Here is a 142,481-nt window from a genome sequence, read left to right as displayed (position 1 = left end):
TTTGCTGGTGGATGGGAGTGGGACTACAGCTTTCTTCTGTGGTGTTAGAGCAGTTATTATCTAATTGTTGGCTTCTCCAGCCCTAAGTCTGGGATATATGAGACAAAAAACAAACTCAGGGAACTCACCAGTATGTCACTTCTCTGCTACCAAGTTCCCTACCCGGTTTGTCGCCTTTTATCCACCTTTCAGAATTTTATGTTTATATATAATGTCCAAGTTCAATTTTAGCTGTATTTGGTGGGAAGCGTAGGGAAAAGTACTTCTACTCCATCCATCCCTCCTCCTGTTTTTTGTTTTTGTTTTTTTTTGTTTGTTTGTTTGTTTTTTTGAGACGAAGTCTCGCTCTTGTTCCCCAGGCTGGAGTGCAATGGCACGATCTCGGCTCACTGCAACCTCCACCTCCTGGGTTCAAGCGATTCTCCTGCCTCAGCCTCCCAAGTAGCTGGGATTACAGGCGCCTGCCACCACACCCAGCTAATTTTTGTATTTTTAGTAGAGATGGGGTTTCACCATGCTGGCCAGGCTGGTCTCGAACTCCTGAACTGAGGTGATCTGCCCGCCTCAGCCCCCCAAAGTGCTGGGATTACAGGCTTGAGCCACCACGCCTGGCCTCCTGTTATTTTTTAAGAATTGTATTCTTGGTATTCTGAAACTTAATAATTATGTGTTTAGGTTTCAGATCTTTTGTCATTCATTGTGCTGGTCATTTGTTACATCCCTTCATTTTGAAGTCTTTTAACTCTGGGAAATTCTGACATATTATGTCTTTGATCTATTCCTTTTCTCCATTTCCTTTATTCTCTCTTTCTGGAAATCCTTAATGTTAGATGGTAGATCTCCTGAATTTATCTTTTGTAATTTTTTATCCACTCTCCTATTTTCCATCTCTCACTCCCTTCCTCTTTCCCTCCCTCCCTCCCTAGCTTTGTCCCTCTCTTCCTTTTGTTTTTGTTTACTTTCTGAGAGAAGACTTAACTTTATCTTTCAACCCTTCTATTGCATGTCTTTTCATGTGGCAATCACATTTTAAATTTCTTAGCATTCACTCTTGTTCTCTTTTCCTTTCTTATTGCATTCTGTTCTTGTTTTATGGATGTACTATCATCTTGAATCTGAAAATAATAGAGGTATTTTTATATTTCTTTCTGTTCTTTGAAATATCTATTTCATTTGGATTATTTTTTCCCTTGTTTATTTATTTTGGTCTCTTTCAAGTTGCAGTCTTTTCTCAAATGCCTAGTGATCCATAGTTGTTTGCTGATATTTAAGAATGTAGCAATAAAAATCTGATCAGAAGCTCTGTGTATGGGGGCAGGGCTAGGCAACTGGTGGCCTTCCTTTAGGATGACTAGAGAGCTAACTTGCTATACTGCAGAGTCCCTGAATGCCAGAATGCTAATGTCTTTTCTTTGAGGTTGTTCAATTGCCTTAGCGAAGAACCCGCTGGTTTTTGCCTAATGGGTAGATACCTGGCTGCTGTGAATTGTGCACAAGGGAGGGGGAGGGGGATTCATGGTTTGATATGCAGCCTTCCCATTAAACTCCCAATTTTCAGCCCCGCATTTGACTCCCATCCTTCATCATACCTGGCATTGTCAAGACCAAGACACTCCAGGCTTCTGCAGAGAAAGAGCAACTTCTTCCTCTGAAGCATCACCTCCATGCATACTCCAGGCTGTGGCTTCCTCCACCATGCTCCATCAGTCACCATTCCTCCATTTACTTCTATCTTCCAGAAATTTGTTGAAATCTCTCTTTTGCTGATGGACTTGTTCCCACTCTCTTCATCATTGTGTATTTATACCCTTTTTAATCCCTTTACAATGATTTTAGCAGGGTCTCAGGAGGAAGTGGAGAAAAACACATGGTAAGTTTATCATTTTGACCTGGAAATCTACTAGTCTACTTTTAACTGTTTGGGTTTTTTTTTTCCAGTAATTATCTTCATATCTCTAAATAATATACAGATTTTTCTTTTCTGTCTTTTTTTTTTTTTTTTTTTTTTTTGAAACGGAGTCTTGCTCTGTCGCCCAGGCTGGAGTGCAGCGGTGCGAGCTTGGCTCACTACAACCTCTGCCTCCTGGGTTCGAGCAATTCTCCTGCCTCAGCCTCCCGAGTAGCTGGGATTACAGGCATGCGCCACCACGCCCAGCTAATTTTTGTATTTTTAGTAGAGATGGGGTTTCGCCATGTTGGCCAGGCTGGTCTTGAACTCCTGACCTCTGGTGATCTGCCCACCTTGGCCTCCCAAAGTGCTGGGATTACAGGCGTGAGCTACCACGCTCAGCCAATATACAGATTTTTCTATTTATCAACTTTTATTGATCAATTTTAGTCATTCTCTATTAACTTCCTGCTATTTATACCACCCAAATGCCTTTCCCATGCCTCCAATATAGCCATGTCACTAATTATATATCCTCTATTCCTTATCTTTCTACCTTTAACTAATAGATTTACTCTCCCTTTTCTCTCTTTTAACTTGTCAACTGCACTTTTACTTTTATATTAACAAGGTTAATATTTACACTTTGTTCTATAACCATAATTAAGTCATCCATACTTTGCCACTAGGTCATTCTAAAAGTTTAAGGGCAATAAAGTGTTTACGTTATTATGATTATGTAAATATTGTTCCAGAAAGATCCAATTAGTATATTAGGATTACATTGCTTTTCTTATACAGCTTTTTTTCCTTAGAGTTTCTAATTGTCTTTCTTTTTTTCCTCGCATTGTCTGACTTTATCACCTTCTTAAGTTATTCCAAATTCTCAAGGAAAGTATAAAATCATTTGAATCCCCTTTTTCCCCAGATAACTTCTTCCTGGAGTCCTTCGTCTCCTGTTCCAATTTGGACTGATTGCTCTGTAGGCCTGCGGTGCAGCTGTCATCCTGGGACGTCCCTTCATTATTCTGGGTTGGACCCAATCTTTCTTGGACCCCATATCTTCCTCTTTCTTAGTTTACTCCCTTGTAGTGGACATTGTAGTTGTTCTGCAGCATCCATTCCACTCCTCTCCCGCTGTGTAACAACTATGGGATGTGAGAGGGATTGACCCCACCACCAGCTCTAGGTGTAGGCCTTTATTGGTATAAACTGATCTGAGTAATTTCACCCTCCTAGCCACAGTGATGACTGGTTCAGGGATGACCCAATCACAATGAGGCTCAGGACTTTTATTCAGCGTTTGAGGGAGGAGATGACCTATCTTCCCTTGGATAAGAACAAAGAAGCATGTAGCCTGGTTGCTGCTGTTAGCCATCTTGTGAACATGTGGAAGGCCTACCTGAGGATGGAGCTGAAAAATGGAGGAGGCAGTGCCAAGAGAATCACAGAAATGGAACCATATTCCAGATCATGCCATGCCTGAAGTCTCCCTGCCCGTGGACTCTTCAGTTAAGTGAGCCAATGAATTGCATTTACTATTCAAGACAGTTTGAGTTGGGTTTTCTATTGCTTGCCCCTGAAAGCATTCTAATTTATGTTTTTGGTTTTCTCACTCTGGAAAGGGGATGGGTGCATGTTTGGTTATATGAGGTATATTTGCACTGTATTAGGTGGAAGCTTTTTTTAAAAGCATAAGTATGGGAGGAAGGCTATATGTGGATGTTGGATGACCAAAAGAGTGAACTCTACTGTTCTCTAGCATCTAACTTCCTGTGCTGTTTTTTGGGGGAATCTCTGCCAAACTGGGAGGCATGGCCCTATTTCCCACTATGGAAACTGATGGTGGTCAGATATTTTCTTTCCCAGCCCGCCAGGCAACAAGGGCTGAATACTCTGTTCATGGCCTTGAATCTGGAGCCAGCAACAAAAAGAAGGCAGGAATATACAAAATTAACAAAAGGATGATAGATTAGGAGAATATATAAGGAAGATAGTAAACCCAATAGGAAAATGGGCATAGGATATGAAGAGTAATTTATAGAAGGGGAAACTTGAGTTTACACAAGGGGAAACTTGAATATATTAAGAGCTTTTTCAACTCTGCCAATAATTAGAGAAATGAAATTAAAATAATAATGAGAAGTCACTACAGGAATGGTAACATATAGAAAGTCAGATATTATCAAGTGCTGATGAGGATGTGAGGAAAAGGACAACCATGAGTTGGAATGTAAACTGGTACGGATATTCCAGAGAGAGTTTGGCAGCACCTATGAAATTAAGTATGTGAATACCCTACAACCCAGCAATCCCGCTTCTGGGCATATATTCCAGAGAAATTCTCATACAGGTCCTAAGAAAATATAGTTGAGGTTGTTCATTGCAGCACTGTTTGTGGTAGTGAGGAATCAGAAGCAATCAGGTGTTCATCACCATAGGACAGGATAAACAAACTGTATATTCATAGGATGGAAAACTACAAAACAAAAGTAATAAACTAGATTTACATATAGCCACATGGATAGGTCTCTAAAATCCCCAGCATTGAGAGAAAAAAGTAAGAAACAGAATAGTATTTATAGTACAATTCCATTTACAGAAATGTAAAACAACACTATGTATTTTCATGGATATGCATATAAATAAACATATGGAAGATGGATTGAAAGTATACATACGTTAATTACACTGGAGAGGCTCACTAAGTTAGGCAGGAGAATGGGAGTAAGGATAGGGACTGATGGGGAAGAAGAAGATAAATAAAGTAAAAGAAGAAATAAAGTAAAAGAGCAGCCTTCAGTGAACTGGTCATAATGTGCCATAAATTGCAGATTATGATTAACTAAACTCTGAAGTCCACAACAAATAAACCAAAACAACAGATGTGAGGATGGTTGGAGCTCCCTTGCGGTGGCATGTGCCAGTAGGATAAGGTCCACTGGTAGGAGCAGTGCAGGGAGCAGTGCCAACAGCAGCATTCTAACCAGGCTGTTTCTACGGTGGACCCTTAGCTGGGGTTCCTGATGCCTGCCTTCCTCGCTCCCACTCCATGTTCTCAGCCTGATTCTCTAGACTTCTGTGAGCTACCTGATAACTTCATAATAAATCTCTTTTCTAGGCTGGGTGCAGTGGCTCACACCTGTAATCCCAGCACTTTGGGAGGCCCAGGCAGGCAGATCGCCTGAAGTCGGGAGTTCGAGACCAGCCTGACCAACATAGAGAAACCCTGTCTGTACTAAAAATACAAAAAATTAGCCGGGCATGGTGGCACATGCCTATAATCCCAGCTACTCGGGAGGCTCAGGCAGGAGAATTACTTGAACCCAGGAGGCGGAGGTTGCAGTGAGCTGAGATCGCAACATTTTGAGACAGAGTCTTGCTCTTTCACTGAGGCTGGAGTACAGTGGTGCGATCTCGGCTCACTGCAACCTCCGCCTCCAGGGTTCAAGTGATTCTCCTGCTTCAGCCTCCTGAGTAGCTGGGACTACAGGTGCACGCCACCACGCCTGGCTAATTTTTGTATTTTTAGTAGAGTTGAGGTTTCACCATGTTGTCCAGGATGGTCTCCATCTCTGGACCTCCTGATCCACCTGCCTCAGCCTCCCAAAGTGCTGGGATTACAGGCGTGAGACACTGCACCTGGCCACATCGTACATTTTGTTGGAGAACATCCTCGAGTAACTTCTTAAGAAAGGTAAATTTTAGGATCTTTACATATCTGAATATGTAGTCATTATTTTACCTTCATATTTCAATGATAGTTTGGCTTTAGAATTCTATGTTAGAAACAATTTTTCCTCTGAATTTTGAAGATACTGCTTTAGCCTGTAGTGTCGCTGATTAAAAGTCACATGCTAATATTATTCTCATTCCTTTGCTGGCAACCTGTTTTCTCTACATCTGGAAGCTTAATTTTTTTTCTTCATACTTAGTGTTTTGAAATGCCACAATCATGTGCCCAGCAGTGGGGTTTTCCCTCGTCAACTTTGCTGGGCACCTGGTGGGTGGGCCCTTTCAATCTGAAGACTCATGTCCCCCTGCTCTGAGAAGTTGCTGTTTTATTTCTTTGCTTACTTTCTCCGTTCTTTCTAGAACTCCTGTTAGTTGGATATTGGATCTCCTGGATGATTATCTTCTCACATATGTATTTTCCATGTCTTTTGTTTTTTTAATTCTGTATTATGGGACCTTGTTTTGACTTTATCTTCTACTGGACACCTTTATTTTGGCAGTCATTTTTCATTTCTCAGCATTCTTATTCTCCAAAGATGCCTTTTCATTGCATCCTTTTCTTTTTTTTATGGATGAAGTATCGTCTGTGTATGTGTACTTAATAGAACTTTACTGGCGTCTTGCAGATAACAGAAGATAATTATCAGGCCAGACAGGAAACATTTCAAAGGATACCAGATAGAACCTCTCTGGGAGAAGGTCACTTATGCCTTTCTGAGGGAGGCTGCCTACTGGCTGTCCCTCTCTATAACCTCCCAGTTTCATACCATGTGTGGGCAAGATTGTCTTCCACCACCCTATGGTTCTCGCCATGTGCTCCCTGCCTGCAATCCAGATCTCCAGCTCTCACCATGGCATCAGAGAGAGGAGGCCATTTTCACATTCTCCACTCCCAGGCCAACTGCATTTCCTGCTCCCATGTAACACTCCCCATATCAATTTTCTTTCTGGGATTCTAACACACCTGCCTCACAGTGGTGATCTGGGCTCCGTAGCCCGTAAGAGACCATCACAGTACTCAGCAGCACATGTCACAGAGTAGGTTGTTTTAAAGTTAAATAACCATGTATTTAGTAGGGCCAACAATCCAGCCTCATTCCTTTTCACAGTGCTTCCTCCAACAGAAGTCCATAGCAATTCAAACCTGCATGTCTCCTGATGTGGTCCCAATGGGGTATCTTCTGTGAGCAAAGGCCTGAGAAAAAATATGCACACATACCTCTCAAAAACAAACAATTTTCAGTTGGGCATTTTAGTCCCAACATTAATTGGGACTAAACATGAATCTAGTCCCAATTCATGTTTAGGATAAAAAATTAACTCAGTGGAAGCATAGTACTGTAAAGGACACCCAGATTATATCAGTACACAGAACATTTAACATTTTAATCATAGTGGATATTTGCTGAGCGCTTACTCTGTGGCAGGCACTTGAGTTACTTTCATTTCATAAACAAGGAAAATGAAGCTCCCGGGTGTCATTTGCCCAGGGTCACAGAGCTAATAAATGGCAGACAGGAAATTGCACCAGGACTGTCTAACCACAGTCAACCCGTGTTAACTGCTGCACAGAGCTGTCCTGGTTTCCACCAGCCACATTCAGGTTAATAGTGATAGCACAATTTTCTCTAAGATCAGTAGGTGGATACCTGGGATACCTCAGTCTAAGTAAAGAGTGTATTCTGGTAAGTTTGCTTCCAAGGTGAATTGCTATCCTTTGCTCTGGAGATAGAAAACTATTACCAGCTTTTATTTTTAAGATTTCTTTTTTCATAGAAACCATAACACTTTATTTTTTAATTTAAATTTAATTTTATTTATTTATTTTTGAGACGGAGTCTTGCTCTGTCGCTCAGGCTAGAGTGCAGTGGCGCAATCTTGGCTCACTGCAACCTCGGCCTCCTGGGTTCAAGCGATTCTCCTGCCTCAGTCTTTGGAGTAGCTGGGATTACAGGCGTGTGTCACCATGCCTGGCTAAGTTTTGTATTTTTAATAGAGACGGTTTCACCGTGTTGGCCAGGCTGGTCTCGAACTCCTGACCTCAGGTGATCTGCTCGCCTTGGCCTCCCAAAGTGCTGGGATTACAGGTGTGAGCGACCACACATGGCCTAATTTTTATTTTTTATCAAAGGAATACATATACATACTTAAAAAAATAAAACAGTGCTGAGATGCCTAATAAAACCCAGCAATATCCTGTCCTACTCCTTCCCACTGCGAGTCCTGCTCCCTACTTTGGAAGGCAACTACTTCCAAATCCCTTGTTCCTTACCACCTCCCACTCAGAGGCTGAAGAACCAGATACTTTCTTAGCCTCCCTTGCAGCTAAGGATGACTACATGACCTGGCTTTGGCCAGTGAGATGTTTGCTGCGGGCCTTCTGAAAAAGTATTTGCTTTCCTGAGCAGAGGCACACATAGCTGATGTTGTCCGCTTCTTTCTTTCTGCTTTGAATATAGTCAAGCCGTCTGGAGCTGTGACAGCCATCTTGTGACCATGTGGAGATGAGCACGAGGAAGAAGACATGTGAAGGAAGAAAGTCAGAAACAGCCCAATTTCTTGATGGCATCCTTGAGCAGCTGAACCCATGCCACAGTTCCTGTTAACTTAAAAAATAAATAAAGCCATATGTGTTTAAGCCACTATCAGTTGAGTTTTTTGTTACTTGTAGCTGAAATGATTTTTAACTGATGGACTGCCATGGTTCCTTGTCATATGCTTATATCATTCTTTCTTTCTTTCTTTTGAGATAGAGTCTCACTGCAACGCCCAGGCTGGAGTACAGTGGCGTGATCTCGGCTCACTAAAACTTTACTCCACCTCCCAGGTTCAAGCATTTCTCCTGCCTCAGCCTCCCGAGCAGCTGGGATTACAGGCGCCTGCCACCACACCCAGCTAATTTTTGTATTTTTAGTAGACACAGGGTTTCACCATGTTGGCCAAGCTGGTCTCAAACTCCTGACCTCAAGTGATCCGCCCACCTCAGCCTCCCAAAGTGTTGGGATTACGGGCATGAGCCACCGTGCCTGGCCACCGTTATTTCTTAACTTAGCAATTTGAGACATTATCTCTTGAGATCTTATGGTAGAACAGGATTTACCTCTTTTCTATCTCTTCCACACACACACCCTACTTTCCCTCCCTTCATTCTTCCAGTATGTTTATATCCGAACTCCTAGTAAATCAGTAGTCACTACAGAGCCAAGAAGTATACTATAATTACCTTTTTATTTCATTTTTTTATATTCCTGATTTTAATAATTGCTTGGACTTTTTCCACACTGGAAATGTGCCTAATCTTAGTTTTTCCCATTTGTTTCATCCGTTCGTTCACAAATCTATTAGCATATTTCTTCACAAATGTTCAAACCTATCAGTCCATTGATTTTTTTTTTTTTTTTTTGAGACGGAGTCTTGCTCTGTCACCCAGTCTGGAGTGCAGTGGCGCGGATCTTGGCTCACTTTAAGCTCCACCTCCCGGGTTCAGGCCATTCTCCTGCCTCAGCCTCCGGAGTAGCTGGGACTACAGGCACCCGCCAGCACGCCCGGCTAATTTTCTGTATTTTTTAGTAGAGATGGGGTTTCACAGTGTTAGCCAGGATGGTCTCGATCTCCTGACCTCGTGATCCGCCCGCCTCGGCCTCCGAAAGTGCTGGGATTGCAGGCGTGAGCCACCGCGCCCGGCCGATTTTTTTTTTTTTTTTTAAGACAGAGTTTCGCTCTATCCCCCAGGCTGGAGTGCAGTGGTGCAATCTTGGCTCACTGCAACCTCCACCTCCTGGGTTCAAGCGATTCTCATGCCCTAGCCTCCCCCAAGTAGCTGGGATTATAGGTGCCTGCCACCATGCCCGGCTAATTTTTGTATTTTTAGTAGAGACGTGATTTCACAATGTTGGCCAGGCTGCTTTCAAACTCCTGACCTCAGGTGATTCGCCTGCCTCGGCCTCCCAAAGTGCTGGGATTACAGGCGTGAGCCACCGCGCCCAGTCTGGCCCATTGATTTAAGAAGAACACAATAAAAAGTTGAGCTGGACATGGTGGCTCACACCTGTAATCATTGCACTTTGGGAGGCCAAGGTGGGAGAATCATTTGAGTCCAGGAGTTTGAGACCAACCTGGGCAGCACGGAGAAACCTGGTCTCTATTTTAAAAATAAAAAGTTGATTGATTTGGAGCCCTGTGTAAGGGCAGGTGTTTGTCAAGTCCCTTTAAAGTGACTGAGTAAGGACCTGTATAATCTGCTGGAGGACCCCTAAGTACAGAAAATAGAGGCCTTTGCTTTGGGACCATTTGGTTTCTTTGGAGAACCCGCTGATATTTTGCTGGAGTGTAGAGACTTGTTGGCTGGTGTGATTTCTACCCATGAGCATGGGGGAGATAAGGGGGAAATTAACTGTTCCAACATGAGTTGGGGGAGATTAACTGTTCCAACACACACTTTCAATTATGTTTGAGGCTTTATGTCTTGCTCCCACCATCAGGATACCTTTACTGCACCTCTCCAGGATTTGGCAGGGTAGATGAGCTCTCTCCTGGTGGATCCCTTCCCACATGTGGACTCTGCTCATTCCTTCCCCTGCCCTGCTTTCTCAGTTACCACCCCTCCTGCCCCCTTTCTGCTTGCCAGAAAGTTGTTGAAATCTCTCTCCCATTGATGGGATCTCCTCCAGTTTTCTTTGGAGTCGTGAGTTTATACCCTTGATCCTTTTATGTTGTGGAGTCTTAGGAATTAGAGGAGACAAAAGCATTCCACCTTCTTGAACGGCAGTACTATCTGAATTTTAACTGCTCCAGATTTTCTGGATACACCAAGTCTGTAGACCAACATTCGTGAACCATTGGCAATAGAAAAAGCCTGGGTTTGGGAATTTGACAGGTTTGGGTTTGAATTCTGACTCCTTTTTTTTTTTTTTTTTTTTTTGAGACGGAGTTTCACTCTTGTTGCCCAGGCTAGAGTGCAATGGTGTGATCTCGGCTCACTGCAACCTCCGCCTCCCAGGTTCAAGCGATTCTCCTGCCTCAGCCTCCCAAGCAGCTGGGATTACAGGCAACCGCCACTGCACCTAACTAATTTTTTTTGTATTTTTAGTAGAGACGGGGTTTCACCATGTTGGCCAGGCTGGTCTCGAACTCCTGACCTCAGGTGATCCACCTGCCTCGGCCTCCCAAAGTGCTGGGATTACAGGCGTGAACCATCGCGCCCATCCGAATTCTGAGTCTTTGGACCTCCTTGCTCAATTCATACCCATGGGCCTCAATTTTCTTCTCTATAAAATAATGTTCCAGATAAAATATAGTCCCAGGTAGAATAGTCATGTCTACCTGATAGAGTTCTGGGAAGATTTCCTTAGAAACTGTATGTAAAGCATCCAACACAGGGCTTGGTATACAGTAGGTGTCAAATAATAGGCGTGATGACTTTTTTTTTTTTTTTTTTGAGACGGAGTCTCACTCTGTCACCCAGGCTGGAGTGCAGTGGCTCTATCTCAGTTCCCTGCAACCTCTGCCTCCCGGGTTCAAGTGATTCTCCTGCCTCAGCCTCCCGAGTAGCTGGGACTACAGTCGCGTGCCACCACGCCCGGCTATTTTTTTTGGAGTGATTGCTTTTTAATGGAAGCAAGTGGCAACTGTGATTGGAAAGATTTGAATCAGGATTTTGGAGGGCCTGGAATGCCAGGACTTCTTCTTGTGACACTGAGAAACCTTGACCATCTTGTGAGAATCTATCAGATTGTTCCCTCAGTCTGGTCGGAGGAAGGAGCAAGAAGCCCTTGGCCCAGCAGCTCTTGGGTTAAAATCTTCGTCTGCATCTGAGTTATTTGTAACCCGTTGTCATGGCAACAAGTTTGGCAAGCAAGCCAGTGCTGCAAGCTCCTGACAGTGCGGAGGGGAGGGCAGTGGGAGAAGACGGAAGATTTGGAAGGGGGGTGGTCTGTGACCAGCGCCTCACTTTCCTCTGATTTGTCTGAAGCTTTCAGCTGGAGATGAGGGTGAGCGTCCTCTAGGGAGAATCATTGGACGTTGGAGACTCTCCTCCCCAATCTCCTGATATTTCAGATATGAAAATGGGGCCAGAGAGGTCCAGCAGCTGGCTCAAGGCCACACAGCAAGTCAGAGACAGGTCTAGACTTTTCTAAAAAGGACTTAGGGCCATGGAACTGAAGCATAACAAACCAGGAGGGGAACTTTGGAAATGTTTCGTCCACCTCCCCACCAACACACACATGCCTTTTTGTGTTGTTCATATGAGGAACCTGGACCCAGAGTGGTTCAGAACAGACTCAGCTTCACACAGCAATTCTGGTGGTGACTTGGGAACAAAATTCAGAGGACTAGGGCCTCGCAGACCTGGGTATTTCCTGAGGAAGTGGCAGTCTAGGAGTCACAGTCCAGAGAAGCCCCTCTCTGCTGACTGCCAAGACAGGGCCTCCCAGAGTAGCATTGATTTGACTGCCTTGGCTTCTGACTGCCTTGGCCTTTGAGCTCATCAAATCCAACACGCATGTGCCCAGGTCATATTTCCCCTTCCCTGCGCCCTCTTTTTTCTGCATGTATGTGTGTCCTCCTGCCTGTGGCATCGCTGTTGCCCAAATGGCAGCCCAGCCCCACCCCACCCTGGACCAAACACACCTGCCACAGGCTTCCCATCCATATTGCCTACAGGGCTAGGCATTTCTTGAACATTCTCTTATGTAATTCATTCCTCCCAATTATCATTCTCCATCTCCCAGTTTAGCAGGTGGAAACCTAAAGGACCAGAGAAGGATAGTGACTGGCCCAAAGTCACACAGTGAGTCTTAGCCCGAATCCCTCCTCCTCATAATGATCCTCCTCATTTTACATGTTTCTGCCCATTCTATCCCACACTGATTTCTCAGCCCTCAGAGTTCCTCTGGCACTTATCTTTGTCTTAATCACCCCCTTAAACTTGTGCAATTTCCTCTGTGTTCTCTGCCTTATGTGCAGCCTAAAATTCTCCTGTCTCCTCATAGCTGATTCCTCACCAAGTCCAGTTGGGTCTCTCCTTTCTGTACGTCAAATCTACCTTCTTTCCTCATCTTCTGCCACTATCCTGTTCCAGCCTCAACATCCCTCACATGAATGACCCCAAATCTACTCCCTGGCTTCCAGACTGGCCATTTTCAACCTAATACTCGGCACATCAGCAGCAGTAAGAGGGCATTGATGCGAGTCAACACAACCTTTCCTTCTATGACACTCCATACCCCACAGGGTAAAGTCTAGCTGCCTGATATGTCATTAAGGTCACATAAGTTCTGGCCCCTGCCAGATCTCTTGAGTCTCATCACCTGCCACTCTTGGCCTCACACCCTGTGCTCTGACCACTGAGCACATAACTATAAGTGCAACTAACTACAAGTGCTTCCTAGACGGCACCAGGTTTTTTTTTTCCCCTAGGTGTCTTTGCAACGTCTTCTGCATTAAAGGCCTTTCACACTGACACCCAAACCCCATTAATTCAGCTGTTGAAGTGTGACTTTATTCATGCAGCCTATCTTTGTTCCCAAGTTGGATGAGATCCTGTCATCTGGGCTCCCACAGCACCCCTCTGCTCCTGTACCGTGCAGAACTGTTGTCTGGGGCTCTCTCTCCTTTCAGATAGGAAGCTCTCTGAGGGCAGGAATTCTGTCTTCAGCAAAGCCCAGCACCCGGATGGTCCCAAAAGGAAAGGTCGGCGAATATGCATTGAAGGAATCCAGGAGCATGAATGGTTGGATGACGAATGAAATTTGTTTTCAGCTCTGTGATTGTGCACTCTAGCCCGAGGGCCTGCGTGACGTCACTTGTTGCCTAGCAACAGTTTTCCCTCCGCCCCGGGGCGTGGTTTATGGGGGCGTGGCTTTTGTCAGTTGACGCAGGGTAAGGTGGCTGAGCATCCCAAACCAGATAGGTCTTGAGCAGGGAGGCGTGGTAGAAGAGAAGTGTAGATAGAAAGTGAGGGCCTTATGAAGTAGGTGATATTATTTCCCCTCCCTCTTATAGGTAAGAAAACTGAGGCACAGGGAGACTTACGTGACTTGCCAAAGCTACACAGCTAAGTACCGATGTGGTGGGCGCCCAACTCTGATCAACTCCGTCACTTTTCACATTGTGGCGTCCTCTCAGCATTCCCTTTGGACAACAGGGTAGTTAATGGCGAAGTCGTGCCTAGAACCTGGGTCTTAGAGAAATAACTGTCAAGGTAGAAGAGAGAGAAGAAATTATATTTTGAGCACCTACTGTGACATTGTGCAGTGGATGGCCCAGAGCTAGAATGCCAGGCCAGATCGGGCACTTTTTACATATTAAAAAAAAAAAAGACTGGGCACGGTGGCTCACACCTGTAATCCCAGCACTTTGGGAGGCCTAGGCGGGTGGATTACTTGAAGACAGGAGCTTGAGACCAGCCTGGACAATATATTGTGACCCCCGTCTGTAAAATAACAACAACAAAAATTATCCAGGTGTGGTGGCACACGCCTGTAGTCCCAACTACTTGGGAGGCCAAGGTGGGAGGACCACTTGAGCCTGGGAGGTGGAGGCTGCAGTGAGCCAAGATCACACTACTGCACTCCAGCCTGGGGGACAGAGCAAGACTCTGTCTCAAAAAATTCTTAGGAACTCCTTAAAATATATACACATGTGCAAATGTTTCTGATGTTAGAAGCAAAATTCATTAAATACATTGAAATGTTTGTCTTTGGGTGTAAAGGGAGTAGAAATACAGGCGAAAAAATAAAATTAACAAACGAAAGGAATCAAGAGAGGAGCCTTGAACAAACTAATGATGACTTCTGTCCCACCGGAAGTAATGTGTTCATTGACGAAAATTTAGGGAAAGAAAAACGTCCTACCATCTAAATACAACCAATGTTAGCATCTTGGTGTATTTAGGCTTTTATCTAGACCTAGAAAAACCATATTTGGGATCATGCTGTATGTTCAATTACATACTGCCATTTTCACATAAACATTTCCCATTAAAATTTTTATAAACATCATTTAAATGGCCACAAAATACTCCATTGAGTGGATATACTTACGGAATTCCTTTCTGCGTGGGTTTTGGCATTTATTTTATTTTTTTCTTGCTTTGTTTAGATTTGTTTGGCCAGGTTTTAGGTTTGATTTTCTCTGTGTCTTATTTTAGGAGATAGCATAAAGAGAGATTGTTGTTTGAGAGAAGTAAGGGAAAGCAGGGTAGGCTTTTGGGAAGCAATAGTATTTGAGGGGAATTTTGGAGTATGTAATGCACACATAGGATAAAACCTTCAAGTGACGCAAGAGGTTATACAGTGAAAACTGTCTCTTTCTCACTCCTTATCCTCAGTTCCTCAGATCTCCACTGGGGCTCTCCACTGTTACCAGTTTTTTTGTAGGACCTTTGTGTGAACATTCTAAGGCTACACAAGTGTGTGTGTGTGTGGCTATTTTTTTTCTGTCATTTTAAACAGCTTTATTGAGATATAATTCATTTACCATACAATTTACCCCTTTAAAGTATAGAATTCAATGGCTTTTAGTATATCCACAGAGCTGTTCAATCATCACCACAATCAATTTTAGAATATTTTTCATTGCTCCTGTCCGTTTTCACACTGCTATAAAGAACTGCCAGAATGGGTAATTTATAAAGAAAAGAAGTTTAATTGACTCACAGTTTTGCATGGCTGAGGAGGCCTCAGGAAACTTACAATTGTGGTGGAAGGGGAAGCAGGCACGTCTTACATGATGGCGGGAGAGAGAGTGCGTGTGAAGGAGGAACTGTCAAACACTTATAAAACCATCAGACCTTGTGAGGATTCTCTCACTGTCATGAAAACAGCATGGGGGAAACTGCCCCCATGATCCAATCACCTTCCACTAGGTCCCTCCCTCAACACCTGGGGATTACAATTCAAGATGAGATTTGGGTGGGGACATAGAGCCAAACCATATCAACTCCAAAAAGAAACCCTATACCCCTTAGCCATAATCCTCCAGTGTTCCCATTCCCCATCACTAGACAACCACTAATCTACTTTCTGTCTCTGTAGATTTTCCTGTTCTGAACATTTCATACAAAAGGAATCATACAAAATGTGGCCTTCTGTGATTGACTTCTCACTAACATGATGTTTTCAAGGTTCATACATGATGTAGCATATATCAGTATTTCCATTTTTTTAATAAAAATATAGAGACTTTATTTTTATTTTTTGTCTGTTTGTTTTATGAGACAGAATCTCTCCCTGTTGCCCACGTTGGAGTGCAGTGGTGTGATCATGGCTCACTACAGCCTTGACCTCCCACCTCAGCCCCCCGAGTAGCTGGGACCACAGCCATGCACCACCATGCCCGGCTAATTTTTAAATTTTCTGTAGAGACGGAATCTCCCTATGTTGCCTAGACTGGTCTCAAACTCTTAGGCTCAAGTGATCCTCCCTCCTTGGCCTCCCAAAGTGATGGGATTACAGGCATGAGCCACCATGCCCAACCCTAGACTTAATTGTTTTAGCTGTTTTAGGTTTACACAAAAATTGGGTGGAAAGTGCACAGAGTTCCCATAAACCCCTTCACCCTACTACAGTTTCCTCTATTATTAACATGTGATACATTTGCTAAAACTGATGAGCCAATATTGGTACATTATTATTATTATTATTATTATTTGAGGCGGAGTCTCACTCTGTCACCCAGGCTGGCGTGTAGTGGTGCAATCTTGGCTCACTGCAACCTCCACCTCCTGGGTTCAAATGATTCTCCTGCCTGAGCCGCCTGAATAGCTGGGATTACAGGTGTGCGCCACCACACCAGGCTAATTTTTGTATATTTAGTAAAGATGGGGTTTCACCATGTTGGCCAGGCTGGTCTTGAACTCCTGACCTCGTGATCCACCCACCTTGGCCTCCCAAAGTGCTGGGATTACAGGCGTGAGCTACTGCGCCCAGCCTGGTACATTATTATTAACAAAAGTTCATAGTTTGCTTTAGGGTTCACTCTTGGGGTTGTACATTCTGGGGGTTTTGACAAATGTCTGATGTCATGTATCCACCATTACAATATCATACAGAGTAGTTTCATTGCCCTAAAAAGTCCTCTGTGCTTGACTGGGCATGGTGGCTCATGCCTGTAATCCCAGCACTTTGGGAGGCCAAGGAGGGTGGATCACGAGGTCAAGAGATCGAGACCATCCTGGCCAACATGGTGAAACCCTGTCTCTACTAAAAATACAAAAATTAGCTGGGTGCGGGAGGCTGAGGCAGGAGAATTGCTTGAATCTGGGAGGTGGAGGTTGCAGTGAGCTGAGATCATGCCACTGCACTCCAGCTTGGCAACAGAGCAAGACTCTGTCTCAAAAAAAAAAAAAAAAATCCTCTGTGCTCTACCTATTCACCTTTCTCCTTCCCGCAAACCCCTGGCAACTATTGATCTTTTACTTTTCCATAGTTGGCTTTTCCCGAATGTCATATAGTTGGAATCATACAGTATGTAGCCTACAGTATGAAGGAAGGATTAGTGTCCTCCACTTAGCAATATGCATTTAAGATTCCTCCATGTCTTTTCATGGCTTGATAGCTCATTTTTTATTGCCAAATAATATTCCATTGAATGGATGTACCACAATGTGTTTTCTCAGTCACCTTGGTTGCTTCCAGGTTTTGGCAACTTTGAAAACAACTGCTATAAACATTCATGTGCAGATTTTTATGTGGACATAAATTTTCAACTCATTTGGGTAAATACCAAGAAGCATGATTGCTGGATCATATGGTAAGAGTATGTTTATCTTTGTGAGGAACTATTCCAACGTGGCTGTACTATTTTACATTCCCACTTTGCAATGAAGATTCCTGTTGCTCTACACTCCTTGTCAGCATTTGATGCTGTCAGTGTTTTGGATTTTAGCCATGCTAATAGGGGTGTGTGGTATCTTATTGTTATTTTAATTCTCAATTCCCTAATGATACATGATGTTGAGCATCTTTTCATATGCTTCTTTGCCATCTGTATATCTTCTTTGCTGAGATGTCTGTTCAGATCTTTTGCCCACTTTTAAATTGGATTGTTTACGTTCTTATCATTGAGGGTTTTTTCTTTTTAAAAAAGATTCACTGGCTGGGCGTGGTGGCTCACGCGTGTAATCCCAGCACTTTGGGAGTCCGAGGTGGGTGAATCACGAGGTCAGGAGTTCAAGACCAGCCTGGCCAACATGGTGAAACTTTGTCTCTACTAAAAATACACAAAATTAGCTGGGCGTAGTGGTGGGCGCCTGTAATCCCAGCTACTCAGGAGGCTGAGGCAGGAGAATTGCTTGAACCTAGGAGGCGGAGGTTGCAGTGAGCCGAGATCACACCACTGCACTCCAGCCCTGGCGAGAGTGCAAGACTTCATCTCAAAAAAAAATAAAATTATTATTGTTTTTTCTTATAGGGATGGCATTTTGCCATGTTGCCCAGGCTAGTCTTGAACTCCTGGACTCAAGCAATCTACTCACCTTGGCCTCCCAAAGTGCTGGGATTACAGGCATTAGCCACCTGGTCTGGCCTTATTGTTGAGTTTTAAGAGGTAGTTGTATCTTTTAGATACCAGTTCTTTATTAGATATGTGTTTTGCAGATATTTTCCCCATTCTGTGGCTTGTCTTTTCATTCTCTTAAACGTGTCTTCAGCAGAGCACAAGTTTTTAATTTTAATGAAACCAAATTTATCAGTTTTTTCTTTTACGCATTGTGCTTTTGGTGTTGTATCTAAAAAGTTATTGCCAGGCTGGGCAACATGGTGAGACCCCATCTCTACTAAAAATACAGAAAATTATTTGGGCATGGTAGCGTGCACCTGTGGTCCCAGCTACTTGGGAGGCTGAGGTGGGAGGATCACTTGAGCCTGGGGGGCAGAGGTTGCACTGAGCATAGATTATGTCATGCACTCCAGCCTGGGTGACGGAGTGAGACCCTGTGTCAAAAAAATAAAAAAAAATTAAAAAGTCATTACTAAAGCCAAAGTCACCTGGATTTTCTCTTATGTCACCTTCTAGGAATTTTATATTTTTGCGTATTATACTTAGGCCTATGATCCATTTCGAGTTAATATTTGCAAAAGGTGTAAGGTCTGGGTCTAGATGAATGTTTTTGTATGTGGATGTCCATTTGTTCCAGCACCATTTTATCAAAAAGAGTATCCTTCTTCCATTGAATTGCCTTTGCTCCTTTGTCAAAAATCGGTTATATTTTTATATGTCTATTTCTGGGCTCTCTATTCTGTTCCATTGATCTATTTGTCTATTCTTTTATCAATACCACACTGTCTTGATAACTGTAGCTTTATATAGTAAGTCTTGAAGTCAGGCAGTGTCAGTCTTCTGTCTTTGTTTTTCTCCTTCAATATTGTGTTGGTTATTCTGGGTCCTTTGCCTTTCCAGATAAAATTTAGAATTAGTGGCCAGGCGTGGTGGCTCACGCCTGTAATCCCAGCACTTTGGGAGGCTGAGGCAGGTGGATTGCTAGGTCAGGAGTTCGAGACCAGCCTGGCCAACATGGTGAAACCCCGTCTCTACTAAAAATACAAAAATTAGCTGGGCTCAGTGGCGGGAGCCTGTAATCCCAGCTACTGGGGAGGCTGAGGCAGGAAAATTGCTTGAACCCGGGAAATGGAGGTTGCAGTGAGCCGAGATCGCATTACTGCACTCCAGCCTGGGTGACAGAGCAAGACTCCATCTCGGAAAAAAAAAAAAAATAGAATTAGTTTGTTGATACCCAACAAATAACTTAGTGGGATTTTGTTTGGGATTGTGCTGAATCTATAGATCAAGTTGGCAAGAGCTGACGTCTTGATAATATTGAGTCTTCCTATCTATATACAATAAATAGCTCTCTATTTATTTATATTTTCTTTGATTTCTTTCATCAGAGTTTTATAGTTTTCCTCATGTAGATCTTGTACATATTTTGTTAGATTTATACCTAAATATTTCATTTTCTTGGTGCTAATGTGATATTGTGTTTTTTATTTTAAATTCCAACTATTCATTGCTGGTATATAAGAAAGCACTTGAGGCTGGACACACCTGTAATCCCAGCACTTTGGGAAGCCAAGGCAGGAGGATCACTTGAGCCCAGGAGTTCAAGACCAGCCTGGGTAACATAGTGAGACCCTGTCTCTATTAAAAAAAAAAAAAAAAAAGCACTTGACTTTTATATATTAACCTTGTATCCTGCAACCTTGCTATAATTGCTTATTAGTTCCAGAAGTTTTTGTTGTTGTTGTTGATTCCTTGGAATTTTAAACATAACAATCATGTCATCTGCAAACAGAAATTATTTTACTTATTCCATCCTAGTCTGTGTATCTTTTCTTGTCGTATTGCATTAGCTAGGACTTCTGGTATGATATTGAATAGAAGTAGTGAGAGCAGACATCATGCCTTGTTCCTGACCTTGGGGAGAAAGCTTCTAGTTTCTCACCAGTAAATATGGCACTAGCTATAGGTTTTTTGTAGATTTTTTTTTTTTTTTGAGACAGAGTTGTGCTCTTGTTGCCCAGGCTGGAGTGGAATGGTGCGATCTCAGCTCACTGCAACCTCTGTTTCCTGGGTTCAAGTGATTCTCCTGCCTCAGCCTCCCAAGTAGCTGGGATTACAGGCATGCGCCACCACACCCAGCTAATTTTGTGTTTTTAGTAGAGACAGGGTTTCACCATATTGGTCAGGCTGGTCTTGAACTCCTGACCTCAGGTGATCCACCCGACTTGGCCTCCCAAAGTGCTGGGATTACAGGCATGAGCCATCACGCTTGGCTTTTTTTTTTTTTTTTTTTTTTTTTTGAGGTACAGTCTTGCTCTGTTGCCCAGGCTAGAATGCAGTGGTACAATTATGGCTTACCGCAGCCTCAACCTGCCAGGCTCAAGCACTGCTCCCACTTCAGCCTCCTGAGTAGCTGGGACCATAGGTGCGTGCCAACACCCCGGCTCATTTTTGTAGAGACTAGGTTTTGCTGCCATATTGCCCAGGCTGGTCTCAAACTCTTGGGCTCAAGCAATTCATCCACCTTGGCCTTCTAAAGTGCTGGGATTTTTTTTGTTTGTTTGTTTTTTTGAGATGGATTCTTGCTCTGTCACCCAGGCTGGAGTGCAGTGGTGTATTGTGGCTCACTGCAACCTCCGCCTCCCTGGTTCAAGTGATTCTCCTGCCTCAGCCTCCTGAGTAGCTGGGATTACAGGTGCCCACCACCATGCCTGGCTAATTTTTGTGTTTTTAGTAGAGACGGGGTTTCACCATGTTGGCCAGGCTGGTCTCAAACTCCTGACCTCAAGAGATCCACCCGCCTTGGCCTCCCAAAGTGTTGGGATTACAGGCGTGAGCCACTGTGCCCGGCTGTAGATGTTTTTTAGCTATGTTTTTTCCATTAGGATTTTTTTGAATTTTTATTTTGACAATTTCAGACTTACAGAAAAGTTTCAAGAATAGTACAAAGAATTGCTGTATACTCTTCACCTAGATTTGTTAAATGTTCACATTTTACCACATTTGTTTAGCCTACCCTGTTTCTTCCTCTGTCTCATAGACGTATTCTGTTCCATTGATCTATCGATGTATCTATGTATCTATCTCTATATATTTATATGTGTATTCTTTATATATATTCCTTATACGTATATTCTTCATATATATTTCTGTTTTCCCCTGAACCAATTGATAGTCAGTTGCAGACATGATGCCTTTTTATACCTAAATACTTCAATGAGTATTTATTAAAATAAGGAATTGTTATATAAACACTGAATAATTATCAAAAATCAGGAAATTCACATCGATAACAATACTATTATATATAGAATCTACAGACCTTATTTAGAACTCACAAATTTCCTCAACAATAGCCTTTATAGCAAAAAAAAAAAATCCTCTGAATAATGTACATTTGGTTGTTATAGCTCTGTAGTTTCCTTCCATATGGAAGAGTCCCTCAGTCTTTCTCTGTGTTTCATGACACTGACATTTTTGGAGAGTGCAGGCTAGTTATTTTTGGACAGTCCCTCAATTCGAGTTTGTCTGATGCTTCCTCATAATAAGACTCAGGTTATGCATTTTGGTAGGAATCTCACAGAAGTGATGCTGTGTCTCTTTCAGTGCATCATATCAGGATGCACATGATGTCTGTCCCATTAATGGCAATGCAAACTTGCATCACTTGGTTAAGGTAGTGTCCATCGGGTTTCTCTGCTGTAAAGTTACTGTAGTATCTTGTAGGGAGATGCATTGGGCTTATGTAAATATACTGTTACTCAAACTTTCACCCACCAGTTTTACCGTTCACTGACAATTCTCACCTGGAAAAATTATTATGGCCGAGGTCGACAAATGTTGATTTTCAAATGCCATCTTTCTTTTGACGTGTCTTGGTTGGCTTTCCAGTATAAGGGAGCGCTTTTCTTTCTCCTACGTTTATTTATTTATATCCTCATGGACTATGGTTGTCTCCTTTACTCAGTGGGTTATAACACATTAAACTATTCTTTATTTTGATTTGCAAATGTCCCATATTTGATCAGTAGGACATCTCTAATCTCCTGTGTCCTTGGACACATCTTCATCTCTCTTTGAACAGTTCCTTGTTTTCTGGCACCACAAGGTGCTGCAGGCCCATCTTATACTTTCCCTGCCGCAGCCCTGTAACCAGCCGTTTTCCCAAGGAGCCCTGTCTCTTTTTACTAGAGAATGGCATTTAGTAACCTAGATTTGGGCACTAGGTGTTATAGCTATATTTTAAGAGTTTGCTTTCTTGTTTGAAAAAAAAAAAAAGCTGAAGCCACGTTACTGACAATCAGATGCTCTTTGTTGGAAGTGTTGGGAAATAGGCAATATCTGCCTGTAAAAGTTGTTGGGCGTTGGTGTCTTCTGAAAGCAAGTTGTACCTTGGGATGTGGTACCACAGAGATTCAGGGGAAGGAGCAGAAGTAGAGGTGACTAGCAATGAGGGTGGGCTGGAACAGTTGAAAGGATAATAACAGCTTATAATTTACATCTAGTGAGCACTTACTGTGTGCCAGACAGTGTGCTGGGAGCTTCACAAACATTTTCTCTGATCCCTACAATAATTCTAGGAGGTGAAGTAAGGTTGACTTACTGGCTAGTAATAACAGCCAGGATAAGAACCCAGAGAGGGGCCGGGCACGGTGGCTCACGCCTGTAATCCCAGCACTTTGGGAGGCCGAGGCGTGTGGATCACGAGGTCAGGAGTTCGAGACCAACCTGACTAACATGGTGAAACCCCATCTCCACTAAAAATACAAAAATTAGCCGGGCGTGGTGGCTTGCGCCTGTAATCCCAGCTACTCAGGAGGCTGAGGCAGGAGAATCACTTGAACCCGGGAGCTGGAGGTTGCAGTTGAGCCTCTGAGATCGCACCACTGTACTCCAGCCTGGGTGACAGAGCGACACTCCGTCTCAACAACAACAACAACAACAACAACAACAACAAAAAGAACCCAGAGCGGGACGAAAATGGTGGGAGAAGCCATTGAAGAGGGAAAATGGCATATCTCTGGATTTTGGATAAATCACTCCAGTGTAATAGGTTAGGAATTTGAAGACTGAGGCTCTAGTCCCAGCTCTGCCACCCACTAATTGTGAGATCAGGGGTAGCCCCATAGCCTCTTTGAACTTTAGTTCTCTTGCCTGGCTACCTCACAGAGTTGTTAAGAGAATCAAATTACATAGTAACTCCAAAAGCAGATTTGTAAATCATGAAGTGCTACATAAATGGAGGTGGTTACTATTTATTTATTTATTTTGTTTTTTAGAGACAGGGTCTCACTCTGTCACCCAGGCTGGAGTGCAGTAGTGTGATCACAGCTCACTGCAGCCTTGAATTCCTAGGCTCAAGCGATCCTCCACCTTCACCTCCCAAGTAGCTGGGACTACAGGTGCATGCCACCATGCGGAGATTTTTTTTTTTTTTTGGTAGGGACAGGATCTTGCTTTGTTGCCCAGGCTGGTCTCAAACTCCTGGGCTCAAGCCATCCTCCTGCCTCAGCCTCCCAAAGTACTGGGATTATAAGCATGCGCCACCTCACCCAGCTGGAAGTGGTTATGATCTACTTAGCCTTATGAGCCTAGGGGTTTCCTCTTCCATCAGAGACCATAATTCTCTTGAAAATGTAATTGATCGCCAGGCGCAGTGGCTCATGCCTGTAATCCCAGCACTTTGGGAGGCTGAGGCGGGCAGATCATTTGAGGTCAGGAGTTCGAGACCAGCCTGGCCAACATGGTGAAACTCCGTCTCTACTACAAATACAAAAATTAGCTGGGCGTAATTGCGGGTGCCTGTAGTCCCAGCTACTTGGGAGGCTGAGGCAGGAGAATCGCTTGAACCCGGAAGGCAGAGGATGCAGTGAGCCGAGATCGCACCACTACACTCCACCTTGGGTGACAGAGTGAGACTCTGTCTCAAAAAAGAAAAAAAAAGAAAGAAAGGAAAAGAAAATATAATTGATCTATGTTACAGGAGAACCCCAGTGATCTGTGTCCCTCCTTTACCTCATGTGCCAGTGAATTTCAAGGACACTCCTTTGGCAAATATTGAGTTAGCTAATGCTACCAAACCTCCCGTCACTTATACTTCTTAGTAACTGTGGCAGGTAACCTCTAAGATGACCCCCAATGATCCAGACTGTTGATATTCACCCCTTTATTATTGTATTTTTTGTTTTTTTGTTTTGTTTTCTGTTTTTGAGACGAAGTTTCCCTGTTGTTGCTCAGGCTGGAGCGCAATGGCGCGATCTTGGCTCACTGCGACCTCTGCCTCCAGGGTTCAGGCGATTCTCCTGCCTCAGCCTCCTGAGTAGCTGGGATTACGGGCGCCCGCCACCACGCCCAGCTACTATTTGTATATTTAGTAGAGACAGGGTTTCACCATGTTGACCAGGCTGGTCTTGAACTTCTGACCTCAGGTGATCCGCCCACCTCAGCCTCCCAAAGTGCTGGGATTACAGGCGTGAGCCACCATGCCCAGCTCACCCCTTTGTTTAATCCCCTCCCCTTGAGTGTGGGCTGACCTAGGTACTTGCTTCAAACTGATGGAATTAGGCTACTAGCCTAATCACTAAGTGAAATCCTATCACCTTTGACACATTCCATCAGTTTGAAGCAAGTACCTAGGTCAGCCCACACTCAAGGGGAGGGGATTAAACAAAGGGGTGAGACTGGCGCAGTGGCTCACGCCTGTAATCCCAGCACTTTGGGAGGCCGAGGCGGGTGGATCACCTCAGGTCAGGAGAGCGAGACCATCCTGGCCAACATGGTGAAACCCCGTCTCTACTAAAAATACAAAAATCAGCTGGGCGTAGTGGTGGGCACCTGTAGTCCCAGCTACTCGGGAGGCTGAGGCAGGAGAATGGCATGAACCCGGGAGGTGGAGCTTGCAGTGAGCCAAGATCGCGCCACTGCACTCCAGCCTGGGCGACAGAGCAAGACTCCTTCTCAAAAAAAAAAAAAAAAACAAAAACTGTGACGTCTGACCGGGTGTGGTGGCTCACACCTGTAATCCCAACACTTTGGGAGGCTGAGGCAGGATGATCGCTTGAGCACAGGAGTTTGAAACCAGGCTGGGCAACATAGTGAGCTCTTATCTCTACAACAACAACAAAAAAAAAAAAAAAAAAAAACAAGAAGAAGAAGAAGAAGAAAAGAAAAGAAAATTAGCAAGCCATGGTGGCATACACCTATAGTCCTAGCTACCCAAGAGATTGAGGTGGGAGAATCACTTGCACCCAGGAGGTCAAGCCTGCAGTGAGCTGTGATCACGCCACTGCACTATAGCCTGGGCAACAGAACAAGGCCCTGTCTCAAAAAACAAAACAACAACAACAACAAAAAAAAACTATAAAACTATGCCTTCTAGCTTGCTAGACTATGATTATCTCTTTTGTTGGCTTTGACAAAGCAAGCTGCCATGTTGGGGAGGTCCATGTGGCAAGGAACTGAAGAGCAGCATGCAGCCAGAAACTGAGGCTGTCAGTCTAACAGTCTTTGACGAATTGAAAATCCGCCAATAACCAGGTGATCTTGGAAGTGGCTCCTTCCTCTGTCAAGCCTTCAGATGAGACTCCAGCCCTGGATGACACCTTGATTACAGTCTTGTGAGGAACCCTGAAGCAGAGGACCCAGTTAAGCTATGTGTAGATTCCTAACCTACAGAAACTATTAGATGAAGAAATGTTGTGGCTTTCTTTTTTTCTTTGTTTCTTTTTTTTGAGATGGGGTTACACTCTTGTTGCCCAGGCTGGAGTGCAGTGGTGTGATCTCGGCTCGCTACAACCTCCACCTCCAGGGTTCAAGCGATTCTCCTGCTTCAGCCTCCCAAGTAGCTGGGATTACAGGCATGCACCACCACGCTGGCTAATTCTTTTTTGTATTTAGTAGAGATGGGGTTTCATCATGTTAGTCAGGCTGGTCTCAAACTCCTGACCTCAGGTGAGTCACCCATGTTGGCCTCTCAAAGTGCTGGGATTACAGGTGTGTGCCACTGCGCCTGGCTGAAATGTTGTTTTAAGCCACAAAATTTGTGGCCATTTGATACTCAGCAATAGATAACTAATACAGTAACCATCTTTTATATAAGCTCCTCTTATCATCTGTTTGCTCCTGTATTTCTTTTTATTTTTTGAGACAGGGTCTTGCTGTGTCACCCAGCCTGGAGCGCAGTGGCACTATCATAGCTCACTGCAGCCTCAAACTCCAGGGCTCAAGAGATCCTCCCACTTCAAACTCCTGAGTAGCTGGGACTACAAGCATGCACCAACACAACTGGCTAATTTTTAATTTATTATTATTATTATTTTTTTGTAGTGACCAGGTCTCATTATGTTGCTCAGGCTGGTCTGGAACTCCTGGACTCAAGCAGTCCTCCCATCCCAGCCTCCCAGAGTGCTGGGATTGCAGGTGTGAGCCCCTGCGCCTGGCCTTGCCTGTATTTATTGCAACTCTGCATTTTCCCTCCCTTGAGCCAATCTTGAACTGCTTTGCTTCCTTCAAAACCTTTCTACCGTACCTTCTGGAAACCTCATTCTATAGTTAAGAAGCTCCCCTTGACCGGGCGCGGTGGCTTACGCCTGTAATCCCAGCACTTTGGGAGGCCGAGGTGGGCGGATCACGAGGTCAGGAGTTCAAGACCAGCCTGACCAATATGGTGAAACCCCGTCTCTATTAAAAATACAAAGATTAGCTGGGTGTGGTGGCACGCACCTGTAATCCCAACTACTTAGGAGGCTGAGGCAGGAGAATTGCTTGAACCTGGGAGGCGGAGGTTGCAGTGAGCTGAGATTGCACCACTGCACTCCAGCCTGGGTGACAGAGCTAGATCCCGTCTCAAAAAAAAAAAAAAGAAGCTCCCCTATAGGATATAATATATTTGAGGTTTTTGTGTTTTGTGGGTTGTTGGGTTGTTGTTTTTTTGGTGTGGGTTTTTTTTTTTTTTTTGAGATGGAATCTCCCTCTGTTGCCCAGGCTGGAGTGCAGTGGCGTGATCTCGGCTCACTGCAACCTCTGCCTCCCAGTTTAAGCGATTCTATGGCCTCAGCTTCCCAAATAGCTGGGATTACAGGTGGCCCCCACCACGCCTGGCTAATTTTTGTATTTTCAGTAGAGACAGGGTTTCGCCATGTTGACCAGGCTGGTCTCAAACTCCTGACCTCAGGTGATCCACCCGCCTCGGCCTCCCGAAGTGCTGGGATTACAGGCATGAGCCACTGCCCCCGGCCAGGTTTTGTGTTTTTTAGAATGGGATCTCAGTCTGTCACCCAGGCTGGAGTGCAGCAGTGTGATCATTTCTCACTGCAGTCTCCAACTTTGGGGCTCAAGTAATCCTTCCACCTCAGCCTCTGGAGTAGCTGGGACTGCAGGTGTGAGCCACCGCACCTGGCTGGATATAACATATTTGAATAAAAAGGGAGACATACCTGGTTCCTGGATGGGCAAACTCATTTATTTAAAATGTTAATACTCTCCAAATTAATTTATAAATTTAATGCAACCCAAATAATTTTTAGTTGATATTACATTTCTAAACTGTATCCCTTTAGAAGAGTAAACATCTAGAAATAATCAAGAAAATTCTGAAAATGAGTAATGCGTACCAACTATTCTTAGCACTTATTGAAAGACATTGTGAGGCTATAGGAATTAAACAGTGATACCAGTTCAAAACTGACAACTAGATCAGTGGAACACAATAGAAAGTTCAGAAAAAAACATTGCCTATGGACAATTTAGTAATTGACAGATATTTTAATTCATTGGTGAAAAGATAGATTGTATAACAAATGGTATTGGGATAACTGACTTGTGATTTTGGTGAAAATGAAATTGGATCTCTATCTAATTCCTTACACCAAAATAAATTCCGGGTGTACGAAATAAATAAATAAATAAGGCCGGGCACCCGGCCTAATTTTTGTATTTTCTGTAGAGACAGGGTTTTGCCATGTTGCCCAGGCTAGTCTCAAACTTCTGGCCTCCCAAAGTGCTGGGATTACATGCGTGACCCACCACGCTCAACCCTGCTCCCCCTTCTGGGAATCAGTCTTGCCTCTTGTCCCTGGGGGCGGGCAGCTTAGTCTGCTCAGGTGCCCAGGCCATATAGCCTGGGGTGTCAGAGGAACTGGTACTTCAGGTAGGACAGATATGTGTCCCAGCCCAATGTCAGGCCATTGATATAGGTGACTCGGAACTGGGAGGAGGGGGATGCACAAAGGGAAAGTTCGCCAGCGTGCAGCCGGCCACATGCACCAGTCAGCCTTGTAGAATTCCCAGAACTTGTCCTGCAGCTCCTGGCAGCTCTCTCCCAGCGTCTGGCCTTCCAGGCAGCCAAGGCCCAAGACGTGTCATATGCTCAGCATGGGAGAGGCTACCAGCTGATCCATCCATGAGGACCTTCCTGAGGGCATTTGGGAGGCCACAGAGGCCAGACACAGGGAGTAGGCAGTCCAGCCAGAGGTACCAGTAGTGCGGGAAAGGATCCACGCTGCCACCCACTGCAAGCATGCTCACTGAGTGCCACCTGTGGAACATCTGGTCAGGCTGGGTGTAGACCTCCCAGGACTGTCACACACCGTCCCGGGCTACCATAAGCACACCACAGCCCAGTGTGTTGATGACCAGCAGCACACAGCCCTGGAACAGGGACTGCCCCATAGTCCACAGGCCATGCAGCCAGTGCCAGTAACATTTGGCCCTGTTGTTACTCAGTTGTTGTCTGAGTAACATTTGGCACTGTTGAGCTCTCCCCTCCATTTGGAAGATTTGCCCTTGGTTTCTGTGACACCGCACTCTCCTGGCTTTACTCTTTACTGTTTGGCCACTACTTCTCAGTCCCTTTTGCGGGCCCCTCTTCCTCTGCCCTTTCCTTAGAATCTGGTGTTCCATAAGGCTATGTCCCAGCCTTTCTCTCATTTTTGTGGAAATAAATGAAGACCCACCAAATAAGAAAAGCAAAGCCTATTTTTTTCAGAGCTTGCTATAGCAAGGGAGTCGGCCACCATCACTTGCCTATTGGCAGAGACTCAAAGGCAGGCAGAGCAGTGGTAAAGCTTTAGCATGGAGAAAAGGGAAGGCTTCAGGTGTGCCCTGACTGGAGGCTGTTGGCGGGGGAAGCTGGAGGTGGCTAGCTAGAAGCGGGGTAGCCTATGTGGTTGGTTGGGGATACGTATTTGTCTTTCTCTGGTTAGTACTAAGTTGGAAGCAGGAACAAAAATTAGGGAAGATGCTAGTTATTCATCAAGTCCTGGCCATTTGGGGCCAATTTTTTTTTTTTTTTTTGAGACACAGTTTCACTCTGTCACCCAGGCTGGAGTGCAGTGGTGTGATCTTGGCTCACTGCAGCCTTCGCCTCCCGGGTTCAAGTGATTCTCCTGCCTCAGCCTCCGGAGTATCTGGGATTATAGGCACATGCCACCATGCCCAGCTACTTTTTGTATTATTAGTAGAGATGAGGTTTCACCATGTTGACCAGGCTGGTCTCGAACTCCTGACCTCAGGTGATCCACCCACCTTGGCCTCCCAAAGTGCTGAGATTACAGGCGTGAGCCGCCACGCCCGGCTGGGGCCAATTGTTAGAGAAATATTTGCTTAGCTTCCTGGATTGTCACTAGAGGTGGCAAGCTGGTTTCCTGCAAGTCTGACTTAAGGCAGGCTGGCTTCCTGGGCTGTTTATTGTACATAAGGAGTGGGCTTCCTGGACAGGTTACTGCAGGTTGTAGGTCAGAGTTCTGTTTTTATATATGGTCTGGCCATTGTCAATTTGTACGTTCAGGTTCTCATTCTGTGCAGTCTTGGTAGACGACCTCACCCATTCCTATAGCTTTAATAACCATCTGCATGTTGATGGTTCCCAACTCTTTCACTCTAGCCTATATTTCTTTCCTGAACTTCATATCCATATGTCCAACTACCTCCTGGAAATCTCACCTTGGACATTCCAGACACTTAAAATTTGGCAGGTCCAAAATTGAATTCAGTATTTTCCCCAGAAACCGGTTCCTCTTTGGGTGTTCTCTGTCTCAGTGAATGGTTCCATCATCCACTCAGCTACCTCAGCCATTAAACCCAGGCTTCCTCTCCGACCCACTCTGTCAACCATCACATACAATCCAGCACTAATCATATTGATTTTTATCTCCTAAATATTCTATATGTCAGAGATTTGATACATAGGCTCATGGATCCTGGAGGATTCCAGAGCATCCATGAACGTGCTGAATTGTAGACAAAATTTGGTATGATGATGTCTAGTGGCATTTTTCTGGGGAGAGTGTGCAGGCCATCGCTTTCATCACATTCTCAGACAGGTCTGTGACTCAACAAAAGATTTAGAACCACTTCTCTAAATGCATCCATTCTTCCTCATCCGTCCTCCCACTCTGACCAGATGTAGTCACTACAGAGAAATATGTCTCCCAATAACAGCCTCTTTGCTGTCTTACAGCTGCAAATGAGGGGATCTTGCTGTGGCCATGGGCAGAGGCCAGCAGTGCTGGATGCTCTGTGCCCCAGGTGTGCCAATGTGGCCTGCTCCCCTCCCCACATGCCCACAGGTCACTTACTCTTTTTTCCTTTTCCTCCCCTTCCCCATCTCTCTTTCTTCATCTTCTTTTCTCTTTCACTCATTCTCTTTCCCTTCCCCAGCTTGTCTCATGCTTCATTAACACACTGATTGTAGGGCATTGGGATCTTTGACATACATAGCTTGAAGCCTCTTAAAACCAAGACTAGAGGCAGCATTCACCCTGCTCATTGGCTCCCACTGGCAGAGCCCTCAACACCCCCTCCATAGAAGAGGAAAGGGAAATGGGAGGGAGGCTGAGCTTGGAGATGTGGGGCCAGTAATTAGGAAGACTTCAGCCCCAAGAATAGCTGTAGTGTTAGGAGGAATATGAGGGGGCAGCCCAAAGAATCATAGACCCGAAAATCCTTGATTAAAACTTAAAGTTGGGATGACATTTTACATTCTCTAACCTGATCTTTCCCCCATCTCTTACAGATGGTCCTTGATTCCTTTTTTTTCCTCAATTCATATTTACAACAAGTTCTATTGGCTTTACCTCAAAATATATTCCACTCTGTTCTGTTGATCTCTGTGAGCATTCTTTCTTTAACACCACGGTGATTATTATAAAATGTATATTTGGTCTTCCCCATTTCTTGACATACAACTCCTAAAATCCTTTAAAATCTCCAAAGTGATGTCTTTTTATATGTTAATGAATTGGCTGATGGCCAACAGCCCCTAGATAGCTTCAGGATTGGGGATTGGTCCCCAAAAAGACCAAGGCAGGATTAGAGAGTTGGGACTTTCAGCCCCATTTCCCCACCTCAGGGGAGGGGAGAGGGGCCCAGAAGGTTCAGCTGATCACCAATGACCAATGATTTAATCAATCATGTCTGCATAATAAAGCCTCCATAACAACCCAAAAGGCCAGAGCTTGGGGAGATTCCAGATAGCAAAACACGTGGAGGCTCCTGGAGGGTGGCACACTTGGAGAAGGAATGAAGCACTGTGCCCCTTCCCACAGGCCTTGCTCCATGCATGTTTTCATCTATATCCTTTGTAATATTCCTTATAATAATTCAATACCCTTTTGCTGCCTGACCGTTGCCATCATGGGTCGCATGCATGCTCCTGGTGGCTGACATTGACTTCCGATGACGTGAAGGAGCAGATTGACAAACTGGCCAAAGAAGGGCCTGACTCCCTCACGAATCAGATAAGGATGCTAAATTCTATCTGATTCTGATAGAGAGCTGGATTCATCATGTGGCCTGACATTATAACACCAAGTGAGTCCTCCCTCTTGATTGGAAATATGAGTCATCCACAGCCTCTGCCCTGGTCGCATAAATTGTCTATGTGCTCAAGCAATAAAATGATTGTTTAACTAAAAAAAAAAAAATCTAATACATATAAGTAAGTGCCAGACGCAGTGGCTCATGCCTGTAATCCCAGCACTTTGGGGAGCCGAGGCAGGTGGATCACGAAGTCAGGAGATGGAGACCATCCTGGTCAACATGGTGAAACCTCGTCTCTACTAAAAGTACAAAAAAATTAGCTGGGCGTGGTGGCGTGTGCCTGCAGTCCTAGCTACTTGGGAGGCTGAGGCAGGAGAATCACTTGAACCTGGGAGGTGGAGGTTGCAGTGAGCCGAGATCGCGCAACTGCACTCCAGCCTGCCGACAGAGCGAGACTCTGTCTAAAACAAACAAACAAACAAAAAATAATAAATAAATAAATAAATAAATAAATGTATGTAAGTGTTTCCTTGAGTTCTGTGAAGACCGTGTCTAATGATGAAACTTTGACAACTTCCCCTTTTCCTTGCATCTGGAATAGAAACTTTTCTGTGAGCTACTCTAACAAATTAATGGAACTCAGTGAGGGGGTTGTGGAAACTCAGTTTATAGCCAGTCTGTCAAAATCACTGGTAAAACAACCAGGAGTCACATCTGAAGGCGGAGGTGAGGATGAGCGAGGGGAACATGGCATTCTTGGAGACAGCTCTCAACCTGTGAGATCTGACGCCATCTCCGGATAGTTAGTATCAAAATTACATGAAATTAGAGGACATTCATCTGGTGTCCACAACAAAACTGATTGCTCATTTAGTGTGTGTACTCCCACACATCTGGTCACAGAAATCTGTGTTGATTGTTCTGTGAGAGCAGAGCAAAAACAGTTTGCTTTTTTCCACACTCAACCACACTGTCTTGTGTACCATAGCTTTATAGTACCGTGGCGTCTTGACATTAGATAGTGCGAATCCTCCAACTTTGTTTTTCAGTATTGCTGTAATATAGCTTGCTGAGATTTTGACTGAAATGATACTGAATATATACATTAAGTTGGAAAGAAATGACATCCTAAAAATATTGAGTCCTCTTTTTCATGAACATGGAATATCTCTCCCTTTATTTAGATTTCTTTCATTCATGTTTTGTAGTTTTGTAGATTTGGGTCCAGTACATATTTTGTTATATTTATTCCTAAGTATTTCATTGTTTTACTGCTATTGAAAACAGTATTGCGGCCGGGCGTGGTGGCTCACGCCTGTAATCCTAGCACTTTGGGAGGCCAAGGCGGGTGGATCACTTGAGGTCAGGAGTTCGAAACCAGTCTGGCCAACATGGTGAAACCCTGTCTCTACAAAAATACAAAAAAATAGCCGGGTGTGGTGGCGTGCACCTGTAATCCCAGCTACTTGGGAGGCTGAGGCAGGAGAATTGCTTGAACCTGGGAGGCAGAGATCGCAGTGAGCCGAGGTCATGCCACTGCACTCCAGCTTGGGCAACAGAGCGAGACTCTGTCTAAAAAAAAAAAGAAAAAAGGCTGGGTGTAGCAATCACACTGGCAATCCCAGCACTTTCGGGAGGTCAAGGCAGGAGGATTGTTTGAGGCCAGGCATTCAAGACTAGCCTGGGCAACAGAGCAAGACTCTGTCTAAAAAAAACCCAAAAAAAACAGTACTGCTTTCCTAAAATTTCAAATTCTAACTGTTCATTGCTGGTATATAGGAAAGCAATTGATTTTTTTGTGTATTGACCTTGTACCCTGTGACCTTGCTATATATATTTTCATTAGTTCCAGGAGTGGTACTCCCTATAGATTGTTTGGGATTTTCTGCTATCCCACACATTTTAACAAATTGCATTTTTATTTTCACTTAATTTGAAATATTTAAAAATTTATCTTGAGACTTCTTCTTTGACCTGTATGTTATTTAGAAATTTGTTGTTTAATTTCCAAATATTTGGGGATTTCCCAGCCATCTTTCAGTTACTGGTTTCTATTTTATTTCTTTTTTTTCTTTTTTTTTCGAGAAGGAGTCTCGCTCAGCCACCCAGGCTGGAGTACAGTTTGGCACGATCTCGGCTCACTGCAACCACCATCTCCTGGGTTCAAGCGATTCTCCTGCCTCAGCCTCCTGAGTATTTGGGATTACAGGCACCTGCCATCATGCCCGGCTAATTTTTGTATTTTAATAGAGATGGGGTTTCACCATGTCGGCCAAGCTGGTCTTGAACTCCTGACCTCAGGTGATCCGCCTGCCTCAGCCTCCTAAAGTGCTAGGATTACAGGCATGAGCCACCACACCTGGACGGTTTCTATTTTATTTCTATTGTGGTTTGAGAGCATACTTTGTATGATTTCTACTCTTTTAAATTTGTGGGGGTTTTTTAATCTTTTCTTTTTAGAGACGGGGGTCTCACTCTGTCACTCATGCTGGAATGCAGTGATGCAAACATAGCTCACTGCAACCTCGAAATCTTGGGCTTGTGGGGTCTTCCTGCCTCAGCCTCCTGAGTAGCTGGAACTACAGGTACGTACCACCATGCCCAGCTATTTTTTTTATTTTTAATTTTTTTGTTGAGACAGGGGCTAGTCTTGAATGCCTGGCCTGAAACAATCCTCCTGCCTTGACCTCCCGAAAGTGCTGGGATTACCAGTGTGATCGCCACACCCAGCCTTTTGAATTTGTTAAGGTGTGTTTTATGGCCCAGAATATAGTCTATCTTGGTTCATGTTCCATGTCAGCTTGAGAAGAATGTGTATTCTGCTGTTATTGGATGGAGTCTCTATAAATTTCGATTAGATCATATTGATTGATAGTGCTGCCCAGGTAAAAATCTATTCCAAATCTGTCCACATATCTTTCTCCACAGTTACTATCCTAGCCCAAGCTATCATGGTCTCTTGCCTGGACTGTCTAACTGGCTTCATAACTAGCCTCTTAGCTGGCCTTCTTGTTTCTGGTTTTGCCTCCACTATAACCCATTCTCCACACATCAGACAGAATAAGCTTTAAAAGACAAAATTCAGATCATGGCACTTCCAGCTCAAAATCCTCCAATGGCTTTTCATTGTATCTGAAATAAAAACTGAATGTCTTCCATGGCTGGCATGGCCCTACACCATTTTACTCCAGAACTTCTTTCCTACCTCATCTAGTACCAGTCTTTCTTCTTGCTGCCTCTAGTTGGACTTCTTTCTGAATTCCCTTGAAAACACCAAGCTCATCTCTCACCCTGGGATCCCATGCCTCTGGGTCCTCATGAAATGACTGACAACTTCTTGTCATTCAGGCTCACCTCAACTCTCACCTCCATGGAGAATCCTTCCCTGACTAACCTATTTCATCTTGTTCTCCATCCTTACCCTATCATACTACCTTTGTACTGTTTTTTGTTTTATTCGTTTGTTTTCATAACACTTTTGACTTTTTGAAATGTTCTTGTTCATATATTAGTTTGGTTGTTTGTGTCTGTTATCCTATCTCTAAAATGTGAGCTCTAGGAGAGCAGGGATCTTCTTCACCACTAAGTAGCCAGAACCAAGAACAGTGCCTGACACCTAGATGTTTACTGAGTGGCTGCACTTCTACTTGAACATTTCCAGTGACTTGGAATTGACTACTTTGGTCCATGGGGTGGCTAGTGCCTCTTTGGATAGTTTTGTATGTTAGAAATTTCACCTGTCTCTTGAACTAAATGCTGCATTCTTGACCATGTAAACAGATTAGAAGAGAAAAATGTATGATCATTAGAAAAGATGCTGACGAAGCATTTGGTAAAACTTAACTCCTGTTCATAACAAAAGAGATTCTTAGCAAGCCGGGCACGGTGGCTGACACCTGTAATGCCAGCACTTTGGGAAGCTTAGATGGGCAGATCGCTTGAGCCCAGGAGTTCCAGACCAGCCTGGGCAACATGGTGAAACCTCATCTCTACAAAAAATAGCCAGGTATGGTGGCACACACCTGTGGTCCCAACTACTTAGGGGGCTGAGGTGGGAGAATTGCTTGAGCCTGGGAGGTCAAAGCTGCAGTGAGCTGTGATGGCGCCACTGCACTCCAGCCTGGGCAACAGAGCAAGACCCTGTCTTAAAAAAAAAAAAAAAAAAAAAGGAATGAGAAGAAACTTCCCTAACCTGATAAAGAGTAAAGACTATCCTCCAAAATCCTCCAAATCCTCTAGTGAAGACCATGTCTAATGATGAAACATTGACACCTTCCCCTTTAACATAAGTAACAGCACAAGGATGCCCATTATCATGCCCTTTGGTCAGAATTGAACTGGAGATCCTGCAAAACAAGGCAAAGAAACAAAACAACAGGAATATGGATTTAGAAGGAAGAAACAAAACTGTCATTTAAATCTTCTGCCTTCTCAGGCAGCTCACACCTGTAACACCAGCACTTTGGGAGGCCGAGGCAGGCAGATCACTTGAGGTCAGGAGTTCAAGACCAGCCTGGCCAACATGGTGAAATGCTGTCTCTACTAAAAATACAAAAATTAGCCAGGCATGTTGGTGGGCACCTGTAATCCCAGCTACTCGGGTGGCCGGGGCAGGAGAATTGCTTGAACCTGGAGGCAGAGGCTGCAGTGAGCTGAGATCATGGCACTGCACTCCAGCCTGGGCAACAAGAGTGAGACTATGTCTCTAAATAAATAAATAAATACATACATACATACATCTGCCTTTTCATAAATTGTACTCACTGGTCCTCCTTCTTTTTTCTGGAGGCCCACAGAACAAAGCTGTCCCCGCTTCTGCATGGTAGCCCCAGGTCTTCTTCCCTCTCTGGGCCTCGATCACCTCATCTGTAAAATAAGGTTATCCAAAAAGCTCCTTGTGTTTCTATCCTTCCATGCTCCTCTGAGTCCATATCCTCCTTTCTACGGGCAAAACATCTCCGTTTTCCTAATAGTGATGATTTCTACATCCCTCCTTTCCTAGCAACACACTCCATTTTGTTTTGTTTTGCTTTGTTTAAATATGGTGCCCAGAACTGGAGCAGAAGGTGAAGAAAGGCGAGGGCACAAAAAGATGAAAATAGAAGGAGTTAGACTGAAAACAGAGCTTGAAAATGATAGAGAGAGGCAGCCAAGGGGAAGGGCTTGGGGGAGGGAGGACAGAAGAGGCAGGGGACAGCCTCTGAGACAGAAGTGGCCTGGTGGGGCCAGCTTGTGGGCAGTGCCCCATCTCCTTAACTTATTTCCCTGGGAGGGGAGGAAGGTCCCCTCCATAGTTCGGGAGACAGTGATGGGCACAGAGTCTGTGGTCAGCCACAGCCCTGGGTGGCTCTGCCAGTCCTCCCTTCCAGCTTTCCTCCTCCTGGACTCCAGGACTCTCTCTCTCTCCCAGAGCTGGGGTGGGGGTAGGGACAAGGGGCATTGACAAAAGCCAGCTCCAGATGGGAAGGGGAACTGCACAGCATTGGGTCCCTGTCCAGGAGGCAGGAGCAGCCGCCACAGTGGGAGGGAGCAGCAAGCCAACAGCTGAGTGCGACAAGGCCTGGGTTATTTTTTTTCCAGTTTGTTGGCATGTGGGTGGATTTTTTCTCCTTTTTTCTTCTCTCCTGCTCTCTGCCGTTTCCACAGAGATGTGGGAGTTTGCAAATTTGTCTCAGTGAAGGGGAAAGGCAAGAGCTGATTTTGGGGGTCCTTGTCAGGGACCAGGGGAACGGAGAAGGGCACTGCAATTTTGGCAGCAGAAAAAGCAGGACCCATTCCCTGGCGGCATCCCTGGGGCGAAGAAGGCTCTCACTTTCTCCTTTTGTCTTGAGGCTGCAGGGATGCCTTCTCACCTCTCCTCAGCTCTTGGCTCTCAAATCCATCCCACCTGGTGATTGCAAAAGCCTCCCTCTGCTTCCTTTCTTGCTCTGCAGTGCCAAATGCACTTTCCTCGGGGCCCTGGACCAACTAGGGCCACTCCTGAGACTCTTCTGACCAGAGGCCGCTCTCCTTGTTAGTATCTCTGGGGGTTGGGCTTGTGGGGAGCTGAGGAGCTTTCCTTTTTTTGAACTATACATTTAAGGGATAAAAAACGGTACCTATAGCACATGCTAAGTGTCAAATGAGTGTTTCAGGCTTTCAGAGGGGGAAGTTTTCTGAAAGGATTAAGGGGTGAGTAGTTTAGCGAGTCTGGAGGACATGGGACCTAGACAAACTGACAAAGTAGCTGAGGGCATGCCAGCCAGGGGCAACAGTGCCCGGGGCTGTGGGCCTAGACACCTAGATGCTGATTCTGGTTCTGCCATTAATTTGTAACATAATGCTGAAGAAGGAAATTTTTTTCCCTTTTCTTGGGCTTTGTTTCCTCATCTGGAAAATGGGCTGGATCTCTAAAGCTCTACAGATCTGTGCAGACTGAATCCTGATTCCTGGCATCGAGGGTTAGGAGCCATGTAATGAGATCATGTGTATACGAGTGCATTGAACACCGTCAAGGAGTAGGCTTGCCTGAGACTCAGAGGTTTCTTGAGATGTGGGTCTTTCAAGTGCTAAAACAATCTTGGGCAAAAGGGTATGGTTGATCTCCCAAGCAAGGACCACATCCACTAGTTGTTATTATCATTATCATTATCATCATTATCATTATTATTACCACTAGAGGGCAATACTCTCTTATGCCTGGGAGTAGGTCTTACCCCACCGGAAAGGTGCAGAACTGATCCCCCATTCCAGGACCAATCAGATCTCTCTCTTTTTTTTTTTTTTTGAGACAGAATCTTGCTCTGTTGCCAGGCTGGAGTGCAGTGGCGCGATCTCGGCTCACTGCAACCTCCGCCTCCCAGGTTCAAGCGATTCCCCTGCCTCAGCCTCCCGAGTAGCTGGGATTACAGGCGCGTGCCAACACGCCTGGCTAATTTTTTGTATTTTAGTAGAGACGGGGTTTCACCATATTGGCCAGGATGGTCTCTAACTCCTGACCTCAGGTGATCCACCTGCCTTGACCTCCCAAAGTGCTGGGATTACAGGCGTGAGACACCGCACCTGGCCCCAATCAGATCTGTCAATCTTTCTCCTGGAGAGCAGAATCCTGAGAAATAGAGAGATTTGTGAATTCCGAATTCCAGGAGTTTCCTTTCAGTTCTGCCCTGTGGTCTGACTGCCAATTGTGCCCGAACCCGAATCAGCAGGTGGTGGCCAGTCTGTCCCACTGTGGCAGAACTGCCTGCTTCCTAGGGGACTGGGGAAATGGAGAGATGCTGACAAGTAGCTTTGGTTTGTCTGAACACAATGGGCGCTTTCACAAGGCTACGCCGTTTGCCCCATGCTTGATTGTTCGGCCGTATATGTGTTCTGCAAGGCTAGCCAAGGCCAGCTCCGTAGATGCAGGAGCTGGCCTCCTCCTTTCTAAAGAAATGATTTCGGCCAGGCGCGGTGGCTCACGCCTGTAATCCCAGCACTTTGGAAGGCCAAGGCAGGCAGATCACCTGAGGTTGGTAGTACGAGACCAGCCTGACCAACATGGAGAAACCCTGTCTCTACAAAAATACAAAATTAGCCGGGTGTGGTGGCGCATGCCTGTAATCCCAGCTACTGGGGAGGCTGAGGCAGGAGAATCGCTTGAACCTGGGAGGCAGAGGTTGCAGTGAGCCGAGATCTCGCCATTGCACTCCAGCCTGGGTAACAAGAGTGAAACTCTGTCTCAAAGAAAAAGAAAGAAAGAAATGATTTCTCTATTACCCTATACCTCTTATCACATTGAATTGTAGTTATGATATATCTGTCTACATAACCGATTAGGTTGTCGATTCATGCATTCAACAAACACGGACTGCTTATCCTGGCTTTTGGCCAGGCTTATGATACAGTGGGGAGCAAAACACAGTATCTGCCCTTGTAGAGCTAACAGTCTAATGAGGAGGCAGGAGGTTAGCAAGCCAAGAACTGCACAAATCAATATAGAATTACAAACTTGCTAAGTTCAGGAACGAAAAGGACTCACTGAGAGAATGTATCAGAGGGATCTGCCCAGTCTGGGAGTGAGAGAAGGTGCCGCTGATGAGCCAACATTTGATCTGAGATTTGAAGGATGAATAGGCAGTTTAGTGGGCAAAGGCAGCAAAGAGAACTTTCCGTGCCAAAGGAACAGCAGGTGTGCAGGGCCCGAGGTGGGAAGAGCCTAGCTCCCTGGAGGAATGTTTGCTCCTTGAGGGCACAGCTTGCCTCTGGTTTATCTTTTACTGTAGCTCCAGATCTGGCACATAGAGAAACCAATAAATGTTTGTTGAACTGAATTGAATGAGATTTTGTTATGGAAAGCATCATAGATTGGGGGTTGAAAGGCCTAGCTTCTACTTGCAGCACCTCTGGGCAATTCAGTTCCATTTTCCAACTGCTTACTGTTCACCCACAGTGGGTAAGAACCCAGGGCCAAGCCTGGTTGGGGGATTGAAAGGTCAACAAAACCATCTCTGCCCTCCTCAAGCAATCCTCCTGCCTCAGTCTCCTGAGTAGCTGGGACCACAGATGCATGCCACCACATCCAGCTAATTTTTTTTTCAGTAGATACAGGGTCTCACTACATTGCCCACGCTGGTGTCGAACTCCTGAGCCTAAGTGATCCTCCCACCTTAGCTTCTCAAAGTGCTGGGATTACAGGCGTGAGCCACTATGCCTGGCCAAAATTATCTTAATTCAACTCCTCCATTTAGTGTTTCCATTCCCTAGGCAACAGACCCTCCTGCTGAGGTTGTCCAGCAACTATTTGAAGACCTCCAATGACAGTGAACTCCACCACGGCCCTGGTGGAGTAGCGAATAAGGAGATAAGTCCTTTCCACTCTCTGAGCCTCTTTTTATCTGGTTATAAAATGAGGGGTTTGGATTACATGATCTCTAAGGTTCTTTCCAGCTCCAGCAGTCTTGACCTGTTCTTCCTTGAATAATAGCCAGTTAGATGGCAGTGGAGAGCAATGGAACGGATTTTTTGATTTCTCCTGCCCTGTAGGAGTTACATGCAGTAGGACTGGGGAAATGCAGGCTTGAGTTCTGTTTATGGACCATTCTTCCTTTTAGGAGTGTCTCAGGGGCTGCCAGGGTTCATTGCTTCTGGCTGGAATGTTCCAGCATTCAAAGACCTTTGTTTCTTTTTTTCCTGTCCCCCCTCCTTACCTCCCGGCCAGACTTCTTTTCTACATCTAGGACTGTGTAGTGCAAATCAGTGCCGGAAGGAGCCTTTAAAATTATCTTTTCTTTTCTTTTTTAGAGACAAGGTCTCCTGTCTCCCAGGATGAAGTACAGTGGCAAAATTATAGCTCACTGCAGCCTCAACCTCCCGGTCTCAAGCAATCCACCTGCCTCAGTCTCCTAAGTAGCTGAGACCACAGATGCGTGCCACCACATCCAGCTAATTTTTTTTTTTTTCAGTAGAGACAGGGTCTCACTATGTTGACCATGCTGGTCTCAAACTCCTGAGCTTAAATGATCCTCCCACCTTAGATTCCCAAAGTGCTGGGATTACAGGCGTGAGCCACTGTGCCTGGCCAAAATTATCTTATTCAACTCCTTCATGTAGTGTTTCCATTCCCTAGGCAACAGACCCTCCTGATGAGGCTGTCCAGCCACTACTTGAAGACCTCCAATGACAGTGAACTCGTCATCTTCGCCAAGCATCGCCTGTGAGAGCTTTCTTCCCTCTGGGATCATCTCTCTGTAATTTTCACCCATTGCTTCTGGCTGTGCCCTTTGGAGCTAAGCAGAATAATTCCACTACATTGCCCCCCTGACAGCCTATTGGATATTTGAAGACAGTAATCATGTCCTCATAAGCCTGCTCTCCTCTAGGCCAAATATCATCTGTTCCTTCAAATGTTCTTCATTGTTTCAAATCCCCTTAGCATCTGTAAATATAGTTTAGTTTATGTAAGATTTATATCCCGCCTACTTTAAAGAGGATATTAGTCGACTCATCAGTTTATAACATGAAAGAAAGACAATTAGGGATAAAAATGTGGAAGAAAACAGACCAGATACCATGTAAAGGAAGCACGAATAGATGTTGCCAGGTACCTAAAATGAACTGGATTATAATTGGACTCTGAATTTGGCTCAAAGTTTTATGGCAGCTAGGACAAAATTGGAAACACATTGGATTATGTGGTTTTATGTTCTGACAGGATCAAGCTTACAAATCATCTTCAGAGAGAAAATTTTCCTAAAACGAAACCCGACTTGCCTATTAGAATTGCTTTCTGTGCAGCTGTTTGAGACTGATAGGTATTTTGGTTACATCTCACCCCTTCCCCCACTAGGGGAAAGGGGGCTGGAAGGATAATTAATTAATTAGCCAAATGCCGTCTCAGTTTTAAGCACCGCTTTCTCTTTAGGGATCCCCACAGAGAAGAGAATCTTCCTTTTCCCTTTCTTTTTTCTTCTATGTTCCTCACAGATGGTTACTTTCCTACCTTTCTGCCCTCTAAAGTCTGCAATCTTAAGACTCTTTGGAACACCAGATCGCAGGAAATAGCCTAAGAAAAGGGTCATAGCCTAGTGGTGACTGATCACAGCAATTGTGGGCAAATCACTTCTCTCTGGTCCTCAGTGTTCCTATCTGGAGAAGGAATTCACCTCTAAGTTCCTTCCTTTCAGCTCTGATATTCTGGACTGTAAAGTCTGAGAGAAAGACCAATTTTTTTTTTTTTTTTTTTGAGACAGAGTCCACTTTGTCACCCAGGCTGGAGTGCAGTGGCATGATCTCAGCTCACTGCAACCTCTGCCTCTTGGATTCAAGCGATTCTCCTGCCTCAGCCTCCCCAGTAGCTGGGATTACAGGCATGCGCTTACACGCCTTAATTTTTGTAGAGGGTTTAACCATGATGGCCAGGCTGGTCTCAAACTCCTGGCCTCAAGTGATCCTCCCGCCTCGGGCTCCCAAAGTGCTGGGACTACAGGTGTAAGCCACCGCGCCCAGCCAGACCAATGTTTTTTTCATTTTGATTTTCCCACCTCGTGCTGGGCATCTAACAGGTTTGGGAGAAAAGGTCTGCTCACGGAAGGGAGAGAGAGAGCTGTGAGGATCCAGTAGGAAAAACCAATTTGAACAGATGCCGCCTTTGGATCTGAGGCAAATGCTTCATGGTTCTCAGTATTCTGACGGGTTCTTGTTGACTAGATCCTGGCAGTGGTGAGATGTGGTTTTTAAGGCTCTTTCCTGCTCTAGCTCCACGTTGCTTGGCAAAGCTGGTCCCAGGGACTGAGGCTTCTGGGAAATGACCCTGGGAGGCAGCAGGTGGGTAAAGAGGGTAGTACCACAGTTTCTGATGAACAACAATGAACCAATGCTAAACTCACCTTGTAGTGTGTGATACTCGGTGCGTGCCATATCCACGTGGGCCCCTCCCCTCCCACCATGTCACTCTCCCTACCGTGTCACTCTCCTGCTCAAAAACCTTTCATGGCTTTTCATTGCCTATAAGGGAAGATCCAGATCCTTCAGTTTGGCAATGGAGTCTTCTCTAAGCTGAATCAAGCTCTGTCTTCCCATCTCCCATCCCTTGCTACACACATACATACACACACCATACACGTCTCTTGCGCTGTCTTCAACCAAACTACATGTGGTTCCCTAAACAGACACTGTTTTCCTGACCCTGTTCCTTTCTTCAGAGGCACAGGGTTCCTATTAGCAGGTCTTGCCTTGTTCTAGTACCTTCTACCTGTTGAAATCCTAGCTTAGCTCAAAGACTTTCACATCCATAAAGACCTCCCAACCCTTCCCCACCATCCTTGTACCTCAGCTCTAGTGTTTTGTACATTCTGTCTCATTAGTCATGTTTGTGACTTATTGTTGTGGCTCTCTGAGTAGATTGGGAGCTCCCTGAGGGCAGAGGCTATATCTGATTCACCAAAGCCTCTCTGTCATCTTTTGCTGCCTTGTCTTTCTCCAGAGCACCTGTCACCATTTGTATTAGTGTCCCAGGGCTGCCATAACAAAATACCACAGACAGAGTGCTTATAACAACAGAAGTGGTTTCCCTCACAGCCCTGGAGGCTGAGTCCAAAACCCAGGTGTCAACGCGGCCATGCTCCCTCTGAAGGCTCTAGGAGAGAATCCTTCCTTGCCGTTTACAGCATCTAGTGGCTGTGGCAGTCCTTGGCGTTCCTTGGCTTATAGATTCATCTTTCCAATCTCTACTGCTAGATTCATGCGGCGTTCTCCTCACGTATGTGTGTTTCTGCGTCTAATTTTCCTTCCTTTAAGGACACTAGTCATTGGATTAAGGCCTGTACTCATCCAGTGTGACCTCATCTTAAGTTGATTACGTCGGCAAAGACCCTTATTTCAAATAAGGTCACATTCAGTTTCTGTGTGGATATTAATTTTGGGGGGACATTATTCAACCTCATTCACCGTCCAATGCGCCCTACATATTCCATTTGCTTCTTGTCCATCTCTGCTACTAGAATGTTAGCGCTATGAGTTTAAGGATCGTTGTCCTATTTTGTTCATTGCTATATCCTCAGTGGTCGACAGCAGTGCTTTACTTATTGTAGACAAAATAGTTTGTAAATAAATCTAAATACCCATCTGCTTTAACCCCAGAGGGCATCTGAACAATAGAAGAAGCAAGATAAGGACGGGAACATACGCACTGCCTAGAACATAATGTTCTGCTAGTGTTTGTTGGATGAATGGACATATTTGGTGGATATACTGTATTACTTTAACATTTATGGAGCATTTATTTTGTACAAGATACTGAGGGAAAATATAAAGTGAGAAGTGAGAATGAATCATCTGAGTATCCTCACTATGCCTCTGTGTGACCCTGGGCAAGTCACTCAACCTCTCTGTTTCACTTCCCTCATCTGTAAGATGGGAGGTAATAATAGTACCTATCTCATAGGATTGTCATGAGGGTTAAGTGAGTCCTTATATGTAAAGTGTGTAGCACAGTGCCTGGCACACAGTAAGCGCCAGAGACATGTTAACTATTGCCATTGTAGGTGTTGTTATGTGATAGCTCTGTGCTACGTGTTTTTTTTTTATAAAGCTTTATTGAGATATAATTTATATACCATAAAATTCACCCTTGTAAAGGGTACAATTCAGTGGTTTTTAGTATATGGACAGGATTGTGCAACTATCATCACAGTTTAATTTTAGAACATTTTCTTTTTCTTTTTTTTAAGACTAGTCAAGTGCAGTAGTGAGTGATGGGAAAAGAGTAGAACAAGGAGTTTGATCTGTAATTGACTGTAAACAACCAATTGAGATAACTCATTGCCTTTGGACCAGCCTCATTTTAGAACATTTTTATCCCCCTCCAAAAAAGCCCCATACCCGTTAGCAGTCTTTCCCCATTTTGCCACCCACACTCCAGCCCCTGGCAACCATTACTCTAATTTCTGTCTCTATAGATGTGCCTATTCTAGGATTTCATATAAAAGGAATCATACAATATGTGGTCTTTTGTGACTGGCTTCTCTCATTAGTATAATGTTTTCAAGGTTCATCCGTGTTTTAGCATGTATTAGTTCTTGATTCCTTTTTAATGACTGAATACTATCCCATTGTGTGGTCATACCACATTTTGTTTATCCTTTCATCTACTGATGAGCACTTGGTTGCTTCCACTTTCAGGCTATTACAAATAATGCTGCTGTGAACATTCATGTACAAGTTTTTAAGTAGATGTATGTTTTCATCTCTCTTGGATATATACCTAGGAGTGGAATCCCTGGATCATATGCTAACTCTATGTTTAACATTTTGAGGAACTGCCAAACTGTTTTCCAAAGTGACTGCACCATTTTACATTCCCATCCACAATGAATGAGGATTCCAATTTCTCTACATGCTCGCTAACACTTCTCATTGTCTGTTCTGTGGATTTTAGCTATCATAGTGGATGTGAAGTAGTATCTCTCTCTCTCTCTCTGTGTGTGTGTGTGTGTGTGTGTGTGTGTGTGTGTGTGTGTGTATGTTTAAGAAACTGATATTTATTTTCCGTCAATCTGATTTCTGTTTTCTATTCAAGAGCCTGTGGAAGAACAGCTTAAGACCACTCAGTGGTTATTCCTATCAATTCAGCTATCTGAGAGTGACTGCTACAGACCAGCCTCCAGTGGCAGGCTGAGTGCTCCAAACTTGAGTAGAGAATTATTGAATAGGTACAAAGGGCACCTGCATGCCTTCAGACCAGTCTGCACCCTCAGGTTGAATAGCAGTAGACTCAGGAGCTGGCGCAGTCCATTCACCCTGAAGTTCCTCCTTGGTCACAGCCTTTTCTGCAGCAGCCTGCTCTTCGTTTTCAATCTTTTCAGGATCTCTGCAGAAATAGAGATCAGGCATAACTCCCATGGGTGTTCACGGGAGGTGATACAACGCACATGCAGAACCTCCTGGGCCAGCATCCATTACACTAGACCCCCTGAGGGAACTCCTGGGTTGTTGCATGGGATGGCAGTGTCCACACAGTGCAGGGGAGACTCTGTGTGACCCAGGGCAATGATAGGCAAGTTAATATAAGATGCCTCTGTGAGAGGTTAGTGGTCAGCCCTGGGATCAGTAACCACCAGCAGACGTGGCTCCTGGAAGGCTGCCTGGATCTGATTAGTGAAAGTTCCAGGAGTGAAGTGCCCAGCAGTAAGAGTGGCTCCAGTGGAAACAGCAAACTTTAGCACAGCCCACTGGCCAGTATTCCTGGAAGGTATAATACTAACATCAGTCTGGTTTTCAGTGGCAACAATGGCAGAAGCTTCTTCCAGGTCCTCTTCAGATTTACGATGTAGATGCCATCACTTTTCCTTCTGTAGATGTACTGTTCCATTTGGAAGCCAAGGTTGGTGCCATTCAAGTGGGGTTCTGCTGCAAGGAATTTGAGGATATCTCTTCCTTCATCTGCAGGACACTAAGGGCTCCAGACATTGTGGAAGTTTCCCTTTAGGTTATGGGAGAATGCAGGAAACCCCTGATGGGTAACACTGAGAGCTCATTGTGGTTTCGATTTGCATTTCCCTGATGGATAATGATGTTGAGCGTCTTTTCATGTGCTTATTGACCATTTGTATATCTTCTTTGGAGAAATGTTTATTCAAATTCCTTGCCCATTTAAAAAAAATTAGTTGTCTTTTTGTTGCTGTAAGAGTTCTTTATATATTCTACGTACAAGTCCCTTATCAGATACATGATTTGCAAATACTTTCTCTCATTCTGTGGGTTGTCTTTTCTGTGCAAGGTGTTTTTTGCATGCTTTTATCCAAGACCACCCTGTCAGGTAGCTGTTATTGATAGGGAAATTGAAATTAAGAGAGAAGATGGAATTTAAATCCAGTTTTGTCTGACTGTAAAACTCATGTTTTCTCCTCTAACCCAACCTGCTCACAAAGATAAATTAAGACACGTTTCTGTCTTTAAGGAGCTCCGTCTGGCAGAGGACATAAAACAAGAATACAGATGAATGTGCTGTAAAGCAAGTTCCACTTGTTCCACAAATTCCACAAGATAGGGAGATAGGGAGTGCAGCAGGAGGTCAAGAGGAGAGAGAGAGAGAGAGAGCAGCAGCTTGCACTTCTGGCTGAGGAAATCAGGGTTGGCTTCAGTAAGGTGGCATTTGAGTTAAGTCTTGAAGGATGGGTACAGTTTCAGTGGATGGGGATGATGGAGTGAATGGGGAGAGCATTTCGAAAAGAGAGCAGGAAATGAGGGTTGGTTGAATGAATGGAGCCTTGATCCCAAGACTGGCTGTGATGTGGAGTCCCAGGGCTTGTTGAGTTGAGAGATCCTGGACTGCCTTGGTTAGAGGACCCGGGGACTGGCTGAGATGGGGGATTCTCGGGTTGGCTGGGGTAGGAGATCTGGGCACTGGTTTGAATGGAGAATGTAAGGGCTGGCTGGAGTGGGAGATGCCTGCGATGTTGTGCATGAATGTGTGTGTGCGCATCCTTTGGGAGTCCCAAGGGACGCCTGGGATGAGGGCAGCTGCAGACAGTCAAGGGACTGGCTAGGATGGGAGACTCAGGGACGACTGCCCATGATGGGGGCTGGAAGGAGGTCGCCTGAGGTAGGAGACACAGGGGTTGGCTAGGAAGGGGAATCTGACACTGGTTGGGATTGGCAGACCTAGGGCATGGGGAGTCCACGGGTTGTCGGGACCTGGGGACTGCCTGGGATGGGGGTTCCTCCCGGGATGGCTTTGGATGAAGATCCCCAGCCTGGCGAACCCGAGGGACCGGCGGACCCTGGGAAGGAGGCTTCTTTAGGCTCCGTTAAGTGAGGACCCTGGGACGGGTGGAATGGAGAGATCTCTTGCGGGCTGTCATGGGGCTGGCCCTGGCCGGGCGCCGGTGCCTTGGGGCCAGTCCAGCTGCGGGTGCGGGTGGCAGCCGCAGGTGGGGCGCGCGGGGGCGGGCCAGGCGAGCCGGGTGGGGGCAGGGGCGTGGGGCGGGCCGGCGGCCGGGGCGGTCCCGCGCGGCCGCGCTGCGCAGTGACTCCGCAGCGGGCGGAGCGCCGTGGGCCGCGTCCTCCCGAGCAGTGGCTGTGGTGGTGGTGGTGGCGGCGGCAGCGGCGGCAGCCTCAGCTCCTGCTCCCCGTGCCGCCGGCCCCAGCGCTGTCTCCCGGGCCCCCTAGGGCCCCCGGGCCCTCAAGCCCGGTGCGCGCCCTCGCGTCCCGCCGGCCCCCTCCCCCGGCTGGGCCCGGGGGAGGGTGGCGCCGTGAGAGAGCGGGGACAGGGCTCTCCTGCCCGTTCCCCTGCCCCTGGGCCGCCAGGATGGAGGCGGGGTCGGGGCCCCCGGGCGGCCCGGGATCCGAGAGCCCAAATCGGGCCGTGGAGTACCTGCTGGAGCTGAACAACATCATCGAGAGCCAGCAGCAGCTGCTGGAGACCCAGCGGCGGCGCATCGAGGAGCTGGAGGGCCAGCTGGACCAGCTCACCCAGGAGAACCGCGACCTGCGAGAGGAGAGCCAGCTGCACCGCGGGGAGCTGCACCGGGACCCCCACGGCGCGCGGGATAGCCCGGGCCGAGAAAGCCAGTACCAGAACCTGCGCGAGACCCAGTTCCACCACCGCGAGCTGCGGGAGAGCCAGTTCCACCAGGCGGCCCGGGACGTGGGCTACCCGAACCGGGAAGGCGCCTACCAGAATCGGGAGGCTGTGTATCGGGACAAGGAGCGGGACGCCTCCTACCCGCTCCAGGACACTACCGGTTACACAGCCCGCGAGCGTGACGTGGCCCAGTGCCACCTGCACCACGAGAACCCAGCCCTGGGTCGCGAGCGTGGCGGGCGGGAGGCCGGGCCGGCGCACCCGGGCCGCGAGAAGGAAGCGGGCTATTCTGCGGCGGTGGGCGTGGGGCCGCGGCCACCGCGGGAGCGGGGCCAGCTGAGCCGTGGCGCATCCAGGAGCTCCAGTCCCGGCGCCGGCGGAGGCCACAGCACCAGTACCAGCACCAGCCCGGCCACGACCCTCCAGAGAAAGTAAGGAATGTGTGTTTGTACCCCCGGCTCTTCCCTCTAGATCCCTCTCCAACTTGTCCAGCTGATAGAGTAAGAAGCCAGTGTCTGTTTCCGTGTCTTCCTCTCCTGTCCCAACCCGCCAGGAGAAGCCAGGTCCCCCTTCATCCAGCCGACACCCCTTCCCTGGCCACCCCAGACTGGGTTGGCCAGATGAGTGCAGGCGTCTCTTCTTTCCCGGTACCGCGGCCAGCGAGGGACTAGAGCAGTCATTGCCGCCTCCCCCGCCTCCACTTCTTCAACCCCTAGCTGCATCCTTGCCAGAAGATGGGTTTTCATTTATTTATTTATTTTGGGTATGCTGGTTGGAATTTTTGTGGTCGGCGAGGGTGTCTACTCAGAGCCCCAGGGGAGAGAAAGCCCCCCACCCCCGCCTTTTTTTTTTTTTTTTTTTTTTTTTTGCCTTTTTCTTTTTGCCTGATCTTTTCTCCTCTGGCCGCCTCAGCTCCATCCCTTACCAGAGAGGCAGGTGGGGACCAGAATGGCTGCTGGAGGCTGAGACATCCCTCTGAAGGGAACTGCAGCACATTCTGGCCGGGGGGAGCAAAGATGGGGGAGCAAAGATGGAGGCCAAGCCCTTGGCTAGTTCCTCAAAGTCCACCCCCTCTCCACCCTTCAAGAAAAACAACACCCATTTAAAGAGCCCTACCGGGAAGGGAAGTCTAGATTGCCCCTCTGCTGGATCGGTTCCAGTTCCTGCACTGGGGTCTGTGTGTCTATTTGGGACACCTTGGCACTATCTGTTGGGTTGATGGGACATGGACTGGGTCCACTTTTTCTGTGTAGATACCATGGTGAGCTGATTGGGATACATGTATCAGGCTGAGAGAGTCAAGGGCGTGCAGACTCCCAAGGCTGCCCTAAAGGCTCCCTTATTTCTTTTCTGCCATATTCGAAGGAACACTGAGCTGGGAGTTGGGAGACCTGAGTTCCCCTTCCAGCTCTTCTGCAGATTGGCTTTGTGACCTTGACTGAGTCTCTTTCTCTCTTAGGCCATCAGTTCCCCCGTATCTTTTTAAATGGCAAGGTCTGCCTTGGATGATCTTGAAGTACCCCTCCAGCTCAGATTTGATGGTTCTATGTTTAATCCAGCCACACTACAGAGCAAGTCTGAAGTCCTGTAGCGAATGGACAGGCTTCCCCCTCCTCTCACTGCTCAGCTGGTCCTACCATGTGCCACAACCAGTGGAGTGTCTCTTGGAGGCTGGGCTGGGGGTGGGGAAACCTTCTGCCTCAGGAAATCTGCCGGGAGACAGCTCTCTGCAACTCCCCCGTGGTGAGGCAGCAGGCTGGGGTGCTGGGTTGAGATGGCTGGGCCCCAGGAGCAGCAGCTGTAGCTTGAGGGCTCGGCTGGGCTCCACTGCAGCACACCCTAAGCTGAATTTTAGTGTGGACTGCCCCTGAGGAGTCTGGGGGCAAAGGAAATGGGCTTTCCTGCCCAGGCAGGGCTGCTGCGAGCTCAGTCCGGGAGGACTGACTTTGTGCCTTGGGGCGCCACACTGGAAGAGGGACAGAGGTAGACCAAGGTCCATTCAGGAGAGGGCCATGGTGGACCGGGGGCAGAGGAAGACTGCATGGGGTATGGTCGAGCCTGGCTGCAGAAGACTTTTCTAGAGGGGTCAGGCCTGTGACAGAGGGAGCGGACTCATTATGTGTGGTTTCAGTGAGCAGAACCCGAAACAGTGGGAACATTTGAGATAGATTAGGAAGAACTTTCCAACCTGGCATTCTGGTGGTGCAGTGGACTGCCGTGAGAGGTGGAGGTGGGAGCTGGATGGACCTGGAGCTCTCAGCGGAGCTTGGGTGGGAGTCTGGGAGAACTGGAGGAAGCATGATTCCTGAATCAGGTAGAAAGCCCAATGAAATGACCTGGGTCGTCCCCAGTTATGGGATTCCATGACTCTGGCTCTCCACCCTGCAGACATTGGTCTGAATCTCTTGGCTGACTGGTTGCCTGTTTGCTCCTGAGCTCCATGTTTCTGCTATCCGTGCAGGCCTACCTCTTGGTCCTTCCCTCTTTTTGTGAACCCCCCAGGTTGCTTGTTGCGTTTCCTTGCTTTGCATTTCCTACTGGATTAATAAAGGGGTTTAGGTAGTACTTTAAGTTTCTCTCCTGACCATATATTAACTATTTACACACCCATTATTACCTCTTTTGGACTTCACAACAAGCTTCTGCAGTGAGTGTTGGCAACTGCATTTTAGAGATGGGGAAACTGAGGCTCCAAGGTGAAGGGACCTCGCTCAAGGTTACCCTACTAGTTGCTAATGGAGCTAGGACTAGAACCCAAGTCTTCCTGTCTCCAAGGCCTGGTATTTTTTTCTCTAGAGCTCTCCAACCCGCAGGAGTCTCTTAGCCTCAGGACCTGGCCTGGCACTGAGCTAGGAGAGGCCAGGAGAGCCTTAGGTCTCTAGAGGATTTAAGCAGGAGGAGATGAGTCTGGGATGAGTGGGGAGTTGACGGCGGCAGGGAAGAAGGCTCTGTCTCCCTCCTTTCCACTCTCCCTCCTGGCCTGGCATCAGGAGGGCCTGTTGATGCAGTAGCCATTGCTGTCACTGCTGCTGCTGCAAGCGACTCCCCTGCTAGGTCTGTTCTGGGTTTGTAAGGAGTGGGTGAGAAGCCGCTGGAAGCGAGGGCAGGCAGGGTGGGAGTTTAGCAGCAGAGGCTGCAGCATTGGGGGAGGCTAGGTAGAGCGGGTACAGGCTGGGCTCTCTTGGTCCCCAGGCTCCCCCTGGTGGAGGAAGAGGGGAGAGTGGTGCCTGGGCCGAGCTGCAGCTTGTTGGGGGGCCCCGCTGTGCCTGGGGACTTTCTTTAGTCCTCCCAATGATCCCGTGCTTCTGTCACCACGATCCACATTTTACAGCAGAAGAAATTGGGGGATCAGAGAAGTGAAGCCCACCAGAGGTTACATTACTAATAAGACAGACTCCCAATCCTGTGAACTTTCCCTCTACTGCATTGGACATCAGCTGTCATGTCCACCCCCATCCATGTCATCCACCCAAGATTCCCATATCCTCCTGCACCGTCCCCTCTGGACAGGTTCCAGGATGCCAGTATCCCTTCTGCCGTGCTCAGGGTGTGGCCTTTCTAGTGCAGATAGAGTGAGATGCGTCCCTACCTCCTTTTGGTCCTGGGTCCTCTGTACGCGAAGGTTTTGTTTGCTTGCTTTTTAGTAGTCGTTGGTCCTGACTAATGCTCAGGTCTTTTTACCTGGAATTGTCCACATACCCCCCCAAGCCTGGCTGATTAGAGAATAGCTCTGCTTTTGTTGTTGATCTTGGCTTGGCCCCCTTGCAGTTCTGCCACCTAGAATGATTTATAGGAGTGCTAGGGGCCCCTGCTGAGTTGCTCCACGCTGAAGAGCTGCGTTTCCCACGCTTTTTGCATGGACCCAGCTCCGGCTCTGCTGTAGGCGGTGGTGGGCTGAAGCTGGTATGGTGGCAACTCTCCTTCCTTTACCCCCACCCCCATCCACCCGCAAGCTGTCTTACACTTGGAGATAGCAACTAGAGGGGCTGGCCTGGTGGTGTTTTTTTTTTCTTTTCTTTTCTTTTTTTTTTTTTTTTTTTGGTTTTGGTTTGTTTTTGGGACAGGGTCTTGCTCTGACGCTCAGGCTGGAGTGCAGTGTTGTGAACATAGCTTACTCAAGTGAGTTCAGGAGTTCGAGGCTGCAGTGAGCAATAATTGCAAAAAAGAACACCAGGCTGGCCCTTCTAGTTGCTATCCCCCCAATTTTTTTAAGCAGAGACGGGGTCTCTCTGTGTTGCCCAGACTGGTCTCAAACTCCTGGGCTCAAGCGATCCTCCCTCCTTGGTGTCCCAGAGTGCTAAGCCACCACGCCCGGCCCAACGTGGTATTCTTGACAGCTAGGGCAGTGTATGGTCTACCACATGCTGTCCTCTGCTTGCAGTGGGATGTCAGCATGCTCCCCGCAGGGGCTAAGGCCACTGAGAGACAGCATGTGAGACAGCGAGCCCAGGGAGAGGCTCAGGGGAAGTCTCTCCTTTGGGGTCTTGGGTACTTTTCCCAGGGGGTGTCGGGGGTGTCTCTCCTTCCCAGGAGGGAAAACCATTTATCTTCCCTCCCACTGTGTTGTGAGCATTATCTTCGTGTGGGAGGAAATGGTAATGTTGAATTTAATGAGAATGAGAGTCTTGCTTCTCTATCTAGATCTGGGGCAAGAATGGGGTTGTTATCATCTACAAACATTTCTTGGCTGTGTGTACAGCGCAGGAGGGGCCGCCAGGCTGAGCAAACACTGCACTCTTAGCACTTGCAGAACCCCTGCTCCCCTCCATCCAGGGAGACAGGGTTGCAGCCCTAGCCATGCCATAGAGACAACACTCAGGACAAAATGAGTGGCAAGGATGGTGAGGAGTGGAAGTTCTCAGAGGAAGGAGGGATCAGGGTAGGCCAGGCTGCTGTTTGAGTACCTGGGCAGTGGGTGAGGGATGAGGGGTATGGAAGGGATGTGAGTGGTCCCTTCATGGAGGTGGCAGCCAGGAGGAAGACGTCAGACCAGACTTGCTGCCTGCCCTTTCCTCATCTGTCCCACCCCTCCCTACCAAGGTCTCTGAATTTGCTGGGCGCAGAGTAAAGGCCTGGAGCATGGGGAAGAGGCCACACGTGTACCGAGTGAGTCTCAGCCTTCTGCCAGGCCCCACGCTATGTGGCTTTATGTAATAATAGCTAACATTTTTTCACTGCTCTTACTGTGTGCTAAGCACTATTTGTTCTAAGCGCTTTCCATGTATTAATTCAATCTCCACATGAATCCTCTCGTGTAGATATTGTTATTAACTCCATTTTACAGATGAGGAAACTGAGGCCCAGAAAGGTTGGATAGCATACCCAGGATCACTCAATGAATAAGTGGCAGAACTGTGAAGGAGCTGGAGGAGCCCAGGGAGTTGGGCTCCAGGGTCCGCAGTGTTCTAGCCCACCCTGGAGCACTACTTCTAACCTCATTTGCACAGAGCCCCTGCCAGATGGGTGTGTTTGTTTGTTTGTTTGTTTTATGGAGTTTCACTCTTGTTGCCCAGGCTGAAGTGCAATGGCACGCTCTCGACTCACTGCAACCCCCACCTCCCGGGCTCAAGCAATTCTCGTGCCTCAGCTTCCTGAGTAGCTGGGATTACAAGCACGTGCCACCACCCCCGACTGATTTTTGTATTTTTAGTAGAGACGGGATTTCACCATGTTGGTCAGGCTGGTCTCGAACTCCTGACCTCAGGTGATCCGCCCACCTCTGCCTCCCAAAGTACTGGGATTACAGGCATGAGCCACCGCGCCCAGCCTACTATCTTCATTTTTTCAGACAAGGAAACAAGGATCAGAGAGGTACAGTGACCTGCCCGAGGTTATTCAGGCAGATGGAGCCCAGAACTGTCTGGCTTCCAAGCCTATGGTACACCGCTGCCTCCCGCAGGTGGGCTTTAAAGACATCAGAGCTACTCCAGGTATGTGGCTCTAGCTTCCTCCAACAGAGCTCCCAGGACCGCTGCTCTAGGCAGGCTCCCTCTCACCATCACCCCCTGAATTTTGGCCATGGTCTCCTAGTAGATGGCTCCTCCTGCTCTCGCTCCATCAAGCCTCTGATGAGATGCAGCCAGACCATGTTCTGCAGTCCAGCTCCAGTAGTTTCACTCTCTCTTTGGCCTGAAAACTCCTCCGCCTGCCCTGCATGGTCTTCTTAGGATCTGTCCCCAGTCTGCCTTTTTCCTCTCGTCTTTGTACAGACTATGCTCCAGCCAGGCTGACCCGTGTGCCCCCCTGGTTAGCCCACTCAGGACTTCTGCTAGCGTCTAGGTCTTTGCTCTTGGGCTGCTGTACCCAGTTCCCAGGCTGGACTCAGCTGTTACCTCTCCTATGTCTGTTTGCTGGTGTCTCTGATGTTTGGTCTATCCTTGACCCTCTCAATGAGCACACTGCCCCTTTTTATTCCTTCAGGGTTGTTTACATCTCATGTCCCCTCTGTTAGACTGAGAGCCCCTTCAGATTTACATTTAACTGACATATACTGAGTGCATTTTGTGTGTCAGGTTCTGTGTTAGGTGCTGTGGGCATGAGTGAAGGAGCTATAAGCTTGGAAACACATAGCACAGCACATAGTAGCTGCTTAATAAATACTGAGTAGACAAATGAATGTCTGATTGAGTCCTGCTGAACTAATGGCTAAAGGTACCTAATTTTTTCTTCCTTCCAGGACTCCTGTAGTAAGAAATGACAACTTCAGAATTCTCTTGGGGTAGGCACAGTAGCTCCCAGCAGTTTGGGAGGTCAAGGCGGGAGGATCACTTGTGCCAGGGAGGTTGAGGTTACAGTGAACTATGATTGTGCCACTGCACTCCAGCCTGGGCAACAAATCGAGATCCCGTCTCTAAGGAAAAAGAAATTCTTTTGGCTTTTCTGTGGCTTTTTTCTCATGCTCCCTGGAGCCATTTTGGCCTTTGCTGTCTCTTCTCATGCTCACCAGCCTTCTGATTCATAGAATGTCAAGGTAGCAGACTTGGACGAGACTTTGGAGACATTTAGACCAATCTGCTGATCATTATCTCTCCCTACCATGTCAGGCTGTGGTCCTGACCCTCGATGCCAAGTCTTCTGTTCTGAAAGGAACAAAGAGGCCTGCACAGGACCTGTGTGCAGTTCACTCAGCCCAATGGGAAGTTGCTTATTTATCCATCAAACCTTTCTTGAGCTCAGACCCTGAGCTGGACATGGTATCTCAGGGTTGACATAAGACTTGGCCCCTCTGCCTCACTCACTGCGGTGTTCCCTGGCAGGATCATAAACATTGATCGTGGGGAAGAATGCTTAGTAAGTGACTTACTTCCTCTTTTGGGGAAGCTCGTTTAGGGCAACATAATTTTCCAGTTACTACAACTTCCTCATGGTATTTGGTTTCTCTCCAAGACTGCCTGTTGGAAGCATTTACACGAGGAAGCCCATTCCCCAGAGCTTAGTAGCTGAAGCTCTCTGGGACCTTAACATTCAGAGAAAGTGTGGTGCCATGGAAGGACTTTGTGTAACTCTAGGCAAATCACTTCACTTTCAGAGCCTCAGTTTTCTCAAGTAGTAAATAGGAATAAAACTGTATTTTCTGATGCATGAGATTCATGTTGCCAGCCCCCTATCTCCCTCAAAAAAATTGTATCAGAAAATTTCCTGGCTGCCTGGCATACTGTACGTCAAGGTCCTGATCAGGCTGGAAAGCTGAGAATGGAAAATAATACATGAGACTGCCCTGCCCCCTAGAGGCGGAATGTGGCAAACACACAACAATGCAAAGACTGATGCATCGCATCCCTTTCAAAACAAAGATGACAAGCCAGAGCTACACGGCTGATCAGGATTATTCCTCCAACATTTTAGATGTAAATGTATCACTATCATCACCTAATAGGTACCGTATCACTAATGTTTCACTGGTGCATTTCTTTGGAGCGATGTGATTTTTATACCTTTTTAAAGAGTGATATGACTGCATATCCAGGCCCTGTGATTTCCTACTGGATTCCAGGATACAGCATACTGCATTCACCTGAATAAAACCAATATTTTCCTTCATATAACCACTTCAGAATTATTGTCATTATATCTGTGATGAAAAGTACCTAACTTGGCCCTTCCCCTACATTTTCTTATAAATCTGAGAGGCATCTCACACAGCTGTATATCTGATATGCCAGCCAGTTCATAAACAGCCCATCTCATTGTGATGGTTGTGAAAATTAAATAAGATGACGTAGGTGAAGCGCTGAGCACACAGTATGTGTTTACTCAGCGATAGCCATTATTATTAATAATAACTCTGTAAAGCTCTGTGCTGTGGGAGGACAGGAGGAGAAACCATGTGGAAGCTCACCACATTTCAGAGAGAGAGGTCAGTCCAGTGAATATTCCATGATTAGTATCATATAGTTCCTGGCTTCAAGGTGCTCATAATTGGGTGGAGAAGGTGGTGGTGGAAATAGACGATTGCAGTGTGCTATCCACTGTGTCATGCCAGAGGGGAGCACAGGGGGCCACAGGTGCTCAAAGGAGAGACATCACCCTGGACTGTCAGGGAAGGCTTACTGGAGGAGCTGATACCTGAGCTGAGGCTTGGAGGATGAGTTGGAGTTAGCTAGGTGAAGAAGGACAGCTTGTGGGTTGGTGGGAATTGGGGGCAAAAGGGAGGTTAAGGCAGAGGGGCCAGCATGAGCAAACACACAGAGGTATGGGCCCAGCAGGATATGTGTATGGGGAGGTTTTTTGTTTGTTTGTTTGTTTGTTTGTTTTATGAGTTCAATACAAACTAGAGCACAAACAGGGAGGCTCGCAGGGGAGTCTGGAGGGCTGGCTGGCTCACATCTTGAGGACACTTCACTAGCAGCGTCAGGAGCTTTCTGCTGTTTTGTTTTTGTTTTTGGTTTTGGTTTGTTTTTGTTTTTATTTTTTTGAGATGGAGTTTTGCTCTTTCGCCCAGGCTGGAGTGAAGTGGCGCGATCTCAGCTCACTGCAGCCTCTTCCCCGCCCCGGGTTCAAGCAATTCTCCTGCCTCAGCCTCCCGAGTAGCTGGGATTACAGGCATGTGCCACCACGCCTGGCTAATTTTTGTATTTTTAGTAGAGACAGGGTTTTGCCATATTGGCCAGGCTGGTCTCAAACTCCTGACCTCAGGTGAGCCACCTGCCCCGGCCTCCCAAAGTACTAGGATTACAGGCATGAGCCACCGTGCCTGGCCAAGTAGCATTTTAAACTGGGGGAGAGGTGCCTATTGTGTGGTGTGGGAGAACATGTCAAGAGCCACGTTTTGGAGAGATCCCCCTAGAGGGCAGTTTGGAAGATAGACTGGAGGGTATCCAGGGAGGAGGCTGGTGCAGCAGTCTAGATAAGAGATGATCAGGCCTGTGCTTGGGCAGTGGGAGTAGAGATAACCTATGTAGGGAGAAAGATGATGATGGAGGGGAGCGCAGCCTGCTTTGGAAGCTCAGAGGAGTGGCAGCGTTCATGACCAGTAGGGTTTTAATAATACCAGCATAGAAATCAAGAAACCACAAGTTGGAAGGACTCTGACAAATCATCCAACTGAAGCTATTCATTTTACAGATGAAAAGACTGAGGCCCAGAGAGAGAAAGGACTTGTATAAGGCCAGTCAGGGTGTGAGCAGAAAAAGAGAACGCTGATTAGAAGAGTCACCCTAGTATGAATGCCAGCATTCAGAGCATCTTTTCTCTTCTTTTTTTCTTTTTTTTTTTTTTAGATGGAGTCTCTCGTTCTGTCACCCAGGCTGGAGTGCAATGGCGCGATCTCAGCTCACTGCAACCTCTGCCTCCTGGGTTCAAGGGATTCTCCTGCCTCAGCCTCCCGAGTAGCTGGGATTACAGGCATGCACCACCACACCCAGCTAATTTTGTATTTTTTGTAGAGACAGGGTTTCTCCATGTTGGTCAGGCTAGTCTTGAACTCCCGACCTCAGGTGATCCGCCCACCTCGGCCTCCCAAAATGTTGAGATTACAGGTGTGAGCCACCGCGCCCAGTGCATCTTTTCTTAAATGTGCTGTTCTCTTTCTCCCCCTAGCTCAGGCCCAGCCTTCTTTCTGCTGTTTTTTGTCTTACGTGGCTTCATTTACTATAACTGAGGCAGCTCAGAGGCAGTTTCTGGCCTGACAGCCAGGTCTGTCATCCCTGTTTTTCTGTTTTCGTGGAAGAGGGTGGACCTGTGTCTGTCTTTAGTATATCCCCATTACCTTGGGCCAGGCAGCTCTACCCCGGGTGTCTTTATTTTGAGGCCCGATGATATGATACATAAAGAACGAGCTTTGGAGACAGACAGACCTGGATTTGAATCTATGTTCCACCCCAACCCGTGGGATGGCCTCAGTAGGTCACTTTACCTTTTCTGAATTTTAGTTTTTCTGTAAAATGGGATAACAATGCCTATTTCTCAAGTTTTTTGTTTGTTTCTTTGTTTGCTTGCTTGCTTGTTTTGAGACAGGGTCTCTTTCTATCAGCCAGGCTGGAGAACAGTGGTGCGATCACAGCTCACTGCAGCCTCGACATCCTGGGTTCAAGTGATCCTCCTACCTCAGCCTCCCAAGTAGCTTGGACCACAGACATGCACTACCATGACTGGCTAATTTTTTTTGTAGAGACAGAGTCTCCCTATGTTGCCTGGGCTGGTCTTGAACTCTTAGGCTCAAGCAGTCCTCCCACTTCGGCCTCCCAAAGTGCAGGGATTATAAGCATGAGCCACCATGCCTGGCATATTTCTCAAGGTTAGCCAAGATAATTTCGATGGCATTCCCTGATACTGTAGGTGCTCCGTAAATAGTCATTTTTCTTCTCTTTCATGAAATCTCCCATGGACAATGACTTAATGAATCAAAGCTTTGCTTCCCCTGAAAACTGGTATATTTCTTCCTTCCTAATGTGAGGCTGTCATAGCTCATTGTATCTTCCTTTTTGCCTCAGCCACCAGTTAATTTGAATCATAGCTCTAGCATCTTTGTTGATTCGGACTTATTTTCGAGTTCAATTTCTATTCTGTGTTCTTGGAGTAAGCACCCTCAAATCCTTTGTGACTCAAGCAGGTATAAATAACTAATGGGTGTAAATAGTTGAATGAATGTAAGGCTGAAGAGGCTGGACTGGTGATGGTGGGATTTGAAGAGGACCAGAGGTGGAGCAGGCTGGGGCAGCCAAGACAGTATCTGCGTGGATGGCTGTGAGGAGCCAAGGGGTTAGTTAGGAGGGGCCAACCCTTCACCCGCCTCTCTTACCTCCTGTTCTCAAAAGAAGCATAGATTGGAGAACAGGACCTCATGTCACCCAGAATCATCAGCCTGCCCATTTCATATTTACAGTGTGGAAGCCAGAGTTCTAAAGAAAGAGAAGGGCTTGTTTTGACAAACTAAATCAAAGCAATGCGCATGCACAATTTTTAAAAGGCAAAATAGTACATAAGGACTCATGTAGTAAAAAACTGATGTCTTCCTATCCCCTGCTTCTCAGCCCCAGATGCAACCACTTTTCCCATTTAGTTCTTCTGGCGGTAACTTCATATCTCTAAATAACGTGCTTGAATGGGTATTTCCTATTTATCAACTTTAAACATTATCTTGACTTTTTCCTACTATGACAAAATAATTTAGTTTATTTACAACAACTGACTCTTTCTCAACACTCCCTCCCACTTTTTTTTTTTTTTTTTTTTTTTTTTTGAGACAGGGTCTTACTCAGTGGCCCAGGCTGGAGTACAATGGTGTGATCACAGCTCACTATGACCTCAAACTCCTGAACTCAGGCAATCTTCCTGCCTCAGTCTCCCGAGTAGTTAGGACCACAGGTGCATGCCACTACACCTGGCAAAGTTTTAAATTTTTTTTGTTTTTAGAGACGGGGTCTCGCTATGTTGCCCAGTTAGGTCTTGAACTCCTAGGCTGAAGTGATCCTCATCCTTCGGTCTTCCAGAGTGCTGGGATTGCAGGGGTGAGCCACTGTGCCCGGCCCCTCCCAGATTTTGAGAGTTTTATTACTGTGTGGGCTCCTCTATTAGTTACCTTTGTAACTTTATTAAGTACTATTTTAAACTGTGACTTCTTATTTCATCAGTTTTCCACAGCATCTCTTGACCACATACTTTGTAAGACATAGTTATTAGTGCCATCCTTCCCTCCATCTCTCCTTCCCCTCTTCCACCTCCCAGTCTCTATGTTCTGTACTTGTGTATTTAGCAACGTAGATTACATTTGCATTCTATTCTGTAAAAATAATTATGTTTTCAATGCTTTATCTGGAGAGACTGATTATAAAAATTACCTGGCAGTACACTGTTTATGTGATTATGACTATGTCACTATTAGTCATCGCAGGGCCAAATAGTGTACTGTAATTATACCTCATTACTCACAGTTACACAACTTTTGTACTCCCAGGATTGTTTTAAAACTTCATACCAAAATATAATATGAATATAGAAAAGCGCTCATATCAGAAGTGATATGACCATATCACAAGTGATATAGTCACTTTTTACAAACCAAACACCTAGGTAACCAGCATTCAGAACAAGATCTGTTTTTTATTCACCCTGAGTAGTACTCAAGCAGCCCTTTCAGTTTGAAGGACTAAGTCTCTTTTTTTTTTTTTGAGATGGAGTCTCGCTCTGTCGCCTAGGCTGGAGTGCGGTGGCGTGATCTTGGCTCACTGCAACCTCTGCCTCCCAGGTTCAAGCGATTCTCCCATCTCAGCCTCTCTAGTAGCTGGGACTACAGGTGCCCACCACTATGCCCGGCTAATGTTTGTATTTTTAGTAGAGATGGAGTTTCGAACTCCTGACCTCAGGTGATCCACCCACCTCAGCCTCCCAAAGTGCTGGGATTATAGGCATGAGCCGCCGTGCCCGGCCTTTTTTTTTTTTTTTTTTTTTTTAGACAGGGCCTCACTCTGTTGCACAGGCTGGAGTGCAGTGGCTCAACCTCCACCTGCTGGATTCAAGTGATTCTCCTGCCTCAGCCTCCCGAGTAGCTGGGATTACAGGTGTGCACCAACACGCCTGGCTAATTTGTATTTTTAGTAGAGACGGGGTTTCACCATGTTGGCCAGGTTAGTCTTGAACCCCTGACCTCAAGTGACCTTCCCACCTTGGCCTCCCAAAGTGCTGGGATTACAGGCGTGAGCCACCATACTTGGCCCTCTCCTTATGTTATTCCTTTGATCATTCCCTTCCCTTAATTTGCTCTGTTTTCTTGTTTGGGAACGTCTGTTAGTTGGGTGTTAAACTTCCTGTAGGCTGCTTACCTTTTCTCTCATACTTTCTATTTTATGGTATGTGAATAAGTTAATAGAAAGTCTGACTGAGCCAGGCGTGGTGGCTCATGCCTGTAATCCCAGCACTTTGGGAGGCTGAGGCGGGAGGATCGCTTGAGCCCAGAAGTTCGAGACCAGCCTGGGCAATATGATGACATGATGAAACCCTGTCTCTACAAAAAAAAAAAAAAAAAAAAAAAAAGAAAGAAAGAAAAAGAAAAAAAAAGAAAGTCTGACTGAGCGGTGAGCTGCCTGTGTATCCAGGCTTCCTTGTCCACTCACTGGCTTCATTTTGGCGAGCTGACAGGGAGTTGGTTGTTATAATCCCCAAAGGCCAGAATGAATAGCACTTTATTTTGGGGGCACCAACATGCCACTAGGTGTCTTGACTCATCCTAGATAGTTTAATTCCTTTAGCAAGCAGCCCTCTGATACTTTGCCTACGGGTGAATGCCAGGCGGCCTGTGTTCTAGGTCTGGGGGTTGGGGTGGCAGGGAAGGAAGGATGTCATATACTTACCTTCCATTTATCCCTGTGTCCAGTGCCTTGGTTCCTGCTACCGTCTCTTGCAGCTACCATCTCCAAGTCTGGAGTCTCCCTGGGCCTCTGCTGGCCTGACTGTCTCCCTCCTCAGCTGCAAGCCCCTAAGTGGTGTTCCTGGATCTCCCTCAACTGTGAACACCCTGCTGTTTGTTTTTTGCTTCCAGAAATTTGTTGAAATCTCTCACCCACTGATCTCACCCTCTCCCATCCTCCTCCCTGTTATGAGTTCATACTTTATTTTATTCCTTCACTTTCATTATGGTGGGGTCCTGGGAGAGAGAGGAGATAAACATTTATGCCCTTGAGGTGGAAACTAAGGCGAAAGCTACTTTAAAAAATGGTTGTTTTGCTTTTTCAACCCAGACTGAAACTGGAAACTATTAGTAGGCCCCCCACATCGCCAAGCCTGGATGACCGCATTTGGGCCTGTGTTGCTTCTGGCCCCAGCCCTTATCATAAGCATTCCTCCAGTGGCCTCCAGAGCACCCCTTTCCTCAACCTCTGCTGCCTAGACCATGGAGTTAAGCGAGCCCTCAGCCGAGGAACCGGACACCCGGGTTCTGATCCCAGCCCTGCCCCTGCCTCCCTCTGGACCCCTGGGCCAGGCCCTCCACCTCTCTGGGTGCCCTCTCTGTGGCTTGAGAGGCTCTCCGTCTGCTGTAAGCTGGGCTTTGCCGGGATTGGCTGGGTGCTTGGAGGGCAGCCCAGCCTCTTTGTCCAGGCGGTGGGAGCAAGTGGGCCAGAGATGGGACCCAAGCACTCAGGAGGGGGCTTGGAGGCTGAGCTGAGGCTTCTGCAACAGCAGGCTGTGCTAGCTGTTGCCGCTTCCGCCCACTCTTTCCCATCATGGCTGAACCTCTATCTCTCTGCCTACAGCAGAGGGAGGAAAGAAGGCAGGGCTAGAGAGCTAGTTCTGTTTTCCTTTGCTTCTTCTCTCTCTCTGTCATTGTAGTACCAAGCTGATCTGTGCTACAATACCTGTGCCTAACCGCACCTTCCTTTTTTGGTGTTCCCCCTTTCCTTCCTTGAGTGATTGTCTCTTCTAGAAGCGCTCCTTGAGTGTTCATGGGGTGGGGGGCCTTGGGCTGCACTGTGTGGTGGGGAGACAGGAGACAGATGAGGGAGAGGGGCCAAGCTTGCAGGCTGGAATGGGAGATGAAGTGCCACTTGGCTCTGGGATGACAGAAGGAAGCAGCAGCTGTAGCAGTTAAAAGCATTGGTTTTGGAATCAGACAAACCTAGACTTGAATCTCGGCTCTACTACTTATTTGCTGTGTGAGTCTGGGTAAGTCACATTGCTCCTCCGTACCTCAGTGACTGCATCCATACAATGAGAAGAACTACTTTGCACAACAGTTATGAAGACTGTGCAAAGTAGTAGGTACAACTGTGGACCATTGTAGGTGCAACTAAATAGTAACTTTATGGCTGGGCATGGTGGCTCATGTCTGTACTCCCAGCACTTTGGGAGGCCGAGGCAGGATTGCTTGAAGCCAGGAGTTTGAGACCAGCCTGGGCAACACAGCAAGACCCCATCTCTACAAAAAATGAAAAAATTAGCTGGGCGTGGTGGTGTATGCCTGTAGTCTTAGCTACTCGGGAGACTGAGAGCAGAAGATTGCTTGAGCCCAGAAGTTCAAGGATGTAGTGAGCTATGATCATGCCACGGCACTCCAGCCTGGGTGACAGAATGAGACCCTGTCTAAAAAAATAAATAAGGCCAGGTGTGGTGGGTCACACTTGTAATCCTAGCACTTTGGGAGGCTGAGGCAGGTGGATCACTTGAGGCCAGGAGTTCGAGACCAGCCTGGCCAATATGGTGATACTCCATCTCTACTAAAAATACAAAAATTAGCTGGACGTGGTGGTGCACACCTGTAATCCCAGCTACTCGGGAGGCTGGGGCATGAGAATCACTTGAACCTGGGAGACAGAAGTTGCAGTGAGCCGAGATTGCACCACTGTACTCTAGCCTGTGTGACAGAGTGAGACTCTGTCTCAAAAAATAAAAAATAAGAAAAAAATAGTAACTTTATGGTTACTTGGATTATTATAAGGCAGAATATGCTAAGGCCCAAATAAAGTCTGCTTATTACTTTATTATGATTATATAACATATAGTATTTGCTTATGATTGAAAGGAGCATGAGGTTAGGGAAGGTATTCTCTAAGGAGGCAGCTTTTGACCTCATCACTCCTTGGATCAAGCCTCCCAGGGGCTCCCTGGCAACTACAGAATGAGGTTCACGCTGTGCTGCCTGGTATTCAAGTCTCTCTTGGTTGTAATCTCTGCCTTTCTTCTCTTCAAAATGTAAATGTGAAGTGATACTTTTCTCTTTATTTCCTGAAAAGGATATTTTAAAAGTGATAGACAAATATTTCATTTGAGGTATATAGCAATCTTCCTCATCATTGTCATCATCATCAACATCATTTTTATCATCCCAGAACCTGTACAGGGAGTTGTGTTAAACAAGGACTATAGGAACAATAATCACCAGCAAAAGGATAGCCAGCAACTGAAACCACCATGGCCTTCATTTTGTCATTTACCGCCATCTTTGTCTTCAAGATTGCTTGGCTGCATTACTAAAAGTGATTCCAGTATCCAACAAGCTTTCTGATTTGTCCTGTGGTTCTATTTCTTCTTTTTAAATAATCTTCATGAGACTTTCTTGCATAACACCATTACCTCATCCACCTGTTCGCTATCCTTTTTGTCATTTCTAGGTCTGATTCTTGGCTTCCTTAGAAAAGAGTCTTCCTCTCTACCTGAATCATCTTTCTTTTTTTTTTTTTTTTTTTGAGACAGAGTCTCACTCTGTTGCCCAGGCTGGAGTGCAGTGGTGCAATCTCGGCTCACTGCAACCTCCGCCTCCCGGATTCAAGCAATTCTCTGCCTTAGCCTCCCAAGTAGCTGGGATTACAGGCGCCACGCCCACCACCACGCCCAGCTAATTTTTTTGTATTTTTAGTAGAGACGGGGTTTCACCATCTTGGCCAGGCTGGTCTTGAACTCCTAAACTTGTGATCCACCTGCCTCGGCCTCCCGAAGTGCTGGGATTACAGGCGTGAGCCACTGCGCCTGGCTGCCTGAATCATCTTTCAAAAGGTTTTCACTTTCACTTTTTTTTTTTTTTTTTTTAGACGGAGTTTCGCTCTTTCACCCAGGCCGGAGTCAAGTGGCACGATCTGGGCTCACTGCAACCTCTGCCCCCCAGGTTCAAGCGATTCTCCTGCCTCAGCCTCCTGAGTAGCTGGGATTATAGGCACCCACCATCATGCCTGGCTAATTTTTGTATTTGTAGTAGAGATGGGGTTTCACCATGTTGGCCAGGCTGGTCTCCAACCCCTGACCTCAGGCAATTCACCCGCCTTGGCCTCTCGAAGAGCTGGGATTACAGGCGTGAACCACCGCGCCCGGCCTACTTTCACTTTTTACATTGTCATGATTTAGGTTCACTTGAACTTGGGAATCATCTTTACCTCCCCCTAGTGCTTTTTTCCTTCCTCGCTGTCACAAGTAGTTCTTCACGCCACTTGTGGTTTAAGCAAGTGCTTGCATGCTCCTTTGGGTAAGGCTACAGCTCCACTCATTCCTCAAGTCACTCTGTTTCCTTCCTAACCCTACACTCAAGTTGTACTGAACTATGTAGTTTCCTAAGCATGTCAGGCTTCTTTATGCTTCCATGCCTTTATTCTGGCTGTTCCTATGGCTAAATGCCCTTCTGGTTTGTTTTTTTTTTTTGGACAGAGTCTCACTGTGTCGCCCAGGCTGGAGTGCAATGGTGTGATCACGGCTCACTGCAGCCTCTACCTCCTGGGCTCAAGTGATCCTCCCACTCCAGCCTCCCAAGTAGCTGGGACCACAGGCATGGGCCACCACACTTGGCTAATTTTTTGGTTGTTTGTAGGGACAGGGTCTCCCTATGTTGTCCAGGCTTGTCTCAAACTCTTGGGCTGAGGCAGTCTTCCCGCCTCAGCCTCCTGAGTAGCTGGGACTATAGGCACACACCATCATGCCCACCTAATTTTTGTATTTTTGTAGAGAAAGAGTTTTGCTATGTTGCCCAGGCTGGTCTCGACCTGGGCTCAAGCAATCCTCTCACTTTAACCTCCCGAGTAGCTGAGACTATAGGCACACACTAATATGCCTGGCTAATTTTTATTTCATTGTAGAGACGGGGTCTCCCTGTGATCCCCAGGCTGGTCTCAAACTCCTGGGCTCAAGCAGTCCTCCCACCTTGGCTTCCTAAAGCACTGGGATTATAGGCATGAGCCACCGTGCCTGGCCCCAAATGCCTTTTTACCCTTGTCTACATGGCAGATAACCAGTTAACTTTTTTTTTTTTTTTTTTGACATAGGGTTGTGCTCTGTTGCCCAGGCTACAGTGCAGTGGCATGATCATAGCTCGCTAAACCTCAAATTCCTGGGCTCAAGTGATCCTCCTGCCTCAGCCTCTCTGGTAGCTGAGGGAGGCCTAGAAACTTATTTCTCTCTGTTGCCACCACGCCTGGCTAACTATTCAAATTTGAAGAACATCTAAGTACCTCACACTGTTCAAGGCACTTGGAAACAGTGAGCAAAATAGACAAAACCTCTGCCCTATGGAGCTGAGATTCTAGGGTATGGATGCCTGGGATGGGTGTGGAAAAGAAACAAATAAACAAGAAGACACATAATATGTCAAGTAGTGGTAAGTGCTATGGGGAAAAATAAAGCTGCACGAGCCTGGGGAGTGCAGAAGGCCCAGTCAGCTCCACCACAGCCAGTGTTTGCACAACCATTATTAAGCAGCATTTTCTCATTTAAGCATTTTCCAATGTTATCACATATTCTTTATAACCATAATCCTCCCAACAACCCTATCATATTAGTGCTATTATTATCTCCATTACATTGATGAAGAAACTGAAACTTAGGGTCGTAAATCGCATAGCTGGAAGAGGCAGAGCTGAGACCCAAATCCAGGCCTGTCTGACCTAAAGCTTGGACTCATAACTACTGTCATTCTACAAACCTCAACACAATTCTCTGAAGTCAGAATTATTATGCCTATTTTATAGTTGGGGAAACTAAGTTCAGAGAGGAGAGTGGATTCATCCATGGGTTGCACAGCAAATGAATGGATTTGAACCCAGATCTGTGAAGGCTAGGGCCTTCTACAAACCCTGAGGCCTAAGGCTCTATAGACTTGCCTGCCTCTACATTTCTAGGGCCCAAGCAAGTTACCAGTTGAAGCCCTTGGCCCTCCACACTTCTCTTCCCTCCCATAGTTCATATGGAGCCTTGAGATATGTAGATACCCCAGCCAACACATCCAAGCCCTGTCTATCTCCCCTTCCCCTTAGGCCGCTCCTTGGTCCTGACAGATGGACCTGGGTAATAAGACCATGCAATTCCTGAAAGTAAGCCCAAGAAATTTAGGCAGGAAATTCTGAGGTCCTTGGTGCTTGAAGTGCAGCCTAGAAGGGACAGGGCCAAAGATCCTGATGGGTCCTGATGGCATTACAGACCTTTTGCCTGATGGAGAGTGGCCCCTAAAGTGTGGGCCCCAGTGTAGGGCCTTCTGTTTATCAGTACAACCCATGAGACTGTGATTCGTGATAGACTGGCCTCCAAGATCCTCCTCCTTTGGCTTCCTGAGCTAGGTCCTGCTTTGCAGGGAAGGGAGCAGGGGGTGTTCTGTGGGTCTGGGCCTTCAGAGGCTGTGGCCGGTGAAGAATAGAGCTTTCCCAGCAAGCCCTGGTGGACATGTGCACTGATTCTTATGCCCCCCGCTTCACAGTATTTTGTTCCCAGTACTCTCAGGCTACTTAACCAATTTAATTTCTTAGTAGCTTTTAAGAAATTATACTTTCAATGCATTTTTAAATTAGGAAATTTAGAAAAACTAGGAAAAGTAGAGGAGAAAAACATTACACATAATTACAGCACCCAGAGGCAGCCACTCTGAGCATCTGGTGTATTGCCCTTGTTCTCTGCATTTTTTTCATGTAGTTGAAATGATTTTACACATACAATTTTTTTTCTTGATTTTTCCATTTGAGCATTTCCCATGTCATTGCATATTCTTCATAACCATCATTTTTAGTGGCAACTGATATACCACGATGGACTTAACCATCCTCTTATGTAGGGTGTAGAAGCTGTGCTCATTTTTTTCACTGGTTTAAATCATGCTGCGATAGGCTTCCTTGCACACACAGCATCAAAGGAACTTACAGCTTTTAGGGAATTGACCTTATATAGAGACAATTGTATTCAGCTTATTTCCCTCTCTAGATGGTCCCTCTAGCTGGGTCCGATTCGTTTATTTAGTCATTCATTTATTCATTAATTTCATCACCACATATTTACTCCATACACCTGGAAACCAGACTCTGAGATCTGGGGGTCCAAGCAGGAATGAGACAGAGCGCCTGACTACCAGGAGCTCCCAGTCGCTGGGAGAGTCAGCCATGGAAATAGACAATTTCAGAACAGTTTGATCAGGGCTGTGATGGAGTCAAGAAAAGGATACTGTGGGAGAACAGAGGAAGGGCTCCTAACCCAGCCTAGGGATGTTGAGATACGCTTCCTGGAGGAGGTGGTGCCTAAATGAGTCATGAAGGATGAATAGGAGTTGGCTGGAATAAGAAAGGGAGCTTCCTGTTAAACACAATGAGTTGGATAAACTTATTTCTCTCTGTTGCTTTCCCAAATCTCATTAAAATATGAAAAAAGGAATAAAAAAGGTAGAAACACATAAGGTCTGGGATGCTGACCAGAAGTAAACTATTCTACTTAGAGAATCCCAGCAGTGCTCAGGATTGAGAGGTACTGAAGGTACATCCTCAGAAGGCAGGATGAAGTATGGACCTGAGAATGGGAATGTTGAAAGTCTTTTCTGTCCGAGCACAGTGGTTCATGCCTGTAATTCCCCCGCCACTTTGGGAGGCTGAGGTGGGAGGATTGCTTGAGCTCAGGAGTTTGAGACCAGCCTGGGCAACATAGTAAAACCCTGTCTCAAACAAACAAACAAACAAAAGATTGGCTGGGTGTGGTGGCATCTACCTGTGGTTCTAGCTACTCAGGAGGCTGAGGTGGGAGGATCGCTTGATGAGCCCAGGAGGTCAAGGCTGTGAGCTATGCTCACACCACTGCACCCTAGTCTGGGCAGCAGAGAGAGAGACCTTGTCTTAAAAAAAAAAAATCTTGTCTTTTTGTCCTTCCCCAACCCCATCCAGACAGTGAGCCCCCACTCCCAGCTGCATCCCTGCAGATGGAGGTTGCTTCTTTGGAGAAACTGAAGTTAAGAGGCTTTGACTTGAAGTCACCAAGTACAGTGGAGGATGGGGTGAAACAGGCCTGCAGGCAAAGGGATCTGCAACCTAAAACAGTGGAACCCCAACTTCCTTCCACTTAAAACAGTGGGACTCCAACCTCCTTCAACTCCCCCACTTCTAGGACACCAAAGTCAGGTACACAGATGAGATCAAAGGATTGTTCTCTGGGGAAACTGAAAGGCCCCAGAAAAAAAGACCTCCAAAAGCCGACATTTGGAAGTCTTCTAACAAAAGAACAGGCTTTCAGCCCAGTAATTTGATAGTGAAGCCCACCACCTGGCAAGCCCCACCTGCACACAGAGTTTCCAAGCAGCTTGGTAGTGTCATGGGAACTAATCTAGGATCACCAGCCAAGGAACCTTAAGATTAGGTATATTTTATTTTAATGTAAACTAAACCTCAGTACACTGGGCCAGGCATGGTGGCCTATGCCTGTAATCCCAGCATTTTGAGGGGGCTGAGGTGGGAGGATCACTTAAGCCCAGGAGTCTGAGACCAGCCTGGGCAACATAGCAAGACCTTGTCTCTAAACCAAAAAAAAAAAAAAAAAAAAAAAAGAAAGAAAGAGAGAGAGAAAGAAACAAAAGAAATAAACCTCAGCATATGTTTTCAAAAACCCCAAGCTCTTGGTAGCCAAAGATAATCAGATAGTCCAAGGCTATTTGAGGAAAACCATCAACTTGGAAGACAGATTGAAAAAGCAAACAAACAAACAAATGTAAAAAAGGAACTTGGAAGGTAATGAAGGGAGGAGAAGAAACCTGGGAAATTAAAAATAGTGGGAGCTAAAATAAAAATTTCAGCAGAAGGATTAGAAAATAAAAGGTGAGGAGATATCCTAGGAAGCAGAATAACAAGACAAAGGGACAACAGAAGAGAAAAGATGAGAAAATTGGAGGATCAATTGAGGAACTCCAACAGCCAACAATAGGAGTTCCAGAAATAGAGAATGGAGGGAACAGCAGGAAGGAAATTCTCAAAGACATAATACAAGAACATTTCCTAGAACTGAAGGAGTGAAAACTCCTGCTGAGTACCCAGCAAGATAAATGATAAAAAGACCCATGCCAAGATATGCTGCTGTGACATTTCAGAATACCAGGGATTAAAGGGAAGATCCTAAAAGCTTCCAGAGAAAAAACATCATATACAAAGAATCAAGAAAAGGAATTACGTTGGACTTATCAACAGCAACACTGGAAGCTAGGATGTGATGGAGCAGTGTTCTCAATATTCTGAGGGAAAAGAATTTCCAACCTACAAGTCTATACTCAGTTGAATGATCAATCAAGTATGAGGGTATATAAGATCTAAAGGTTTTAAGTCCTATGCCTCCTTTCACAGGAAGCCCTGGGGAATGTGCTCCAGCAAAATATGGGCATAAACTCTAAAAAAAAAAAAAAAAAAAAGGAAAAAAAAAAGCCACGGAATCTAGGAAACAGGAAGTTCAACGCAAAGGAGAGGTGAAAGGAATTCCTAGATGATGGAAAAGAGAGAGGTTCTTTTTTTTTTTTTTTGAGACGGAGTCTCGCTGTGTCGCCCGGTCTGGAGTGCAGTGGCGCGATCTCGGCTCACTGCAACCTCCGCCTCCCAGGTTCAAGCTATTCTTCAGCTTCAGCCTCCCGAGTAGCTGGGATTACAGGCGTTCGCCACTGCGTCCGGCTAATTTTTGTATTTTTAGTAGAGACAGGGTTTCACCATGTTGGCCAGGCTGATCTCAAATCCCTGACCTCAGTTGATCTGCCCACCTCGGCCTCCCAAAACGTTGGGATTACAGGCATGAGCCACCACGCCTGGCCTGAGAGAGAGGTTCTTAGGGCAACATCTGGGCAGGCCTAGAGAGCAGCCAGCCTAGATTGCAGCAGGAAGGTGGGTGTTTTTAAGGGAAACAAAGAGTCCGATGGATTACCTGATATGTCAAAGCATATTGAGAGGAGAATTGCGCTTCTGACAGTTTGGGGAGAATTGATCATTTATATGAAGAGAACTAAGCCGACAAAAAAATAATGGACAGTAATCAGGCTGGGCACGGTGGCTGATGCCTGTAATCCCAGCACTTTGGGAGGCTGAGGTGGGTGAATCTCTTGAGCCCAGGAGTTCGAGACCAGTCTGGGCAACATGGCGAAACCCCATCTCTACAAAAAATACAAAACTTCACCAGGTGTGATGGTGCATGCCTGTAGTCCCATCTACTCGGGAGGCTGAGGTGGGAGGATCACTTGAGCCCAGGAAGTTGAGGCTGCAGTGAGCTGTGATCGTGTTACTGCAGCCTGGGCAACAGGATGAGAACCTGTCTCAAAAAAGAAAAAATATACACAGTAATCAATAGCAGGGAAAATAAAAAGTTGTACGGGAAAGGAAATGTAATCATAGTATGTCATATGATTTATCCATTATTAGTATCCATGCAGTCATAATAATGTAGACCACCAGCCTAGGCAACATGATGAAACCCCATCTCTACAAAAAATGTAAAAATTAGCCAGGCATGATGGTGCATGCTTGTAATACCAGCTACTCAGGAGGCTGAGGTGGGAGATACTGCTTGACCCCAGGAGGCAGAGGTTGCAGTGAGCTGAGATTGTGCCACCGCACTCCATCCTGGGTGACAGAGCGAGACCCTATCTCAAAAAAAAAAAAAAAAAGTAGACCACCAATGTTGATTTAACCCAAACTTTGTGATATAACTGAGGGTAGAATGAGAGGAGGGCACAGTTGTTCAGTTGCAGGACACTTGGAGTGAATGGAAGTGGTCACTGCACAGTCGTGTGTAAAAACAGCATTTAGGCTGGATACGGTGGCTCACGCCAGTAATCCCAGCACTTTGGGAGGCTGAGGCAGGATTGCTTGAGCCCAGGAGTTTGTGGCCACCCTGGCCAATATAGTGAGACCCCATATCTATTTTTAAAAAATAAACGTGGTTGGGTGCGGTGGCTCACGCCTGTAATCCCAGCACTTTGGGAGGCTGAAGTGGGCAGATCACTTGAGGTCAGGAGTTCGAGACCAGCCTGGCCAACATGGTAAAGCCCTGTCTTTACAAAAAAATATGAAAATTAGCTGGGCACAGTGGCACATGCCTGTAATCCCAACTACTCAGGAGGCTGAGGCAAGAGAATCGCTTGAACCCGGGAGGCAGAGGTTGCAGTGAGCCAAGATCATGCCATTGCACTCCAGCCTGGGCGACAGAGTGAGGCTCCGTCTCAAACAAAAAAAAAAAAAAAAGAAAAGTTCCTTTAGCAGTCAGTGTGAGAAAGGAGCTGACATTTGCGGTTAGGTGTAAGGTGATATTCAGGAGAGAAAGTGCAAGGCTGCTTCGGGGCCGGTTCTCAGCTTTTGGAGAGACCCGCATGATTTCTGGTCCAGGGTACCTGTCTCTTTTTCCTCAGGACACTCCTGGGAGAAGCCCTGTTCATAGTTGCCCTTCAAGTTTCATTCTTCAAAAAATCTACTTCTGGGCCAGGCGTGGTGGCTCACGCCTGTAATCCCAGCACTTTGGGAGGCTGAGGCAGGTGGATCGCCTGAGGCTGGGAGTTCGAGACCAGCCTGACCAACATGGTGAAACCCCATCTCTACTAAAAATACAGAATTAGCCGGGCATGATGGCAGGCGCCTGTAATCCCAGCTACTTAGGAGGCTGAGGCAGGAGAATCGCTTAAACCCAGGAGGCGGAGGTTGCAGTGAGCCAAGATTGCGCCACTGCACTCCAGCCTGGTGACAGAGCGAGACTCTGTCTCAAAAAAAAAAAAAAAAAAAAAAAAAAATCTACTTCTGTTGATGTTCAGTCTCCTTTCTGTAGGAGACATGATCTTTTAGGCATGTTATTCAGATTCTGGCTTGAGGACCAGTCTGTGATCATTCAAGTTACTCCGCATTATCTCATTTCTGATGCATTTTGTATTTATTTAATTAGTTTTGCTTTCAGGGACAAACTTCTTGATCTAATTTCAGGTTCCTGGGAAGAGGCACCATATTGTTCCCCAGTTACTGCTTATGGGTGGCTTGGAGCATGGCAGGAAATCTAGTCAAGAGGCAAGCGCAGAAACTCCAACACAGCAGCTCCAAGGCCTCCATTCTTTTCAGTCATTCTGCTCTGTCTTCCCCATAAGTCCCCAAACGGTTCAGGAACTTTCGATATTCTGCCATTTATTCTCCCATCTTCCAGATTGCTTCTTTTTTTTTTTTTTTGAGACGGAGTCTCGCTCTGTTGCCCAGGCTGGAGTGCAGTGGCACGATTTCAGCTCACTGCAAGCTCCGCCTTCCGGGTTCACGCCATTCTCCTGCCTCAGCCTCCCGAGTAGCTGGGACCACAGGCACCCGCCACCACCCCCGGCTAATTTTTTGTATTTTTAGTAGAGATGGGGTTTCACTGAGTTAGCCATGATGGTCTCGATCTCCTGACCTTGTGATCCGCCCGCCTCGGCCTCCCAAAGTGCTGGGATTACAGGCATGAGCCACGGCGCCTGGCCAAACTCTTGTACCTGGAAGAAGCAACATTAAAGTCCCTGGTCAGATTACATGCCTGTTTTTGATTCAGAAAATATGGTTGCTATCCTCAAAGCTCCAACAAGTTACTGTTTATTGGCCATCACTGCTGAGGATGGGAGTTGGCATATCCAAATCTCTTGAGAATCCTGGGGCCTAAGTGGCCTTTCATTAAGAGAAGGCTGGGCCAGGCGCGGTGGCTCATGCCTGTAATCCCAGCACTTTGGGAGGCCGAGGTGGGTGGATCACTGGAAGTCAGGAGTTCGAGACCAGCCTGGCCAACATGGCGAAACCCCGTCTCTACTAAAAACACAAAAATTAGCCGGGCATAGTGGTGGGCACTTGTAGTCCCAGCTACTCAGGAGGCTGAGGCAGGAGAATCGCTTGAACCTGGGAGGCGGAGGTTGCAGTGAGCCAAGATAGTGCCATTGCACTCCAGCCTGGGCGACAGAGCAAGATTCTGTCTCTAAATAAACAAACAAATAAATAAATAAAAGGCTGTGGGGAGTAGCAGGAGAAATCGGTCTCCTTTACTGACGTGGATTGATGAAGAGGGATCTAGTCCTTGGGTCTATTGCTTCTCCTTGTAGACAGCATAATCTAATTGATAAAAGAGTTAAACTTTGGGGTTCTGAAGAAATAGAATATTTTAAGGCCTAAAGATTGCTTGGAACTCAACTAACACAGCCCCATCAATTTACAGGTGAAGAACCAAGGTCCAGAGGGAAATGACTTGTCCGAGTTCACACTGCCAATTAGGGAATGAGCCATAAAAGGACCTAGCATTCTTTCTACCAGTCTATACTGCCTCCCAAAAGAATGGTGGCCCAGCTTCATGACCATTGGACAGTACATGAGCCTCTGAGGAGATGTAGGATAGCACTGATGATTGTTCTATACATAATGAATAATATGCTAAATGCATAAAGGGTGATGGACCCTGGGGTGAGCTGCACCCCCACATTGAGAGTCATATGATGCTGTGTACCCTCAAGCTAGTAAGAATCAGTCCATAGCGAGAATTGGTGAATTCCCCGCTGCATCGAGACTTGGAGTTCTTTTGCTCCCCTTTGCTGCCATCTTGAGGACTGTCACATATCACATAGAAATACTTTTGGAGCAGAGGTATATTTCTCATAATTTCTCAGATGAAAGAGCACTGGAGAGGAAAGGTCTGTTGGTGCCTCTCCGGCTTGATATTGAGGAATGAAGATAAGGGAACTCACCCTCATAGTGCGTACGTGCCCGGCACTGAGCTTCTGGTACAGTGGAGCGCGGTGGTAGGAACATGAGCTTTGGGGTTCACTCCGAGCTTCTCCGCTTGTGTGACCTTGGGCAAGTCATTTTGACCTTTCTGAGTCTCAGTTTCATCATCTTGAAATTGGATGAATAACCCCTACGTTGCAGGATCAAAGGAGATCATGTACAAAAAGAGGCTAACACTATGCCTGGTACATAGTAGGTACTCATAGTTTGTTCACAGTGATGGTGGGGGTGATTAGATGTGTTGCTTAAACCCTTAGGTAGATTGGGGCAAGTGGCCAGTCCACGAGCTCCTTGAGAGGTTGTATTCCCAGGGCAGGGCCTGGTAGACAGCAGACTGAATACATGTGTGCTGGGTTTGGGGGTAGGTGGGTGGTGAAGAGATCGGCCTGCTTAGAGCAGAGGGTTAGTGTTAGGGAGAGAGGCTGAGAGGCTTGGCCTCAGTTCTGTAGGCATCTGGGGAGTCATTGAAGTCAGGCCCCTCAGGCCTGGTACCTGAGAATAATTGGGCCAGGCCTCAGAAGCAATCTTGTTGCTGCAGAAGGAGATGGAACATTTTAATAAATGTGATAAGGTGCGCTGTGGCCCTGGTCCTCTGTTCCTTCAGGGGGCTGAGAAGGCTAAGGATTGGTGCTACTGGCATCTGTTGAGCATGTACCATGTGCCAGGCACTGTGCTAGGCTGAGCCTCACAGCCCCACCCCATAAAGGGAGTGACTCTCACCGCAGCCCACCCCCAAAGCCCCATTTTACAAGGCAAAGCACTGACACTCAACATAGTACCCTCCCTAGGATTCCATGGCTTGTGAGTAGTGGAACCGGGAGTGCTGTGGTTGCAGCACCCTGACGCTTGCCTGCCCCACCTCACCAGCGGGGCCTCCTTTCATTCTTTCAACAAATGCTCCCTTCTGAGGCCCACCTGCTCCTCTCCCTGTGTGTATCTCTGTCATTTAGCGCTTAGCATAGATGGACACTCCCCTCACTAAAGCCACGTCTTGGCTCTCTCAGCTGAGGACAGAGCCTGTGCTGTGTTCATCTCTGTCTCCTTCGCAGCATGAGTGAGGGTGGGAGGCCTGAGTTGAAGAAGGAGGAAGATGACAAGGGAGAAGTCCGTGTCCCACATGCTCCCACTTTCAACTTCCACGGTCCTCCTCCACCCCTTCCCTGCACGCAGTGGACACCAGCCCCACTGTCCTGATGCTCCCTCCCGTACACACACACACACGCGCGCGCGCACATACACACACGTGTACACACGTGTGTGCACTCGCATATACACTCTCACACTCTTCTTGGGAAGGCATAGTGGGAGGGGAAGGGTGTGGTTCAGATTTCACTCATTCCCCGGTTCCCTCAGTGATGTCCCCAACTCCGTTCTCTTCTCTCGCCCTTCTTTTGCCTCTAAAGAGGCCTCACAATGAAAACGGCAGACCAGTGTAGTAGAAAGGAGCCCAGCGGCTGACTCATTTATCCCCTCAGCCTTGTTCTCTTCATCTGGAAAATAAGCAGGTTGGACCAGGCAGTTGGCAAAGCCCCTTCCATGGTGTTAATAATACCTGGCATTTGCCTACCGGGTTCCAAAGGGCTTAATTATCCCAACAGCCCCGTGAGGATCGGCCTCATATCACAAACGGGGAAACTGAGGCTCAGACTCAGAGAGGTGAAGTGACTTGCCCAGGTCTTGGGGCTGGTAAGTGGCAGAGCCAATATCTGAACCTAGGTCTTTCTGTGTTTCAAGCTTGGGCTTTGCCCCTGCCCACAGCTGCTGGCTGCCTCGAGGAAAGCCACGCTCCTCACTGCGATCCACTAGGCCCCACATGGTTGGTTCCTGGTGCCTCTTTGACCTCATTTGTGACCACTCTTCCCCCTTGCTCACTGCACCCCAGCACTACCGTCTTCCTCTCCATCCCTCCAACTGGCGAGGCACTCTACCGTCTCTCGGCCTTGCACTTGCTATTCTCTTCTCTCTGCATGAAATAACCCTTCCCCTCATTTTTGTGATGTGCATTAGGCCTCAAGGCCCCCAAAGCCACTCTACCTAGGGCAGAGGGAGAAGAGAGCATGTACTGACTGTTTTGGTTTTTTTTCTCTGTTTCCCTTTCAGATCTGATGGTGAGAATTCCAGAACAGTCAGGTCAGTACCTCCTTTCTTTAGTACTAGTTGGGAGATGGGGCAGGGCCTGGGGTGGGGGCCTCTGGTTTGGAACTGCAGGATCCATGGGCAGGGGGAGGGGCCAACTCAAGGGTGTCTTCCCTGTTGGTATTGGGGTGGCTATGGAGTGGGGTGGGAGGGCAGTTGGGGGATGTGGCAGCTGTGGGGAGGGGGTTCAAGACTGTTCCTTAGTCTTTCTGACACTAGTTGACTTGGGGGCTTGGCTGAACACCATAGGGGCTCATAGGAGCTGCCCAGATATGAAAGCTGAGAGGTCAGCTCTGGACCAAGGACCTTTTCCACCTTCTCCTCCCAGGGTAAGAGGGCATGATCGATGCTGAGCTTCCCTGGTCTAGCGTTCACTTTCCACCCTGAATCTGTGCCAGCCCTGAGTAGTGGGATTTGAATGGACTCTGGATGTAACACATTCTAGACATTAGAACTATACATTATGGAGACAAGGAAAATTTTTTTGTGTGTGCTTGGTAAAAAAAGTTTACAAGCTTCAGTACGTTTTATTTTATTTTATTTTATTTTTGTTGTTATTGTTGTTACTGACCCATTGGTAGACATAGTAAGTTTTAAAGATGTGCTCAATCTGCCAGTTGGGGAGGCAGGAGTAAAACTTGGGTAAAGGTAAAGACAAGGGACCTTCGTGCATTTCCCAGGCCTTACCCCATCGAAGCTTCATGAAGACAGAGGTGTCAAGTATAGGGATTATATAGGAATGATGGGGGTGCTCAGGATAGGACCCACTCAGCCTTAACATCCAGGCTGGGGGCTATGGGATAGGCCACTGAGCTGAGCTGAGCCCAGGCAGCAGAGGCACAGATGGGTACAGTCCTTCCCAGCCACGGCTGCCAGTAGCATAATTGGCACCTTTGTGAAGAATAGAAAAAGATGTCCCTTTCAAGGGCACCCCCTCTGAGTGGCTCCATTGAGCATAGCACAGGTTGGATATCAGCCCCTGTTCATATCCTTTTGGCTGTGACCCTTTGTGCAAGGCACAGCTTGCCTGACTGTATGCAGCAGCCCTGGTCCTGTCATTCAGGCAGTGGATATGGGCTGGGGACAGAGGATGCCAGCATACAGACAAAAGTGTCTAATGAGACACACTCTGTTCTAGCACCCCAGACAGGGGATCTGGGGTAAACACACGGATACCCAGAGCCAAGACTGGGGCTGTGGGATAAACACACACTGAGGCCAGCTTTAATGCAATCAGTCCCAGTGTCCAGGAAAGGGGTTTGTGACAAGACATAATTAGTCCTAGCATGCAGCCAAGGAGCATGTCATGGGCACAGCTTGTCCTAGCACTTAGGAAGGCACCTGTTTAGCAAAGGGAATAGATCTCACTGTCCCACCGTGGGTTTGGAGAGAGGCCACCCGAGCACGGGGCTCCTGCAAGCATCCCCGGTGATGCGCTTGCTACTTGTTGAAGAAGAAGATTGAAAACGTCTCTAGTTCTCAGCTCTTCCCAGCAAGGAAGTTCCTGGGACCTAGAGCTCAGGACATTTAATAACGAGCATAATCATAAGTCATGTGATGATATACATTTGGGCCTTTACAACTTACAGAAGTTGTCAGGGACTTTCTTTTGTCTGATCCTCCCAGTGACACTGTAGGTAGAACCTGGGCTGGCCTTATCATCATTGTTTTACAGCTGAGGAAACTGAGGCTCAGAGTGGTTACGGGTTTTGCCTGCAGCCAGGCAGCTAATATGTGGATTCAGCTAATATATGGATCCTGAGCCAGGATTCAAACCCAAGTCTGCCTGGCGCCAACCCAGAGTGCTACCCATACCATCACCACGGGAGCTCTCGACAGCCTGGCAGATAATAATCATCATCCTCATCCTCATCCTAATATTAGCAATTATAGCAATCATCATTTGTTCCTCACATACTAACAACTTGGAATATGATCTTATTTAATGCTCACAACAGCCCTAATAGGCATGGATTACAATCCCTGATTTACAGATGAGGAGAAAGAGGTTCTGAGAGAGTCAGTGCCTTGGGCTGTCTGGTTCCAAAGCCAGCATTTAATTTACTCAGACACGCTTCCTGACATCAATCCTGGGCCCAGAGTCAAGGAGGCTATAGGGGCCTAGAGGAGTCAGCATCTGGGAAGTGAGGTCAAACTCAGGCTATGGGAAGGGGCTAAAGCATGGCGTGTGTGGGGCAAGATCTTGACAACATGGTGGGAAGGCAACTTGAACTTGCAACCAGGGCTGGGTAGGGACCCACTTGTAAATTTTTGAATTCGCTCCAGTTAGGGTGAAGGAGAGCTTGCCGGAGCAGGCAGTGTCTGAGCAGGGCTGTCGGGGACTGCCGTGCAGATTTGCATAAGGAGGGTGTCCCCGGAGGTGGGATCAGCTTGTGGAGGAAAGCGACGGGGGTGAGTTTAGAGACAGGGAGCCATCCGTGGGGCCAAAATAGAAGATCTAGGCAGGAAAAGAGCAGTAAGTTCAGAACGCGGGTCAGGGCTGGGTCACAGCGATCTTCTGTCATCAGTGGGGAGCTGGGGAAGTTGGAGGAGAGAGGCGAGGCTCTGTGGCCTAGGAAGGGCAGAAACACTGGATCCACGCACAGGCCTCCATTTGGGGGTAGGTTGCTTTCTAGTTGTGTGACTGGACAATCTGTTCGTCTCTTGGAACCCCAGTTTCCTCATCTAATAAACTTCATGTGTGCGTGCATGCGTGTGTGGAGGGGGAAGGGCTAGGGAGGTAGAAGAAACACCGAGGAGAGGCGCTAGGCCTGGGCTTTTATGGGAACTGAATAGCAAGGAGAGAGCAGAGTCGGTAGATTGCAAGCCACCCTTGGCATGACCCAGGCCTGAGGGCTTCTAAAGTATGGGGTGCCAGAGGAAGTGTGGCGTCTAATTAGAGCTGAACAGTTGGTGATGGGGGTGAGGCATAGGCATGGGCAGAAAAAGGTGCCTGGACTTCTTGTGGATCGCTGAGAAATTGTCACAGAGCTGACCTAAAGGCACCTTAAGCCAAGGTCCAGAGAGGGCTTGGCCATGGCTCGAGGTCACAAAGCTAGCTAGCAGCAGAGCCTGCTTCCTAGCTGTGCACTCTTTGCAAAATCACTTAACTTCTCTGGTTCTTAGTTTCTCATGGGTAAAATGGAAACAATAGTCTTGACTTCTCTGGGTTGATGAGAGAACTTAAAGTAAAGCAATGCTCGGTGTGAAATAGTGGTGCAACAAACTGTAGTGTCCTCCGCTTTCCTCTAACCCAATCCATTGTCATATGCTATATAGTCAGGCCGGAAGAATGTGAACAGGTGTAGAACTTGAAAACAGAGAGGGCAGGAGGGGCCTATGAGGCCCTCACCAGAAGATGAGGGGGCCCAGGCCTAGAGGCACTGCTGCAGTGAGGGTCAGCCTGAACTTGTTGGCCCTGGGGACCAGGCTGGGTTGCTAGGCACACAAGGATGAAAGCAGGAGGAGGTGGCCTGTTGCTAGGGAAGGAGGGAGGGGGTGGGGGAGCTGCTGACACCCACGGAGACAGGGACGTCCCTATGGCAACGGGAGCCACTGCAGTTGGAGGAGAAGTGGGAGGAGGAGCCTCCCACTCTGGGCCTCAGTGCCCCAATCTGTCCTACAGGAGTTTGGATTAGATAATCTCTTGTTTTCACCTCTTGGCAATCTGGGATGGCCAAGACCTCATGAACCATCTGTGGCTCCCGCATCCACATGTCCAAGACACTACCCATCCCCAGAGCCGTCCAGCTGCGTCACCTCCCATGATGCCTCCCGTTTGGCTCAGCCTGGTTGCCCACCCTGCCCTGTTCCTACCACTTCCTTTGCCTGGAACCTTGCCACTTACTGCTTCCCAGTCTGGGGTTGCTGCAGACACAGATGAGCCAGCTCGGGCCAGCCCAAATGGGAGCGTGATGGTGGTGTAGACAGCCAGTTTGTGAGGACAGAAGTCTAGAGGAGTCAGAGCTGTATTCTGACAGTGGGAGAGAGGAGGAGGTACCTTTCCAGGAAGCTAAAGGGCAAGAAGGGGTAAGAGGTTTCTCTTCTCCTCCCCTTCCTCTCTGTGTTCTGCCGCCGCCTGGCCCAGCCCCAGGAAGTGGGTGACCCCTAAGCTGGCTGAGTGCCTGGTTGGCACTGAAATAAACTTGCCTTCTCTCTCTTCCCCTCCCCTTGCCTCTGTCCCCTCTGTCCTGGCTTTAATTAGCAGCCCTGGGGATGAGTCACTTGGCAGCTGGGGAGGGAGGCTGCACAGAGCTCAGTGAAGCTTTGACTCCTGCCCTGAGCCTTACGGGCAGCACCTCTGTGTTCATGCATGTGGGTGTGCACTGCTGCATGGCAGCGTGGTTGTGAAGAGCAAAGTGCAACACTGCATGCTGGCGCGTGGCCCTGCATGTCAGGGGGTCTGCAGAGAACAATATCTGGTTGCTGCTGCGTTTGTTTCTGTGTGCCACTGAATGTCAGCGTGTGTGAGCGTGTGGCTGGAGCGTGTGGCTGTGGTTGCAAGTGTAAGGGAACCAGGGAGCTTCTGGTGAACAAACACAAATGCTGGACAATTGCATTCACCCCTCTCTACCTAACTGTTCTTTATGCGATTTTGCTTACACAAACCCTGCACTTACATTCCCAATTTTCAATTGTCTTAGTCTGGGTACACTTTGTTGTGAGGAACGGAAGCCCACTCAAGCTAGCTCAAGAATAAAGGGCTAATGAGGGGGACTATTGTGAGGCTACATTTCACAGAATCTAAGAACAGTTAATGAAATACAGCCAGGCCTCACACCAACTGGAAGTGGGGCCAGGAAGTTGAGGACCAAGGTTGCTGTCTCGCTGTCTGCATCTCCTGGGCCCATGTCTCATCTTTCTCCATCTCTCATGGCTTGCCTGGCCCTGTAATCTCTTTTTCTTTCTTTCTTTCTTTCTTTCTTTTTCTTTTTGTTTTTTTTGAGACGGATACTTGCTCTGTCGCCCAGGCTGGAGTGCAATGCCATGATCTTGGCTCACTGCAACCTCCATTTCCTGGGTTCAAGTGATTCTCCTGCCTCAGCCTCCCAAGTAGCTGGGACTACAGGCGTGTGCCACCACGCCCAGCTAATTTTTGTATTTTTAGTAGAGATGGGGTTTCACCATTTTGGCCAGGATGGTCTCGATCTCTTGACCTCGTGATCCCCCTGCCTCGGCCTCCCAAAGTGCTGGGATTACAGGTGTGAGCCACCAGGCCCAGCCTATCATCTCTTTTTCATGGACTTCTCTCTCCGGACCAGCCTTCTCTGCTTGCCCACGGCCTGACATGGCCAACAACCTGGAATCTATGTGACCTTTTCCAGCTTCAGGATCCGCCCCTCCTGCCATTGGACTGCAGTGATCCTCCAGCCTGTGGTAACACAAGGCAGCAAGGGGCTGTGTGAGATAATTGATTCCCTTAGAATTGGATGAGAGGAGAGAGAGAAAACACTTGGTACTTCGTGTTTCTTCTGCAGTAAGCACAGTTTTTATGTGTACCCAAGTGAGGTCAGAGCTGGTCGGCTCAGAGGCAAACACTTGTAAGATGTTTTTGGTTCCTATTTTATAGCAAGATGACCTTTGCTCACTGTGCTTTCAAGTTCCATATCCTTGCATCAAAACATGCTGTTTTGTCTAAAAGTGCCCTCTTATTTTATGCCGAAAAAGCTTTTAAATGTACACTGAATATTATCATTGCTACCAGCTTGTGGTAATTTTTCATAACCTCAGAACAACTGGTATAAAGCTACTGATGGTACAGCTGCTACCCAGCTCTTGGTGGCCTCAGGAATTTTGATATTTTATGAGTTCAGTGACTGAATTTATAGTTACCTCCAGTATATAATTACAAGTACACATTATCAATGTTATCAGCTTGATGCTGGAGCTTACTTTTCCACTAATACAAACCCTGCAGGTTTTACATTAATTACAGAGGGAACTAATGACCCCTTAGACAAGTTTTCACCTATGAATAAAGAGTTTGGAATCAGCTGTGCCAGTAATGACTGTTCTCCAGACACAGGAGCGATGTCCACAGCTCTGGCCTTGGCCCTGGCCTCGCATCCTCTGGCCGAGACTAGGGGCTTCCCATCACCTCCTCAGAGGCCTCCTGACTCTGGCCTGGCACACAGCAGGTGCTGTTATTTTTAATAAAATTGATAGTTTTATTATTGCTATTAAAGCCATATTCCATATCTAAATGGTAAACCTAAGTGGGAGAGATTATCCCAGGTTCTGGGCAGTCTCCTTGAACTCCTCCCCGTGCCCTTTTCTCACTGTTCCAAATAGTAATAATTGCTTTGAGTCAGAAAATGTCTGCTAAATATCAGGTACTATTACAGAGCACTGGAGACACATTATCTTTAATCCTTGTGGCCACCCTGCCAAGTAGGGGTGACTTACAGGTGGGGAAACAAACCTAGAGAGGTAAAATGACTTGCCCCAAATTGTCCATCCACATATCCATTCATTTATTCCTTCATTCAAGGATTTATTGAGTGCCTACAATGTGCCAGATGCTGCTAAATGTGGCTGATAGGGTGGTGAGTAACAGCCCTGCTGTGATGAAGCCCACTGTCTGGTCAGGAAATAGACAAGGAGACAGACAATTACAGACAATTATAGGGGAAGTACAGGGTGCTGTGGGAGCACCACGGAAATATACCCAACCCAGCCTGAGGGCCAGGGAGGCTTCTCCAAGCTGACATCTAAGTGGAAGCTTGGAGCATAAGTAGAAGTTAGCCAGGGGAGGGGTTGGGTGAGGCAAGGTGAAGTGAAGAGTGTTGCAGGCCAGAACTGCGAGAAGAGTGTTTGGCACCCACATTTCTGAAGAACTAAGGGAGTATCTGCAGTGAGATGGCACTGTCATGAGAAACAGTCTCGTCTGGAAAGGGAGCAGAAGGTTTATCGGGAGGCTGGAACTGTGGCCCTGGTTGCTTAGGTCCAGAGCTGAGGAGCTGCAGGACCCAGTAACAGTTTACATGTGACAATTGTGGGCCTGGGAGCCTCCTGGGTCAGCCTGGCCAACAGCGGGCTGGGATTTTATTGGCCACAGTGCCCTCTAGTGTCCACCGGCCCACCTTGCAGCCTCCACCTCTGTCCATTGTCCAGGTGCCCTGTGCTGAGTGCTGGGGACACTGGGATGAACAAGACACAGCTCTCACAGAGCTCCCGACAGAGAAGGGGCAGCAGGCATCTGAACACAGTGTTGAGAGAAGCCGGCTGAGAGAAGAGCAGGGCGGAAGGACACAAGGGAGGTGACCCAAACTGCTTGGGTGGGATCAAGGCAGGTTCCCAGAGGGCACAACATCTAGCTGACTTTTGAAGAAAAAGGGGGAGCCAGCCAGGTGGGGAGATGACAGTGGGGGCACAGCGGGACAACAGAGGTACTATTACAGAGCATTTGACACACATTCTCTTTAATAAGGCTTGGAGCAGCAGAGTGTAGCTGAGAATTGCAGGTGCTTCTGTCTGGGTGGGGTGCAGGTTGAAGGTGGGGGGAAGGCTGAGACTAGCTGGAGGTGTGGGGTAGGGGCTAGCTCACAGAAGGCAGGCAGATGCCTGCCACCAGCTCATCATGGGCACTTAGTGAATGGAATCATATAAGAAGCTTCCCTACCCTTTGGGATCACAGACCCATCCGAGGATCTGATCAAAGCTAGAAATGTTCTCCCCAGAAATTAATGCTTTTCATACAACTTTAGGAGCTTCAAAGATACTCCCCACCCCACATGCCTGTCCACAAACCACAGGCTTCCAAACTGCTCTTCCTATAGATACGGAAACCCCGACAGAGGCCTCCAAGGCTCTGCATGCTGGGCCCCCACCTCCATCTCCAGTCTCGCCTTTCTCCCCTGTGCTTTTCCCACCCCGCCACGTCAGCCTCTTCGTGCTTGCTGGAAATACCACCTCAGGTCCTTTGTCCAGGTTGTTTCCTCTGCCTGGAATCCTCTCCTCCTGCCATCTCTACTTTTTGCTCAGTTGAATTGCATTAGTTGGTGAATGTCTGTCTCTTCTCACTTGGATATAAGCTCCGTGAGAGCAGGACATTGTCTACCTTTAGTCACTGCTGTATCCAGCACCGGGGACAGTGCCTGGGCCACAGTATCTGTCGAATAAACGCATGAAGGCCCTGCCAGTGTCCCGTGGCTGGGTCAGGCTCCTCACCCTTCATTCCTTCCTCCCTTCAGCCCCTGGTGGGTCATCATCTGAGTCTGTTCAGCATGCTCAGCTGTGACTGAATTCCAAAAGTGGTCCCAGGTTCAGGGATATTTTCTTAGAAATCTTCCTCACTATCCCTGAAACAAACAGGCTTCCCATGGGTCTCCTCTGCCTCTCTGGGAGAAGGGACAGACTCTGTCAGGTTCAGGCTGAGACTCTTTACCATGTGCACACTTTGTCTACCTACCAAATCCCTACAAGAACTGTGAGGTAGGAATTGCCACTCCTCTTCCATAGATGAGCAAACTGAGCTTCAGAGGGCTTACCCAGCTAAAAAGTGATAGGGTGAGGACTTGTACCCAGCTTTACCAGGCACCAAAGTGTAGGTTCTTTGTCTCACCAGAGAGGGAAAGGGGCTTACCCAAAGTCACACAGCATCATCCCTTAAAGCTACCACTACACTTTCTTTCTTTTTTTTTTGTACAGGGTCTTGCTCCGTCACTGAGGCTGGAGTGCAGCGGCATGATCTCAGCTCACTGCAACCTCCGCCTCTGGGGATCAAGTGATCCTCCCACCTCAGCCTCCCAAGTAGCTGGGACTACAGGTGTGCACCGCCACACCTGGCTAATTTTTGTATTTTTAGTAAAGACAGGGTTTTGCCATGTTGCCCAGGCTGGTATCAAACTCCTGAGCTCAGGTGATTCATCATCCCCCCCCCCCACCCCACTGCCCCCGGCCTCCCAAAGTGCTGGGATTACAGGCATGAGCCACTGCACCCGGCCCAGCACTACACTTAATGTCTCTCGGCTCCTGCCAGGTCAAGAGGGTTCAGCTCTTAGGGCAATAACTACAAATGGGCACAAGATGAAGCTGCTGCCGGAGCTAGGAGAGTTCCTCAAGGAGAGTTAAAAAAAAAAAAAAAAAAAAAAAGGCAGGTGCTAAGGCCAGAGCCTTGAGGACCAGGGCTTTGAGGGGTAGGCAGAGGGAGAGAAGGTCACCAAGGACCCACAGATGCCAACCTTGTGGTGTTCCGGAGGGCCTCTCTCTCTCAGTAGCTTTGGCTTTCTTGAGAGGAACCAGCTGCCCCAGCAGGGAGGCAGGAAGGCTGGCCTGTTGCCTGTCAGCTTCTATTTCTTCTAGATCACTGGCCCCCTGGCCCCTCCCAGGGCTGCCTTCTGCTCAGAACAGCCAGGGGCCTGGGCTCTGGGACCGTGAAAGGACAGGAGCACTTCGAGCTGGACCTGTGGTATTCTCAGGAGCCCTACATCCTTCAAAGCCAAAAAACTCTCTCCTTTCTCCAGTCCCACCCATGTGGAGGACAGAGATGTTGCTGTAATAGTCAGGCAGGGAGCCAGGGCACCTGGAGTCTACTCTGACCTGCTGCATGAACTTTAGTAAGACCCTTCTCTCCAGGCCTCAATTTGCCCATCCATAAAGTCAGGCTGGGCAGCTTACTTGGAAGAACAGCCTCTTGGCATTTCTTTTGATTTTCCCTCTTCTCTTCAGGAAGCATTTCTCTCAGCCAGTCTAGAAAACAACACAGAAGAGTGAGAGCTTATTGCAGTGGGAAAGAATGTTGGCCAGGGCCCCATCTTGATGCCCCAAAATGGGTGATTTGAATTGTACTTAATATGCAGAGTCCCAGAACAACTCCTAAACATAGTCTCTTTAACTGTGCTGAAAATAAGGGTATTTGTGAAAAGCTTCTGTGGAAAGGTTTCTGTACTCACAAGGTAGCAATATGGCTGAAGGGGCAGATTCCAGGTTTGGGAATAGCCAAACCGGGTCTTGATCTTGGGGTTCTGCCACTTACTAGCAGTATTACTTCACCTCTGTCCATCTCAATTTTCTGTTCAGGAGAATAGAGCCAGCGATACAAACTTGATGGGGTGCGTGGGGAGATTCTAGCAGAGGTGCGCTGAGGGAGCCCAGCCTGGGGTCTGGCCCAGGGGAGGGACTGTGAGCTCTCTAGGCCGCTTCCTCCTCGCTTCCTCCTCGGAGGAGTTCCCAGCCCTCCTGGAGGAGTAGGGGAAGGAGCAAAGTTTCCAGTTGCAATCTGGCCCGCAGCCCAGCTAGCCTGGCCCCGCCTTCTTGGTTCCTCCTTCTAGGGAAGGGCTGGGGAGGAGGGGGTGGTGACACGGTGGAGACACCGGCTAGGCCAGGGGGCCTGCCCTTGGGACAGGTCCAGACCCATGGAGCCCCCCGGGAGGAGCAGCAGGTAGGAACCTGGGCCCCGCAGCCTGGCCCCCTCCCTTCCTGCCCAGGCCTGGACCCAGTCCCTGGGCTGCTGATTCAGCAGCCTCCTGGCTTCCTGGTTCCTGGCTCCCTTCTTGGACTCTGAGAGGCCTTTGGCCTGGGGGAGGGAGCCAGTTCAAGTGGGAGATCCCATGGACATCCAGGTACCCAGCTCTGGAAGGACCCTGGAACCCTGAGCAGCACAGCCTGTGGCCTGTGAGGGGTGAGCTTGGCTCCTACCCTGCTCTACTAGCCTTGTGTGAGAGGCACTGCAGGGCTCCAGGCTCGCGGCCTCTGAGATTCTAACACCAACATTCCAGCAGCCTAAGGGTCTCTGAGTCTCAGATTCAAAAGAGATAATGAGTCAAGGACTTGGGCTGGAGACTGGCACCTGAGAAGCAGTCGCCCTGATGATGATTAATCCAGAGCCTTCGATAAGAAGAGTCTCAGATTCAAAGATTCCCTGTAAGGTTCTGAGATTTGGACATCCTCAAATTCGCAGCTGGCCTGGCCCGCAGCCACGTCTCCTGGCTTTTACATGGGGTTTTGAATGGCCAGGCCCTGACCACAGTCTGCCTCTGTGGGCTTGTGGGGGACAGGGGCTGGCTGACCTGGAGGGGTCGGCTCCACTCCCAGCTTGCTCTGGCTCCGGCTGACTGGCATACCTCTGGCATCTGCGCTGCACTGGGTAGGGCAGGGACCAGGCCCTCAGCCTCCCTGCCCTGCTGTGCCTCCTCCTCCCCTTGGCCATTCTCCGGACTTTAATTGCAGGAGGCAGGAGGTGGAGGGGTCTTTGGACCCTGCACTAGGGGTGGTGGGGGTGCAGCATCAGGGGTGGAGTGTGGGCCCTGCCTTGGGGTGGGGGGTAAAGCACTGGCCTTCAAAGCAAAAGACTCCTACCTGGAACCACCCCATCCTCTGCCTCACCCACTCAGCCCTGAGTCCCATCCTGTCACCAAGACCACTGAGACCTTGTCAGCCTCCTCCGCCCTCACCCTCCTCTGCTCTGGCACTCTCTGCCTCTCTCTGGCTTCTCTCTGTGTCTTCTGTCTCGCCCTTTCTCTGTCTCGCCCTTTCTCTGTCTTTCTCCTTTTCTGTCTCTTTCGGTTTCTCTCTGTCTCTCTCCTCTCTTCCTTCAGTGTTCCCCCTACCCACCCACCTGGGTTCTCCCCCTTCTTTGGGCCCAGAGCTTCTCCTTCCTCCATCCCTTCCTCCCTTCCTGTGAGGGGTCTTCTCTCAGGGGAGCCCCCATGCATCTTTCCCCCTTCTCTTTCATCCCCCCTTCCCCTCCCGTCCTCCCTACCCCTGTGGCGTCTGGTGTGAGGAGGGCTCCCTTCCCCCTTCCTTGCTGTGGTGTCCCAGCGTCTCTGTGGCTGAGGTCCCCACGGAGTCACCTGGAACACAGGAGGTCCAGCCCGGCTCTTTCGTCTCTACTGCCCCCTGTTGTCGTTGTGTTCTGTATGTGGTTCGAGTGCCGTCCTCTCTTTCTTGACTTTGTGGTTTTTTTCTTTTTTTCTTCCTTCCTTCCTTCCTTCCTCCCTCCCTCCCTCCCTCTCTCCCTCCTTCCTTCCTTCCTCCCTCCTTCCCTCCTTCCTTCCTTCCTTTCTTCCTTCCTTCCTTCCTCTCTCTCCATCTTCCTCCCTCTCTCCCTTCCTCTTTTCCTTTCTCCCTTCTTGTCTTCCTTCCTTTCCTCCCTCCCTGCCTCCCACCCCTTCTCTTCCATTTCCCATCCTCCATTCCTCCCAGCCTTCCCTTTTCCCCTCCCGCACTCACTCTCACCTTCTTGCCCCCATCGCCCACCCTGCCACTTCCCTCCCTCCCTGTCTCTCTCTCTGTCTCTCTCTCTGTCTCTTGCTGTCTCTCAGGTCCACAGCGTCTCATACTCTACACCAGTATTGCTGTCCTACTCAGGTCCTTGACTCCATGAAGCTTACCCCCTCAGGCAGGCTGGCAGAGAGCAGGTAAGAGCTAGACCCATCCCTCCCCCAATTCCTCCTCCTTCTAGACAAATATACGGTGTCATTGCCAGCCCCTCCCACCTCCCTGAGCCCCCGCTGTGCCTGTGGAATGGGTGTCCGAGTGTATGAGGAGAGTGCCTGGAAGATCAGGTCAGCAGACCAAAGAGGACATTTGGGATCTATCTGTAATTTGTCCTTCCTTAAAACAATCCTTCTCTAGAGACCTGCCCCAAAAGGCCTGAGTGGTTGGTCCTAGACTATGTGATATTCCAGCTTTTTTAAAGAATGAATAGGAGTTTGCCAGTTGGATAGACTGAGGAAGGGTAGTTAGGCAGAGGGAACAATCTGCCCATATCTTTGGAGAATGTTATTTCTTTCTTTCTTTCTTTTTTTTTTTTTTTTTTCTGAGACAGAGTCTTGCTCTGTCACCCAGACTAGAGTGCTGTGGTGCGATCTCAGCTCACTGTAGCCTCTGCCTCCTGGGTTCAAGCAATTCTCCTGCTTCAGCCTCCCTAGTAGCTGGGATAACAGGCATGCGCCACCACACCTGGCTAATTTTTGTATTTTTCTTTTAGTAGAAACGGGGTTTCACCATGTTGGCCAGACTGGTCTCGAACTCCTGACCTCGTGATCCGCCCGCCTTGGCCTCCCAAAGTGTTGGGATTACAGGCGTGAGCCACCACACTCGGCTGGAGAACATTATTTCCAAGTTAATTAGAAAACCTATTTTATGTTTTCTAATTACAACTCAATAAAAGGAAATATTAACAGCAACAGCAAAAAGGCTAGGCCCTCCTCCCCATTTGAAAGTTTAAAAATACTTGTGTTAAAGAGGAAATAAGAGTGGAATTTATGGACTATTTAGAATAAATGTCAGTGAGAATACTACAAATTAAAACCTATAAAATATGGGCACAGGGATTCCCAGAGGAAAATTTATAATCTTAATTGCTTTTATTAAAGAACAAGATGGTTTAAATTAAATGGACTAATTATTCCACTCAAGAAGCTAGAAAAAAACAACCAAAACAAAGCAGAATAATTACTACAAATAAAACCAGAAATTAATGAAATGGAAAACAAAAGATTTGATAAAGTATTAATAAGTAAGTAAATATGACTTTTGGAAAGACCAGCTCTACCTAGTTTGGTAGACATTCTTTGGCAGATATGACTAAGAAAAAGGCTAAATAAATACATTAAGAAATAAAGAAGGGGATTTAACCATAGATTCTAAGGAGATGAAAAAAAGTTATTATAAGAAAATATTGGGGCCAGGTGCAGTGGCTCACGCCTGTAATCCCAGCACTTTGGGAGGCTGAGGCAGGCAGATCACGAGGTCAGGAGATCGAGACCATCCTGGCTAACACAGTGAAACCCTGTCTCTACTAAAAATACAAAAAATTAGCCGGGCATGGTGGCGGGTGCCTGTAGTCCCAGCTACTCGAAAGGCTGAGGCAGGAGAAGGGCGTGAACCTGGGAGGCAGAGCTTGCAGTGAGCCGAGATTGCACCACTGCACTCCAGCCTGGGCGACAGAGTGAGACTCCGTCTCAAAAAAAAAAAAAAAAAGAAAAGAAAAAAAGAAAATATTGGTTGGACGCAGTGGCTCATGCCTGTAATCCCAGGACTTTGGGAGGCCAAGGTGGGTGGATCACCTGAGGTCAGGAGTTCGAGGCCTGCCTGGCCAACATGGCAAAACCCCGTCTCTACTAAAAATACAGAAATTAGCCGGGCGTGGTGGTTTGTGCCTGTAATCCCAGCTACTAGGGAGGCTGAAGCAGGAGAATCACTTGAACCTGGGAGGCAGAGGTTGCAGTGAGCCGAGATCACACCACTGCACTCCAGCCTGGGTAACAGAGCGAGACTCCGTCTCAAAATAAAATAAAATAAACATTGTATATACTTTTTTTTTACCAGTAAATGTGAAGATATAGATGAATTGGGTGGTTTTCTAGGAAAATGTAAATTACCAAAGTGACTTAAGGTGGGACAGGAAACCTGGATAAAATGGAAAAGTATGGAAGAAACTTAAAAGATGGTCAAAGTGGCCGGGCATGGTAGCTCACGCCTATAATCCCACCACTTTGGGAGGCCGAGGCGGATGGATCACGAGGTCAGGCATTTGAGACCAGCCTGGCCAACATAGTGAAACTCCGTCTCTACTAAAAATAAAAAATAACGAGTAATTAGCCAGGCGTGGTGGCAGGCGCCTGTAATCCCAGCTACTTGGGAGGCTGAGGCAGGAGAATCACTGGAACCTGGGAGGCGGAGGTTGCAGTGAGCTGAGATTGCGCCCCTGCACTCCAGCCAGGGCAACGGTGTGAGACTCCATCTCAAAAAAAAAAAAAAAAAGAAAAGACGGTCAAAGTTTTTTCCCCAGAAATGGTACCAGGTCCAGTTGGTATTCTGGAAGTTCTGGTATGATGGAAATTCTAGCAAATCTTGAAAGATCAGATAGTAGGAAAAGATAGATAGCTTCCCAGTTCATCCCATAAGGCTAGTATAACTAGACAGGTTTAAACAAACAAACAAAAAAAAACAACTATAGCCTAATGCCACATATTAATAGAGCAACAACTATTTTCAATAAAAGATTATCAACTGGAATCCATCAGTGTATTAAAAGAAGAATATATTGTGACAAATGAAAGCTTGCCCCAAGAGTGCAGGGATTGTTCAACATTAGGAAATGTTATTGTAATTTATTGTATTAAGATATTAAAGAGAAAATATCATATAATCATCTTCATAAATGCTGAAAAGTGATCTGATTAAATTATACATCTATTCTGCTATATTGGGGTAGTTTGTTACACAGTAATACATGACTAATATAGTAAGCTAGGAATCATGGAAACTTCCTTAACTTGGTAAAGAATTTTTATCAGAAACCAAAGAGAATCATCAAATGTAACAGTGAGGCCCTAGATACATTTCCATTGATTTCAGGAACAAAATAAGGATGGCTGCTATCACTGTTATTGACCAATATTTTTCTGGACGTTTTAACCAGTGGGATTAACAAAAGAAATACATGGTATAAATGTTAGAAAGACAGAGTTAGAATTAGCATTATTTGAGGATGGTATGATTGTCTACTTAGATAATCGAAGAGAATAAAATGAAAAATTAGTAGAACTAAGAAGAAAAGTCAGTGCAGTGAGTAGACACAAATAAATATACACGCAAACCATTAACTTCTCTGAGTACCAGCAATAACTAATTAGAACACATAGTAGAAAAGATCCCATTCACAATAGAAAAAATAATTCTATAAAATCACTATGAATTTACAAGAAATGTGAAATACTTCTCTATAGAAAACTATAAAATTTAATCAACGGCTGTAAGAAGACTTGAGTAAAACAAAGTTATATCTTGTTCCTGGATGAAAAGAGTCACTGTGGTAAAAATGACATTTTGTTCCCAATTTGGCCAAAACATTCATTGCATTCCTTATTAAAATTTCAATGATATTTTCTTTGGGATTTGAGTGATTGGAGTTTAAAGTTCATTTGGAAGAGTAAATGTTCATGAATCACTAAGAAAATTTTGAAAAAGAATGCAGGTAGCCGGGCGTGGTGGCTCACGCCTGTAATCCCAGCACTTTGGGAGGCCGAGGTGGGCTGATCACGAGGTCAGGAGATTGAGACTATCCTGGCTAACACGGTGAAACCCCGTCTCTACTAAAAATACAAAAAAAAAAAAAAAAATTGGCCGGGCATGGTGGCGGGCGCCTGTAGTCCCAGCTACTCAGGAGGCTGAGGCGGGAGAATGGTGTGAACCTGGGAGGCAGAGTTTGCAGTGAGCCAAGATCTCAGTCTCAAAAAAAAAAAAAAAAAAAAAGAATGAGGGCAACTTGTTGTTCTGTTAGATATAAACTTACCATAAAGCTGCAATAATTTCAAATGTTCTATCATCACAGAAATAGAGGACTACAGACATGAAACAAAATAGAGAGTTTAGACACAAACTCATGTTCATATGGGAATTTAATTTATGACAAAAGACATCTCAAATCAGTGGGGAGTCAATAAATGAGATGGGACTATTGGTTACCCATTTGGGAAAAAAAATTTAAGTGAAATCCCTGTCCCATATGAAAACAAATACAGGCCAGGTGCAGTGGCTCATGGGGTTACATGCCTGTAACCCCAGCACTTTGGGAGGCTGAGGCGGGTGGATTGCTTGAGCTCAGGAGTTCAAGAGCAGACTGGGAAACATGGCAAAACACCAAAAATACAAAAATTAGTCAGGCCTGATGGCATATGCCTGTAATCCCAATTCGGCAGGATGAGACAGGAGAATCGCTTAAACCCGGGAGGTGGAGGTTGCAGTGAGCCGAGATCTCGCCACTGCACTCCAGCCCTCCAGCCTAGGCAACAGAGGGAGACTCTGTCAAAAGAAGAAAAAAAAAAGCCAAAAAAGTACCAGAAAAGAATCTGGAATATTTTAATAATATTAGGGTGGAGAAAGCCTTCCTGAGCATGACTTAAAAACCCATAAGCTATAACATAAAGAGTAATAATTTTGGCTACATTAAAATTTAAAACTTCAGTGTGGAGAAAGATACTATACACAAAATTAAAACATAAACAGGCTACGATAAAGTATTTACTACACAGCTATCAGGCAAAAGGTTAATATCTCCGCCTATATCTATATCACCTTCTGGAAACTAGTAAGAAAAAGATACAAAACCCATTCAAAATGGAGAGATAACATGATATGGCAATTCAGGGAAGAAACGGACAATTAGCTAATAAAGGAGAAAATATGCCCAAGCTTACTAATAGTTAAAAGAAATGCAGCTAAAGCAGGGCGGGTGCGGTGGCTCACGCCTGTAATCCCAGCACTTTGGGAGGCCGAGGCAGGCGGATCACGAGATCAGGAAATCGAGACCATCCTGGCTAACACGATGAAACTCCGTCTCTAGTAAAAATACAAAAAATTAGCCGGGCGTGGTGGCGGGCGCGTGTAGTCCCAGCTACTCAGGAGGCTGAGGCAAGAGAATGGCGTGAACCCGGGAGGCGGAACTTGCAGTGAGCCGAGATTGCGCCACTGCATTCCAGCCTGGGCAACAGAGCGAGACTCCGTCTCAAAAAAAAAAAAAAAAAAAAAAAAAAGAAATGTAACTAAAGCAATGAAGTGCCATTTTTAGGTTCCCAAATTAAAAATATTGGAAGGGTTCTGGAGAAACAGAACCTCTCAGATATCTTGTGCAAATTGGTAAAATTTTTTATGGGGCTAGTTTGTCAGTTACCACCAGAATCCTAAATGTCTGTATTCTTCCATGCTGAGAACCATATCCTGGAGCTAGATTTCTCCAAGGTCTTGCTTCCAGAAGGACCCCAACTTGGCCAGCCAGAGGCCTTTTCTGAAATACCACAATCCAAACTGCAAACATAAGCCAGACTGTGCAACTCTTTATCACCTGCCCTTGTGGGATATCATTCTCAACCAACTGTTAACTAAAAGGTGCATGATATATGCTTCTCAAAAGAAAGACAAGATTATGTGAGTAGGAATAATCTTTCTTTGTAGCCAGACTGCAAACATGCAAAAAAAGTAACGGAAATAACTTTTATGTGCACTTTAAACAAAATGTGCATTCCTTTGACCTAGCAGTTCAACTTTTAAGAATCTAACCTTCAAGAATACTTGGAGACATATGCAGAGATGTTCAGTGCAGCATTGCTTGCGATACTGAAAAGTTAAAACAACCTAAATGTCCATCAGTAGGGAATAGATCTTAGTCCATGATATACCCATATTATGGATTACTCTGTAGCAGATCCAAAGAAAAAGGTAGCTCTCTATATACTCGCACAGCAAGATCTACAAGACTTACTGTTACATGGAGAAAGCAAGTTGCAGAACAGAGTTTATAGTATGATCCCATTTTTGTAAGGAAAAGAAAACCCCCATAACAACAATGAAAACATGTTATGAACACCCTGTCATAATTTCAAAATTACTGGCCTTTTTCCTTGGTCCCATTTCCTTGCTTTTATTAATTCATTTCCCTCCTCCTTTATACCTTCTCCCTGTATCCAGCTGTTCAGATTTTGTTTAGATCCTTTTAATAATTAGCTCAGATACCACCTCATTCATTCAGCAAGGATTCTGTCTTGCCTGCTTTAGATTAGGCCTTGTGCTGACCTTTGGTGGAATATTGGAATGAATTGTATCTGATCCTGCTGTCATGGAGCTGAAGTCTAGAAGGGAGAAAGGCACATAGACAATGACACCATAGTGTGATTTGGGATGGGACAGAAGTAGGCCCAGAAGGCTGCCAGATGAAGGGCAATTAACCCCATCTGGGAAAGCTTCCTACTGGAGGGGACGTTTGTACTGAGTCTTGGAAGAGTACTAGCTTTCCTTCATCCCCTTCCTCCACCAGAAATGGTCTTGTTCACTCTTTGGCCCTTCCAAGCAGGATGACGTCATAGGGGAAAAATAGTGGAGTCAGTACCTTTATTCAAGTCCGAGTTCTGCCACTTACCAACTCGGTGACTCTGGGCAAGTCATTTATCCTCTGAGCCTCTGTTTCCTCATCTATGTGATGGGGCTAATGCCAACTTACCTCTTAGGGCTGTCTTTAGGATTGGAGATAATGCATGTAAGGCTCCTGGGTGACTGTCAGCTCTAGAAGAGGAGGGACTACCTGTGTCTTGTTTTCCTCATAGCCAACTGTGTAGCATTGAATTGGATTCGATCTCAAAGCTGTGTGTATCTGGAAATGGTTCTGGAGCAAAGAATGGGCCTGACCATAGCAGGGCTTTGGGATGAGAAGGCTGAGAGGAGTACAGGGTACATGGGTTGCATCATAAGAAGACAGAACCAGGTGCCTGGTCTTGGCTTATATAAAGGTGATGCAGGAGGGAAAATAAGAGTAGGCGTTCCTGGGAAAGGGATTCCAAGTAGGGAGTTCTGGCCCTAGTTCTTGGTCCTCTTCTACTGATACCATCTCCTAATCTCACAGTCCAGAGCAGTGAGGCATGGTGGACCACTACTTGCCATGGCATTCATGGCAATCTCAATCCCAACTTTGTCACTCACTAGCTGGCTGACCTTGACCAACTCACTTCACGTTTCTGAGCCTAGTTCCTTATCTGTTAAACAGGACTCAATACCACCAACATCATGGGGTTCATTTACTGAATGAGCTGAGCTCATTCAGATGAATGCATTCAGAATTTGAGTGGCTGGCACATAATGGGTACTCAGGAAAGAGTAGCTATTATTAGTGTTGATTTCAGTAGATACTTTTGGAGTACTGCTGTGACCAGGGTCTCTGTTGGGTAACAGTTCTTGCCCTCCATGAGTTCCCAGTCAGTCAGGGAGACTGAGAAGGGCTCTGACAGAGGAGAACACTGAAGGGTATGGAAGCCCAGAGGAAGGAATTTGGCCCTGTCTGGGGCTGGTACAGGTCAATTCAGCCTAAGAGCTGGGTCTTAAAGGTTAAGTAAGAACCAGGGGCAGAAGGGTGAAGTGTGGAAGAGCATTCCAGGCAGAAGGAATAGCATATAGCATGTGGAAAAGAAACGGGATGTTATTGGGAAGGGCCAGAAGTTCCTAACCTGGGGTGCATGGGTCTCAGATGGGCTTCAGGAACCCCACGAACCTCCGGAAATTGAATGCAAAATGTTGCATGCGTATACGTATGTGCATTTTTTGGTGGAAGAGATGGTCCATGGCTTTCATTAAATTGGTAAAGGGGTTTGCATTCCCCCCAAAAAGGTTGAGAACCAATATTGTTGGTGACAAAGTGTCAGTTGAATGGATTCTAAATAGGAGAGTAATTTGGCAAAATTTGTGTTTTAGAAACATCACATTAGCAGTCAGTATGAAAAATGGGTTGTATGCAGGGAGACCAGCTGGAAGGCCTAAACTGGGGTATTGGCAGAGAAGAAATGGATTTGAGCAGGGCTACTGTGTTGCACGACTCCAATGAGCACCATTTGCTGAGAAGCATTTTAATTTCAAATTATAGAATCCAAATCCTTTGAGAGTTATTAATGAGATAGACTCAATAGAAGTGTCAGATGATATAAACTGTTGTGGATGTATAAGGTGAGGGAAAGGGAAGAGGCGAGGATGAGTCAAAGTTAGCAGAGGGCCAGAGGGACATGAGCCCATGCCAGGGTGATAGTGCAAGGGGAAAAGGGAACCTCTATTAATGCTCACCCAGCATCCAGAGTCCTTAGTCTCAGACATACTTACTAACTTTCATCCTACCCCTGGTTCTCAGAGATCCCAAATGACACTGGCAATACTCATTTAGAGATCCCAAATGACACTGGCAATACTCATTTCCCTGCGGATTTTGCAGAGGAATTACTTTTGCTTTGTGAGTTAGGTCAAGTTTCCTGAAGAAAGCTGTGTTTAAGCCAGTCATTCAAGGTCCATGAGGATTCTGAGAGTTAGAGATGGGGGAGGAGGTGCTGACAGTGTCCGCAAAGGCCTGGAGGTGAGCGAGGTGAAATCAGACATTGGAGGGTGCAGAGGTCAGGCTTACCTCAAGCAGCTGTCTGAAGAGTATAGGCTTTTTATTTTATTTTATTTTTTTTGGTAGGCAGTTGGAGAGCCATGAACAGTTCTTGAATAGGAAAAGATGAAAAGTGACATGATCAAATTAGCATTTTAGAAGGGAGATGAGGGAAGAGGCTATGCAGTAATCCAAGGGAGAGAGAAGCCAAGGTCGTGGGCATAGAGCCGAGGAGATGGATTTGAGAGGTGATCGGGAGGAAGAGAGGACTGGAGTCAGAGACTGAAGAGGTAACCGGGGAGAGAGGAGGAGGTGGAGATGACAGAGGCTGGAGTTCGCAGTAAGTTCGAGTGTTCATGCCTGGCACTGGATTCATTCATTCACTGAATATTTATCGAATGCCAGGCACCATGTTGGGCACTAGGGGTTTAGCACTGAACAGAACAGATGCCTGTCCTGATGGATCTTACAGTGAGTGAGACAGATAAATAAATAAACAACTAAATGTCTAGAGTGTATCTGATGTCGATAGGTGCTATGAAGAAAAATAAAGCTGGGGTGATAAGGTAGAGAATATTGAGGTGCCTTTTGAGAGGGAGGGCGTCTCTGATGAGGCAGTATTTGAGCAGAGGCTTGAAGGAGGTAAGAGAGTGAGCCGTGTACCTCTCAGGGAAGATGTTCCAGATAGAAGGAACCGCAGGTGTAAAGGCCCCGAGGCAAGAGTGTGTTTGGTCTGTTTGGGGAGCAGCAGGGAGACCAGTGTGATGGGGAAAAGGCTGAAGAAGGAGCGAGAGGAGTAGAAGATGAGACGGTAGGGGCAACATCACAGTCTATCTTTTAGAGCTATTTAGGAGGTACAGTCCACAATAATTGGTGACTGACTTGCTAAGGGGGCAGGAAGAATCTAGGGTGACTCCAAGGTATGTTTTGGGCTCAGGTGACTGGATGAATGGTGGTGCCTTAAGGACAATGGTGAGATGCTGAGTCAGAAGTCCCTATGAGAGCTGAAGGCCCAAAGGGCCATCCTGGTAGAGCTGTCCAGCAAGCATTGGGCTCGACGGGTCCGGGACCCAGGAGAGGGATCCACAGCTGAAGTTATGAAATGGAATGAGATCACTGAAAAAGTGTGGAGTGAAAGAGAAGAGGACCAGAGCAGAATTGGGAAGGGGAAACCAACGCGTAGGGAAGGAGCCCAGGAAGAAATGGGGGCGGGATCAGAGCAGTAGGAGGAAAAGCAGTGGGGGTGGGCTCACAGAAGCAGAGGAAGGAAAGGGCCATGCAGAGGAGGGCCTTGTTAAGAGTGTCAAATGTTACAGCCTGGGGGGAGTAAGCTGAGGGTGGAAGAGAGTCTTATTGGCTTTAACCATCAGGAGGGCCTGGGCGACCTTCCTCAGAACAGTTTCCATGGAGTGGTGGGCGCATGAGGCAGATTGCAGTGGGTCGAAGAGCTTGTGGGAGGTACCGAAGTGAAGCAGAGATGGCCAGTGTAGACGGGTTTCTTAAGAAGAAGCTTAGCTGTGAAGAGGAGAGAGGGACAGAGGGGGATGTGGGGGCAGATAGAGGGTTTTTATTCCCAGATGGGAGAGACTTGAGCTTCTATAAATGTTGATAGGAAGGAGGCAACAGAGGGGGAGAGGTTGAAAACGCAGGAGGGAGAGGGGATGATTGTTGAGGAGGAGGTAATGGGGATGGGCTCCAGAGTCCAGGTGGAGAGACTGGCCTTAAATGCTAGAGGGGCCCCCTCTTTCTTACAGAGGAGCAAAGCAGTGATAGTGGTGGGGATACAAGGGTATTGAGGGATTGGTGAAAGAAATGCTTCAGGAAAGTTCAAAGCAACAAATGGAGAGCCCTGGCCAAGGGAATGGATGCTGGAGCTGGAAGGAAGCAGAGAATACTTCTGGCTAGGACTTCCTTAGGAAGTGGCACTTGAGCTGGGTCAGGAAATTCAGAAAGGATGGTAATAGGCAAAGATCTGTGCAGAGGGAAGAGTATTCTAAGTGGAAGAAACAGAATCAGCACACACATAGAGATGTGAAAAGGCCGGGCATGCTGATGGAATAATGAACAAGCTAGCTTGATGAAGGCTGGGCATCAGTGAGTAGGGAACATGGATACCACTATAATGGCCGTTATAATAATAGTTACTATGCACTAAGCACCAGCCTTGCTTAGTACATATTTGAATTCCTTTAGTCCCACTGCACCCTGCAGAATAGGTATTTCCTCAGTTTGCAGGTAAGGAAAGTGAGTCCTGGAATGGTGAAGAAATGGACCCAAGGTCATCCGGCTAGTAAATGATGGGGCTGGTATTGAAACTCAGGTCCGTCTGATTCCATAGCCTGTGCTTTTGCCATCTAACAGGAAAGGCCTGGTGAGGCCATATGATGAGAGAGCCTTGAATGCCAACTTGAGGACCCTGAACTTTATCCAGGAGGCAGTGGGTGTCTGAGCAGAAGAGATGCATGCTTGAAGGTGGGCTTTAGGAAGGCTAATGTGGTTCAAGAAGGGAGGGAGAAGAAATCAGGAGGTGACTGCAGTGTTAGGGGGAGAGGAAGCAGTGGCCTGGCCTGGAAAAGAGGGGAGTGAGCAGTGGGAATGGAATATCATTTGTTCCTCATGACAGCCTCCAGAGGTGTGGATCTTCTCTTTTTATAGATGAGGAATGGGACGCTCAGAAAGGGAGGGCTACTTGCCCAGAACTTGTGCCCTGCTTCATGTGATTTTGCTGATTCAGGAAGTCCGTGGAACAATGTGTCAGAGGGAGCTCTGAGTCTGAGAAAGGCGTGTGCGTGCGTGTGTGTGCTTGTCTGTCCATCAGATGGACAGCAGTGCCCTCCTTTCCTTTCCCTTCACTTCCCTGTCTGCGTTCCTTCCCACCTCTTCCCATTCTTCCAGTTTCCTGGATTCCATAATTCCTGCATCCCCTGAGCCAAGGGGTCTGGGAATGAGAGTAACTGTTTCCTTGTCTGTCCCCAGAAGGTCAGCCTCGTCACTCCCAAGCCACCTGGTCCCCTCCCAGCCCAACTATCTGTCCATCCACCATATGAAACTGTAGCCCAGCACCAGTGAATGCCACGTGCAGCCTGGCCCCTGGTACTGCTCAGCAGCACCCTAGGGATAGGTGCTTGTTCCTGCAGCGACTCTTCTCCCACTGCTGTGGCTGCTTCTGTGTGGGCAGACGGCCACTTTGGGAATGAGATTTAGCTCACGAGTAGTTAACAATAATCACCACCATGTTCCCATTGCTGTTGTTTGCCAGACACTTGATATATGTTCTAGTTCTTGCAACAGTCCTGGGAGGTTCACATCACGAGCCCCATTTTTACAGACAAGGAAACTGAGGCTCCAAGAGTGACAATAATGCGCTCGAGGGCATATAGCCTGGAATCACTTGGAGAGCTGGGATTTGAACCCAGGTCTGTTTGCTTCCAAAGCTGTGGGCTTTCCGTACTCCGTTTCCAAGTATTTCCCATTTTCCTGAGCCTGAACCTTCAGGAAATACAAATCCTTGTCCTTCAAGAGCAGGGTGGGTTTCTAGAGATAGTGCCAAGTTCACCCAAAGGACCTAGTGGGAGGAGTCTGAGACTTGGAGCTCCAAAAACTCTGGGTTCAAATCCTGACTCTACCACTTACCCAGCTGTGTGACCTAGAGCAAGTTATCCAACCTTTCTGAGCTTTAATTCCCTCATCTCTAAAATGCTCCTCTGCAGAGCTGTTGTAGGGGCTAAGTGAGATGATGTGTGCAAAATGAGAGCAGGTTGCTGTTATTATATTAAAATGAGGGTCAGGCACCTGGCAGGGTTAGAAAGGGAGTTGATATACGCTGAGGGTGACCTTAAGACTGAGCCCAGGCTGGGTGTGGGGGAGGGCTGTCCCAGCACACTGAGCTGGGTGTGGCCCTGGATGATCCATCACACTGGCCTCCCCACCCTGACCCCCATTCTCGTCCCACCTTCTGGTTCCGGCCCTGGCCCTTCGTGTATCTCCCCTGCTCTGCAAACTAATGCCTCTGCCTCTCTCTGTCACCCACCGCCTGTGGCCTCTACCCCGCCCTTCCTGGCCCCAGGGAAGAGGAGGAGGAGGAGGAGACTGAGGAAGAGGAAGAGGAAGACGCTCACCAGTTCTGCTGTCCGGCCTCCGAGTGCAGTAGTCCCTCCTCTCGGTAACTGAGAGGACAAGGGCCATTTTCTATGCAGAAGCAAAAGCCTTAACCAGCCCCTCCTTCCCTCCACTCACCCCTCCGCAGATTCCCCCATGGGACCCTGTCCCCTGCTTCAGGAACCAGATGGGCAAGCATCGTGCCCCTTCCTCCCCCCACCTTCTTCTTGGAATTCCCATCCCCACTGCTGTCTCCTCTGGACTCCAGCCCCTGAATTAAAGAGAGCTGGAGCCCTAGGTCCGACTAAAATGTGGGAGAAGCAGAGCTTGGAGCTTGGAGCTTGGAACCTGGACCCTCCCGTACCTGCACTCCCACTTCCCAGGCACCCTGGAGCCTGCCACTACTGGAGAGGTCTCCAAATGACATCCCAAGGACCTACCTCTGTCCTCTGTGAGCACAAAGAGATGCAGGGTGCCTAGGGCTCAGAGGACCAGACGGGGGCAGGACCCAGCCTGCCTAGTTCCCTGTCGTTTGTTCCCTGCTGTGGCCATTGCTGCCATCTCCTCCACTGCTTGAAGGCCTCACCCCATGCCCTCTGCCACTCCCATAGTGCTCTGTAAATATGATCAGGAGGAAAAGGCCTCTCAGAGTGCTTGTTGCTGTGTACAAAGGAATTTCCATCAATAAAAGCTGATCTCTTCTCTCTGTCTGATGTATATTCCACCCACCCCTACTTCCCTCTTCCAATCCCCACCAGGGCCTTGCCTTCTTTCCTATCCCGGGCTGGGAATAGGGGCCGGGAAAGAGAGTAGGGTTTGATTCGTGGTTTTGTCAACACCCAGGAGGCACTCAATAAATGCGTGAATGACTCCCAACACGGGCAGGCTAACCTTGGATGTGTCGCGTGACCTCTCTGACACGTAGTTTTCCCATCTGTAAAAAGGAGAAGCGTTGGATTAGAGGGTCTCCAATGACTCTTCCAGCTGTGACATTTTGTGAATCTGAGATGCTACAGTTTTAAGAAGCTATGATTATGTGAATTTAATAGACAATGATTCAGTGACACATTCCACTGCAATTTTATGATTTCTATTTCTACAGTGCAGTGATTTTGGGATTTTCCAGTCCTGTGGTTTTAAGATTGCATAATTCTGCCATTTGAACAAATTCTGATGATGCAATTTTAATATTCTGCAATGTTTAGATTCCTTGATCGTTTACTTTTAAGGTTCTGATTCTACAACTTTAGGGATCTCTGAATCTGAGAGGAAGCCATTTCCCTCCAATGCAACGACCCTAAATATTCCCTGCACCTGGCCAGAGGCTGGTTCTAAGACTCCCTGGAGGCTGTCAGCTGGAGGGTAGAAGATGTCCTTTACGGGTTTGTAGGACTCACAGCTTCCACGATGTGTCTGAAGTGGGCTCATATCCCCGACTTTTCCTCTCTGAGCCTTTGGTATCAGACAAATCTGAGTTTACCTTCTGGTTCTGGCACTTACATCTGTATAACCTTGAGCAAGTTTTATCTTCTCCTTGAGCTTTGTTTTCCCCCTGAGTACAGTGAGAATATACCTACCTCTCTGGGTTGTCATGAAGATTAGCAAGAAAGAACACAACGAGCCCAGCATAGGAGCTTGTGCCCTGTTGGGCAAGTGTGCTGTGATTGGTGGCTCTTGTTTTGATTAAGGCCCAGGTGAGAGTTTTCTCCTGTCTTTTCTTTCCTCCCTCCCTTCAGCATCCCTATCACATTGAACCTCTAGGTTTCCTAGCACCTCCCCTCCTTCCCTCACTTATTGCCTCACTCGCTCAACTCATCTACTCATTCACCCATTCAAAGTCTCATTTATTTCTCCCCTCCCTCCCTGCCTCTCTCCCTTATTTACTCTTCCTCATTCTACCCAACAAAGCATTGTTTGAGCCCTTACTGGGTATAAGACCTGACGCTAAATGCTGTGAGAGATCCAAAGTAAGACAGAGGCCGGGTGTGGTGGCTCACACCTGTAATCCCAGCCCTTTGGGAGGCTGAGACAGGCAGATGGCTTGAGGCCAGGAGTTTCAGACCAGCCTGGGCAACATAGTGAGACCTCATCTCTATAAAAAGATTTTTTTTTTTTTTAAGCATGACAGTGGCTGTGTCCTCTGTGAGCTCTCCATCTCCCAGGGGAGATGAGAGATGAGAAATCCTTTGGGAAAGTAGGAAGGATGCAAAGGGTTAACATGATTGGACAGGAATGGCTTCAGTAATGAGCACATTTTGTTCCTGGCCCAGAGAGGAAGGAGATGTCAAGGTGGATGGGGAGGTGTGGTGTCCAGGAGGGCTTGCTGGAGGAAGAGGTGCAAGAGTTGAGCCTTGAAGGCTGGTAAGGGTTTGAAAAGGTGGCAAGGGGTGAGAAGGCATTACAGGAGACAGGGACCGCATAGACAGAAACCTGGGGGAGAGCTCCAGGGTCATGCAGGGGAATGGTGGGTACATTACTCTGTTTATTCTGCTCTCCAGGGTGTGTGAATGTAGGTAACCTGGGGCTGGGGACGAGGAGACCATTCTACCCTCCCGCTGAATGGAGAGAGAAGCAAGTGTGGGGGTGGGGATGGGGGTTCAACTACATGGAGGGAGGGGGCAAGTCAGGGTCAGAAGGCCCTCCCGACCCGTGGGCAACTGAATTGGCTGAATCGGGCAGAGGGCTTGTGCTGTGGGAAGGGGGCGGGGTTTTGATCAGCCGTGAGAGAAATATGTGTGCACGCATGGCCTCCATGTGGCCGGGCATCCTCACACATGTCTTTGCACAAGGCTCTGCGGGTCTCACAGTTGTGAGACTGCACACTGCTGCAGAGCTGAGGAAATGTGATGATGTGAGACTGGGTGTGAGGAATTCTGAGTGTGAGGTTGATTGTGTGAAGTGGTGACTTTATGTACCTGGCAGCCTTGATGTCTGTGTCTGGTGGATGTAATCACAAGGCTGGGTGTGGGTGGCTTTTAAGCATGTGAGGCTGTGGCCTTTAGGGTGACAGTTGTCAGGCAGGATGGTCACACACACACAGACACACGTGATTTCTACCTGTGGTCTTCGAGGACCCAGGGTGGCTGCTGAGTAACTGCTGTGTGCTTAGCCCTGGCATTGAGTGCCATAGGTCCGCAAAGGTGAATCACACGGGGCCGCTGACCTTGGGAAACAGGACGGGGGTGTGGGGTGGGAGATGGACACTTTAAGAGAGAACCACAAGTTAGCCAGGAAAAAAGACCGACTGTGATATATGGGTATGCATAAGACACAGGGGAGGGAGTCACTGACCCTGTCATGTTCTGTGAGCAGCAGGAGTGAGTCAGCATTGACTTCCCAGAAGGACCAACCTGCTCAGGTTACTGCAAGATGAAGATTAGCTCACCCAGACCGATCAAGTCCGGGGGTGAAGGGGAGACAGAAGACATTCTGGGCAGAAGAAACAAAGGAAGAGTATGAGCATGGGCTTGGTTATGTGGATCAGCTTGCTGTAGTCTAGGAATTGCAAGTAGCCTGCTATTGCCTGTGACATTGAGGAACTTACGGGGCAGGGTGGGAAGTGAGGGGTGGGGAGACAGGCCAGATTCAGAGGGGCTTCTGCAGCTAAGAGTGGGATGCTGGCCAGAGGTGAGGGGGATTCTTGTCCTGTGCAACCCTGGGCAAGTCACTTTGACTCTCTGGGCCTCCATTTGGGTCTGTGGGATTGGATGGTTCATAAAGCCTAGTCCGTCCAGTCCATCCCAGCTCTGTGCGTCTTCTGCCACCCTTGGCTAGCCACATCCATGAGTCATTGCTCTTGAAGTCAGGAGCTTCTTCCATCTAACCTCAGTCCTTCCTGCTTCCTCCCGGGTTGCTTCCTCATTCACCCACTCCACAAATATTTACCCAGCATCCGATCCTTTGTGTGCCACTGTGGGAAGGCACGGGGAGATGAAGAATGCAAGGACTGTACCTTGAAGGGACTGCTTATAGTGCCTGGGACAGAGGGTGGGGTGGTGCTAAGAACACGAGCTTTGTGTTCAGATACACTTGTTTGAATCTTGGCTCCACCAGTGCCGAGCTTCAAGGCTTCAGGCAGGTTACTTCATCTCTCTGTACCTCAGTTTCATCATCTGTGCTGTCCTCCTCAGAGAGAACAACCCAAACCTTGCAGAGTTGCTCGGCCTAGCAAAATGACAACTCAATAAATGACAACTATTATTTTTAGGGCTGCACAGCAGCAAAGCTGGGATTCAAACCCAGGTCTTGCGCTCCCAAAGCCTGTGTATGCAGCTTAGCTCCTTTGAAGACTTCTTTCTCCCCTGTCAGTTCCTGTGCCAAGCCAGGCTGGGCTCGGGCTTAGATCCCTGTGACACTGGGATTGGGCAGCAGAACTAGCTTGCAGAAGAAATATTGGAGGGAGAGGTGGCTGCAGTCCCCTGCCTCCTCTCTCCCCTGCCACTGGGTCCAGTCTCCTGGCCCAGTCTGCTCCTTCCAGAACCCAAAGCCCCTGGTCCCATCCAGGTGCAATGACCTCCTCGTCTTGTTTTCTTGTCTCTACTTCCAGTCCGTCCCGTTCCCCCCGCTGCCACCTAAGTTGTCATGGGGATAGTCCTCACCATCCCTAGCTTCCTCTTGCCCTCATCTTATGATATCCATGGCAACAGCCCCCATTCGTTTCCATGGCAACTGCATCCCGATCCCATCCCCTGCTGGCTGCCTGGTTCCGGGCAGTGCCAATAAAGGGAAGGAGGGAGAAAAGACCTCCCATTAGAAGCAGCATTCGAGGAGGATTAGTGCCCTTGCCATGGGCAGGCCAGCCCCAGATCCCTGTGGAACATCCTACACTGCTTCTCCCCATCTTCGTGCTTTGGCACACAAGGTTCCCTCACTCTTCATCTCTACCAACTCCTTCCAGGCAAGACCCAGTCCACAAGCTTCCTCCCCCAGGAAGCCTTCCGGGCAGCAAAGGAACTAGCACAAGCTTTGGGGTTTGAATCCCTGTCCTGCCACTTGCTAGCTCTGAGACCTTTGGCAGTCATTTCCCCTCTTGGAGTTTTTTTCTTCATCTGCAAAACAGGAATCCTAATTCTCCCCTCACGTTTGCCATGCAGATTAAATAATGTGTGGAAAATGCCTGACACAGGGAAGGTGCGCAGTAAGTGCCAGTTTATTTTTATTCTGCTCAACCACCCCCAAACAGAAGGGATCTCTCTCCTGCACTCCCCCAGCACTTCCTCTGTTCCCCAGCCCTGATAACTTTCTGCTTTGTACTGTGGTTATTTGTGTAACATAGCTTATTTCCCCCTCTGCAGAGGATGCTCTCCAATTTCCCCCACAGAATAGCCCAGCAGACAGCGCACATGGGTGTGTGTGTGTGTGTGTGTGTGAGTGTGTGTGTGGTTGTGTCCGTATATGTGCATGTCTGCATGTGTTTGTGTCTGTTTTCATGTGTCTGTGGATGTGTTTTTGTTTCTAGGTTTGTCTGCCTTTGGATGTGTCTGTGTTATTGTACCTCTGTGTGCATGTGTGTGAGTGTGTGTGTGTGTGTGCACATGCAGATGTTTTGCTCCTGGCTGGGAGGAGTCCAGAGAGGGGGTGCTCCCAGACCCTTTCTGAAGTCCAGGAATCCAAAGAGGGAATTGGTTTTGCTTGACCCCTGCACAGATGAGAAACTGAGGTGCAGAGAGGAAAAGTGACATGCACGGGCTCACACAGCTGGTCAGTGGCAGTCAAGACCTGAGCCTTGGCCTGCCCAGCTTCTTACTCTACAACAGGCTCTTTCTCTCTCTGTGTGTGTGCATGTGTGTGTATGTGTGCGAGAGAAAGAGAAGAAGAGAGATTTTCCATGTGATCAGCATGTCCCCGAGTGTTGTTCTGGGGGCTCTGACTTGAGGGATTCCACATCCCCAGTGCTGTTTCTTCAGCAGTATGTATGATGTCAGAAGCAACGCCATCAAGCACCCTCCTTTTTTTTGCCAGGCTCCCTTGTGGGAGGCTGTGCTGACAGCCCGACCTCCCTGCCACTATTCTCTTTGCAACCAAAACAGGGGGTGAGCTCTCAAGGAAGGAATTGCCAAAGAGTGCAGAGCCAGGGGCAGCACGGAGCCGGGAGTGAGGAGAGGCAGCAAGATATCATGAAAAGCCTGGGCCCTGGGTTTGAATCCTAGCTTTTTTACTTAATAGCTATGTGACCTTAAGCAAGTTTATATCACCTCTCTGAGCCTCAGTGTCTTCATCTATGAAATGAGGCTAATGGTGCTTGCCTTGATAAGTTTCAAGAATTCAATGAGCTAAGTAGTGCCTTTGCCCTAGGAATTAGAGGTGACAACAGGGCCCTACAGCAGCCCGAGAGGAGCAGGTGTAAGACAGCCTGCGTGGAGGAGGCAGGCAGGCATGGAAAGGCATACCTGAGCAGAGCGTTGAAGGCTGAGCAGGAGGTAGCCAGATTGGGGCAATGGGGCAGAGAATATATGAGGTGGGGGTCAAGTCAGGAGAGCCATCCATGGCCACAGTGAGGAAGTTGAAGGTTATCCCATGGCTGCTGATTCCTGGAACACCCAAGTTAGATCATGTCCCTCCTCTGCTCACCTCAATCAGAGCAAAAGCCAAAGTCTTTATTGTAGGCTCATGCCCTTTCCGATTTGGCCCCCATGGCCTCTCTGATCTTATCTCCTATCTCCTCTCATTCACTCTGTTCCGGCCACACTGGCCTCTTCACTGTTTCTCGAACATGCCAGACACAGTTCTACCTCCGGGCCTTTGCACTGGCTGTACCCTCTCTCTGGACTGCTCTGCCTTTGCCATGCAACTTACTCTCACTTCCATCAGCACTCTGCTTATATGCCATTGCTCCAGAAAGGCCTTCCCTGAGCACCACATCTCAAACAGCACCTTTTCGCAATCTGCTATATTTTCCTTCCTAGCACTTCACCCCTACCTGAAATGGCAGGATATATTTACTTGTTTCTTTCTTCTCTAAGCCTCCAACCTTGTGCCCCCCATAATGAGACCATTCTCTGGGTCCCAGCCACACCCATTCCCTCACTAGAACATCACCTCCCTGAGAATGTTCTTGTGCGTTTTGCTCACTAGTATATTTCCAGCACCCAGTACTGTGCCTGGCATACAGAGGGTGCTCAGTTGTTGTTTGTTGGGTGAGTTATCTGGCGCTGTGGAAGGGTTTTAGTGAGATAATGAAATGGTTAGGTTAGTACGGTTTTGTTTTTGTTTTTGTTTTTGAGACAGGGTCTCACTTTGTTGCCCAGGTTGGAGTGCAGTGGCACGATCACGGCTTACCGCAGCCTTGACCTCCTGGGTTCAAGCGATTTTCCTGCCTCAACCTCCCTAGTAGCCAGGACCACAGGCATGCGCCACCACGCCTGGCTAATTTTTTATTTTCTGTAGAGACGGGGTCTCCCTATGTTGCCCAGGCTGGTCTTGAACTCCTGGGCTTAAGTGATCCTCCTACCTCAGCCTACCAAAGTGCTGAGATTATGGGCCTGAGCCACCATGCCTGGCAATACTTTTTTTTTATTTATTTTTTTTGAGATGGAGTCTCACCCTGTCACTCAGGCTGGAGTGTGGTGGCACAATCTTGGCTCACTGCAGCCTCCACCTCCTGGGTTCAAGCGATTCTCGTGCCTCAGCCTCCCGAGTAGCTGGGACTACAGGGGCCCGCCACCACACCTGGCTAATTTTTTGTATTTTTGGTAAAGACGAGGTTTTGCCATGTTGCCCAGGCTGGTCTTCAACTCCTGGCCTTAAGTGAGCCTTCCATGTCAGCCTCCGGAGTAGCTGGGATTACAAGTATAAGCCACTGTGCCCAACTAGATTTGTACTTTTTTTTTTTTTTTTTTTTTTTTTGGAGACGGTCTCACTCTATCTTCCAGGCTGGAGTGCAGTGGTGCGATGTCAGCTCACTGCAACCTCTGTCTCCTGGGTTCAAGTGATTCTCCTGCCTCAGCTTCCTGAGTAGCTGGGATTACAGGCACACCCACCATGCTCAGCTAATTTTTGTATTTTTAGTAGAGGTGTGGTTTCATCATGTTGGCCAGGCTGGTCTTGAACTCCTGACCACAGGTGATCCACCTGCCTTGACCTCCCAAAGTGCTGGGATTACAGGCATGAGCCACGGTGCCAGGCCTAGATTTGTACTTTTGGTGGTGGTGGTGGTGGTTTTTTTTGTTTTTTGTTTTTTGTTTTTTTGTTTTTTTTAGACGGAGTCTCGCTCTGTCTCCCAGGCTGGAGTGCAGTGGCACAATCTTGGCTCACTGCAACCTCTGCCTCCTGGATTCAAGCGATTCTCCTGCCTCAGCAGGAGATTACAGGCCCCCACCACCGCGCCCGGCTAATTTTTGTATTTTCAGTAGAGACGGGTTTTCGCCATGTTGCCCAGGTTGGTTTTGAACTCCTGGCCTCATGTGGTCTGCTCGCCTCAGCCTCCCAAAGTACTGGGATTACAGGAGTGAGCCACCACACCCGGCCCAGATTTGTACTTTTGAAAGCTCTCACTGGCCACAGGGTGAAGAATGGGTTGGAAGAGTAGATTGGAGGCTGTGGTCAAAGTTCAGGAGAGAGTATGTCTTAGAGCGGCCTCCTGAGCACATTCATTGACTCCCTCTGGACGGCAGCTTTTATTGAGCACCTACTCTGTTCCAGCCCGTGTGCTCTGTGTTAGCTGGGAGATTATCAAATTCTCTTCCTGAGCTGGGATTCTGGGAGTCATGAACACAAATAGCTGTCACGCTTTGCCAAAGCTAACCTGTGCCATAAAAAGCAGGACAGACATGTGCTGTGTGTGGGAGCTCTGAACAGGATCAGCAATAATTTCTGGCTGGAGGCGGGATTCAGGAGGGCTTCTTAGTGGTGGCATATGACCTGAATCTTGACGGAACTAGGATGTGGGGGAATTTCTCAGATTGCAGATGGCAGAGACGATGGGGATTGCATTTCAAGTGGTAGGTACTGTATGAGCAGTTTTGGAGGTAGAAAGCAGAGGAGCATTTGGGAAAAGCAGGATCTGGGCCAGGCTGGAATGATGGGTGGATGGAGTAGGGGGCTGGCAGCCAACCCTGAAGTATGGCTTAATGTTTAAGAGTGTGGGCTCTGGAGTCAGACTGCCTGGATTTGAATCCTGGCTCTATCATTAGTAGCTGTGTGACCATAGATATGTTACTTAACCTCTCTGGGCCTCAGTTTCTTTATGTGTAAAATGAAGATAAATTACAGTACCTACCTCATACGGTTGTCTTGAAGAGTAAGCAAGTTATTCAGTGTGAAGTGGTAAGAATGGTACCTAAATGTGCTAAATGGTCTATAAATATTAGCTGTTGTATCTTGGAGAAGCCTCAAATGCCAGAATAAGGGACTTGGGCTATCTCTTCTGAGCAGTGGAAGTTATAGATGATGGTTCATGCATACAGGAGACAGTTGATCAAAACTGGGCTTGAGCCGTGTGCTGGGAGGGGAGGTTTGAGAGATTAGTGGGCAAGATCCTGCAGTCCTGGCAGGGAGGAGAGGAACATCTTGGATGCCGGGGGTGGGCTGAGCTGGGGCTAAACCCTGGAGCGGGGGTGATGTCAGGGCCACCGCCCCGGGCCCAGGAGGAGAGAGAATTTGGGGTGGAGAGCGAGCAATGGGTGGGAGCTCTCCCCAGGGCGGAGCCGAGCTCCACAGTGCTGCGGCACGGGACGGGGCCTGGTGGGCGCAGCCTTCACACCACATCCAGCCCCCAGTGCAGAGCGCTCTGCTGCAAGGCTGGCAGGCCTGTTGCAGTTCAAGCTCCTGCACTGGTAGGGTCCCCCCAGTACCTACCCCAGCCCATTTCTGCCCTTTGCCTTCGCCTCTGTCGAATAGGGGCTGGGGAGTACCCCTTCACCTGTTTACCAGCCAAGAGCCTCCAACCTTGTGCCCCCCATAATGAGACCATTCTCTGGGTCTCAGCCACACCCATTCCCCCCACAGCCTCCTCCATGCCTCACCTGCGTGTTCCTTCCCGCCCGACTCCTTCCCTGTCTTCCCCACCTCTGTGGCTCTTCACCATGCAGGCTTGGCCCAAGGCGCCTGGGCTCTGTCGCCACCTGGGTTCCCTGGCAGCCTGGTTGCCATGGCACCATGGGAGCAGTTCTGGTGGAACAACAGCTCTGGGAAACCAGGGCAGGCAAGACCCGGGGCCCAGCTCCTGCCACGCGTGGAGACTCCCCTGGCCCCTTCCCCCAGCTGAGCAGAGGAGGCCATGAGGAGAAAAAGGAAGCTGCCCCGCAGGGCTGCTCTTTACCTGTGAGGATGCTGGATGGGAGGCGCCTCCCACTGTCGCTGCTCGCCCTGCCCTGCTGCTGGCCCTGCCCTCGCAGCCAGGGAACCCTGGAAACTGGCTTGGCCTGGCCCGGAGTTCAGGCACCAGGGGGCAGGGGCCAGGCTGCAGGGGACAGGGCTGGGCGGGTGAGGGGAGAGCTGTGTGCAGGGGTGGGCCTCACACAGCTGGGACAGGGCTGGGAGGGGGTGGTGCTTTGAAGGAGCTAGTCTGGGGTGGTGCTGGGAATCCGACTGGGAGGGAAATCACAGCGCACTGCGTTGGGGACAAGGCCAGGAGGGGATGGAGCTGTAAGGGGAAGAGGTCCGTGGGGAGGGGTGGAGCTGTGAGGGGACAGAAAAAAGGGCATGAGGAGACAAGACTGGGAGGAGAGTGGTCTAGGGGAGAAGGCTGTGAGGGGTGAGGAGGATGGGACCAGACAGAGCCTTGAGGGAAAGGAGTCTAAGAGGATCTTGCCGTGAAGGCAGGGGGGCTGGAAGGGAGGGGACTTGGGTGGGAGTGGGGAGACGTCCAAGAGCTAGGACTCACCGTGGCCTGTAAGTGTTGGGTCCCTATATCTGTGAGGAAGCTGGGGTGGATGGGATGGGGGGCAGGGATCTGGCTCACCCACTCTCAGTCTGGCCCAGTAGGCCCCTCTCCTGTCCCCACATCCTGGCTCATCTTATCTCATCCCCACAGTGTGGAGGGTGATGCCCCAGGCAGTGACCTGAGCACAGCGGTTGATAGTCCTGGGAGCCAACCCCCCTACCGGCTGAGCCAGCTGCCCCCCTCCAGCAGCCACATGGGGGGCCCCCCTGCTGGAGTGGGCCTTCCCTGGGCTCAGCGGGCACGCCTCCAGCCAGCCAGTGTCGCCCTGAGGAAGCAGGAGGAGGAGGAGATAAAGCGCTCCAAGGCCCTATCAGACAGCTACGAACTCTCCACAGACCTGCAGGACAAGAAGGTGCAACAGAGGCGTCTGGTTGGGAATGGGAGTTGGGATGCAAGAGAGCGCCAGGGGAGGGTTTGGGATGTGGCTCTTGGGGGTAGTATCAGGGAGGGATAATGAGGCTGGAATTGGAGAAGACTGGCCCAGGACCCTTCACCCCACTGGGGATGCACTCATTCACTACCCATCCACTGAGGCTTGTATTCACTCAAGAAACATTTACTGAGCTCCCTGCCCGGGTCTTGGAGATGTAAAGATGAATGAGTCCTGGATCCGGTCCCCAAAAAACTCAGTCTAACGGGAAGAACACACATCAGTTGACCTTTTCAGAAGAGTGCCATACCATAGATTGTTTAGCTAAAAAAAAAGGTGGAGGGAAAACAAAATACTACATATAGGAAAAAACTGGAAGGACATATACAAAAACATATACCCTACACCAAAGGACATATTCTAGTTATGCTTAGGTGTTTGGAATGTAGGTACTTCAACCAACCTTCCTTCCTTCCTTCCTCCCTTCCTTCCCTCCTTCCTTCCTTCTCTGCCTTTCTCTCTCCCTCTCTCCTTCTCCTTTCTCATTCTCTTTCTTCCTCCTTTCTTTCCTTCTTGCTCTCCATTTATTTCTACCTTGCTTTCTTTTTTTTTTTGGCTTCTGTTTCCTGTTTCCAAATAATCAATATGTTCTTCTTGCAAATAAGAAAACAAAACATAATCCAATCCCATTTGACTAGTGTTATCTGAAATTCAAGTGAGGAGACAACACTGAGCACCTAGCCTGGCGCTTTCGGTGGCTGTAGGCAGTCAGCCATGATTCCAGTGGGGGTGGTGTGGTTGAGTGCCTAGGGAGATGAGGCTGCCATGACTTTCTGACCTTGTTCCCCTCGACCCTTCTCTGCCAGGTGGAAATGCTGGAGAGGAAGTATGGGGGCTCCTTCCTGAGCCGCAGGGCTGCCAGGACCATCCAGACAGCCTTCCGCCAGTACCGCATGAACAAGAACTTTGAGCGGCTACGCAGCTCAGCCTCAGAGAGCCGCATGTCCCGCCGCATCATCCTTTCCAACATGCGGATGCAGTTCTCCTTTGAGGAGTATGAGAAGGCACAGAACCCCGCGTACTTCGAGGGCAAGCCTGCCTCGCTGGACGAGGGTGCCATGGCTGGTGCCCGGAGCCACCGGCTTGAACGGGGGCTCCCATATGGAGGCTCCTGTGGTGGGGGCATCGATGGTGGTGGAAGCTCCGTCACCACATCTGGAGAGTTTTCTAATGACATCACAGAACTTGAGGACTCCTTCTCCAAACAGGTCAGGATCCCTGAAAAGGACCTTTCTTCCCCATCCCCATGTTCTGGCTACTCCTGCTACTTTTTACCTAGATTGCAAACTGAAAGAAGTTGCGTGACAGGCATTTAATAACAGCAAATAGCTACCATTTGAGTTGGGACTGTGAGAATAATGAGAAAGAACTGGCAAGATAGAAATTACCTTTTTTTTTTTTTTTGAGACGGAGTTTCGCTCTCGACACCCAGGCTGGAGTGCAATGGCACGATCTTGGCTCACTGTAACCTCCGCCTCCTGGGTTCAAGTGATTCTCCTGCCTCACTCTCCCGAGTAGCTGGGATTGCAGGCATGTGACACCACGCCCGGCTAATTTTGTATTTTTAGTAGAGACAGGGTTTCACCATGTTGGTCAGGCTGGTCTCAAACTCCTGACCTCAGGTGATCCATCTGCCACCACCTCCCAAAGTGCTGAGATTACAGGCATGAGCCACTGTGCCCCGCCAGAAATTACATTGTTAAAACAAGCAAGTTACAAATATGGGTGTTCCATGCCGTTCCCTTCTTGTGGGAAAAAATATATATGGGTGTATAGAACAAATAAGAAAAAAGTTCTCACTACTTGGAACTTGATCTACTATAAAATAAAGCTTAACTCACAGGTAGTGAGCTCCTACTGTGTGCCAGTGCTGTGTATGCCTCACACCAGACCTGTGAGACAGGGATTATTGTTCCCATTTAGTAGAGGAGGAGACTGAGGCTAAGGACCTGGAATTGGTCCTTGTCCTCAAGGATCCCAGGGCAGTAGGAAATGGCAGACATATGTGTGCATTACTGTCTCCTGAAGTAGAGTGTGCTCTGAGCCATGAGAAAGGCTATAGTATAATGTATAGTACCTTGGGAACCCAGAGGAGGGGGAGGAAACTTTCTTCTGGGAGAACCACAGAAAACCTATTTGAGAAAACAGCATTGGAGCTGGGCCTTACCAGACAGAAAAGATTTAGCAAGTTAGAAATACTTGGGAGGGTGTTGCTTACATAGGCGTTGCATCAGCAAAAGCGTGGAGGGTGGAATTGTAATGCAGTAAAGGTAGTGGGTGATCGTTCTAGGCTTGGGGTATGTCAACATACTTGCCCAGGTGTGAATCCCAGTTCTGCCATTTCCCAACTGTGTGGCCTTGGCAAACTGTTTAACCACACTGAAACATGATCAATAAAATGGAGAGAAAATAAAACGGAGAGAAAACCCTTTTAGAGCTGTTTGGAAGACTCAGTGCAACTATACAGGTAATATATATGAAAACACCTAGTACATAGTAGCAGCTAAGTACGTTAGTTTTCTTCCTAAAACCAAGAAGGTACTTGGTAGAGATTCCTGAATGAGTGGAAAAAGCTTTATAAGAGAAAAAGTCACTCTGCTCTAACCTCTATGATCTGGCCTTGCCATCAGCCTGGGCATGCCTCCTTGGAGCTGGTGAAGAGGTGGAGGGAAGGACAGGAGTATTGAAGGGAAGATCTGTATCATTCATCTGTTCATTCATACGACAAAGATTTAATTGAACATCTCTTCTGTGTCAAGCAATGTGTTGAGCTGAGCTAAAAAGAGAGAAACCAGGCCTGGATCCCTCCCTCAAGGGACGAATGAGGAATAGGAGATCAGTCTGGGAAGCAGGTCTGGTCCCAGGTCTGAGTGCTATTGAAGTCTGATGGGGAAGTATATCTGTTATCTGTTGCTGTGTAACAAATTACCCCCAAATTTGGTAGCTTAAAACTGACCCAAGAGACTGAGCCTAAACAATAAACATTTATTATCTCATGCAGTTTCTGGGGGCCAGGAAGCTGGGAATGGCATGGCTGAGTGGTTCTGGTTCAGGGCCTTTCAGGAGGCTGCAGTCAAGCTGTAGGGAGAGCCCGCAATATCTGAAGATTAGACTGGGGCTGGCTGGCAGTCTGCTTTCAAGCTCACCCACTTGGCTGTTGGCAGGAGGATTCAATGCCTCACCCTGTGGGCCTCTCCATAGGACTGTTCTTGATGCGGCTTTCCCCAGGTTGGGGGGTCTGAGAGAAAGAGTACAAGTGACAAGCGACCAAGAGTGCTCAAGATGCAAGCTGTAGTCATTAAAAAATTTTTTTTAATTTTTAAAATTTTTAAAAAATTCTTTGCAGTTTTTTTTTTTTTTTTTTTTTAATGAATTTTTTTTGGCCAGGTGTGGTAGCTCATGCCTGTAATCTCAGCACTTCGGGAGGCCAAGGCGGGCAGATCACCTGAGGTCAGGAGTTTGAGACCAGCCTGTCCATCATGGCGAAACCCCATCTCTACTAAAAATACAAAAAATAGCCAAACATGGTGGTGCACACCTGTAATCCCTGCTACTGGGGAGGCTGAGGAAGGAGAATCGCTTGAACCTGGGAGGTGAGCTGAGATCGTGCCACTGCACTCCAGCCTGGGTGAGAGCAAGAGTCTGTCTCAAACAAACACAAAAATTTTAGAGACAGGATCTTGCTCTGTTGCCAGGCTGGAGTGCAGTGGCGTGATCATAGCTCACTGTAGCCTCAAACTCCTGGGCTCAAGTGATCCTCCTGCCTCACTCTCCTGAGCAGCTGGGACTACAGGTGTGTGCCACCACACCCAGCTAATGTTTTTATTTTTTGTAGAGATAGAGTCTCGCCATGTTGCCCAGGCTGCTCTTGAACTCCTGGGCTCAAGGGATCCTCCCATCTTGGCCTCCCAAAGTGCTAGGATTACAGGCATGAGCCACCATGCCCAGCCTCTGCAGTCTTTTAAAACCTAATTTCAGAAGTGACATACATTCACTTCTGCCATATGCTGTTTGTCACACAGACTAACTCTGGTACAATGTGGTACCCTAGGGTGTGAGTACCAGGAGGCAGGGATCATTAGCGGCCAGTTTAGAGTCTGGATACCACAGGGAGAGAGCATTACCAGCTGTGGTCCAGATGCTCAAGGTCAAATGTTATGGATTTCCTAAGAGAATTCCCACAGAGGAAACTGGGATTTTGGTTTACCCTGGGGGATGGCAGAGGCAAGAATGTGGCTTGAATCAGGGAGGAGGTAACATTTGGCTTGAGTCTAAATGGACACAAAGGAGGTATTGGGGTATGAGCTGAGTGGGGAACTTGTGGGCATTAGTCCCAGCTCCTGTGAGCTCACAATGGTTCCCTGGGAGTCATTTTATAGACCACAGAGAGCCTGTCAGGGCTGGGGGAGGAGAATCCAGCCTCCTTGCTGACCTACCAGGAAGACTCCCCCTTTTCCCTTACCTCCCTCCCTCATTCCCACCTTCCACCATTCTTCCCTTTATCTTTCTTTCTTTTCTCTCCCTTTCCCTCCTCTCCTCCCCCCCTTGCACAGGTAAAGTCTCTGGCTGAATCCATCGACGAAGCCCTGAACTGCCACCCGTCAGGGCCCATGTCTGAGGAGCCAGGGTCAGCCCAGCTGGAGAAGCGGGAGTCAAAGGAACAGCAAGAGGACAGCTCAGCCACATCCTTCAGTGATCTTCCCCTCTATCTGGATGACACAGTTCCCCAACAATCCCCTGAGCGACTGCCCAGCACAGAACCCCCACCCCAGGGCCGGCCCGAGTTCTGGGCGCCAGCCCCTCTCCCGCCAGTTCCTCCACCAGTGCCATCAGGAACCCGGGAAGACGGTAGCCGTGAGGAAGGCACTCGCAGGGGTCCCGGGTGCTTGGAGTGCCGGGATTTCCGGCTGCGGGCCGCCCACCTTCCCCTGCTTACCATTGAGCCTCCTAGTGACAGCTCCGTGGACCTGAGTGACCGCTCAGATCGCGGCTCTGTCCACCGCCAGCTGGTGTATGAGGCTGATGGCTGCAGCCCCCATGGGACCCTGAAGCACAAGGGGCCACCAGGCAGGGCCCCGATCCCACACCGCCACTACCCAGCCCCTGAGGGCCCAGCCCCAGCCCCACCAGGGCCCCTGCCACCAGCCCCCAACAGTGGCACTGGGCCCAGTGGTGTGGCTGGGGGTCGGAGGTTGGGGAAGTGCGAGGCAGCAGGCGAGAACTCTGATGGTGGAGATAACGAGAGCCTCGAGAGCTCCAGCAATTCCAATGAGACCATCAACTGCAGCTCCGGCTCCTCTTCTCGGGACAGTCTAAGGGAGCCTCCGGCCACCGGCCTGTGCAAGCAGACTTACCAGCGGGAGACAAGGCACAGCTGGGACTCGCCAGCTTTCAACAATGATGTGGTCCAGAGGCGGCACTACCGAATCGGCCTCAACCTCTTCAACAAGTGCGTGCTCCCCGTTCTAGCCTGCTTGCCCCTTCCTAGCCTGCCACGGGCACTTGGGTTCCTGGGATAGAACTCCACACAGTGATCCCTGTTCTGCCATCCTTTCATTTTGTGGAATGGTATTTCTCCCCAGACATTCAGGGAAGAGGATTGGCAACAGGGTGGCAGAGTAGAGAGTCCCTTAACACACCTGGGCTCAGGTCCTAGTACTGCCTCTGGCTGGCTGTGTGATCTTGGGCGAGATGACCCCACTAAATGGATTCTGAACCTTGTCCTCCCCACCTTCCCTTTTTAAAGGGGAGGCGATATGGTGTAGAAAGAGCCCTAGTCTGGGAAACAGGAGACCTAGCCCCCTAGTCGGCCTTTGGCCAGACTCACTGCATAGCCCTGGGCAAGGTGCATTCCTCCCCTGGGCTTCCATTTTTCCACCTACCACTAGCAGAATGTGTATGCAAGAGGTGTTGGGGGCAGGGTGGTGTGCTGGACCCTTCAGTGACTGTGACTAAGCTCTTTCTAGGTGCCTGGTCTTCTGCCAGGTGTTTAGGAGTGAGGTGGGAGTGTGACATTTGATTAGAAAATAACTGGAAAATATTAGATGTAATTAGAAAACATTAGACGTAATGTAAGCCATTCCTTGAATGCCTTACATCTTTATAGCTTATTAAACACTGCCACCTATATTTAATTCTTACAATAACTCAGCAAGGCAGGCAGTAGTGTTCCTATTTTGTAGATAAGGAACCAATGCTTGGAGAAGCAAAAGGAATTGTCCAAAGTCATATAACTGGGAAGTGATGGATCTGAGACTCCTGTGGCATCAGTCCCTTCCAAATTTTAACCTTGTGGGGTCCTAAGGTTCTGGGGTTCTGAATATGGGATAGCTGTGACCCAGATTTTGGCCCAGCTCCCTGGAAATCTAGGGGGCACCTTGTCTATAGAAACACTCAGAGAAAGTTGGTGATACCTGCCTGGGTGGGATGTGGGACGTGGAACAAAGTAACCTCTTCACTTCTTCCCTACTCTGAGGGTCTGTGACTCAGAGGGAAGGTGCTCAGCCCTCTCCTCGGTTCTTGCTGGGAATGTCAAAGCTCCTGGCGTAGAGCAGGCTCTCATTAGATACTGATTTTCTTTAAATTGTGGTGTGGCTCCAGTGAAGGGGGATGTTGGGTTGAAGATACCTTGGGATTTTGAAGCTCCTTGAAATGGGCAAGTGGCTTCTTCTCCCTGGGCCTCAGTTTTCTCATTTGTGCCATGATGGGATTGAATCAAATTATGTATTTGACTTCATTGGTCCTCTGAGGCCAGACTTAGTTGGGCCCAAAATTAGTTCAACAAATGAGACAGAGAGCACAGTTCCAGGAGGACAGCCATCTCATCTACCTCCCCTCTTTCTGCAGGAAGCCAGAGAAGGGTATCCAGTATCTGATCGAGCGGGGCTTCCTGTCAGACACACCAGTGGGAGTGGCTCACTTCATCCTGGAGCGGAAAGGCCTCAGCCGGCAGATGATAGGGGAATTCCTAGGGAACCGGCAGAAGCAGTTCAACAGAGACGTGTTGGAGTGAGGACCCCAGGATGGGGCAGGCTGGGCCAGGGATTCCTGGAAAAGGACAGCAAGAGGGAGGAAGGGGGCAGCCTGTCCCTTTAGCTCAGATAAGCTTTTCAAAACAGGATGAATAGACCTTCCTGCCCCTGTACCCTTCTGCCCCAAAGGGGTCTGATCTTGTTTGGCTCTATTCCTAAAGTCTTCTGGGTGGCCCTGGGCAAGACATGCTCATCCTGTGGCCTGTTTTGGGCCTCAGTTTTCCTGTCTCTGAAATGAGTGGCTTGATGGAAAGGACCTTTAGTGACCACGTGCCTTGCCTCAATTTTCTGAGATGGATTTGATTTCAAACATTCTGTCCTCATGTGTACTTGCTCGGGCCACAGGTCCTGAATTTGGGAGTCTATCAGTGGGGGTGTTGGTCCATTTGAGCAGGTCCAGGTGGGTCAGAGGTCTTCTGCAGAGGAATTGAAAGCGCCACACCCCCTTCTTTGCTCCTTAGCTGTGTGGTGGATGAGATGGACTTCTCCTCCATGGATCTAGATGATGCGCTCCGGAAGTTCCAGTCCCATATCCGGGTTCAGGGTGAGGCCCAGAAAGTGGAGCGACTCATCGAAGCCTTCAGGTGTGCCTACCTCCCACTCACGAAGCTGCCCCTCCCTCCTGTGGGCATCGACGTAGTATGTGTTTATAAGTCACTTCTCTGAGCCTCATACTTTCTTCACCATAAAACAGAGATGATAAATCCTATCTTGCAAGGCAATTGTGAGGATCAGAGGTAGTGCATATAAAGTATCTAGCTCAGCCCCTGGGACATGGGCATTTGATAAGTGACAACGACATCAGCAATAACAGCTAACATTCACGGAGCACTTACTAGGTATCAGGGGCTGAGCTGAGCACTTTACATGACTATTTCACCGAATAATCACAACCACCCCATAAAGTAGGCACTTCTATTATTATTCCCATTTTACAGATGAGAAATCAGAAGTTTAGAGAGGTTAAGTAACTTGCCCAGGCTCATACAGTGAATAAGTGGTAGAACCAGGATTTGAACTTGTATGTGTCTGAGTCAATGATCCATCCATGCCCTTAACCATTTTACTGTACTATAAATGCTTTGGAGATCAGATACACTGGGGTCTAAATCCTGGCTCTGCCACTTTAGGGTATTTAGAACAGAAACGAGTTGCTGAGAACTTGTTTCCCACAACGGGGGAAGGATTTGCTTTGCAGTCAGAAATATCTGGGTTTTCATCCTGGCTTCACCATTTACCAGCTCTATTACCTTGGGCAAGTTACCTCGCCACTTTGAGTCTTAGTCACTTCATCTGTAAAATGGGACTGCCAATAGCTACCTTGCAGGATTGTGATAGGATTACGTGAAACAGTGTACATAAATCCCCTGGAATAGCTCTGTAAAAGGTAGTGATTGTGATTTTTACATGCTGGTCTAGGGAAAGCTATGAAGAGGACAGACCCAGAGATCAAGGAAGTATTTCTTGCAGGAAAGGGTTGCTGGTGCCAGACTGGGTGGATGGTGGGTAGGCAGAGATGGCTGGTTCCTGAGTCTGGCTTTGACCCCTCCTGCCCTGCAGCCAGCGGTACTGTGTCTGTAACCCAGCCCTCGTGCGCCAGTTCCGGAACCCAGACACCATCTTCATCCTTGCTTTTGCCATCATCCTCCTCAATACCGACATGTACAGTCCCAGTGTCAAGGCTGAACGGAAGATGAAACTAGATGACTTCATCAAGAACCTGAGAGGTGACTTCCCTATCAGCTTTTCCTGCCCTTCACCTGGAAAGGGAAAGTGGGGGGTAAGGGGAAGAATGCAGGAGATCCTATCTGTTCCTTGGAAATTAATTTGTGATGCTGTCACTTCTGCCCTAGCTGGATGTTCCCAGGATATTCACTTATTAATTCACTCAAATCGTCATTTGCCCATTGTACTGAGCTTCTACTGTGTACCAGGTTTTTAGGTCCTGGGGTTCAAGCAGTGAACATGATAGATTAAAGTCCTGACTCTTACAAGGCTTTACTCTGATTCATTCATTCATTCATTCATTCAGTCATTCACTTGTCTTTTCCTCGCTCCTTCTTTCCCTCTCTTATTTATGCCCATGAGGACTCACTTAATTATTTTAAGTACCTTTTCCTCTATTCATGCATTCATGCATTCATTTATCACTCGACCAAACAACCAGCCAGCCAGTCAACACTTAGCGCTTAGTGTGTGCCAAGCCCCATGATGGGTGCCAAGGGCAATGGAGGAGAATCTGCCATACTCCCTGTTCTGAGAGAGCTCCCTGTGTGTGGGAGAGGCTGACTTGTAGCACCCAGATAACTAACATAAGACAGAAAATGAACAGTGACATCAGAGAGGCCAAAAGTGCAGTCAGAGCTCAAAGGAGGGAGAGCCCACCTCTAGCTAGCTTCCCGGAGGAGGCAGTATTTTTATTTTAAGGTGGGTCTTGAAGGCATGGAGAAGGTGACACAATAGAGATAGAGGAGGGCTTACCTAGCAATGAGAATACCAAAGGCCCAGAGGCAGGAACATTTATTTTCTTTAGGGAACAATTGAGGGCTGGGTACGGTGGCTCACGCCTGTAATCCCAGCACTTTGTGAGGCTGAGGCAGGTGGATCACATGAGGCCAGGAGTTCCAGGCCAGCCTGGCCAACATGGGGAAACCCCATCTCTACTAAAAATACAAAAATTAGCAGGCATGGTGGTGCACGCCTGTAATCCCAGCCACTCAGGTGGCTGAGGCAGGAGAATTACTTGAACCTGGGAGGCAGAGGTTGCAGTGAGCTAGGATCGCACCACTGCACTCCAGCCTGAGTGACAGAGCAAGACTCTGTCTTCAAAAAAAAAAAAAAAAGAAGAACAATTTATATGAGGTTCCAATATATGGAACCAATGTATGAGGGCTTTGAATGCCAGATGAAAGGTGTCACCTTGCTCTTTTTGCTTATTCTACTGATGTCGAGCCCTGCCTATCACCAAAGAGCAGCCTACTAAAAATGGTACAGATGTTAAGATTATTTAAGCAGAAAAGAAAGAGGGAAATAGAGTCAAAGAAAAAAAGCAAACTGAAAACAAGACAAACTGGCTGCCCATAAGGTTTGTGCCGCTGTGGCTGCTCTGGTAAGAAAGTCAGTGCGATGTAGTATGTTCCTTTAGCAACTGTCCAAGGAGGAGATGTGACATTTCCAAGGAAGAAAACATTTTTTTGTTGTTTTCTGTTTTTTTTATTTTATTTGTTTTTTTTATTTTTATTTTTAGAGACAGGGTCTCACTCTCTCACCCAGGCTGGATTGCAGTGGTGCTAGCAGAGCTCACTGCAGCCTTGAACTCCTGGGCTCAAGCGATCCTCCCACCTCAGCCTCCTGAGTAGCCGGGACTATAGGTGCGTGCCACCATGCCCAACTAATTTTTAAATTTTTTGTAGAGACAGGGTCTTGCTATGTTACCCAGGCTGGTCTCAAACTCCTTGCCTCCACTCGGCCTCCCAAAGTGCTGGGATTACAGGTGTGAGCCTCCACGTCCTGCCCAGAAAACATTTTCTCTAGTAGAGGATTTAGAGAGAAGAGTGAGTGGGTTTCACTCAGCAATCAGAAGTGGAGAAGGATGGTGAACATGGGAGGAGGGAGTTAGATCAGAGGCCATTTGGAGCTGTCTCCTAGAATTTTGCCATCATTCATTCATCCATTCTTTTTCCCTCTCTCTCTCAATATGTGTGTGTGTGTGTGTGTGTGTGTGTATGTGTATCTTTTCCCCTCTAATTATTAAATAAATAAGCAAATAAATTAAGGTAATACATACTTATTTCAGAAATGTTGGAAGATTCAGAAAATTAGAAAATTTCTTTTTATCACCCAAAATGTGCCCCCTAGAGGCAATCATAGTTAATGTTTTGGTGCGTTCTAATCTTTTCCCCCATGCATATGTAACTTTTTATATAGTTCAGATCATACCATACATGCAATTTATCTTACTCTTTTCACATAATTTGCTACTGTAATTTTCTCATGCTATTGAAATGTTTTTGTAAATGTCAAGTTTTTAATAGCTGTGCATTATTTTATTAAATGGATATACTATCCTCTATTGTTAAAATTTAGGTTGTTTCAAATTGTCCCCATAAGTAACGCTTAGTGAGTTTGTTTTTTTTTTTTTTTTTTGAGACAGGGTCTTGTTCTGTTGCCCGGGCTGGAGTGCAGTGGTACAATCATGGTTCACTGCAACCTCCTCCTCCCAGGCTCAAGCTATTATCCCACTTCAGCCTCCCAAGTAGCTGGGACCACAGGTGTGTGCCACCACACCCAGCTAATTTTTGTACTTTTTGTAGAGATGGGATTTTGCCGTGTTGCCCAGGTTGGCTCTCGAACTCCTGGGCTCGAGCGATCCACCTGCCTCAGCCTCCCAAAGTGCTGGGATTATACCATGCCTGCCCTAGCATTCTTTTTTTTTTTTTTTTTTGAGACAGAGTCTCAATCTTGTTGCTCAGGCTGGAGTGCAGTGGCGCGATCTTGGCTCACTACAGCCTCTGCCTCCCGGGTTCAAGCAATTCTGCCTCAGCCTCCCAAGTACCTGGGACTACAGGCACATGCTGCCATGCCCGGCTAATGTTTTGTATTTTTAGTAGAGATGAGGTTTCACCATGTTGGCCAGGATGGTCTTGATCTCCTGACCTCGTGATCTGCCTGCCTTGGCCTCCCAAAGTGCTGGGAGTACAGGCGTGAGCCACCATGCCCGGCCTGCACTAGCATTCTTGCACATACATCTTGCACATTTTTCTGAGTAGTTCCTTAAGGTAGATTCCTAGAAGAGGAATCACTGGGTACAAACATTTAGGTTCTTGCCAAATTACCTTCCAAAAGAGTTATGTTACCATACATGCCCACTTCCCTGCACTCTTCCTAGCACTGGATTTCATTTAAAATTATTTTTGCTAATTAGGAAGGCAAACAATAGTATCTGATTGTTTTAATTACAGTGTATTCTGAGTTGTTGAGAAAAAATTCCCTACTCCGGGGAAGATAGCACCTGGCTATTGTATTGAAGGACACCCTCCCTGCCCCAATCCTGGCTAAGGGGCTGAGGGTACCCATTGACCCTCAGTCCTGACTATCGTGGCCCGTGCCTGGGTGTGGGGGTGGTGGAGCACCCCTACCACCCAGTGCCCATAATTATGTGACATATCCCTGTGTTACTCCCTCCCCCAGGGGTTGACAATGGTGAAGACATCCCCCGAGACCTCCTGGTGGGCATCTACCAGCGCATCCAGGGGCGTGAACTGCGGACCAACGATGACCATGTGTCCCAGGTGCAGGCTGTGGAGCGCATGATTGTTGGAAAGAAACCAGTAAGTGCCTTGGGAGGCTGCAGAGGGGCCAGGGTTCAGGTCTGCCTCTGCCACTAAGTGGTAAGTCACTGCACCTCCCTGAGCCCCAGATGCCCTTTACCTGCAATACAGAGTGGGTGATAATGCATTCGTCAGAAGGCTGTGGTGCAGAGTGAATGCATTGAGCACATTCCAAGGCCCATAGTGGGTACTATATAAATATTAGCATCCTTTTCACCTCTGGCTTTGCCTGTCCATTCTAAGTGAAGAGCCAAGCTAATGGTTAGCAGAAAACCAAAGTAAGAACACACTTTAGGCCAGGTGCAATGGCTCGTGCCTGTAATCCCAGCACTTTGGGAGGCCGAGGTGGGCGGATCATCTCAGGTCAGGAGTTCCAGACCAGCCTGGCTGTCATGGCAAAACCCTGTCTCTACTAAAAATACAAAAATTAGCTGCGGGCGTGATGGTGCATGCCTGGAGTTCCAGCTACTCAGGAGGTTGAGGCAGGAGAATTGCTTGAACCCGGGAGGCGGAGGTTGCAGTGAGCTGAGATCGTGCCAACTCACTCCAGCCTGGGGCGACAGAGCAAGACTCCGTCTCAAAAAAAGAAAAAAAAAAGAAAACGCTTTAGCCAACAAACATTTGTGGATGCCTTTCCACTGAGCCCAGCATTTTGCTGGGCACCAGAGTTGGTGCTGGGCATTCATAGATATGAATCAGATGTGGTCTCTGTCCTTGGGGGCACTCACAGACCAGTCGGGGTGTGAGACAAAGACACATCCAATACTTCTGCCTTATGGTCCAGTTTAGGAGAGGAGAAAGGAGAGAGAGGCCATTTTCAGCCTGGAGAAATCAGGAAAGGCTTCTTGGAAGAGATAATTTTGGGACTGAATTTTTTTTTTTTTTTTTTTTTTTGAGATGGAGTTTCACTTTGTCACTCAGGCTGGACATGATCTCGGCTCGTTGCAACCTCTACCTCCTGGGTTCAAACGATTCTCCTGCCTCAGCCTTCTGAGTACCTGGGATTGCAGGCGCCCACCACCACACCCAGCTAATTTTTGTGTTTTTAGTAGAGACGGGGTTTCACCATGTTGGCCAGGCTGGTCTCGAACTCCTGACCTCAAGTGATCCGCTCGCCTCGGCCTCTCAAAGTGCTGGGATTACAGGCGTGAGCCACTGCGCCCGGCAGGGATGGAAATTGGAAAGGGAGTTGAAATATGACCATGCAGAGCTGGGCAAGAAAGGCATTCCAGACAGAGGGGCAAAGGCAAGGTAGCAGAAAAGTTTAGGCCGTAGTTGCTGATACCCCTTGTGTCAGAGTGACACACATGTATGAGAGGTAAACTTCTTGCGGTTGAAAGTTAAGGTGCCAGGAGGCCTGAAGCTGATGGGCTGGCCTTGCTGACACCTGTTTCTTCATGCCTGTCTAGGTCCTGTCTCTCCCTCACCGTCGACTGGTTTGCTGCTGCCAGCTCTACGAGGTGCCAGATCCAAACCGCCCCCAGAGGCTAGGGTTGCATCAGCGGGAAGTTTTCCTCTTCAATGATCTCCTTGTGGTATGAGCACTGTGGGGGAGGAGATGGGAGGGAGAGAGTGAGCTTGACACCTAAGTCTGGTGTGAACCATATTGATGTTGGTGTGTGGTGTGTGGAGTGTGGCGGGCGAGGTGTTCTGCCATGCCATCTGCATGGTCTCAGGCAAGGCCCAGGCCTTCTCTGCCCCTCCTTTTCCTCACAGATGCATTTGGAGGTAGTAACAGACACACAGGGACAGAAAATATGAGGACCAAAGGAGATGACAGACTTACAACCTGGGAAGTGGTAGGAAATATCCCTGTCCACCTCAATAGCCCATAGGGTTGTGTGAAGAGGGGTGAACCTGTGACCCCCAGGTCAGTCTGGAAATCTTCTGTAATCAAGATGCTTGAAGTGGGCTGGGCACCGTGGCTCACACCTATAGTCCCAGAACTTCGGGAGGCCAAGGCAGTTTGAATCACTTGAGCCCAGGAGTTTTGAGACCAGCTTGGGCAACGTGTCGAAACCCTGTCTCCAAAAAAAATACAAAAATTAGCCGGGCATGGTGGTGCACACCTGTAGTCCCAGCTACTTGGGAGTCTGAGTCGGGAGGATCACTTGAGCCCAGGAGGCAGAGGTTGCAGTGTGCTGTGATCGCACCACTGCATTCCAACCTGGGCAACAGAGCCAGACCCTGCCTCAAAAATAAATAACTAAATAAACAAATAAATAATAATAACAAAATTTTAAAAAGATGCTTGGGCCAGGCACGGTGGCTCATGCCTGTAATCCCAGCACTTTGGGAGGCCGAGGTGGGTGGATCACCTGAGGTCAGGAGTTTGAGACCAGCCTGGCCAACATGGAGAAACCTCGTCTCTACTAAAAATATAAAAAATTAGCTGGGCGCAGTGGCGCATGCCTGTAGTCCCAGCTACTGGGGAGGCCAAGGCAGGAGAATCGCTTGAACCCAGGAGGCGGAGGTTGCAGTGAGCTGAGATCGCTCCATTGCACTCTAGCCTGGGCAACTAGCGAAACTCTGTCTCAAAAAAAAAAAAAAAAAAAAAGATGCTTGAAGTGATTCTTCAAACTGAGCTCATTACAAGTAGAGATGTTTGTCTTTTAGGGATGGGACTCTTAGGACTTTGCAGGTTGGAAGGGACTTTCAGGGTCCAGCTTCCTAGATGGCCCACTGGATGTATGACTGCAGGGACAGAAAGCCGCCTTCCTCTAAGGCAGCCAGTTGCCTTGTTAGGCAGCTCTGACTGCTAGAATCTGTCTTCCTGTGGGTTTCTTCCAACCATCTGCACTCAACCCTTGGCATCACAAAGAACAAGTGTTGTCCCTCTGCTCCAAGACAGCTCTCCAGGGATTTGAGGACAGTGATCCTGTTCCCCCTGTGGTCTTCTCTCCTTTAGAGCAGGGTTTCTCAGTCTCATCACTGTTGACATTTGGGGCTGGATAATTCTTTGCGGGGACTGTCCTGTGCACTGTAGGATGTTTAGCAGCACCCTGGTCTCTACCTACTAGGTGCTAGTAGCAACCCTTCAACCAAAAATGTCTCCAGATGTTGCTCCGTGTTCTCTGGGGGCAATATCACCGCCAGTTGAGGATTGCTGCTTTAGCTGAAGTACTTCCATGCTCCCTGTGAGCCTTAGTTTCCTCCTCTGTGAAATGGAACTAACCCCTACCTCACAGGGTTGTCATGAGGATGAAATGAAATAAGAGGTTATATGTGAAATCTGCCTTACTCCAAGGAGTACCTGGCCCACACAGTCAATGTGTAGACATCCCTCAGGTACTGAAACTGGTGTGTGTCCAGCTCTATGCTAGGCACTGGGTATGCCAGGATGAATCAGACTTAGTCCTTGTTCTCAGGGAGCTCACAGCCCAAAGGACCTAAAAAAGTGCTTTGCATCATTGTGCCATCCTGAAATCAAAACATTTCCTTTTACGAGCCACTTGCAGACCGCCTGAGGTGTTTGCAGCCTGTGTTAGTTGAGTCCAGAGTGCCCAAGTACCTGACAAAGACTTTGGGTTGTTGAGAGGAAGACTTGTTAACTCTCTACGTGGGTTCAGCAGAGATTGCCATTAAGTGCAGGCTCTGGTGAGGCCCGGTGACAGAACCCGACAACCAGACTCCTGCCCTCCAGTCCAGCAGGGGGCGATCACACACTCAGAAGACTAGCATAGTGCCTGACAAGGGAAAGGTACTGAATCACCATTCTGGAGCTCAGAAAAGGGGTTTACAAATCTCTGTGGGATGTTGGAGCAGGCTTCCTGGAGGAAGCAGGATTCAGTTAGTTCCTGGAAATGTGGTAAATGTCTGCGGTGCGTGGTCATTACATCAGGAACTTGCGTTTTCTTCCACGTCTCCCATTCTGTCCCTCAAGCTTCCATTCTCCCCAGCTTGTTGGCATGTGTGTTTGTGTGTGTATGTCTGTTAATGGGGTGGGAGGGGAGGGTGGTTACCAGAAATAGGTGCCACGTGGAAATTCCCCACCCAAAGCGCTGCCTCTTGTCTTTTTCCCACCCCTGCCAAAGGTCACCAAAATTTTCCAGAAGAAGAAGATCTTGGTGACGTACAGTTTCCGTCAGTCTTTCCCCCTCGTGGAAATGCACATGCAGCTCTTCCAGAATTCATGTGAGTCCCTTCTTGGATCCCAGCTCCTGAGAGTCTATGTCATGGCCCCCATGCTCACTCGTCATCTATACCAGCTCCAGTTTTTAGAGTCCCTTACAACTGGACTAAGGGTCTCCAAAGTACCTACTTGGTCCCAGGATGAGGGGCAGGCCAGGGTGGAGTATAACTCGGGTCTAGCCCCTGGTTAGCTCATGGTCTTGCAGAGAACCACAGTGCATGTGTTCTCTGGTGGGCCAAAGAGACGGTGATCACGCTGTGCTCTGAAGGATAAACCAGGAGGAGCTTTGTTGCGTGGTATTCTGGGCAGCAGAAGCAATGTGAGTTGAGGCAGAGGTGAGAAGGAAAGGGTTTCGAGAGAGCAGTGCATAGTTGTGTGCCTTTACATCCTGCAGTACAGGGAGTAAGGGGGCCACAGCTACCAGGAGTTTGAGGGCTTTGGGGCAAAGGGCAGCTGCTAAACATGCTCAAGCAGAGAAGAGGCATGATCAGAGTTAGACAGTAGAAAAAGTATTTCATGGGCTAGGCACGGTGGCTCACACCTGTAATCCCAGCACTTTGGGAGGGAGGCCAAGGCAAGAGGATCGCTTGAGCCCAGGAATTCGAAACCAGCCTGGGCAACATAGTGAGACCCCATCTCTACTGAAAATTAAAAAAAATCTGTGCATGTGGTGCGCGCTCATGGTCCCAGCTACTCAGGAGACTGAGGCAGAAGGATCACTTGAGCCCAGGAGTTCAAGGCTGCAGTGAGCCATGATGGCACCACTGCACTCCAGCCTGGGTGACAGAGAGATGTTGTCTCAGAAAAAAAAGAGCAGAAAAGAAAAATTATTTTATGTATGAGCCACCTTGCACCAGTCCCAACAGAGGTGCCCAGTCTCCCCTTTCTCCACAGATTACCAGTTTGGGATCAAGTTGCTGTCTGCAGTACCTGGTGGGGAGCGAAAAGTCCTCATCATCTTCAATGCCCCCAGCCTCCAGGACCGGCTGCGCTTTACATCCGACCTGCGCGAGTCCATTGCGGAGGTGCAGGAGATGGAGAAATACCGTGTGGAGTGTGAGTAGCCCAGCCATGTCTCCTCCCTGCTCTCCTGAAACAGTACCCTGCAGAAACCAAGAATCCTATCCTCTGAGAATCTCAGAGTTGAGGGTTAGCTTGTCCAACCTTCCCATCCTCATTTCAGGAATTCTTCAGCCTCTGCTTGAGTACCTTCAGTGACAAGGGGCTCATTACCTCCCAACCGCGTTATTATCCCGAACTCTAATTATGAGCCAACTATTCCTTCTAGTGAAAGGTATCAGGGAGAAGAATCAGAGTATTGGAGGTAGGACTATAGTTTTAGATCCCAGGTATACTACTCATTATCTGGGTGAACTGGAGCAAATTGCCCAAGCTGCCGAGCCCCAGTTTCTTCCTATACGAAATTGGGGTAATGAAGTCTCCTTCACAGAGTCATGGAGATGAAATGAGACAAGGTAGCCGAAATGTCCCAACACATCTTAGGCATTCAAAAAATCTGTATTTCCTGTCCCACCCTCTCTCCTCCTCTGCCCACATATCAATTCCTGAGCTGAATCCCAGTGGCCTATCCTCTCAGCCCCCAGGGGCCACACCAAGTCATTTTGATCATATATATATAATGGAAAATAGTGATTACATCTCATTCTTCCCGATGCCCTCCAAGTTTTCTCTTCTCCAGGCTAAGCAGTCACAGTTAAGTAACATGGTGTTAAGGAGAAAGAGGCAGGCAGACAGAAAGAGAGAGACGAGGCGGCGGACAGCTCCTTGGTGAGGCCTTCACAGCTCCAGGGCCACTCTACTCCTCAGCGAGGCAGGGATAGAAATTTCAGTTCACCAGATCCTTTGAGACCCTGGGGAAATCCTGAGAGAGGGATTAGCAGCCCAAGACGAGGGGAGGCCAGTAGATACGTGTTTCTATGAGCTCCGTGGGGAGGTGGGGCTGTAGGAGGCCGGAAGCACCCAAGCTCTGGAATCAGGCAGACCTGCTTCCAGAATGTCGGCTCCGCCATTTCCAGCTGTATGACCCTGGGCAAGCTCTAAGACTTCTCGGATTCTCAGTTTCTTCCTCTGCACAATGTGGATGCTAATACTGACCTCAGAACTGTTGTGAGGATTGAGAGAGATCAAGTATGTGTAGCGCCCAGCATACTGCCTGGCACATAATAGAGGATTTGATTCCTGTCAGTTTCCTGCTCCTGCCCTTCCAGGAGCCCCTCTGCTCCGGAGCAAGGTATCTGAGAACTGACTGAACTCTGGAAAGATTGCCCTTTGCCATAGGCTAGAAGGGCCTTCCCGTCCTTACTGTGAACCGTCTGCCATGAAGCTCTTTTTTGAAGGGCAGGGGTGCTTTGGGAGACCTGACTGCAAGAGGGCATGGGAGGGGAGAAGTCAGAAGGGGGAAAGGAAGGGAAAGGGAACAGGGAGAGCAGGCACCAAGAGGGATGAAGGGAAGGCTGAGCAGGAAGGGAGGGTGCAAGACGGGAGCTGGGCACTAAGGGTGCTTCGGTGATGGAGCTGCAGTTTTGGGGGAGACAAGGGCTGGTCGTCCAAGGGGCAAAACAGGAAGCCTGGGGACAGAGGGTGGGAGGAGGGAGGAGGAAGGAGGATGGCCCATGGAGGGCTAAGGTCAGTCAGATGGGCTCTCACTCCTGTTCCTGACCTTTGCTCCCTGTCTCCCCGACTGCCACCCAGCGGAGCTGGAGAAGCAGAAAGGTATGATGCGGCCTAACGCCTCACAGCCTGGAGGGGCCAAGGACTCAGTGAATGGGACGATGGCCCGCAGTAGCCTGGAGGACACTTACGGGGCAGGCGATGGGCTCAAACGGGGCGCACTCAGCAGTTCCCTGCGAGACCTGTCTGACGCAGGTGAGCCCTCTGGGCCCCTGCCCTGGCTGGGGAGACACGGGACCGGGTGTCCTCTTTGCCTCCTGTCACTGGCCGCCAGCCTTCCCTCCACCTGCCACACATGCACGCACCCTGCCTTCACCCAGAGCCCTGGGCGCTGCGCCACGGGGGGCCTGGGAGCCAGGTCAGAGCAGGGGGAGCCCAGCGTTTGGGCCAGGGAATGTGAAGCGGGGCCACAGTCTTGGTCCCTCTCTCTCGCTGCTCCCCCTCTCCTCCTCTTCTCCCTCTTCTGTCTCTCCTGTACCTCCACTCCTCCTTCTCCATCTTTTCCTCCTCTTTCTCCTCCTTCTCCACCTCTCCTCCTCCCCGCCTCCCCCTCTTCAATGGGGGAAAGGGATAATGGGGTGTCTGTCCCCGGGAGGGGCCCAGTCCTGGTGCCCAGCTCTGGAGCCCAGCAGGGTAGGGAGGGGGGGTTGCTGCTCTGACGCTGGGCTCCTTGCTTGTGGGTGCAGGGAAGCGGGGGCGGCGTAACAGCGTGGGATCGCTGGACAGCACCATCGAAGTAAGTGCCAGCTCCTGCCCCACTCGTCCTCTGCATGAGCCCTGCCCCGGCCATGGAGACCCAGAGGAGGAGGGGACCTGTTGCTCCCCCTCTTCCCTGCTGGGAACCGTGCGGCTGCCTCTCCCAGCCAACCACTCTCTCCATCTGTCCTCAACTCTGTCTGTCCTCATTCTGCCTGTCTCTCAGTCTGTCTTCCACTCTCCCGTGCCCCCTCTCAACCCCAGGGCCGACGGCGAGTAGGGATGCCCTTGGAGTTGGGCCGCGAGAAGCTCTTACCTCCAAGTCCTGCTCTTTGACCCTGGGCGAGTCACTCTGCCTCTCTGGGCCTAACCTTTTCCCTGCCTGCAAAATGGGGATGAGGAGGAGGTACTGCTAATTTCTCCTCTCCCAGCTGAGGCTCAGCTGAGATAGTGGATGTGACAGCCGAGCTTTGCAAGCTGGGGAGCTCCACATACGCGTACAGGACCGTGATTTGGTTTTTATTACAACTTGGGGTTTGCTGTCTCCCCAGCTCCAGCCCTCAGGGACAGGGGTGGAATTTAGGGCTGGGGGTTTAGGGCATCTAGCCTGGCCTGACTTCCCCCCTCCCCCCTTCCAGGGGTCTGTTATTAGCAGTCCACGCCCTCACCAGAGGATGCCACCTCCGCCCCCACCCCCGCCGCCAGAGGAGTACAAGAGCCAGAGGCCCGTCTCCAACTCCTCATCCTTCCTGGGCTCCCTATTTGGAAGCAAGCGGGGCAAGGGGCCCTTCCAGATGCCACCACCGCCAACAGGCCAGGCCTCTGCCTCCTCTTCATCTGCTTCTTCCACGCACCACCACCACCACCACCACCATCATGGCCATAGCCACGGTGGCCTGGGGGTGCTGCCTGATGGGCAGTCCAAGCTCCAGGCCCTGCATGCCCAGTATTGCCAAGGACCGGGCCCTGCCCCGCCACCCTACCTCCCACCCCAGCAGCCCTCTCTTCCCCCACCTCCCCAGCAGCCCCCACCCTTGCCCCAGCTGGGCTCCATTCCACCGCCTCCCGCCTCAGCCCCACCTGTGGGGCCACATCGCCACTTCCACGCCCATGGCCCAGTCCCAGGGCCCCAACACTATACCTTGGGCCGGCCAGGCAGGGCACCCAGACGGGGGGCTGGAGGACACCCTCAGTTTGCTCCACATGGCCGCCACCCCCTGCACCAGCCCACATCCCCACTGCCCCTGTACAGTCCTGCCCCCCAGCACCCTCCAGCCCACAAACAGGGCCCTAAGCACTTCATCTTCAGCCACCACCCACAGATGATGCCAGCAGCAGGCGCGGCTGGGGGCCCTGGATCCCGGCCACCAGGGGGCTCCTACTCCCACCCCCACCACCCCCAGTCACCATTGTCACCACACTCACCCATCCCACCCCACCCCTCCTATCCACCCCTCCCCCCACCCTCCCCTCACACCCCGCACTCACCCCTTCCACCCACCTCCCCCCATGGCCCGCTGCACGCCTCTGGGCCCCCTGGCACAGCCAACCCCCCCAGTGCAAACCCCAAGGCCAAGCCAAGCCGGATCAGCACCGTGGTCTGATGAATGGAGAGAGTGAGCTGGGGAACAGGAAAGTCTGGGGAACCACAGGAGAGGGACCTTGCACCCTCTTTGCTTCCTTGGTTTTTTCAAAAATATATATACACATAGCAACGTCCTCCTCCCCATGTCCTCCCTGCCTTGGGACCCATCCTCTCACCCCCAGCAGTTGCCACGGGGTTTCCTTCCAGATTCGAGGATCCTCGCCACTTGAAGCCTGGACTCAGGGTGCTCCAGCGCTGGGGAGTGGTGAGGGCCTTCCAGAGATCCTCATTCTCTTTCTCCCGTCTTCTTCCCCACTTTTCCCTGGAGGTCTAGCTCTGTGGCCTCAGACCTCTGGGCCTGTGTGAGCTCTCTGTGAGCTCTGGCTGGCGGAGAAGGGCAGGTGTCCGGAGCTGTCGGGGTGAAGGCTTCCCCGGGGCTCCTCTGGCCGTGTGGGGCTAGGAGAGCGCTCTGTAGAGTTGTGGCCAAACCTCAGCTGGCTCGGCCCTCTCTCTGACCTCAGGGCCTGACCACACACTTCCATGTGTCTTTTTGCCTGCTGGAGGACATGGACCATTGATGCACTCTGTGGGTGGGACCCTGCTTGTGTTGGCCCCACGTGGGGCAGTGCTTCCTCTCTTGAGCCAGTCTATGCCCTTTCTCCAGTAGGCCCCAGCCCAGACCTCTTCGGCTTCAGGAACTTGCCTCGCCCTGCAACGTTCTTATCCTGATCAAAGTCCAGACAGGTTTTGGGGGGGGCTCAGGTCTGGGATGAGAAGGGCACTGCCCTCCCTCACCCATATTGCATGCCCCCCCCCATTCCCTTACACCTACCCCACCTACAACTGAAGACAATGCACTTTACAGATATCGCCCACACACACCTCGCTGGGGCAGGGCACCCAGCATCAGCCCTGGGGAGAGAGGCTCCCAAAGGGCCACCATGAGCCCAAGATATCCTTCCTGAGGCAGATTGAAGCCATCAGAGCTGGGGTTGGGAGCCAGAATGCCTGAGTCCTTCTGTCCGTCAGAATCTCCGCTGCCTCTCCAGCCCTTTTGCAGCCCTGTTTATTTATTATAAATATATTTTTTACAAGCCCCAGCTCCTCTTCTTGCCCCGCATATCCAGCTCCTCACTCAGCTCCTGCCTCCCTCTCCCCTCTCCACCATGGGCTGCAGTATAGACAGACAGACGGACCCTGGCTGTACGAAGGGCCAGGGCCACCGGGGCTTGGGGGCGGGGGAGGGTGGCAGTGGGAGGGGCTGTATGGAGAGGAGCTGGGGTTCAGGCATTGTCTTTTTTCCTCCTTGTATATAAGAATGTATATTTGATGCCTCATAAAAGACCTTGTGCTCACCTCCTGCCTCTGCCTCCTACTTCTGCGCCCCTTCCCCACTGTGGAGCCCATGGAGAGAGGCCATAGCCCAGGGAGGCAATGCGCTAATGGTAGAAATTCAGGCACCTGGGTGGACGAGATGCTTTGCTTGGAGGGAGGTGGGAGTGAGGGAGGTTTTCCTATCTCATTTCATACACAGTTTGCGCGACAGAATGGCAAGAGTATGGGCTTTGGAGTTGATCCAGTTCACATCCCGGGGTTTTCACTTCCTAGGCATGTGAATTCGGGAGAGTCACCCTCTCTGAGTCTCAGTTTCCTCAGTGTAAAACTTGGGGTGATAAGCCATTGCCACATGGAGATATGATGATTCCCAGGGGTAATGGATGCCAAGGAGCCAGGACAGAGCTGAGCAAGTTAGTTCCCTTGTCTTCCTTTCATAGGATGAATGCTTCCTTCCACTCTTGGGACATCTCCTCTCACCCTGGATGTGGCTGGCCTGGCCTGGCCTGGCCTTGGAGCTCCTCCCTCATCCCCACAATGGCTGGCCACATTTCTATCCTTGAGGGTAGGGGAGTGATTTGGAAGGCACAGGGCTAGATACATTTTAAGAGTTCTGCATATATACTTAGGATGTCAGATAACAAAGAGCTGGACTCCCTTTCGTTTACAGAGAAGGGGACAGGCTGAGAGAAGGGAAGAGTCTCTCGCGAGGCCGCTCAGCAAGTCAGGATGGGGTTTCCTGACTTCTAGCCCCAGGGCCCTTTCCAGTCCTCCCAAACCTCTTCCCTCCGAAACGGACGTGTTTCTAGCATCACTGATTATGTCCTGGATCTTAGCCTAGCGCAGGAGAAGTGGGGTTGAGCCATGGTTCTTGGTTAGAGTCAGCAGGGTCCCCAGAAGCAGCATTCAGTCACTATTTTTGCTGCCTTCCTAGAATCTGGAATGGCCTCTAAAAGGGAATGGTTTGGATGGACGCACTCTTAGCAGCTCAGACCAATTCTTTGTTTTCTTCCTTGTATGCATGTTTAAAGGTGTCCCAGGGAAGACAACTAGCAAAAGCAGCAGCTGGGGCCACCTACGCATTTGATGCCGCCTCATGGACCAGACTTGAGGGTTTGAAGAGCTTAGACCCACAGGGTCCTGAATCAAGTCCAATCAACATTTTTTAGTTTTCTTCCCTGCTGGACCAAGCTGCACGATCATTTCCCCACCTTCAACTTGATTCTGGTTGCATTTTTCCAAAGCTCAGCTTTTAGTGCTCAAATCCTGGCTCAGTGACTTGCCTGTGCTGCATTTGGCAAGTCACCTAGCCCTTCAGAGCCTGGCCTTCCACCTGTAAGATGGGGATAACAACCTTGCAGGACAGTTAACAGATGCATGTGAAGTGCCTACCTCATGCCAGACACACAGTAAGCCACCTACAGAAACCACTTATCTTGACATGGGAGGTGTTCCACAAGGTGGCCCAGCCAATCTCTGTGGTCCTCACTCTCATTCCTCATCCACACATTGGCCATCCACTTACTATTCCCCAAAAATGCCTCTGTGTACTTTCCAAACTCAGCATTTTCCTTGTGCCTTTCCCCCCGCCACAATACTCCCCCCAACATCCCTGATGAAGGTTTTCCCAACCCTTGCAAGATGGGCTTGAAGAACCCATCCTTCACAAAATGTGTCCTTCATCACATACTCTGAGATCCTTCCCCACCAGGCCTTAAGTGGCTTGGGAGTGACACTGGTCTGAATCATCTCCATCCAGAACATTGCCCCATATAGTGCCTGGCACAGCACAGATGGCACTAAAATTTTGTTGGTCGAATGAATGAACGAATGGTTCTTTCTAAGTCTCAGAGTTAGATATCTTTGCATTGGTTGATTTATTGATTGATGCAACCTGTGTACCAAGTTTCCGGGCCCCTCTGGGAGCTCCTCATGCTTCCTTCAACTGTTTCCTAAGTTCTTCTCCTCCAGTCCTCATTGCAGTCCCAGCGCTGGGCTGTCCATGCTCCTCACCCCCTCCACCCCTCCAGAAATGCACTGTCCAGACTGTGGAGGGGGTAGTTCATCTCCTCACCTCCCCATTTCTCTGAGGACCCGAAGACAGCAAGCCCACTGACTATTCTTACATCAAAGGTGCTGCTGCCAATCTCTCTGGGGATGCAGATGGGGACAGACAACACATAACAAAGAACAGAATTGCTTGAACCCGAGAGGCGGAGGTTGCAGTGAGCCGAGCGAGCTCGCGCCACTGCACTCCAGCCTGGGTGACAGAGCGAGACTCTGTCTCAAAAACAAACAAACAAACAAAAACAAAGGACAAAGGTCCTAGAATCTCAGAGTTCTTATGTTTGTTCTCTAGTGCTGTCCAATAGGCCTGTCTGTGATAAGCAAAATGTCCCATACCTGTGCTGTTCAATACGGTAACCACTAGCCACATGTGGCTACTGAGCACTCAAAACGTGGCTAGTGCAACTGAGGAACTGCACTTTTCATTTTATTCAATTTAAATGTAAATAAATAAGCAAACGTGGGTAGGTAGCTGCCACGTCAGACAGTGTAGGACAAGAGTTTCAGGAGTGGACAGACAGCCTGGTGGGGATAATGTGAAGATGATAAAATAAGTACAGGCCCAGAAGGAAGCCCTGGGTATGTGGGAACATAAAGGAGGGGAAAACCCAACTTGGGGTGTGTGGGTGGGGTCAGGCACCATTTTCTGGAGCCGCCCCTTTTAGTGGAGTAGTCTTGAAGGGTGAATAGGACTTAGCCTGATAGAGAAGGGAGGGAGGGAGCAGCGCATGAAAAGTCCTGGAGGTGTGAGAGAATGCAATGTGTTAGTGGCACAGTAAGAAAGGAATGGGAGCTGGAGCTCCAGCGGTGGGCACAGCACATGGCACCGCGTGGAGACAGGCAGGTATCCCCAGTCGCTCCCTGTTACTCTGTTGCCAACAGGTTTGTCACGCTGGCCTCAGAGCAGCTAAAGTAAGACCAGGTAACAAACTGGGCTATCTAGTACCTCCACTGTAAAATTACCACTTTCCCCATTGTAATGGGTGAGTATCTTGTGGATAGATGAATGGAAATGTTGTTACTCCTTAAACTTTTACTCACTAGTTTTAGCGTTCGCTGGAACAATTATTACGGCTGAGGCTGTCAAATCGTGATTTTCAAATGCCATCATTCTTTCAATATGTCTTTTTTTTTCTTTTTTGAGACAGGGTCTCATTCCATTGCCCAGTGCAATGGTGCGATCATAGCTCACTGCAGCTTCAAACTCCTGGGTTCAAGCGATCCTCCCACCTCAGCCTTCCATGTAGCTGGGACCACAGCCGCACACCACCATGCCCAGCTAATTTAGAAATTTTTTGTAGAGATGGAGGTCTTGCTAGGTTACCCAGGCTGGTTTCAAACTCCTGGCCTCAAGCAGTCCTCCCACCTCAGCCTCCCAAAGTGTTGGGACTATAGGCATGAGCCACTGCGCCCGGCCTGGGCATGTCTTAGTTGGCTTTCCACTATAAGGGAGGGCTTTCCCTTCTACATTTATTTATTTATATCCTTATGGACTTAATGATTGTTTATTTTACTCAATGGGTTATATATAACCCATTAACATCATTCTTTATTTTGATGTTCACAGCCCCAGATTTGGCCAGTAGGAAGCCCTCTAAGCCCCTGTGTCCTGTGGCACATCTCCATCTTTTTCTGAGCCCTTCCAAGGAGCCCTGGTTCTTTTCAGTAGAGAATGACATTTAGAAACCAAGATTTGGGCACTAGGTGTTACAGCAATATTTTAAGAGCTTGCTCTTTTATTTTGTAAAGGTTTGAGCATCCATTGATGATTTTCTAGCTCCATCATTCCTTCTATACAATTTAGAATTCTACTTTCCCTTTTCTCTCACTTTATTTACTTATATCAATGTGGAGTCATGGATTTTTATTTTAACCAGTGAGTTGTAATCCACTACTATCATAATCCATCTTGAATTAACATTATTTTGGATAAATCATTTTATTGTTATGTATATGTATAAGCACATACTATACATCTATATTTCTATACTAGACATCGATATTTCTCTCTCTGTCTCTGTCTAATAAACCATGAGTTCACACAGATACCTTTAGGAGGCTCTTTTAAGAGTCCAGGCTAGTGGAAGATGGCAAGGAGGAGGGGATGGATTCTAGGGCTATTTAGGAATCAGAACCAACAGTTCAAACCTACTTCAGAACTGGAAGAGATCATATTTTACAAACCAAAAAAAGTGAGATACAAAGTCAATGTCAGCCCAGTTGATCCACAAAACATGAATGGGGTGAGTGTGGTTCTGAGCCCAGACGAGCCTTCCAGTCACTGCTCTGCACCAACTCCATGTCAGACCCTGTCTCCAGGGTGGATGGGTGAGGCCAAGCCAGCCTCCAGCCTGGAGTGAGTTCCCTGATGCATCCCAATTCTTAAGTCCCCAGCGTCTAGACTCCGGTTGGCCCCCAGCAAGACCCATGGCTTGGGGAACAAACCCGTTTCCTGAATGCCTTACTACATGAGGAGCACCATCTGAGACTCTTACAGGCAGAACTGTACGGCAGTCAGACAGACCTGGGTTCGAGTTCTGGTCCTGCCACTTACTAGCCATGTGACTTGAGTAAGTTTATACTTCCCTGAGCTTCAGTTTCCTCATCTGTAGGATGGGGATAACAATACCTACTTCACAGCACCTGGCCCTTGATGAATGGCAGTCATCATTATCTCTAATCCTCCTAACAACACTGTGAGGAAGGGATTATTTAGCTTCATTATATAAAGGAGAAAATCAAGGCTCAGGAAGGTGAGGTACTTGGCAGATCTCAGTGGGTGCATGTCAGCTCCAGGAAAGTAGAGACTACATCTGTCTTGGTCACCATTATATTCCCAGTGCCCAGAAAATTTGCTGGTGCATAGTAGAAATTTAATAAATATTTGTAAACTAATAAATTCGATCTCATTGGCTTCAAAGACTACATAATTTCTATTTAATCTTCCAGGACGGGTGTGTCTGGGCTAAAGGACCTCAAAGAAGGCTGTAGGAAGACTGTGCAGAGCTGAGACCCAAAATCTGGCCTCCTGATTCCTGATTCATGCTCTTTGTACTTCCCTGAGCCTCTAGATGGAAAGGCTGAACTTCCTTCAGCCTAAGATCTACCGTATTCTCCCACCTTCTAGATTCTCCTCAGCCTTCTCTGGCCAGGCCTCTGCCTCCTTTTCATCTGCTTCTTCCACGCACCACCACCACCACCACCATCACGGTCACAGCCACGGCGGCCTGGGGGTGCTACCCGATGGGCAGTCCAAGCTCCAGGCCCTGCATGCCCCGTATTGCCAAGGACTGGGCCCTGCCCCACCACCCTACCTCCCACCCCAGCAGCTCCCTTTTCCCTCACCTCCTCCATTCCTGGTAAGGGCAAACGACAGGAAGAGCATTTGACCAGAGTCAGCAACTTCCTG

At 48.2% G+C, this 142,481-nt stretch overlaps 1 protein-coding gene, 1 long non-coding RNA gene and 2 pseudogenes across 9 annotated transcripts; 1 reads left to right on the top strand and 3 right to left on the bottom strand.

Annotated features, from left to right (window-relative positions):
- Window positions 1-28,152: 28,152 nt before the first annotated feature.
- On the bottom strand, window positions 28,153-28,864 carry LOC100456587 (mpv17-like protein 2; annotated as a pseudogene).
- Window positions 28,865-46,039: 17,175 nt separating this feature from the next.
- On the bottom strand, window positions 46,040-46,807 carry LOC112130966 (small ribosomal subunit protein uS2-like; annotated as a pseudogene).
- A 1,604-nt stretch (window positions 46,808-48,411) lies between these two features.
- Window positions 48,412-137,026, top strand: IQSEC2 (IQ motif and Sec7 domain ArfGEF 2). Of its 8 annotated transcripts, none has more exons than XM_024240469.3 (15): window positions 48,412-49,354; window positions 77,912-77,941; window positions 113,866-114,127; window positions 115,012-115,413; window positions 118,759-119,654; window positions 121,052-121,213; window positions 121,698-121,820; window positions 122,797-122,963; window positions 126,427-126,566; window positions 127,976-128,101; window positions 130,601-130,700; window positions 131,593-131,754; window positions 133,411-133,584; window positions 134,076-134,125; window positions 134,724-137,026. In XM_024240469.3, the coding sequence occupies exons 1-15, from the start codon at window positions 48,648-48,650 to the stop codon at window positions 135,687-135,689; spliced, it is 4,467 nt and encodes a 1,488-aa protein (XP_024096237.1). In that variant the 5' UTR covers window positions 48,412-48,647; the 3' UTR covers window positions 135,690-137,026. The 8 variants fall into 8 exon arrangements, with proteins under 8 accessions (XP_024096237.1, XP_024096238.1, XP_054400561.1 ...); XM_054544586.2 differs by lacking the exon at window positions 134,724-137,026 and adding an exon at window positions 134,350-134,599 and having other exon boundaries at window positions 48,555-49,354; XM_063721401.1 differs by lacking the exons at window positions 48,412-49,354; window positions 77,912-77,941 and adding exons at window positions 88,199-88,328; window positions 90,211-90,306.
- Window positions 85,221-87,929, bottom strand: LOC129052940 (uncharacterized). The gene is made up of 3 exons (XR_010139053.1): window positions 87,841-87,929; window positions 87,566-87,637; window positions 85,221-86,057 (listed from the first exon to the last, which is right to left on the bottom strand). It is a non-coding gene; the product is annotated as an uncharacterized LOC129052940 (long non-coding RNA).
- Window positions 137,027-142,481: the final 5,455 nt, after the last annotated feature.

The sequence above is a fragment of the Pongo abelii genome, chromosome X (assembly GCF_028885655.2).
Source record: "Pongo abelii isolate AG06213 chromosome X, NHGRI_mPonAbe1-v2.0_pri, whole genome shotgun sequence".
Taxonomy (NCBI): Eukaryota; Metazoa; Chordata; class Mammalia; order Primates; family Hominidae; genus Pongo; species Pongo abelii.
The sequence above is the reverse complement of the archived record's forward strand: the minus strand, read 5'-3'. Positions and strand labels throughout refer to the sequence as shown.

Excerpts from the sequence above, each read along its gene's own strand:
- IQSEC2 (XM_024240469.3), top strand. The coding sequence starts at position 48,648 with ATGGAGGCGGGGTCGGGGCCCCCGGGCGGCCCGGGATCCGAGAGCCCA. Across the intron at positions 121,821-122,796 it reads CGACTCATCGAAGCCTTCAG|CCAGCGGTACTGTGTCTGTA; the intron begins GTGTGCCTACCT and ends CCTGCCCTGCAG. Across the intron at positions 130,701-131,592 it reads GCAGCTCTTCCAGAATTCAT|ATTACCAGTTTGGGATCAAG; the intron begins GTGAGTCCCTTC and ends CTTTCTCCACAG.